This window comes from Lathamus discolor, chromosome 2 (assembly GCF_037157495.1).
Source record: "Lathamus discolor isolate bLatDis1 chromosome 2, bLatDis1.hap1, whole genome shotgun sequence".
NCBI lineage: Eukaryota > Metazoa > Chordata > Aves > Psittaciformes > Psittacidae > Lathamus > Lathamus discolor.
In genome coordinates this window covers 443,121-583,050 of record NC_088885.1, presented here as the reverse complement: position 1 = coordinate 583,050, position 139,930 = coordinate 443,121, and the positions used below count along the sequence as shown (strand labels likewise).

Here is a 139,930-nt window from a genome sequence, read left to right as displayed (position 1 = left end):
CAAATCCTATGTTCAGTTCTGGGCCACTCACTGCAAGAGAGACATTGAGGTGCTGGAGCGGGGCCAGAGAAGGGAATGGAGCTGATGCAGGGCCTGGAGCCCAAGTGTGCTGGGGAACGGCTGAGGGACCTGGGGGGGTCAGATGGAGAAGAGAAGGCTCAGGGGGGACCTGATGGCTCCCTACAAGTGCCTGACAGGAGGATGGAGCCAGGAGGGGCTGGGCTCTGCTCCCAAGGAACAAGGGATGGGACAAGAGGAACCGGCCTCAAGCTGCACCAGGGCAGGTTTAGATGGAGCTGAGGAACAATTCCTGCCCCAGAGGGTGCTCAGGCATTGGAACAGGCTGCCCAGGGCAGGGCTGCAGGCACCGGCCCTGCAAGTGTTCACACACCATTGAGATGAGGCCTCAGTGGCATGGGTTAGTGGTGACCATAGCAGTGCTGGGGAATGGTTGGACTGGAGGAGCTTAAAGGTCTTTTCCAGCCTCAGTGATTCTATGTGATTCTATGAACAATACACTGCCTAATAGGTTATTTGTACAGCATTCCCGATGCGAGCTGGGGAGCTGAGATTTGTACAGCATTCCCGATGCGAGCTGGGAGCTGGAGCCTTGAGCGAAAGGCCCCTCTCACCCTTCCTCCACTCACAGGCAGCAGCAGCCTGTCTCGATGATCAGGAGCAAGGCAATGGTGTGCAGCACGCGTCCTGTCATTCCAGTTCTCCGTTTGTTTATTTGTTAATGAGTAAACTCCAGTGGGATTGGGCAGGTCCCAGTACATCCTCAGGAGGCTTTCTGTATGCCCAGATGTGTAATCATTAATGCCCAGTGCTTCAGCCGAATGTGGCCTGGTGAACCATTGTGTCTGAGCAGAGTCCGAGGGGCAGAAAGGGGCTGCTCAGAGCAAAGCCTTCAGAGAGTCAGGCTTACTCCTTGTTTACATTAGCTAGTACTTCGTGGCATAGCATAAGGTACTGCCATCATACTTTGCATATTACATTAGGAAAACATATACTTAGAGATGTAATGCAATGTGACATTTTATTACTTTTTATGTAAGTTCTGCCCTCCACAAGAAATATGATTTTTCTTAAAATGAATGAGTAAGCTTAAAATTAATTTCCTGCATAAATGCTAAACAGCTTTTGTTCATTGTAGAAGTATAATATTATAGAATAACAAAATGCTACAGACTAATTCTGTATGTACAATACCAGCTCTTTATTCTCTTTATTCGTATCAGAACATTGTTTCTACAGAAAGCAAAGTCAGTGACGGGTTCTGGTAGGGAAGAAGTGCTGTGTACCCCACGCCACTGCAGCCCCAGACGGCTGCCTTTGTGTTTTCCAGTTGCCCACCTTGATTAAAGGGCATCACCCCCAGAACGCTGAATCGATCTTTGTCCTTGCAAACACTCAGGTGATACTATGTCTAATACCTGACATTGGACTTGAGGTAGCAGTATGCCACATCCAGGCCTTGGGTGCCAGTGTTGAACAGCTGAAGCGAAGAGTTGCAGATGATTATGCTACTCGCTGGCATTTTGATCACTTTGTTCTGTTTTCTTTACGTATGAAAACGTGGCTCTGTCTTCTCACACTGTTTACTGAACTACCTGAAATGTGGAGTCCTCCCCACACTCATCCCAGACCAATGAGTGTCCCTTCGTACCACAAGCTGGACCAGCGTGCACCCTGCTCCCTCTCAGTAGACAGGTCCTGAGCCCACCGCTGTGCTGACTCTTCCAACCTGCGCGTGACTTGGCTCCCAGGGCCATCCTTTGAGGCTGCTCCTGGCACTTACATGAATCGATCAAGCAAAATGAAGTGCATATCACACCCATCAGGGGCACTTCACAGAGAGGAGGACCTGAACCACCAGAGTTATCTCATCTACTGCACATACACATGTAACTCGCCTGAGGTGGTCAGACCATCTTTCCTGGGTCCTTTTGACCAGCTGCTTTGTATGAACAAACTTACTGGTGCATCAGCACCAACACTATGCTTCCTGAAAGCCACTTTTCAATTCCAGATATTCCTTAGGTTGACCCTTAGGTTCCTGTCTAAAACCAGTTGTTGAGCCTTTGGGCTAGAATCAGTGAATACAATCTTTACAGTTCACTGCTTGGCTTTAGCTCCTGCTTTTGCCAGATGACGGCTTATTTGTGACCTGTCTTTTGGGCCCCAGTGACAGATTATCTAGCAGCAGCTATTAAGCTGAACACACCTATGCAAGTAGCTCCAGTTAATCCAATAAATCTACTTGTCCCTTGCAACAAAAGGGGATGTGAAATACTTATAATAAAAAACAAACTGTGCTTTTTCCTTAAGTCATGTGTAAGGATTGGTGTCTGTTTAACACGGGACTGACTGAAGCCTCCTTCCCAATCACAGTGGGAATTTTGCCATTGGTTTTTAAGGGTTATACAATCTCCAACAGCCAAATTTATGGTCAGAAAACATTCTCAACACTATGTTTAGTAAGAAAACTGCAAACAGCTAGGATAGGAATGTAACAGCATAGAAATACTCAAAACACGTTCTAGTTCAATCCAGTGACTTCAATAGTAGGTGCATAATGTGGAAAAAACAACCCCAGCCCTGAAATGTAGATAAGGAAAATGCTGAACCTTAATTCAGTTTACTTCTTTGTATTTGTATGCTGAATTACATCATCCCAAACTTCTCTTTCACATACAGAGAACAGTACTTAGTGCTTTTGCTCTGATGACTGAGCAATACTAGAAATAGAGCGCAGTTCTGAAAGAACCAGTTATGCAGACGTTTGGGATTCATAATGGAAGATAATGGTCTTTTTGATGATGAATCCACTATATAAGCCAAGAATATTTCAAGAGCTCATTTCAAAGTAGATCCATCAGCATAACCCAAAACATATCCTTGGTCCTCCCGATAAGAAAAGTTCTTGTGCTGTTGCAATAACAGAAAGTTACAGTGTCAGAGATGTTTTGAAGAAATTCTGTGCTTGTTACAGAGCCAGCCTTTGGGCTGACTCTTTTCATTGTTTCATGCAAAATGCATACTCCACATGAGTGCAGAAAAATGAGGGTTGGGGTTATTTGCATAATATCATAGATGTGTTTTATGAAACAACTTCTGGATCATGGGGTCAGTAAATGTCCGTCTTGGGTTAACTGGCAGTGTGGGCTCTTCCTACCCAGGATGCTTCTAAGCTCCTTGCCAACACTTCTTGCTTTTTTCCCCCTAACACTCTGACCTGTTATTCTGTAAAAGCCCTGGTTAAAAACTGCAGTCAGATATATGGAAAATGTGAACTGTTTGGTTAGACATTGATGGCACTTTTTGATAGTTAATTTTCTGGTCTACAGAGCACATGGGAACACCTCTGGTATGTAATAAATGCTAAATAAACCCACTTTTTGTTGGTCTATACCTGGAATGCCTAATTGCATGACTTCATGTTTTACGAATATACCTGTATTTGTAATGCCTATTCCCATTTTCAGATACTACTCATCTTCACCAAAGACACTGTGATAGAACTGGCCTATTGGACAGGACAGTTACGGAATAGTTGTTGCGTGTTCTTTATTTCCCTGAAGTATCTAAACGAATTGCATGTTACTGCAAGAAGGTTCAGTTGTGTAGAAAGCAAATATTTGCCTACATTTGCTGCCTTTAGAAAGTGTTTTGTCAACTTTATTGCAAAAAAGAATGGTAGTATTTTTCTACCTGTAGAGTGTTATTATGCAGCTTGTGCAGTTACGGTTGTGTTGATTAGCTGGACCAAAACTTCAATGTAATGAATTCCAGTTTGTGAGCCAGTGATCTCCCATTTTATGTCAATTTATTTCTTGGTGGTTTTCTGGCTTATTGTACTTATCTCAACTATTTTAAATGTCTGCAAATATCCCCATGGCAATGGAGTTCACTTAGCAGCAATATATAGTTATATGAATCATACCTGGATGGTAAACAAATGGTTTAAGGCATAACTAAATACCAAATGGAAGTTGATCTGTTTGGTAACAGCAGAAGGTGTTTATTGTGAATATATCCCAACACCTTGAAAACCCTTGTTCTTGAAGAAGTTGGTTTGGTCCCAGTGTTTTGGGGGATGTCCCCAAAAGAAGCCCTTTCCTTGCAGATGGGTACATTACCCTTAACTCTGTTGTGGCTGAGTCCAGGGAGCAAAGGTGGCTGTTGGAATTCCACATGAAAGAGCTGGGAGTCACTGAATTTTTATGATTATGGATCTCTTAGTGCTGTGGGCTGTCCATGGCAGAATAAATGGAGAAGAAACCCTTTAGTAAGGTTCTTAGCTTAAGCCTATGCCTTTGGCAGAAAGCAAGCTAAAGCAGCATTTATGGACCTTCAAAAGATCTAGTGTATGTGCACGTAACTTCCCAGGAACAAACAAGTTGCTGTTCCTTATAGTGGCATGTAATAGAATAAGATGACTCAAATACTTGCAGAGCATTTATTGCAAGATAACAGTATTTGATTTGCTTGGGCTACAGTTGGCAAAGGAGCCTTTTTCAGAGTGTTCATAACTACCACAGCTATGAAAAAAGTGTCCATTCAACTCAGTGTCTCACATGGACCCATTAGCTACTGATGTCTTGTTGCATAAATGCACACAGTTGCAAAAGTGACACAGGTTTTTAATGTAGGACGTCTTAATCGGTTGTGATAGCTACATGGCTTCTCCTCCGAACACAAAGGGAAGACAGTGCAGTCGAGGGTATTCTAATTCCATATCTAAGGCTCAGCAAACGGAAGAGAGAGTATTGAAAGGCTTATATAAACCACAATGTGATAAATCATAACAAAGTACAAAATTTAAACAGTGTTTATTCAGTGAATGTTCTCAAAGAATGGAACACATCAGTCTTGAACCAAAGCATACATTAATCCAGACTCTTGTTAATTCACAGTTTATTTATAAAATGATTCAATTTTTGATAACATCTCTGTATGGCAAGGTGCCTAATCTCTGGGGCACAATGGGGAGAAGTAGTTAAGCTAGCCTCCTTCTTCCGCTGCATCTACAAGCAAAGAAGTGGGAAGGAATCACAGCATTTCTCTGCTGACACAGCTCATGAAGCAGCACCAGGTGGGTTTTACTAACTTCCACTCATCAGAGGAAAGACAGAGACAACAGGAAATCTTGGTCAGAGGCTCTCAGAGCAGCCGACCAAAGCAAGCGAGGGACAAGATGGAGACCTGTTGTGATGCAGAGTCAACACTTTGACTTCAGACATGGAGGAAACTAAACAGAAGCAATCACACAGCATGGCGAAGTTAAACCAGAAATTACCTTGTGTGTTTTGTGCCATTGTGTGGTGAAAACCCCCGAGCTGTTTACAGGCAGCACAAACCCCATGGTTATTCTAATTCTGCTTTTCTCTTTGATTACTCGGCTGGGAAAATACTAAAGGCATATATATATATATATATGGATGGATCTGGACTGAAACAAGGTTCCTAAAATACATTTTTGTGTACAGAAATTCCATTTGCTATACATCACTGGCCGAAAAAAAGACATCTGATTGGCCACAGAGCATTTTTCTCCAATAGTTAGGACCTAAAATGTATTTCTGATACTGGAAAAAATAACATCGTGGTCATTTTGTCTGATGGATTTTACCACTTCCTCCTGACTGATTATTGAGGAATTTGGAATGCTTTCTGGCCAGCAAGAAGTATGTCTACACTAGGGAATTTCTTCTCAGGAAACACAGCCACATTAGTGCTATTAATGCAGGCTTTCTCACCTCCATTTATCTAATGCTGTCTGGCCTCTGTCACTCCTGGATTCCTCTTATCTGCTGCACAATGGGCCTCTATCCTGTAATTAATTCCTCTCGGTACAGGGGTTGGCAGCGCTTGCGGTGGGGTCCCAGCCATTACAGACATCCATATGTAAACATGAAGGAGAGAGCAGGACCTGAGCTAGCAGATACCAAGCCAGCAGCTTTCCTGCATTTGCATGGAGATCAGGTTGAGCTCCAGCTCCTTCAGATAGCGCTACACAAAGTGACCATTCACCCCTTCACCTGTGAGCCTTTGGGGCAATGGGATGCCCATCTTCGCTGGGGCAAGTAATGAAAGAAGGTAAGACCTGGCTGACCTGCTACCCATTACAGGCTGCTATCTCCTGTCAGCATGAGCTGAGGAGGTCCTTCACTCTCCACCCTCAGTTATTTGGTTTTGATCTCTAAACCGTAACAGTTTTATGTAACAAGAAACAATGTGTTAGCAAATGGAAGGGTGTTTTTAAGACTCTTCTCCTCAGCAAATTGGCATCACTGAGCATTACACATGCCCCTGGTAAATAAATTAGGAGATAAAGAGCATTAAATTGATAAAACAATTGCTGTATTTTGCTGATGGTTGGCATCTCTGCAATACAGCTGCTCCTCCCAGCCTCCTGGGAGCAGAGAAAGGGACAAAAGCAAGCTATGCAGTGTGACTGACTTCTCTTCCACCCCAGCAGCCTAAAGGCACACACACATATTTACTCATACTCACCATCAGATCAGAGACATTTCTAAAGGTTTCGTGTCATCTTAAAGGACTCTCTGTCACCCAGCCAGGAGTCAAAGGATGGTCAATGCAGGAGAACACCCAGGATGGTCTTAACAAACATTTTGACCCACGCAACCCATCACTGATGAGACAATCTCCCTCTATCTGTCAGAACATGTCTTCTTTCTTAGCATCTGGTCTAGCAAGTGCAGTTCTGCACCTAAAACAGCAGTTGGCCTTTCAACGAGACATTACAGTTTGCAGTCACCAGGGGAGAGGAGTCCTGGACAAAGGCTGTAAATAAAAGGAGAGGAATGTAGTGGTTTTGGCCTCCTGCCCAAGCAGATAAACCTTGACTGCTGCTGTACCTTGGCTTTCTTAAGAAACCTGGATTGCTATTTCAGATCAGAAGAAGGAAGTCCTCTCTTGTGACCCCTGGCATTGGCTGTGGCCATTCCAAGCTGGAGTTCACACTGAAGGCCAGCAGAGCCAGGACTGAACCTACAGTGTGGCTGTCTCCCATATGCAGTCCCCCCACACTGCCATCCACACGCAGGGTCCCAATTGCTCTAGCCCAGTCCCCCATGGTTCCTCCTCCACTGCTGGTTTCTGAAGGCTTTTCTGTAGTCACACCCTGTTTCCCAGTGCCTGTGTCCTATGAGGAACCCTCACAGGACATTAACATTAAGGAGGTGTTGAAAATGCCAGAGGGAACAGGAACGTACTAAGTAACTGGGTGATGGGCAAGTCAATTAGGCTGCCAGGAGTGAGAGACAAGAAATCTCACACATTCTAAGAAGTCACTCCTCAGGAAATCCTTCTGGATCATTGTTCCTATGGAGCAGGAAAACAAGCCTCTCACAATAGAAAACAGCTTCCCATCAGCAGCATTAGAAAATGACAAAGCAACCAAACCAGGGTGGAATGAGCCAACACTCAACAGTTACCCAGTAATTGCTACCAAAGGTCATGGGTGGCTGAGCCATAGTATGGAGGCTCTAAGATGAGAAGGGCCATCAGGAAGCCCTGATGCTGACAAAGGTGCTTACTTCTACATTTCAGTCAAGCTCAGGAGTATTGGGGAGGAAGAGACATCCTCCTTGTTCTAAATTAAAGACTTGCGTTTTAGCAAATCTGAGGGAAGTGTTGTGGTTGCTATGGATAAAATATATGTAGGTTCTAAACCTCAGGATTCGCTCTTTTAGAACACAGACAGCAAAGAAGGCAAGCGAAGTTAAAAGAGCGCAGTGCTCTGCCACATCCTCTGCTGAACCACCCAGTTCAGGGTTAGCTCTAGCTTATGACACAGAAAGTAGCTTTGACTGCAGTGGTAATTTGGCCCTAATATTCCTTCTAGTCCACTGAACTCACTAACCTATGGAAGGTCTTCAAGCCATCATTCCCCTCCCTTTTCATTCCCTATTTGAACTGTCAAATAGTTAATTTACCGCCTGTAAATCTGTGATAGTAGGAGGGATTATGTTCAAAAAAGGGAAAACCTCTGCTTTCTGCTTCATTTATCCTAAAACTAAATCCTTACAGAGTTGTCACATTCCCTTCCTTCCTGCAGATGTCTAAAATAGCTACCCTCCCCTAACATTCAGTTATCTCTGGTGTGGCACCATCACCTGTAGCAACACTGAGAACAATTAAGGTAAGACATCAGTGTTTTATCACGTGTGGTCTAATCTTACTTAAAGCAAGTCTGCTTGATGTAGTAATAAACTAAATACCAACCCCTAATCTTACCTTCTCCTGCCATAAAGCTCATATTGCTATCGACAATTCACCCACAAGGGAAGTCCCAACAACAGAAGATGTTATGGAGAGAAGTCTGGTGGAGACCCAGGTTTTGGAGTTACACTGGGGCAGCAGATACAAGGAGAAGAAAAAAACCCTGGAGCTAGATTTCATGTCCTCTGTGATCTTGTCTTCCTGTGCTATCCCTGTGGAAAATGATAGAGAAGTCCTTAGGTAGTGTTAATCCACCACTGGTGACCTCCTGAGCTCTAGGGAATTTATGGCTTTCTTGGAAGTCTCTGATGCTTTGCTTGGAGATTACAGGGAGATTGTTTCATTTCTGTGTTCCATGGAGGTTTGATTCACTGTGCTGGGGGGGAGCGGCAGCCTGTGCTCAGGGAGAGCTTCCAGCCTGAGAATGTCCAGACGTGCCTCATTCTCCTAATGAGATTATTTTTACTCTATCTTAAGGGTATGTTAGGTCTTCACAAAAACTGAGGTTTAGCTGCACATCTCACAGGCATATTATAAACATTGAATTCAGCTGCATACAGTACTGCTTCAAGTATATCAGAAACGTGATGGATGAGAAACACGAAGATGTGCCTAGGGTTTCAAGCATCTTTCTTCTTAGTGAGGTATTTCAGGACATCAACTGAACGTACATGTCTAACATTAGAGAAGCTTAGCAGGCTCAGAATATGTATAGCCCCATTTCCCTTCGGCCTGTGAGGCTGCATTACTACCAAAGCTGAATAAAGTATCTCCATTGAGCCATGGTAAACAGCTCCTATTCAGCACTCAGCCCTGCAATCACTCTGCTGGAGGGGTTTAGGTGTTGGTTTTTTTTCCCCTGCAGCTTTTTTCTCTCTGGGAAATAAGAACCTTCTCATGCCTGTTGAGTTCATCACTCAGGAATTTAATTCAGCAGTCACCTTAAAAGGCCATTCATTTCAACTTTAGGGAGGAGTGTGTTTGCTTCCTTTGCAAAATGTGATATCAAGGCTTATATTTTTCCCCCCATCTCAATTCATCTTACAACAGGAAACGCTGAAAGAGAAGGGTCCACGGTAGAACACAGCACATATTTATACGTGTGCTGAGTTTATATGGTCACCTCAACGAACAGAGCTGAAAGACTCACAAGTAATAGCTTCTTACTGGAGGTAAGCACACTGGATGCTCTTTCTGAGGGTCACAGGCAAGGAAAAAGGCACAACCTCTTTTGGCAGGGTGCTCTTTAGGCACCTAAAGAGATCAAAGAGCAAAGAAAAGTCACATCAAAGCTAGGTACTGGTGTGGCTGCAATTCCACTCCTAACTACCTGGCTCCCAATTATACTGATGCCAGCCTGTATCTGTCACAATTAACACTGGGAGGAGGATGAAACAAAAGCCTGTTTATTGTAGGCTTCACCAAAACAGTTCTCGTGTAGATTTCCCCCAATAAAATCGGTTTCTGTAGGTGATGCTGGTGGCTCCAGCTATAATTAGAGTTGTCTGCACCTCTCATCACAAAACCCTCTTTCCAGCTGGGCATAACTACTGAACTCAGCTCCTAGAACTGAGCCTTTCAGAGCTGGTTGGCTTGACCAGGTACACCCATGTACGTGTGGCTGGGCTTTTCAGATACAGGATGAAAGTGAAATGTGGGTCTTGCTCAGGTCAGAGGGGTTTGGCATGAGGATTTGGCCTCTGCAGTCAGGAGGTGTGGGGGGAGGAAGGGGTCCTTTTGAAGGGGCTCTCTCTTCTACACTCTTTCGGCACGTTCAGCCACGGTTCACTCAGAGAGAAGCCTTTGGGAGCTGGCAGCTCACACGTTCCACAGAAACCTTTCCAATGTCAGCAGCTCAACACCCCAGGGATTTTCTCTGCCTTGAGCACACTCCAGTCCAAAGCTAAGGTGGGATTTTTTTGCCCTGTACAATTGTTCTGAGGCTCTGTGGCAGGTCATGCTTCATGTTAAATCACACAATCACAGACTGGTTTGGGTTGAAGGGACCTTAAAGCTCATCGAGCTCCAACCCCTGCCACAGGCAGGGACCCCTTCCACTGGAGCAGCTTGCTCCAAACCCCTGTGTCCAACCTGGCCTTGAGCACTGCCAGGGATGGGGCAGCCACAGCTTCTCTGGGCACCCTGTGCCAGCGCCTCAGCACCCTCACAGGGAACAGCTTCTGCCTAAAGTCTAACTCTGGACTCTGTCCCACTGCTCCAGAACTCCTTGTACATCAGGCAAAACTTCCATATGGTTACCTGGACACTCCTCATTTCTTGGTGATCAGTGTGATACCTGACATGCGAAAGAGTGTGCAGAGCAATAACTAAAGTCAATGGAGACTGGTTTATGTGTATACAAAAAAATATAACAATCTAATAATGTCAAGTGCTCAGAAGGACCAGGTTTTCATAGCTTATATTGGATGCCAAAATCATTTTACCTTTTCCCCCTTTTTTATCTGATCACCTCAGAGTTTTATTCAAATGACAACATTAACATTTGTGAAATAGTCAAATTTGATAATGTTAAATGCCAGTAAATAAGTACTTTGGTGAACAAACAACTCTACCTGCAGAGCACAATGAAAGTATATAGCACAGTGAAGTCTGGAGCCCTACTAAACAACCAGGAGAACACAAATCACTGAACAGTTGCTCACAACACGACCAGCTCTTGTTCTGTGTACTGGATGAAGCAGAGCTACTCTGAGAATATAGTTATGTCTCCTGCCACTAAGAGCTGAGTCATCCATGGAAGTTCTAATTGGAAAAATACCATCTATTTCTTTTCATGTAATAGTAATAAGTGTAAAAGTCGTGGTTCAGAGTTTTCTTCACTTGTAGATCCCTATAAACTTTCCAGGAGAGATGAAAAGCCTTGGACAGGGACAAAACAACAGCTTCTTCCTCAGTTACCTCTTCTGCAGCCCTTGGAAGTCATCTGTGGAGCCTTCCGAATCTGTAGACCACGTTGTGACCGGCTGTCTGTGGCTGCGCAGCTCACACGGGCAAAAAAGCCCTGTTAAATTAAGAATTGCTTTCTTGATCTTTCCACGAACATGATCTGTGTAATGAGAAAGTGTCTGAAACATTCAACCCTTGGTGCTAGCAGTGGTCTTGAAAGAAGAGAATGAGTTTGGTTTGGCTTTCCCATATCAGATGTTCTGCCCAAGATTTGTCTTATTTGTTTCTTCTCCCTCAGTTGACACTGCTGTATTCTGCATTTCTCTAGTTGACCATGATTATTGTACCCCCAGTCTGAGTTAGAGTCCCAGCACACAAGCTCACCTCTGCCAATTTAGTCTAGCTCCTAACATGAACCATGGCTGTAACCTGGTTTAAAGGCTCAATCACATACTCAGACATTACCATTCTACTGCAAATTGAGAATGCTATTTGATTCTGCAAAAACAAACATGAAGGTGTTTCCCCTTGGAGTCTGGGAAAAGTAATGTGTCCAGTTCTGGGCCCCTCACTGCAAGAGAGACATTGAGGTGCTGGAGCGGGGCCAGAGAAGGGAATGGAGCTGGTGCAGGGCCTGGAGCACAGGTGTGATGGGGAATGGCTGAGGGACCTGGGGGGTTCAGTCTGGAGAAGAGAAGGCTCAGGGGGGACCTGATGGCTCCCTACAAGTGCCTGACAGGAGGATGGAGCCAGGAGGGGCTGGGCTCTGCTCCCAAGGAGCAAGGGATGGGACAAGAGGAACCAGCCTCAAGCTGCACCAGGGCAGGTTTAGATGGAGCTGAGGAACAATTCCTGCCCCAGAGGGTGCTCAGGCATTGGAACAGGCTGCCCAGGGCAGGGCTGCAGGCACCGTCCCTCCAAGTGTTCACAGACCGTTGAGATGAGGCCTCAGTGCCATGGGTTAGTGGTGGCTTTGGCAGTGCTGGGGAATGGTTGGACTGGATGAGCTTAAGATCTTTTCCAACTTCATTGATTCTGTGATTCTATGATGATTCTAACTTCTGTCAGTGATGTGCAAGGATCTGTCATTGCAGCAGTGTTCCCTCCCATCTACCACAGCTGTCTCCAGCAATGTTCCCCCCCTTCATTTATCTTATAACTTCAGATTAGAACTGGAACATGAGGCAGTAATTGCCCCTTTCTGTTTTGAGTCTTCACAGAATCTATGTTGCCAAGCTAGGGCATGCATTGTGCTTAAACCATTCCAGCCCTCAGCAGTAGTTCTTTACTTCAACGTCATTTTTCTTTCCCTCATTTGCATTAGCAGTTCCCCTAGTTCAAATGCTGTGAGAGCTGGTGGTACATAGCGTTTTCTCCAGGGAAGTGCAAGCCTCTGATTCTCTTGGTGATGTTACAGCCACCAACGATTTTTTCTCACCACCTGACATTCAGCTTTTAGCTGCATTGGTGACCTGTGTTGCTTTCCCATTAGGTTATTCTGGTTGTGAACATTGTGGAAAAAGAACTGAAAGTGATGGGAAGCTATACGTTTATTCAGTTCCCCGTTCTGAATAGCTGCTTGTTTCTGGAATCTGGAACAAGGCACATCTATCTTCATTCAGTAGCCTTTAAAATGACACATCTTAAATTCTGTTAGTTCCATGTATGTGATATATGAGATCTTCCTGAGCTCACAAGATGTCACTGCTGCCTCTGGATAGCAGTCTCAGTAATAGGTGCTGGGCTGGTGGCAAAGGATGTAGCTCCCTTATTTCTGCTTTTTTGTTCTTCTATGCCCTGAACCCTGGCTGCTCCCCTCTGAAAACCTCTGTGTTTGCCAGTGGAATTATAACAACATATAGATAATATTGACTTGCCAGGAAGCTCCTTTTAGCTATTTATTTATGTTGATTTCAATTTGTGAACCTTAACAAAGGATGTATTCCAGGCTGTGAGCATGGTTAACAAAGGATTAAAAAAGCAGACCAACCCCTAAGAACTTTAGCAAATCACTGGCTTCTTCCCACATGCCAGGGCTCTTTGTCACATTCTTTAAGACTAGCAAAGTGAACAAAAAGATCTGGGTGTGGGTGGCCTTGGAAAAGAAGTCTAACATGCGTGACCATGGGATCAGAGCACTTATAGAGTCAGAGAATCACAGAGTAGTTCGGGTTGGAAGGGACCTTAAAGCTCATTCAGTTCCAACCTCCTGCCATAGGCAGGGACACCTTCCACTACAGCAGGTTGCTCAATTATGCTGTTCACTTCTCCAGTCTTTCTGCCTCTTGCCTCAGTGTCTGCATGCCAGAGGGATGCGCATACATACGCATGTGTGTACATGCACATAGCTTGCTCCTAGTGTGTGTATAACATCCATGTATTGGGAATTATGCTGTGAGTAGCTATGCACTGCATTAACTGTTCCTGGTTTTACTGCAAACCACAGACACTAAGTTACTTTGCCTTTACCACCAGCATGCGACACAATGCACAGATAAATGTTGACGTTCCACAGATCATTTATAATGATTTCTTTCCAATTACCCCAGTCAGTGTGGATAAACAGTTTTCAAGAAGACAAAACACTAAACCACATCCTAGTATTTGCCTTAACTTTCTTGGAGAGATGTGACTTGTTCAAAGTGATCTACTACTTCATAGGAAGGAGAAAATTTCATCTCTGCAAATCAAGCCTTTCTTCTTACAGAAACCCATCCAGTTCGTATTTGCTGACTCTCTTCATGTGCTGCCAATGAGTAGGGATGGCCTGAGCCTGACTTTTCCTTTCTCATTATTTTTGGTGCGTGTTTGCTTCCCTCGTGGACTGTTTTGAATGTGTTTGTTTAGTTTCTCACTGTTTGCCACAGTGACTTCATTCTTCTTTGCTTCTGAGTTTGCTGTATATTTGGTTTCTGCCTTGCATCTGCACTCTGCTTGGCTTTGCTTAGCTGGGTTTAGCGTCCTGATTATATGAGGATGTGCCTTTCCTGTCATTTTAACCTCTTAAGGGTTAGCGCTCTGTTGGAGAGACTGCAGAGGGGAAGGGCAACAATGAAAACTCTAAAACACAAGTCCCTCTGACAGCAAAACGAACATGAAAATGCCCCCAAAAAGTATGTGCAAAACTGAAGTTAACAAAACAGGCATAGGATTTTAAAGGCATAATTCCCACAGAAACAATCCAGATGTTATTCAATAGAAGAATCACATTTAAATAGAAAAGAATCATATTAATTGCATTGTATAATCACTGGGTTTTTTGCGTTAAAAAAAACAAACATGAAAAATCCAGGTTCATGTAGTAATGCAGGAGTAAAGCACTCCTTTCTTAGGAATCCAAACCTTTCTTTGCATGGTTTATGGCTGCTGTGCAGTATGGTCCTCTTATCTCTGGTAAGAGTCTGCAAGGTTTATCAGCAGCTTTTAACACAAATGAACTTAAGGTCTGGCTGCTTTTCCACAGAAGCTATCTGGGATAAGTGGTGTCATGCTAAAGCTGAAAACCATCTGTACTCCCTGCAGAAATATCTGAGAGGGTCATACTGGTTGTCTTCCTTGCTGCACAGCCCCTCGTGGAAAGCTGCTTGTCAATATTTGCACCAATGGGATGCCACTTGATGAGATACTTCAGATTTTTAAGATGAACCCTTCTATGTGTCTCCTAATCCATACTGAACATTACAATCATCCAGCTCTAGCCAAGCCTGGGGAAAGTGAATGTCAGGAGGAGAAAAGAAGCTAACTCAAAATAAGTTTGAAGAAAAGATGAGTAGAGCTGACAGATGGTACAGCACTTGAAGGAAATCACGACTTTCCCCTCCTTTCATCAGTTACTAAGGAGAGATTATATATAAGAGTACCAAGAATATGAACCTTAAGGTAGTATTTAATTCTGACCAGTGTTTGAACACCCATGAAGCCATCTAACACTCTTTCCATCCTAATCCAACCTGCTTCTTGGGACTGAGGCATTCATCCCTGTGACTACCTATTTCTAAAACGAAAGATGGGAATGCTCTATCTTTTCAACCGACCAGAAGGGTGCTCAGAAGCATTAGCCACTCCACCATGCAGTTATGCATCTCTGGAACTGCAAAGGCAAATGGGAACATGTCAGAACACATTCCCCTGCAACTTCATGACTCCACATTCAGTAGCTGCTTTAAACCAGAAGGATGATCTTTCTCTTTTCAGCTTTCCATGGGATAGGGTTCAATCCCCTTAATGACTGTATTTCCCTCCCTACAACTGCAGGGATACTTGCTGAGAGGGCATGATGTAATTGTCATGACTGAAATGAAACTCAGATCAGTTGAGGAGACAGAGTGCGAAGAAGACACATTTTTGACAGAAATTCATCTGGCAAAGAGAAAAGGGGAAAAAATGCAGAAGATCATTGCTTGCTTTAAAAAAAAAAAAAAAGATTATGAGAAGATATTATTTACTCAGGATTTAAGTGGCTGAAGGGCAGAGCTCAAAGTGTTGTAGTAAATGGGACTCCATCCGGCTGGAGACCAGTCACCAGTGGTGTTCCTCAGGGCTCAACCCTAGGGCCAGGTCTGTTCAGTACATTTATGAATAATCTGGATGCAGGAGTTGGATATGCCAGTATTAAATTTGGTGATGATGCTAAACCGGGAGGTGCTGCTGACTTTCTTGAGGATCAAGGGGCCTTGCAGAGGGATCTGGATAGATTGGATCATTGGGCTTTGATAAATGGGATGAAATTTAACAAGCTGAAATGCTGAATTCTGCACCTAGGACAGAGTAACACCAGACACAAGTCTAAACTGGGAGAAGAGTGGCTGGAGAGCAGCCCTGCAGAAAGGGCTCTGTGGGTTGACAGGAGGCTCAGCAGGAGCCAGCAGTGTGTGCCCTGGCAGCCAGAGGGTAAACCACATCCTGGAGTGCATCAAACACAGCCAGCCAGGCAGAAGAGGTGGCCATCCTGCTGTATTTAGTGCTAGTGCAGCCTCACCTGGAGTAGTGTGTGTGGTTCCAGGGCCCACCATTGAAAAAGGATCTGAAGGTCCTTGGATGTGTCCAGCGGAGGGCACCAAAGCTGGTGAAAGGGCTGGAAGGCGTGTCCTGTGAGTAACGGCTAAGGGCTTTGACCTGTTTAGTTTGGAGACCAGGAGGCTGAGGGGTGACCTCACTGATCTCTACAGCTTCCTGAGGAGGGGACATGGAGAGGTGCTGATCTCTTCTCTGTGGTACCCAGTGACAGGATGCATAGAAATCAAAGCTGTGCAGGGAAGGCTTAAGACTGGATATTAGGAAGCATTTCTTTACCGAGAGGGTTGTCAAACCCTGGAACAGGCTTCCTATGCACTGCCTCCTTTATTCCACATAACAAAGACTTAAGATCCTCCTTAAGATTCCTCTCTTTTGGCTTGACTTTGACTTGGCTTTAATGAACTAACTGCCATACTGGTGCTATACAGCCTGGATCTTTCCCTTGGGTTTTGCTGTGTGGTCTGTTAACCTCCTCAGTCAGACTGCAAGCCCCATAGCAAACCAGTACAGTGGTAAAGTATAAAGCACAGAGAAGTACAGCACCTAAATAGCATCTCAAGTACATCTGTGGTGTTCTATGAATACTAACCTACCCAGCTGTGAAAATGAATTGCATAAATGGATTACAAAAGGGTATGATGTAGAACTTGTCCTTGTGGAACAGCTTCTGCCATAGGGTTGAAATACTAGTGTGGCAGGGTTTCTTTTGGAAAAAAGAAGTGGTAATAGGAAGTTAACTTTCATTTTGGGAGGATCACTTGTGCAACAGAAGCCCTCAGTGCGTTGTAAGCATGCAGAAGAGAGTGGTGCCATCACCGTACAATGAAGCAGATGCACCCGAGCTCAGGTCAAATCAAGATGCAGCCAAAGAGTTTTAAACGTTACAAATCTAACATAAAGCATTTAGTAGCACAGAGAAAAGCTTTTCAGTTGGTGAGAAGCCGTGACATATTTCTGAAGCAAGAAACACCCCAGACAGTGCTGTCACCAGTGAAAAAACTATTGGACACAAGTGAAAGAAATGGTAAAAAAAGGATGACAGGAAGCCATTATAGGACACTGGGTGAGGATAAGAAAGCAGAACAGGAAATGTTTATGTAGATAAAGGAAGCCTGCAAAACAACTGCAACAGGGATCATAGGAATTTCAATCGGCCTGTCACTGCGGGAATTGTAATTAGGAAATATCAAATCAATGTGAAAAGCTGAACACTTCACATAGCCGTGGTTTGTCTTTAGACAGTTTATGAATGTGCAGCTATAGATAGAGAAGCAACAACCTCAGAAAGCTCACATCCTGGCTTTTATCTCCAACTCCAGAATAGTGCAGGTCTGAAAGAATCAGCTTATTGACCTTCTGGGTTACACTATGAGCTCTATTTTCTCAGGCCTTCTGCAGATGGATGGGGGCTGGTATATTCACAGAGGATGTGGTTCGTTTAACTTGTGGGGATTGACTCTTGTCATGTTTGTGGAGAGTATGAACTATAAATTGTTGGGAAGACAACTCTGCAAGCTATGAGGTAGTTGAGTGGCTATACCTGGTTTACCACATGAGTTAATCTTAAATACAGTTGGAATATATGATAGGCAATAACTAGTCAGTTTTGGAAATTACAGTATAAACTAACAAAAGATTAGTTCCATTTGCAGGAATTACAGGTTAGATATAAGGAAAAAGCTCTTTACTGTGAGGGTGCTGAGGAGCTGGCACAGGGTGCCCGGAGAAGTGGTGAATGCTCCATCCCTGGCAGTGTTCAAAGCCAAGTTGGGCAGAGCCTTGGGTGACATGGCCTAGCGGAAGTGTCCCTGCTCATGGCAGAGGGTTGGAACTTCATGAGCTTAAGGTCCTTTGCAACCCTAACTATTTTATGATTCTATGACTTTAAAAAATCCGGTACAACCCCCATTCTGCTGCCAGCAGTGGCCACCTTGCTTTCTGTGAGGTTTAAATTCTCCACTGCAAAAGGGTGGTTAAGAATGTGGGGCTTTGGCAAAATTTCTCTGTGTTGTAGTTGTATGAGAGAACAGTTGATTGAAAATTACTGGATGTTAGTGTTAAAGCATCAGGTCTGGCAGCATTGATCTTCTGGCCATCCCTGGCTTCTGCTTGCCTTCTGCTCAGGCTCTTTGTGCCCCCTGCACTGCTGCAGGCCTTCCTTCGCCAAGGGTTTCCACCTGGTCCTTCCAGTTGCCACTCAAATGCCCTCGATGCTTGCCTTGGCCAAAACCACTATGTCTTGCCATGGGATATATGCTGTCCAGCATAAAACAGGTGGAAGTCCCCTCTGATGTTGGATTTACAAGGAGCATCATCTCATACTAATAGGACTGCAGCCAGTAAATAAGAGTTGCAAAAGTTTATGTGTGGTAGTTTAAAGCATGTTCTCCTGGGAAGCTGAAGCTGTCAAATCTATTGTGCGAGACTTCATTTTTGCAAAGATTCATCTGAACAAACATCTGGTGTGTTCTGATTCACAGCACACATATCTGCTATTAGAATAATAGAACTGTATTGTTCTACACACTTTAAAGATTAACCCTGACTGCCTTCAGTATTACCTCTGTGACACACATTACTGCTTGACATCTGCTAAGGTTAACATACTTTTACAGTATTTTATCTTTTCTGCTCTTTATTTGTCCTGGTGAAAGCTGATCTAGCTTGATATTTCTCAAGACGTAATTGTTGTGTCTGGAGTCATCCTTGTTTGTGTAACAGGGATTGCACTTGTGAGATTTGCAGGGGATTAGAATAAGCATTGATTTTATAAAGAGACTGTGATTCACTCAGGTTTCGATGAAACCACGGGAGAAAGTACATATTTAATTTGACTTTCTTCTGGTTCCATGTGTACACTGCTCCCCAGATGCTGTGCAGAGAGGATTTCAAGAACAAGCTCTAATCCAATCTTCTCCAAGCAAATTCCCATGAGCAGCCTTCAGAAATGCCTGTTTTTTTTCCACAAGCCCTTTCAGCAGTATCACACGACTGTTTGCAGAATCTCAAAACTCTCATTGAAATAGCTGAGACAATCAAGGCAATTATGCTCCCATGGACCAAGTTTTAGTTATCTTTGGTCAGCTTCCACTAAAAACAGTTGTGTCCCTTTGCTGGCAGCCAAAGTATTTAGTTGAAAATCAGCATTATTTATCTCACTAATTATCCTTTCACTTGCTTTGGCTTATTTTTACAAATTTCCCTTTTTTTCCTCTTCCCAGATTATTTATTTTTTTAAGGCTTACTACTTATTGTTTCCCCTGACCTTTGGCTCCCTGAGCCTGTGAGGCTCTGGGATACTTTTCCTATTTAAAACCCAAAAGCAGACATTTCAGTTTCCGTTTTTACTTTTCCCCCTAAATATTTCATGCCAGCAACTCCCTTTTATACAGCTGCTTCATTTGGTTTCCCCAACTCAAGAAATTCATGTTAAAACAGGAGTTGAGGAGATTCTTTTGGCAGCCTGCCTGCTGAATTCTAGAAATTCTACTTCACATAGGCCATGCTTTGGATGCTTGAGTAAATTCCAGAGAATATAGCTGGGAAGACAAAGCTGTGGACTGAAGCCTGCTAGTGTGAGGAGAGGGAAAGCCATCCTCTAAACTGCTTCATCCTCATCATCACATGCCTGTTTCATTCTGACTGCCTCATCCTGGCAAAGTAATTCACTCTCTTTGACACTTCATCTGTTAATCACTGTCAGACACTCAGTGATGGTGCAAGTGAATTTGGTACCACTGACACCCATTTATTAGTAAGCATATTCAGATATGGCATACAGACATCTACATGGTTACTAGAAAAAAATGACTTTAGACCTGTGCTTACCTGAGTGTCCTTCAAGATAGGAATCTTGCTGGGAAAGGCTGGCTCTGCTGTCACTTCTCAAAGGCATCTCCCAAACAAGAGGATCCTAATCTGCAAGTTTACACTGTTCTGTGTATGGAAAATGTTAAAATTCACAGCAGGATTCCAGATGTCTGCTTCACAACTGCTTTTAAAATCTAGGTCATTATATATAGGTGGCATCAGGTAAGTCTCCATGGAAGTCTCAGAATATTTTAAGCAGCAAAACGGGTCAGCTTTCTTTACAGCTTGTAACCAGCTAACACAAGTTTTTCATATGTGTACAGTACAAGAAAGGTTAAATATCTCTCTTGACCCTTCCTTGAGTGTGAATTTTTAACATTCCATGTTCTCATAGCTCTGGAAGGCAGCTTTTCCTAGGTAAATTCCCCCACTCTTCCAATCTGTTTGCTGATTTTTGCCATCCAGTATGAAACCTACAGTGATATAAATCCATTCTTGTTCTGGACCTTGATCATTAATTTCCATATGTTGTGCAGTCATTCCTTGACTGTAGGCATTTTCCATTAATCGAAAAATTTCACAGAATCCTAGAATCCCAGACTGGTTTGGGCTGGAAGGGACCTAAAAGCTCATCCAGTCCCAACCCCTGCCATGGGCAGGGACACCTTCCACTAGAGCAGCTTGCTCCAAGCCCCATTCAACCTGGCCTTGAGCACTGCCAGGGATGGGGCAGCCACAGCTTCTCTGGACACCCTGTGCCAGCGCCTCAGCACCCTCACAGGGAAGAGCTTCTGCCTAAGAGCTCATCTCAGTCTCCCCTCTGTCATTTTAAAGCCATTAAGCACATTTGATGCACCTCAGCTACTACTGGATGGATGCTGCTACCAAGCAGCAAGGGGATTGACAAGGACAGATGGTCACCAAGGCTGACAGTACCATTGGAAGGGAAGCAGAGATATGATTGCAGTGGCAGATGGATGCTGGTTGCTGGGTATGGAAAGCAGTGGATGCTCTGACTCTTGGACTTTCTACAGGTAGAAGCTGCTTTACCTGTGGAGCAAAATGTTGGCAGGGATCCTGCTGTAACTGCCCACAGACTACCCAGTGTCAGCTTGGGAAGCTTTATCCTGGTTCCCCTGGCCTGGATCAGGGGATGTAGAGGCATAATCCAGTTACAGACAGGTCAGGATTACTTGCCTCAGGAACAGAGCTGCAGGGGCCCCTAGCAGCCCCAAGACTGAGCTGCAAGCCAAAAACCTGCCCCATTTTCCCACCGCCAGCCTGAGTGCTTGAGAACCCAGCTGAGAGCCAAGCCAGCATGAGAAGGTCACTGATAGCCTGAGTGAAATGCATGACACTTGGCAGCTCCATTGCTCTATGGGCTATTGAAACACATAAAAACATGCCCAGTGTGTTCAGAGGGCTGTGGATCCTGCCTGCAGGCTCCTTTCCTTGTGCTGTGACAGCACTCCAAGAACTCAGGTAACATCAGCACCTTCTAAACATAAATCCACCTGCATCTGAAAATGTTTAATATCCTTCTTCCCTGAGCTTTTTACATCTGCTGCTTATTTTCATGTACTTTCCCACAAGTGCCAAAGACTAAACTTGCCTCTTTTTTTCATTTCTTTCCATTGCAGCCAACACAATTTCCTTGTGCCCACTGCAAATTTCTCCACTACCGAGCTCTTCTGGCATCATGCTGGCTTGTGTTTTTAGGGCAGAGGGGAAGAGGCTTTTGTATGGTCGTTTAATGCATGAGAAAACTCATTAATAGATTTTCTGGGTAACTGAAATGTTGTTTTTAACTGCAGAATAGAGAGACCCTAACACTGCAAGCTTCCTCCTGATGCCCTGGCAGTCTCCTGCAATTCCAATTTAGTGTGACTGCATTTTCTGGAAGGAAACAATAACTGGAACTCTGTGGTTATTCATTCTCATTGCTGGGGCTAATCAATGAAGCAATTGTATTTGGTGGTGATGTGAGGGTCATCATGTTTTAAACTGACAGGAACCGTCACGTACAGTTGCCAGGTCACCAGGTGAGAATGAGAAGGAACCAGGTCAGTGACTACGAATATGGACCAGACCTGAGCCCACAACGCAGCTGACAGAATCACAGCCTGCTTCCATTGAAATACCCAGTTCCTACTATGGAGGCTTATTTGTGATTTCACAGCCTGTTGTGGTGAAATCAAGGTGATACTGAGTGCAGATGCTAAGTTGTATAAAACAACAACAGAACAACTGCTCAACCAGAGCGTTAAAAAGATTTTGTGCAATTAACAAATAATTACTTAAAAAAAAAAAAAAAAAAGAAAGGAACAATACTATGTGAATATTGAACCATTTAAAAACAACACTGTGAGAAAGTCTACAAGCACTATCAGAGGCTCGTCACATCTCTGGGGAAGGGCGCTCTCTTTCCTGGCCAGGAAAATAAAGTTTTGTTCCCTGAAGATGGCTAAAAACAATACAGCCACCTACTGACTGACAAGGTTAAGCACAGCATGTTTATGTGCTTGTCATTTAACTCACCATTTCCACCCTAAAATTGTGGCCTCTGGAAAACCGGTTTTCAGGAGCAGCTAATTACTGAAGCACACAATTAACAGCTGATTAGTAACTTGCTGACTCTCTGTATTACTCATTGCTTTGACATCTGGCTAGGTAGCTGGTGTATAAGCACTGCTAAGCATGTGCCATATATTTTCCCCAAGCATGAGATGGCATCACATCTTGCAGTTGTCAGACAAGGGCTCAATTTCCACATCTCCACCGCTGGGTAGGGATAAGAGAAAACCATAATCACAAGACATTTCCACTGAAGAGACAGGACTCCTTGATGTCTGTACCTGTCCTGTTCCGCTTTTGAGACCTCAGGTTGGTGTTTACGGAATACTCATCACTCTGTGGGAGTCTGAGAAACACTCTGGGCACCAACACAATGTTGATGGAGCAAAATAAGGGAATGGGAGTCTTTGATTCAGGAATTACATTTAACTGTGTTTAAGAGCTGCTTGTAGGTTGTGCGATGATGCAGGTGTTTGAACATGGAGCCTGATGTGCAATACCTTGTGTGTTACATGACTTGAGGGCTTGCATCTCCTGAGACCATGGAATCTTGCAGGAAGTCCATGTTTTCCCACAGACTCTCATTAATACAAGCTAATAAAGAACATTTCAAGGTCATACAACTATAATGAATGATGCAAACATGGAATGCAAGTGGATGATATACTGCTTGTAAAGACAGTTTGTTTTACAGTACATCTACATCCTGCATGGATGCCAAGAAGCTCAAGAAGCCCCCTTTTATCAAAAGGCTTTTGTAATCCTTAAGGGAAAATTAAGTGTCGGTTAATAATCATACAAGGCTCAGCAGGAACAGTGCCTGTGTTGGCACACTGAAAAAAATACCTGGCATACTCAGTGCACAAGTAGCTGGCTGAGCAGTCCAAAAGGCACTCACAGAAACATGGTGAAACAGCAGACTATGTGTAAATACAAAAGCATTCTTATGTTGCTAAGAAATGGCTGCAGGGATTAAGACTGACCAGAGCACAGTAAGCCTCATGACAGTTTATAGAACATGGTTTTCACAACTGGTGAATGAAGTCCCACAATCTTCCTAAGGTTCAGGAGGAGCCACATAACCTGCAGTGCTGCTGTGAAACCCTCTGCAGACAGAAGGCTGATTATAGATACACAGAGATGCCTACCCTTGCTGGAACTGGAGCATCCAGATTGACAAGACTAAGACTTCTCTTTGAAGCATCACTATGAGGAAATGGGGCCTTTCCTCCTCCTACCAGCATGGCTTGAATTAAATTTTAACTATGTTTAATTCCTATTGCTTGCATAACACATCAGCTGAAATCACCCTTTGCACAATTAAAAGACAAGGCATCAAGAGCCACATGCAAAATACTCCTCCTAGGTTAGTTTATTGTATCTTGCTATTGTAACTTAGATGTTACTATAGATTCTCAGAACACAGTGCAAAGCTCCATGCATATGAGAAACAAACATTTGAGACTTTAAGCCGAGACTCAACATCCTCCTTAGGATATTCAAGAACTTGTAAAAACTTCCGTTAAATAAAAATGTGATATGTAATGGACAGAGATAAATATGGTATTATAAAATCTTAAAGCTAAAAGAATAGCATTTCAGGCTGAGAAGCTTGTATTTTCCAGAGTACAGATGTCAGGATGACACCTAAAGAGACAAAAAAGCAAAAAGAAGCATTTGGAAACAAAATATTTGAAAGCAAAACTTGAGCCAGCTTGTTTGCACTGAAAAATAAATCAGTGGCATCACAATGGACATGAGACTATGGCTCAGACAGAGCAAATTATAAACATACAAGATATATGGATTTCCAGAACAACTGGATCTTGTTTCTGTAAATACTTAACGCACATGAATGGACACATGAGTTTCCTGGGATTGCTCATGTGTAATGTTGTTAGTTAGAGTCTGTCAGTCGCTAGTCATGTGCAGTGACATTTGCAGACCTGTAGGACTGGAACCTCAAAAATAATAAATTCTTCTGAAGAGTGATCCTTTTTTTCCTATGCACTGGCTAATAGTTAGCAAGCATTTGGTCATTTCTGTTATAAGTAGTAATAACCCATTTCCTCACACCGAGTCCTAGGAGCTGGCAAGGCACCCGGAGACAAACAGCACTGCAGTGGTTAGTGGAAGAGCAATCCTTTCTGTAATAAAAAGCTGGGTATTCACTTACATATCTTAATTCTTTCCATGCATGCCCTTTCTTGCCCTCGCCCCCTAAATTTTATTCAAACAGAAACCCAGGAATTTGGCCTCATGGCTGGGACTTCTGGACAGCTAGCAACCTGACTGGATGGGCAATAGTGCAGTTCAAATTACAGCTGTCCTGATAGCTGGCCAGCGTGCACACAGCTCAACTGCACTTCAAGTGACTATAAATCTGAGGTGTCTGGACCATGTCATGCTTACTGCACTGGTGCTAGTTATCTGACTATATGCAGGAGGTGCCTGTATTCCAGTTTCTGCCTGTGTTGTCTTGAGCTGAAATGAGAGATGCTGGCACAGACTTTACACACTTTGTCATTTTAAAATACCTGACAGAGCCCTTGTAATGGAAATCAGCCACCTCTCAGGTTTCAGAAGAACTCTTCCTTTGAGCATAAAAATCTCTGGCTACCATCAAGTTGCTTGTTTTCTTTCCTAAGTTTTTAATCCTGAACACATTCAGAGAAAAAAAAATTAGACCATAGGAAGGAGTGATATTCCAATGACAGTGGATTTTACATTGCCACTCATCCAGGTGAGTCCATCGGGCAATGCCACAACATATTCTAGAGACTGAAACAGGCATCTTTTCAGTCTGCATTTGGGCAGTTCTTAGATGGGGGAGAAATTACTCCATTCACCCTGTGAGCTGTGCCCTTCTGTAACCAAATCCTTCCTGACACTGACCCCAGCCCTCTGGCTTGGCAGTAGCAAGTTTCGTTGACTAATTATATGCTATTGCAAAAACAGCACTGTTTTTGACTTTTTCCTCCTCATTTAATTAAATCTTGCTTTATTCTCAAGTTATGAGGGAACCTTTAGGACTTATTTATATGGCTACAGGGCCCAGAACTGTGGAACAGCGTGGTCTGTCCCAGGCACAAACAAGCCCTGACTGTGCATCAGTTAGGCACCTATCTATTATCATGCATGTCTGTAAAGCACAAGGGGCTAATTGCTCAGTCTCCAGCTAGGCACTGTGGAGAATGGTCTGTACTCCAAAGAGCTTATAATCTCAAAAGGAAGTCAAGCAAGAAAACAAGGAAACATTTATTGTGAGGAATACTATTTGAGGTCTCAGTATCACTTTATCATATATTATCCTATCAGTGTTGGAACTGTGACTTTTTTTCCTGTGTACTTTTCCATTAAGGTCCCTTAAAGTCAATGGGACATCACATGAATAAAGAATGCTACAGATGAAAGCAGAAGCTGGATCACAGCATAGACCTCCTCAGTAGCCACTTGTGGGCAGTAAGGTCAAAGGCTTTTTGAAACTTAAAAGTCAACTATATTAGTAGATTTTCTTTAATTCACTGCCCTGGAAATGAGATCTTCCTTTGTAACAGCGCTGATTTGTCTCCAGTTTTTCATGATAGTGTCTTTGAATGACAATTAAAAAGACAGAGACTTTACTAAATGGAAATAGTTCCATTTGCTAAATGGAAATAAAGACAGGTGCTCTTAAAAAAAAAAAAAAAAAGATAGTAAATGCTCCATCCTTGGCAGCGTTCAAGGCCAGGTTGGACAGAGCTCTAGTGTGAGGCATCCCTGCCCATGCATGGCAGGGGGTTGGAACTAGGTCCTTTCCAACCTTATCCATTCTATGATTCCATGATTCTGTGGTACCTGATTTTGCTAGATTTCCCATGGCCATTTTAGCAATTTGTTTTAAATTCAATATTTGAAATTATGCTTCTTTAGCACTCACAACAAAACCATTCATAGACATTTTAACAATGTTTTGGATAATTCTAGTTATGTTTAAAATGGATGATAAAATATGAAAAATTAGGTCTGATTTGAACCCATGCTTAGGAAGAATTCAGAGCAAACACACAAAAAAGAATTCCAAATAAAACTCCATGCTTCATCTGTAAGCAAAAAGCCATTCTATGCAACCAGAGTCTATGTTTGAGATCAGATCAGCGATCTGACATGAGACTGTATAACACTGCAGTCTAGCTCTTTTATACTGCAGTTTTACAGGATAAAGAAGGGTCCATTCAAGCCCTGTCCCAGAAAGCCACTGCTCACCTCAAAGTTTTCTATCCCTCCAGCTCTTTAACCAGCATATTCACTGATTGATTTTCCTTGACATAGTAAGATACCAAGACATTTTCTCACCTGTTATGCCTCTTTTGAATTACCTCACATAGAAGAGAGAAAATGCATAGGTAGCTGCTGTTCCTCTTCAGTCTTGAAGCTATCATCAGGGCAGAAATAGCTGCAGATGAATCACATTTTCATTTACCCATTTCAGGAAGTTATTGCTTAGACAAGTGTCACACCTCGATGACCACTGCTAGTAACATTGCAGTTATAAGTGTTAATATGTATAAGTTATAAGAAAACACTTATCCAGTTATAAGTGTTTTCAGGATTTGTCCATAAAACCATCTTCACACACCTGTTGGAAACAAAATATTGGTCTTGCAAGACTTTATTCCAGAAGTCAAGAGTTGAAACTTCAGAGCCTGGCTGAATTCATAAGAAATCCATGTCCATGTTGCAGTTCATCCACCAGCCACCCACTGCAGACTAGTGGGTCCTTCAACTGTCACTACAGGCAATTGCAAGTGAAACTTAGTATTCTATATTTCCCTCTCAGCCTGCTCCATTTGGATTCCCTGGTGGCTACAAAAGAGAAAGCTTATTAGCTTTCTTGTCAGCAGATACGCTTGTAAGGTCTCTCTCTCAATAGCCCCTTAGATCTTGAAACCTTCAGTGTTGTAATAGCTGAGATTGCTGCCTCTTGTCAAGTTTGATGGAAGTTGGTCATTGGGCTCAAATGTTACAGGGAGGATCAACTGGTACCTATAGAAAACATCAGCAACAAAACAACAGTTAGTCCTGACAAACAACTGAGATGTCCACTATGATATTTAAATATATACACATTTCTGCTTGTTTGCTTACACAAATATCATGACTGACAAATAGTCTACCTCTTGTTGAAAGACCTGTAGCCAAGCCCATTCATCAGTGTTGCTTATATGGCAACAAGAAGACTTCCAGAGATTTTTCATCATGGAAATCAATTATGAACTCTCGGGAAACAGCAGTATTTCTAGTGCTGAAGAGGTGATATACACTTCTAGAGTGAGAAAATCCATGTGAATATGACCTTTCCCTTAGTTTCCTTAAGAAATAAACCTCTCTGGCTTCATGTATACAACCCAAGGGAGCACAAACCCACTCCTTCCTCCTTGCACAACAAGTTTTCCAGATCATTAAATGAAATGTAAATTCTGTGATTTAGAAGAGAAAATCCTGGCAGTGGCTGCAATGAGGATGTTCTCAAAGCTGTTTGTTCTGAAGAAGGAATGTGGGAATCCTTGTCATCATTTCATAGTAAGGCAGAGTTTGTTAAAGTTTTGGAGAAAACTGATGTGTCTGAGCATATAGATTCTCAAGTTCTTTCTGGTTGTCATCCCACATACAGGTCAGTAATTTCACATGACCTCAACTCTTAGAATAAATAGCAAAAGAGTCTGAATGCATTAGTTGCAACCCAGCTTTGTAACTGCTATGATTCCATTTGAAAATATTTTACTGGCAATAAACGGAAATTTTGCTCTATTCCAACTTGATAAATGGGTATCAGGGTAGATTAATAATACAACCTGTCTTCTGTGCCAAGCTCAGTTAAGAACCTATGCTCTCTATTTTCCTTTGCATAGTCTAATGGCTGACTAAGAAGCCTCAATTCTCAAATCATGTGCCTATTTTAGCCATTTGAAGAGTCAGAAGATCTTTCGCAGCATTTTAATGCATTAATTCCTTTATTTTTAAAAAATTAATACAGTTTTAGCATTCTTAAAAGTGATTTGCCATAATTTTTCCTCTGCACTAAAGGGGTGTCACACACAATACAAGCATGCAAAAAGATTCCTGTGGATTTGTGAAGGTATGTCAAGCTGGATAAGTATTAAGAATAATGACATAATTTGTTGCATGTTAAAATACCAAATGGCCTGTTGGTGCGATACATTGTGATACTTCACAATGGATATTCATAAAATGTTTCCTGGAACCTAAATTCATGTCAAACTGGTTTTACCAGGATTTTAGTCCTAAAATACTATTACTGACGGTGTGATTCTGACCCCCCAAGGGTTTGTGCATGGTCCAGGCATGTGCTCACAGAGGTGGCACAACATTCAGCTTCAAAAAAGACACCACATGAGACATCTTCCTGCTCCCAGGTAGTGACTTGGGAAATTTCTTGGTAATCCCAAGTCTGGAGTTCTGCTTAGTAGCTAATGGGCATGTTATAGAAATACTACATGTATGTGGACGACCAAGACTGTCAAACACCACCACTGCAACCACCCTAAAAGAAAAGTTAAAAACTTATGCATTAATCCTTGAGAAGTGCTCATCTAGCTGATCCATTTTGTTGGACTACCCTAGGCACAAATATTCACCTAGTGCTTGGAAACTGTATTCTACTCTTGGAAACCCCTGGGAATTCCAAGTTACATGCCCTGCTAGTGACAGCATGGTCAGAATTTCAGGTGCAAATACGCATTGTCCTATAACCAGGGAGGGCACTGGGAAACTGGTAGGAGCATGTAAAATATTACATTTGAAGGTGTTGTCAAGTGCCAATTTTCCATATTTACTATTTGATAAGCCTCCTCAAGGACAATGGGTACTGTAGCAGCAGAGAGCTCTCGTGCTCCACCTCAAGCATGAGGTTTGTGAATGAGTGGTTATGGGCAAAAATGATCGTAAGTCGATCAACACAAAAATTAAGACTATTTTCTCTGTGAATTCTCACATTAGCTGTTGTCTGTATCCAGGTTTTATTTGAGAGGAAGGATGGATGCTAATGATATTCCTTCAGGCTCTTCTTATCTTTCCCTTCAAAAGCTGGAGTTCCTTACAGTCCTCTCTTTATTAGCAAACTCTTCTGTGCCTCTTTGTTCATAGCATGGAGCCTAACAAAGGGTCCGTCCGATTCTTTGGCATTAAAGGGACGCTATCAACTTGACAAATCAAACCTGCCTTCTGTGCTTACAAACAGCATTTGAAGACTGAAGGAAATAGAAAGCAAGTGCTCTCTCCTGATTCAAGAGATGCTTTAAAGTATTTTTATAAGCAGTTTCATCGAGTTAATGAGGCCAAATTTTACTGCAGAGGTCTTTAGAAGTATGCTGAACCACACATTCCCCTTGTTCTGTGTTATTTTATCCATCAACCTTGAAAGTTACCTTTTAAAGGATTTTCTTCTCAGCAACTGAAAATCACGTAAGATGACTGGAAGTTTATAATGCTAACCTGAGACTTCAGAAACTTGTTTTATGGGTTTAGACAAGTTTCTGTGCTGCATAAGGCAAATTCCTTCTTTTGCCTCCATTCTGTTTATAAAACAGTATTTCTTCACACTATTTACTATAGTAATCTTCCCAGCGAGGGTGCTGAGGCGCTGGCACAGGGTGCCCAGAGAAGCTGTGGCTGCCCCATCCCTGGCAGTGCTCAAGGCCAGGTTGGACACAGGGGCTTGGAGCAAGCTGCTCCAGTGGAAGGGGTCCCTGCCCGTGGCAGGGGCTGGGGCTGGATGGGCTTTAAGGTCCCTTCAACCCAAACCAGTCTGGGATTCTACGATTTCCTGACCTGATTAGAATATTGAAGATAAATTCGCTGAGCTGTTCCCACATGATGGTGATGAGGGCGAAGCAGATGTATTTAACCTTCTCAGCCTAGCAAGTGTCGTGTGAACCAGCACGTCTGACACAAGCAGCTGGCGGTCAGACACCCCACGGGCCCCCGCCTCTGGACCTTGGTAAGACCGAGGACCCGCACTTCCTCCAGCACGCTTTTCCACCCACACCACCCCGGTGCAAAGAACCACCTCACACCACCCCAAGCCCTGCCCGACCAACGCAGCTGTAAGAAGAGCAAAGCACGGAGGAATTTCACACACCCCAGCAAAAGAACTGCCGCTGCTCCGAGCCCGCCTCACGCACCGCGCACCGCGCACCGCCCACCGCCATTGCTCCTCCCACCTCACGCACACGCACCGCCCTCCCGCCTGGGGGCCCATCCAGCGCAGTGCGCATGCGGTCCGAGCCCCGCCCGCCCGGGTTTCGGGCGCCCTCCGGCGGGGAGTGGCGGAAGGCGGTGGGCCGCGGCCCCAGCTTCCGGTCTCCATTTTACGCCGGCGACAGCGGCCGGAGGTTGCTGGTGGAGGGGTCCGGTCCGGCCCGGCCCGGCGCGGCGCGTTCCGGTACCGGGGCTCATCCACTCTCCTTTTCAGGCCTGCGGGTGCGGGTGGGCCCGGCCGGCCCTCGGGGTTGGGGGTGGCGGGGGGTGAGGGCGCGTTCGTTGTCGCCGCGGTTACCCGGGGGGTGCTGCGGGAGGTGCTGAGCCGCTCCTCTCTCTGCTTGGCGGCAGACCGCGGCCGGTGCCCCCGCCGTGTGAGCGCGAGGACGGGGATGGGCGGCCGCAGCCTCCCCGGTAAGTTCGCCCCCGGCCGTTGAACCCCCGCTCCTCGGAGTGCCCACAGGTTGAGCGGGTTCGTGTGCCCGGTTCTTCTCAGCATGGACCAAAGCGTCGTGGATCACCCGGTGACCCTCATCATCAAGGCCCCCAACCAGAAGTACACCGATCAGACCATTAGCTGCTTTCTGGACTGGACTGTGGGCAAGCTAAAGTCTCACCTCTCCAAAGTGTACCCCAGTAAGCCGGTGAGTTGGTGGCCAGCCCTTTTTCTTCCTCGTGTCGGTAAGACTGGCGTTGTGGTAACTTGTGGGCAGTTGGTCAAGACTTTCGTTAGGTACCCTGCAAGATAAACACAGTCCTAGCGCCGGAGAGCTGCTTGTGTACAGGTGATGCCTGGGACTCAGCTCTCAGGGAAGCTGACAATGCGAAATAGTTGCTCTTTCCTGTGGTTTAAGAAGATCACAGTGTAGCATCCACAAAGATGGCATCGCTGAAGACACTTAGTAAAGCTTCATTTATCTTTATTGGGAACTGGAATTGAGGTATCCCAGTTAACTTAAGATTGTCTCTAAATGGAAAAGTTCTGTTTAAAGTGATTACAGTGTAATCAATGCAGCTAAAGTTACCACCATCTAGTGAATTCACTGAGGTGTGGAGCAGGTAGATGTTTGTTCACAGTATTTGAAATACGGAGTTGAGCCTCTAGAATTATTTCCCCCTTTTTCCCCCCTTTAAAGAACAGTGGGGTTTTCTGAACACTTTGCTCTCAGATATTCTATGACTGACAATCGTGACTGAACTTTGAACCTTAATATCAAGACCTGTTGTGAGGTTTCCTTTTGTTATGTTTCCTGAGGAATATAATGTTTATTTGTCAACTCTTTTAAGTTCCAAACTTGTCAGTTGACAAGAGGCTGGGAAAAGCTATGCAGGTAATAACTGAAAGATGATACTGTACCTGTTAGTCATAGGGAACAGTATACTTGAAAAGTTGTTCCAGAAAACTGTATAAAAGGAGTGACTGCTTCTACACTGCAGCAACAGCAGCATGTGAGGCCTAGACCTTGCTGTGGAAAGCATCAGACAAAGGTTGTGCTTATATTGTAAATGATTAGTATGCACCTAATTTAGTCGAACAATTATTGGCATTGTTTATTGAAGGTAAAATAGTAGCTTTGTGTCTTGAGGCAGGTTTCTGCCTTTTGGAGAAAGAAGGCAAGCAGTCAGTAACTTAGGCTGTGTCTTGGGTACATTGAGCTCTGTTAAGCACTATTTGAGGAGTTTGTGGATTTAGTTATTGCTGTGAGTAATGCTCTGTTGAGGGAGCCTATCTGCAATGACAGAAACAAATGCACTACTTCAGCTGATAGCTGCTGCTTCCGTCACTGGAGTCTCCTCCTGTGATGTGTTTAGGCACTAGTTTTTTGACTCACCCGATGATCTTGTTAAATTGGGCTTCTTGTGAAGAATCCTTAATGAACACGAGGTTTTTATGTCGCTGTGTAGGTCGGAACTAGTACTAGAATATTGAATTTTAATTTCCTTGGAACATCTTTCTTCTGTTGATAATTAGTTCCTCAACATGCCTCTCATTACATCACTAGTTCAGAATCCCCCAAAATTGTTCTGCGTGGAAGAATGAAGAGTTCCTTCGTGAAAATTATCTCCATGATTCCAGTTTAATCTGGATTTACTGTATTTGCATTTAAACTAGTAAATGAACATAGTATTTTTATTTTATAGAACATTTGAATTAAAGTAAGAACATGGGGAGGAGAAATGAAACATCCTATTAAACACCTATGTATAGTAAAATCAGAAAGTGGATTTGTCGTTGCGTGCTACTGCTTTTTCCAGATTTGTTTTAATCTATGTGCTCTTAGGAGCACCTCTGCCCCACCCCCCCCTTTATTTTTCTTTAGACCAGATCAGTGCCAAAATCTTGATCTACATTCCTTGAATATGATAGGTCCTGAAAACAACTTCTATTACAGTGCTATTTTAAGAGTGCATCAGAACACAGATGTTCTCTCAGGTATTGCAGTGGTCTGGGTGTGAAATAGAAATTAGTTGCTATCCCTGCTATATACATAGTCTTTCAAGTTTTTACATGTGACTTTTAATTTATTCTGTAAGCATCTGTAAAATAGTCAGTAGACTGATGGTAACTTTAAACGTTGTTATTAAATTTACAATTTATTAAGAATGTATCTTCAGAAAATGTGATGGTTAAAATGTCCAAAGAAGAAGTTAGGCCCTGAGGCAGTGGTGTTTGTTATTTTTCCAGGTTAATTTGTGTAAATGGTGTGGCTAAACATATGCAGATTTCGTAGCAGATTTAACTTGATGAAGTTGTTACTAAAGTACTAAAGTTACTAAGTTGGTATACTTACTTTAACAAGTCATTGAAGGAGATAAGTGGGGTTTAAAACAAAATCAAATTAGTTTGTGGGTCTATACTAAGATTCACATTCCTCAATATCTTATTTTCCCTGACTGGACCAATTTTTCATAGCTGGAGTACTACAATTACAGTGTCCCTAAATGAAATATTTATTTAAGAAAACTTAGGAAATCAACCCCTGTGTGTCATTCTGGCAGCTCTTGCAGTCAGTGCATTAACCAGTGCATCGATTACACCCAGACGCATGACCTTTAAATTCTCGTTTCCTGTAGTACCTGTCATCTAGCATATGCTTTGCCCACATTTCTAACCAGATGTGGTGGTTTGGATTCTTATTTCCTATGGGAGAGAGGCTGAGTGACCAAAATAATGAATATCTTTGTCCTGGGTTCAACTGGAACTGGCTGTAGCTGAAACAGGATAGCTCAGAGACTGTGTTTCTGAAGGGAGCCGCTGCATTAGCTCACATTTGGTGGTTTTGGTAATGTGCTGTGTGTAGCTAATTTGGACTCGGTAAGCATTGCAGCAGGAGTCTTGCTTGAAAAATGGAAGAAAAAACCCAAACCACTAGCTGTTGAATTCTTGGTTTTAAACACATACCTTTTGAATTATGGTCTGGAAATTGTCTTCCATCTCACTGTAAACTTTAGGTTCTAGACATATTTTATCTGATGCTACATGCTTGCTTGTGAAAATGGGGGCACTCTTAATTCTTTATATATGTTTTAAAGTGTTTTTCTATCACAGTTCAGTGTTTGGGCTAACAGTGAGCATGCTGTTCCTTGAAGCAGGAGGTTTGATAGTGAACCTCCTCTGGCAGAGGATCACTTGAATGCCTTTTCTATTTTCTTTGGCATAAATGTAAACTACGTGTTTTCACATTAGTCACCTCTTCTGCCATCTGCATTTAAATCCCTGCCCCTCATCTCAGAATTCCAAGATGGCTTTCACCCTGAGAATTGCAAGTGATAATCTTATAGTGCCCCATTAGGTATTTAAGTTATGTAGGGAGGAGTATGTGGTTTAAGGCCTCATGGTCCCCATTAATGTCTCTCACTTAATATCATTAACAGTACTCAACATAGGTGTAACCTTTTCTTTTGTGGTTTTGTAGGGAGGTGAAAGGCGCCACTGAAGCCTATGTAATAGTCAGCTTTGAGGGGTTGTTTTACTGCAGCAGTTTCTTTTCTGTGGAGTATTTATATGGAAAAAAATAAATTTTACTACTCATTTGAGGAGTCGTAAATGAGATGGAGTTGAGAAGAGGTACATACGTGAGGTACTGAAGAGAAGAATCTGAATTTGACCATCTAGAAAACTGTATTATGAGTCCTCCACCGCCATGTTGGGTGATGATACAAAGGTTTGGAGTTTGGGGGTGGTTTGTTGTTGTGTTTTGCTTGTTTTAACTGCTTCTCCATTCTAATTAATCTCCAGATAATCTATCTCAGGACCCAGAGACAAGGTTTCTGACACTTTTCTTCTGGTTCCACTGCTGATTCTAAAGCAACAAGTTTCTTACTTATAAGAAATCAAAGTTTCCAGTAATGTTGATGCATGATGCTAATTCTTACTTTTTTTAAGAAGGCCTTTCCCAAACATAAAATGCAAGTAAGCTTGTATTTTGCTAGCAGCCTGTTTTCTCTTGAAAGTAGCAACCAAAGTGGTTCATTCATTTGAACTTAGTCTGTTGTGAGACAGGCATTTTTGCTGCTGTTTTAAACATGACCAGAAATAGCACAGTGTTGATGTTGAATTTATTGCAGTGTTTTATTTATTGGAGCTGCAGTGGACTAGTTCTGTGTCGTGAGCCTTACGAAAATTGTGTATTATTTCACTGATTAAAAATACAGGAAAATGCAGAAGAACAGAAAAAATGACTTCAATAAAAGTGGTAAACAGTTCCGTACTATATATGGCAGGTTATGGACTAATATTTTAAAGACATGTATGTAATAATGGCTAGTGTGAATTTGGGGGTGGAGTTAAAGCAAAAGCTTCTCAGACTTAATGTGAACTTTCATGTGCTTAGAGTAGCTATATTCAGGGAAAAAAAAACCAAATTCTTCAACTTTTCTATGTTCTGCTAAGTTATTGGGAATCTGGAAAAGGCTATTGCAAAAAAAAAAAAATCAAACTTCTCTGAAAGCTTTTTTAATCAGAGATCTTTATCTCAGGTGTTTGTGTCTTAGTATTAGCATGAGTAAGACTGCAGAGTGGGCAGCAGGGTGCTGGGCAAGTGGGATGTAAGACCAGCTGTTTGCATGTCTTCATTCTTCAGATATTTCATGCTGTTAATGCCCATCTGTTCCACTGATGTTAGCCTAAATATCTTCATTTAGCACTTGCTTATGTTAGTGCTTTCCTTGAAGTAATAACTGCTATTGTATTAAGATGAAAGCAGTAGTTCAGCTACTCTTGTGAGTGCTGGTTTTTTTAGGGGGGGGAGTGTTTTGGTTTTCTGGTGTGTGGGAGAATGTGGGGCAGAACTAATAAGAGAAATTTGTTGTTGAAAGAGATTGAAATTTGTGCCCCCCTTGCGCGTATTTTAATTACCATTCTGTCATTCTAACTATTTTGGGGTTGGTTTTGCATTATTTTTTTTGCCCCAGCCACTTTTCAGTCTTCTTTTTCAGGAAGTGCCTGGGAATGGGAGCAGGGAAAAGAGCAAATCATCTTAAAAGAAAGGAGTTTTTGAATCTACCTAATGGTTTTCTTGAGCAGCATTTGCCAGTTAAGTGTTGTTAATTGTTCTGGCACTCTTGTTGAGTGCATAATAGGGGAATTCTTTTTCAGAATTAATGTGTGAGTTGGACCTGTGAAGCCTCTGAAATGTTTTTAAGGCTATCTGATGGTGGTTGGAATTGTAAAGGGTTTTCTCATCTGCAAATGTTATCTCCAGCTGTATATCTGTACAGCAGGAAAAAGCTAAATTCCTTTCTTTGTCCCATCTCCTAGTCTACAAAGGATCAGAGACTGGTGTATTCTGGCAGACTGCTTCCTGATCATCTGCAGCTGAAAGATGTTCTCAGAAAAGTAAGCTTTATATCAACACCATATGATATTTGATCAGACCCCCTTTTTGAGAAATAGGAATTTAGATTTGTGTTGTTTAGCTTTATATTTTCATTGTATTGAGAGATGTAACCATAAAATGTTGATATGTTCTGGAAAATGTATTTTCAATTAAGTATCCCTTGTGTGTAGAATTGTGATCTTTGTGGATTGAGGCACATTTCCAATTGATGGGAGCAAGCAGGTTATGTAAGTGATAATGTAATGCAGAGTGACTTCTTTGGACAATTCCCACTGTAATGTGGATGGAATCATTTAACAGATTTGCTAGTTTGGAACATCATTTCTTGTACAGACTTAAATCCAAGAACTGCCATTAAAAACATCTCTTGTGTAAGCAACTTAAGAGTAATATATTATATGCAAAATGAGAATTTTAAATTCCTGAATGGTTTTGCTGGGAAAACTGTTTGTTGTCCTGGCTTTGTCAGCTATTAACTGTTCCTGATGATGTTTGAAAGTTATTTCGTTCTTGAGGCTTTTCTTTTTATATATATCCATATTTATGTATCTTTTTTTATATACAGTTTTATTCTGCTCTTTCATCTTGGGGAAAAATAATTTTACTAATCTAACTTTGGATTCTTTAGTTAACACTTAAGTCCAAATCCTGAATACACGTGACATCTCATGTAGGCGATCTTCAAATACGTACACTTGGTTCTCAAACTGGTTCAAGTAGTTAGGTTTGATGCTACCAGGTAATAGGAACTCCATTAAGTTAGTAAAGTTCTTAAATATATAGACTTAATAGCATATTTAGGGCAGATTATCAAAACCTTTTCCTCAATTTAGGTAATAAAACATACTGCATTGTGTTGAGTAGGGTTTAAGCTCCTTGTAAACAGATCAGGATGCATCAATAGCTGTATTTGGAAAGTACTTCAGGTATTATGAAATAGGTAGACTTTCTAATAGTCTAACAGTACACAGGTATTGGTAATAGTACTTTTTTGTAATGCAATGAGGTAAAAATCAGACTGCAAGAATGGGTGGGTTACATCTTAATATTTAATATGAAGGAAAATGTCTTAAAGAGAATAATCCTTTGGTGAAAGCGGGACCTGAACTTCAGTCTTAAGAACAGAGAAACCAATACAGAGGAATCTTGAGTATTGTTTGAGCAAACTAACACTGTTGTCACTTGCAAATCTTCATTCTGAAATAATTTGATTAAGTTGTATTTAGCTGCTTACCAAAAAGTGATTGAAAATTAATATGTATAGGTTTACTAGAAGACCAGAGCTGGAATTTTGCCAGCCAGTATATGTGTTGTACCACTGAAAAGTTCATGAATATACTGATAATAACTTGTCTCAATGCTTGGTTTTGTTTGTTAAGAACAAAATGAAGTCTGAAACCCTTAAATTCACTTGGCCTGCTTACAGCACACTAATTTTAGGAAATGTGATTTCCAACTTTGCCTTACGTGCTAGAGAAAAACTTTGGCTAAGTAATATCATCTTTCATTACACAGGGTCTATATTTGATTTTAAAGGCATATTAGTAGCTGCAGGCCTTTAGTGAATTTAGAAACATACTCATCAGTCTTAAGCATAAAGTTGAACATTTGTATTGGAAGGAGTTTCTTGTGCTCAAGCTTTTGGAAAAGAGGTATGATTACTCTTAAGTTCATTCTCATTTTCTGCCATATTCTTCCTACTTGATTAAATTCGTAATACTGTCTGAGGATTTACTAAGTCTCCCCGTTTAGCTTTGTGATGCTTGCTCTTTGATACAGAGCAGTGTCATTTTGCTGATAGAAAATACCTTGAGGCTGGAAGTTGTGACACTCTTCAAGCATCGTGATACCTGTCATGTTATGTATACATAGGAATATACAGCAATAAACTGTCATACTGAATAAAGGTGTACACTGTAAGCTTGCAAGTAATATGTCTAGCTTCCTTTGCCTTTCCAAGTGGCTTGAAATCTTACCTAGAAAGAAGGTAACTGGTTAGGTTAAAGGCTTTTGATGTGGTCAGAGAGCTGATCACCTGTGTTGAGTACTCTCCAGTCATCACTTACTATCACTGACTGGTAAGAAATGGCACTTAATAATGAGGCTGTGCTGGGGCTAGAAGCTGATGAATGCAGAAGAGCTTAAGTCAGTGTGACTATGGAGAGGCTATGCTAGCAGTAATGCACAGTGGTGTATAAAAACAGTTACCCAGTTGGGTAAGCGTGTGTTTTAATGTATTTTTTTATAGTTTAAAGGAAAAAACAAAGCCAGCATTGCTAAATGTTTTCTCACTAAATACTGCAGCTTGACTGCACCACGCTGATTGCAGAGAAGGACACGGGCTTGCTTTCATTGCTTTTCTTGTTTAAAATTTGGTTACTGAGGAAGCTGTTGGGTGCATTTTAAATCCAGTCATAGCTATTCTTGTTGCTATGGCCATATAGGCTTCAGGCACGCTGATATAATAGGGTGTTTTCATTTGGTACACAGATGGAAGTTAGGGCATCCATGTTGGGTGGGGAAGCATATTCATGAAGAATTGGTATGGGCTGATTGCTTGCATGCTGATGAGGCTTCAAGTGGTGGCACTCATTCACTTCCTCACTTTCAAATACTTAGAATCATGAACTGTTTTGTGTTGAAGGAACCTAAAAGCTCATCCAGTTCCAACCCTCTGCCATGGGCGGGAACACCTTCCACTAGAGCACCTTGCTCCAAGCCCCTGTGTCCAACCTGGCCTTGAACACTGCGAGGGATGGGGCAGCCACAGCTTCTTTGGGCACCCTGTGCCAGCGTCTCAGCACCTTCACAGGGAAGCACTTCTGCCTAAGAGCTCATCTCAGTCTCCTTCATCTCAGTCTCCCTTAGTTAAGTTTGAGCCCTTAGTTAAGTTTGAGCCCTCAGTTCTCATCTAGCACTTCAAATAGCATTTCCTGAGTGTGAAGTATCTTCAGGGATGCTTCAGCTGAGTGTCTGCCAGTTAGGCTTGAGCAAAGCTTAGTCTGGAGTGAGGTGGAGGCAGCATCTGGTACATTTTGTTTTTAATCTTGGTCTGCTTGTGGAATTAATTTACCCTGATGTGTTTATTGCCTAACACTCTTAATTATATCTCAGTGCAAATGGAATCATTTGTAATTTCAGGGAAACAACCCTTAAGGGGTTTGAGATTTTTCCAAAATTAAGGTTAAAGCTTGTGATATACATCCTCATGAGTCTCTGTGTGGTCTTCCGTTGGTTTTGGGGAAGACTGGGGGTAAGTAGATGTTCAGTATGTTATTGTGGACTGCTGCTAAGAAAACACTGGTTGTGAAACAGTAAACTTCTCATGTGCTGGACTCAAAACTTGCTTTATGCTCTGTATAATGTTTCTTTACTGATTGCAAATGCAGCTATGAGAGTGTTGGGTTTGTTTGGGGGTTTTTTTAAAGACATTATTTTTATTGTAAATTGCTCAAATATTGTTGCTTTAGCTCTTCAATGTCTTTATTCTTTTTTAGCAAGATGAATATCATATGGTTCATCTAGTATGTACTTCCCGGACACCCCCAAGTTCTCCAAAACCCACCACCAGTAGAGAAGGTCATGGGACTGCAGCCTCCAGCAGTAGCTCAGTGAGTTGGGTTATTTTTTTCCTGCACAGGACATGTATTTGTTCTACACTGTAAAAGGGTTTGGTGAAAGTAGAATATGCTCTATGAAATTGTACAGTTGGATTATTTAAGGGTGTCACTTTATTTAAACAAAGGTCACCTTTTTTCAAACTCTAACACAATTATGATTATTAGATGATAAAGCACTACTTTTGTAAGCTATTATTTGTTTTTAACACTTCTTTATTGCAAACTACATTTTTCTTTCTCTCCGTATCCTCATATCTTCGGCAGAAATTGAGCAGTGTATTGAGATTCAAGAAAAATAAAAGATCCAATTTATTTTGTGAAAATTTGTACTGCTGAAGAGACATCAGTCAAATTAGTGCCCTTGCTGTGAAACAGGCAGGTGGAACTTGGCCAGAATTCATTCTGCTTGACAAGGATTGGCTTCAAGGCAGTGATAAGTATCTGTAAGACAGTGGGAAGTGTTCTTAATATTTTTTTAGTTAAGCTATTCACAGAACACTCTGGCTTAGGGTGTTGAGCCCTCCCCTCTTCACACTCTCCTCAAATGATGCTGATCTTTGGATGTACTCTGTTTTAACAGAAATGAAGTTAGTATTTCTGTTAATGAGTTGGTCATCATTACTGTAATTCTCTTGGCTTTTCCCAGTGATGTGAGGAATAGTAAGGGACGAAGGAAAGGGTTAAGTACCGTTGTAGGCACTTTCATCTGCACTCTCAGTTACCAGCGTATGGGAGATACCCTTCTAGTAATAAGCTGTCTGTCTTTGTTCTGTTTATAGGGTACTGTGTGGACTGCAGTGAGACAGTCATACGCACGAACAGTTGAAGGAATAGTAGAGAGTGGACAGTGGTTACATTGTCTTTTCAAAGGCTGTATTTATATCTTCAAACAGGACACGGGAAGCCTACTTTGTCATTATTTTATTCCTGTGTAGTTCAGTTGTAAATGTTTTATTTAAACGACTGTATTAATAACTGCTTAAAGCAGTCTGTATGCACAGTGTTAAGTTCATAGTACTTGGAAAGAAACAACCTAAACCCAAAGCTTGAATGGCCTTTGTTCTTACATTTGTTTCTTATTTCCCCCGCTGTCTAGTGGTAAATTTTTTATGTTTTCCTTTGTAGGGTAGATGTGATCTGGATGTGTTAAGTAATTGCACCTCCTCACTTCCGGAGTTGTCAAAGTTGAAAATGATTTTCTACTAAGTAAACATTACAGTAATGCTTAGCAACAGGATTTGGGGATTTATTAAAACTAAAACAATGCATCTCAATGGCCAAATTGCAGTCTTGTTATGGTGACACATAATCTAGAAAAGCCAGCTGTTGGCCTGCTTCCAGGGTTAAATATTGATCTAGGAAAGCATTGAAGGTCTGACACACCAGTTTTAGGTGTGTTTCTGGGAGCCTAAGTAGTTCCTTGCTGCTTCCGTATTTCCACCTCCCAGCAGTTGGGATTGGGCAGCTGTCATAGTGAAGATGATGAGTAGAAGGAGAAACTGAAGGCAAGGATAGAGGAATGGTATTTGAAGCCACTGCAGGCACTGTTGTCTCTGAATATAAAGTCGTATCCAGAGGTTCTAGTTATTTTTGTCAATGATAGCCACTAGAATTTTATTGCTGCTAAATATTCTTTCGTTAAGCTTTATTTGGTTCAGCTTTTTGAAAGGGTGATTCCCAGTGACTTGTGGTTTTCTCTGGGACCTGTCAAGTGTCAAATCTTTCTGGAAACTTCACTTTTTTCATATGTGCACCTGAGTGCAATTTTGAATTTCCATTTCCTCCTTTTTTTTTTTTTTTTTTTTTACTAAACTCTTGTCATGCCCAATAAAACCCCCCAAGACCTGCCTGGTGCTTACATTCTCCATAAAACTTGTGATGAAATATTAAAGCAAAGAGATTTTTAAGACACAGCAGGAAATCTTGTAACTGTGGCAGAAAGATCCCTAACCTCAATTTTATTTATTTTCAAGAATTTAGACCATTCTGGATCAACTGCTGCCTCACCCACAAACCGAGAAGCGTCATCTACGTCTTTGAACACTAGTGCAGATGGAGTGAGGCGTCGTAATCTTCCACAAGCACAAAGCAATCCCATACTAAGCCACCAGTTCCCTTATGTAATGCAAGGGTAAGTGCGATTGAAGCAATCCTTAGTTCTTTGATACTCTTTCAAGTATTATAAATGTTCAGTTACAATTATGTTTCTTTCACAGTATGCAGAATTATTTGACTAGTTAATATGGAAGCATAAGTCGCATTAGAAACATTTTTGTATGAACATTATTACTTTTAGCCAGGAGTCAATCAGAACAAGTGTTCTTGGTGCTCCCCTTCAGGCTGCTTTCTGCCTCAGCTTTCTCTTGATAAGTGCAGCTGTAATACTTAACTAGTGGACGTGTAGTTAGTAATGTAACTGATAAAATTACTGCTTCTGGTTGCCTTTTCTAGTGCTTTATTTGTAATCATCAACACTAAATTATTATCAAAATACAATGGTTCTTAGTTTTTGACACAGAAGAGATGTAACTCTTCACTTTTCTGGATTAAACTGTAGAAATGACATGCAGGTGTTTTTTGAGTGCATGTAAGTACTTGTATATGTAAAACAGAATTGTAAAGTATTTTCATATATACCAGTGAAATGTTAACTAGTGTACATTTCCATATCGGATCTTTCGTGTAACGTCAGAATTCCGTATACTTCCAAAGCAGCTTCAGGAACTTTTAATACCAGGCGTTCTCCTAGTATTATATAGATTCTAGAGTTCTTCTTTGGAGAGCACTGAAACAAACCAAACCCGTGAAGCTGCTAACAGTGATGGTTCCTTCTGTTCCTGGAAGGAAAACAGGTTTCAAGAACTGTTGAAAATCCATGTGGTTTCAGCTCAATTTACGTGCTCTCTTTTTAGAGTTAACCTAGACTTTACTGCTCTCACTCATTTTCATCCTGAATTCTTTCAAGTCCTTTTTGGTTTTTTATCTGAAAGATAAAAAGCTGGGCAGAAATTGGAGTAGTTGCATTATTCTGACCACATGCATCTGTCAAGAAGATACTTGCCTTTAGGACAAAGCTAGGTGGCACAAGGTTGGCTGTCAAGATTTCTGCTTGGTGTAATGTAAGTCAATCCAGTTACTTCCAGAAGCACTTTATTGTGTGTTGTGTAACCTGTAAGAAGTTTTAATGTTTTTCTAATTGGCTTTTCAGGTAAACATACTTTGAGAGTTGAGTGTTTTGTCAGTATGCAGTGAACTCAGTGGGCTATGGGCTTTCAGTGGGGGATCAGAACCATTGTTGAGTCTTTTGGGTGAAATAATTGAGTTAAAATAGTGGGAAGAAGCATCAGTTTGGAAGACACAGCTGTGTTTGAAAGAAAGAGTAACTTCATATTTTTCTGTATTTTTATGTCTGCATTAGCAAGTATGTGGATTGAGAGGAGTGGATCTGTAGACTGAAAGAGGTGCTGAGAACCAGCTGTCAACACGGCAGTTATGTCAGGGTTTTCTGTCTTACTTGGACTACTTCTGGTTTGGTCACCTGGAGTAAGCGCCTGTTTGTGGCTAAGGTGCATTAGCAGTGTACCTAAACTACATCTTTCAGTTTAGTGTAATCCAAAAGGCATCCACTTGGTGATCCCAGAGCGTTCTGTGGTGCAAACACAAATATAGTAAGAGGAAATGATTTGTGTCAGAAGTGTATTCCTGATCTGAACAGAAATGCCAATGTAAATGAACCAAAATTAATCTTTAGGTCTTTTTTGTAGAAGTAATTCAATGGAACACGATCAGAACTTAAGTTAGTTCTTTGCAGATTGCTGAGCACTGGCTCTGCTCACCTCCAAATAGTCTATGCCAATGCCTGCTATGGTCTGCTGTCTTCTTGAGAAATCCTGTTTAACGCTCTCAGTAATCTTCTCAGATACACCTGGGTTTGCTTCAGGGCACTGCTACTTGTATTCCAGCAATAAGAAATGTCTTCTAGTTTTTAGCTGCTCTCTTAAACACCATTTTGGGCAATGAAATGTAGCCTTAATGTGATTTATACAGAGACTGAGACTTGTTAGAAATAATGAATATTTGTAGCCAGAATTTGCATTGATTTGTGGATTTTTCTTACTGTTTCATGACCAAACACTTTTATTCTAGCCATGTGATGAGCTACAGGCTCTACTGTAGGGAAAGGTCTCTAGATGTTTAAAAATGTGTTTGAGGGTCAGTTTTCTTGAGTATTTTGCAACATTTTCATTAGTCAGGTAATTTGTGCAAATAAGTAACATGATTAAATGATGTTGTTAATAGTTATTTCTGTTCCTGGCACAAAGCTTCATTGTGCTTGTTGAATATTCCTTGGGAAAATAGCTAATTCATGTTATTAAAATAGGAAGAAGGCGGCAATTTGAAACTTCTTGCTTTTGAGCTTTTGTAAGTGCTGTTTTCTAAAAGCCTAGATTTGAGGGCACTGGGCAAAAATAGTTTATTTGTCTGCCAAGTTAGTCTTTTGCTGTGGAGAGCAAGCACAGCATTGTCTGCTCCCATGGGCTTAGTAGCTGTGCTACACAGGTACAAACAGAACGCATAGGCTCCGTCCTGAGATGGCTTGCATTTCAGAGGGGAGAGTACTTGGAAGCAGTTAACAACACAAGAACCATCAAGACAGTGAGATTATTTGTCACATGTTAGCAGTCCATTTGGTTTTTATCCTGCGTACATAGTAATATTTGAAAGTGAACAGCAAAATGACACGCTGCCAGCATGTAGTATGTTCTAGCACAGAAATACCTTGCTTCATTAGTAGCCTTTGCTTGCTGTATTAATTTTTTTTTTTTCAAGTAGCAAATAACATAGTGGGGAATATTGAAATCGCACTTAGGTTAATATCCCAGGCTCACATGAGACGAACAGTAAATGATACGTGTTTGTGGGTCAAGGTCATGAAGCAAATGCAGTTATTGCCAGTCATGCAGATGACAGAGATGGAGTTCTAAGTCTGAATAGAAAGTCTTATTTTTCCACTAATGGTGAGCAATATCTTTATGATGACACTAGCGATCTAGTTTGACCTTACCCTTAAATCAAATCCCAGTTAGCTTATTTTAGGTATCTTCTAAAGACCAGAAGAAGTAATTGTGAGCTTTATAGCCATTTAAGGAGTAGCACGCCTCTTTCTTTTAAGAATATTCTGAAGCTGCCTCTACCACTGGAACCTTGATTGTTTTCTGACCTAACTGTTCTTCTACTCTCTGCTCTGCTTTGTTTGGAATGCTTGTGTCTATTCCATTTGCTTCCCTGCTCGGGTGCCAGTCTTTTGAAATACACTGCTTCCTGCCTCTTTCTCCTCCTTTTGTAAAGAGATGAAAACACGTGCTAGCTACTTTCCTTTTTTTTTCCTACTAGCAAGCCAGCTTGCTTTGCTGAGAGGGCCCTCTTCCTTTAGAGAAGTTGTTCTCACTGAAGTACATCACGCCGTTTACAGTTGTTCCTGTATTTCATAAGCAAACTTAATACCCTGGCAGCTGTAATAGCTGTATAATTGACAACATCTGCCTCATTCTGAATTTTGATGAGCAAACAAAATACTGCTATGCTAGTTGGCATTCCAAGCCTGGAGCCAGTTCCTGGATATTGGTGTTTACTTTTCCTTCACTAATGGAGTCAGACCTTGAAAAGTTTAGTCTTGCTTCTCAAAAAGTCCCATGTCCTGCAAAAACTGTTGGGGAAAAAAGAAAAGAAAAAAAAATGGAATGGGAAAGGCAAGAATATGACATAACTGAAATCTTTTGTGGTTTGCCTTTGCTGACTGGTTTCTTAATCTACTGTTCAGCGTTAAGACATCAAGAAAGTGACTTTTGCAAAAGTCTGGAAGAAGGTAGAGGTTCAAGTCCTGTCAAAGACGTATCTGTGAGGGAGGGCTGTTAGCCCAAAGGCCTATCATCTTCTGGTGAGCTCAGCTTAGCAGTATTAAACAACAGCCACTCTGAAACCTGTAACTGCCAAGTAAAAGAGTTCGTAAACCTGCAGAACTCGGGCAAGTCGGGTAGTGCTGCTGCCTGGTGACTGAGCTGGAGGAGTAAGTGTGCTGGAACACCTAGTTGTCATGCCTGTTTGCATCCCCGCATTGAGGGATTGAAGTTGAGACCTTGCTCAGCAATTTGTTACAACGTGGCATTTAATGCCACCCAGGTAGAACAGTTGAATCAACTGGACATTTTGAAGGTCAAATGTTTTATGAGGGTCAGGATTCTATGGACTTTGCAGGAGCCTCGTTTCTCAGCGTTGGCCAGTTCAGGGTATAGAAAAAACACATTCTTACGTGCCATAAAGATAAAAGCATGGTTGATGCTTTTCAGTGCCAGCTTGACATCTTTGTTGTTCCATCATGTTAACCATGCATAAATAAGTAGCATCAGCTACTTAAAGGCTGCAAGTTCACACTTTCAGGTTTTGAAAGAAACCTAGAGTATTGCCTATGACTGTCTCAGTTTGAATGCGGTTATCAGGAGAGTGGCTTTTGCTTTTTTTTTTTTTTTTTTCCCCGACTGTTGTCAAAACAGGCTATGACTAAACACAAACATACCGAACAGTTTTAGAGAGACTTGTCCAGAATCACAGTGAAATACTTATTCATGTGTAACATGGAAAAGATTTTAATGTCTACCTCCCATCTTTCTTTCTGGGCATGTCTTGTATATCTGAGTGCCTGGTAGACTAATGAAATCTCTTGGTGATATCTTTGCAGGGAGTGCCTTACTTAGGGAAAGGTGTAGTCTGCAGTGCTATTTCAGCAGTCTCAGCTTTTGCTGCCTGCAATGTGAATAAGGTTTTCTTCATGCTTTATACTCTCATGCTGTCCTGAAAGATGTCCTGGTTTGCTACAGTTCCCTACATCCAAATCTTTGGGGAAAGAGTTGGAAATCTTGCCAAAACATGCTATATGCTCTAGGAGGTAAGAGAGGCTATGAAGTTTAAAAGCAGACATAAACAAACCTAAAACTTAAGTATAGGAGCTTTGTATTTCTTGCATGTGAAAGAGTTAAAAGCCCGTAGAGAGGAGAATCACTTAAAATATTGAAGTGGGGGGGAGAAGGGGAAGTAAATAATTTATGGTCTTAGTTGTAATCTTCAGAAGCTGTGTCTGAAAGATTAGTTTGTCTTTGCTCATGCTGATTTCTTGGTGTCTTTGTTCACAGTGATATGCTGCTTTAATTGTGTTTTAGTATCGGTGCATTTTATAATGTGGCAAGTTAGAAATTAATGTTTTTCTTTAAATCCTTTTCTAGCAATGTAGGTAACCAATTTCCAGGCCAAAGTGTTCCTGCTGGATTTTCTATATATCCTGCATTCAGTCCCTTACAGATGATCTGGTGGCAACAAATGTATGCACGTCAGTACTACATGCAATAGTAAGTCAGCATTATCTTAGGTAGCACCGAGTCACACTAGTGAAGTGAAGGTATTAAAAACCTCAGTGTTCTTTGCAGAATCAAAATGTCTGTTTATTTTGTTTGGCTGTACTGTTTTACACGAAGTTTTGTCCAGCAAATCATGAAATCCAGTTTTGGACTGGATTTAATGTGTTGACAAGTAAAGATTTAAGGGAAAGTGCAGTTTGTTTTAACATATATTACACCTAAAATGTTTTCATTGGTGTAGAAAAGAAGACAAAAATAGGCTTAACAATTTTGATGCATGTTTTTTTTGACAAACCAGTTTTATGTTTCAATTCATAGCCAAGCTGCTGTTTCAGCCCAAGTGACTTCCAGCACTGAGCCAGTGAGATCTGCAGTTGCCCAGGCTGTAAATTCAGAACATGCTCCTGCAAATGAGCCCGCAGCAGTGCCAAATGTAGCCGTCCAGGACAACAGGCCTGTAAACCCAAATATTCAGATGAATGCACAGGGTGGCCCGGTAGTGAATGAGGAGGATTTCAACCGGGACTGGCTGGACTGGATGTACACGTTCTCCAGAGCAGCAATTCTTCTGAGCATTGTATACTTCTATTCTTCCTTCAGTCGGTTTGTCATGGTAATGGGAGCCATGCTGCTGGTTTATTTGTGAGTACAACAGTTGAGTCTAGCTGCAGATCTGAACGTGGAGTATGGTGTGCTGGTGTGTAAGCCATTTAAACTGAAAAGAAAATACTATTCAGATAAAAAAGTTTAGACAATGCTCCTTCACAGTATAGTGGGTGTGTGTATTCAAACACGTAGAGAAGTTCATCTGAAAAAAGAAGTAATTCTCAAAACATTTTTACAGTAAGTTGGATACCATTTATACCTGAAACGCAGTGCTCTTAAATGTTGGTGATATTAAGAGATCAGTACTGTAGAAATACAGAATTTGGCGATGGAAATTTAGAAAGTGGGGGTGAGAGGCAAGAAGTTCATATAGGTCAAGCATATGCTTGCATAGACATAGAACTTGTATTCGTGCTTGGATATGAAGGAAGCTTGCAGAGCAAAGTTCATTTATGTTTAAAACATAATATGGGTTGTGTGTAGTAAATTGTGTTAGGAAGAGTTAAGGTAGTGCTGCTGTAACAGTGGGTACTAGACCTCATAGAATTGCAGGGACATTTTACAATGCGTACTAAAGATCTAAGGACACTCTCTATTTTACTAAGAAATAGCAGTACTGTTATCATTTCTCTTTATATAGGAAAATACCTTAGTGATGTAAATAGAAGTGGAAAACAGCAGTAATATTTGATATTTCAGACTGATCTAATTCACTAAGAGTTTCTTTATGTTGTAGTCTTAGTCCTCACAAGGACCGTTCTGTATCTCATTCAGGTAGAATAGTTGAGATCAGAATATAGGCACTTGAAAACATAGGGAGAGGCTTATTTAATTTTCAGTGGTAATGTAGTTCAAGCCTTAGATGAAGCTCATATTACTTTTTTTTCCACAGAAACACTACTTTAAAGATTAATTTTCAAAGGTAGCCTTAATTTTCATAGTAATGTAAGAGCTTAAAAATGGGGAGGAGACCCAGTAAGAATATTCTACATATTTAATCACTTAGTCATAGTAAATTATTCATCTTCCAGAACAGAGATGCATCTTCTGTGAACAGCACATCTGAAATGTAAAAGCTAACTCTTGGCAAGACCCTTCTTAATCCAGATATAAAAGAACAGCCATTCAGTGTCTGAAATAAGAGTTGCAAAAAAATCATAGAATCACAGACTGGTTTGGGTTGGAAGGAACCTGTTAAAGTTCCAGCTTTAGTTCCAACCCCCTGCAATGGACAGGGGCAACTTCCACTGTAGCAGGTTCTTCAAAGGCCCATTCAACCTGCACTTGAACACATGTAGCCTCATTGATTTGAAAGTACATGAAGAATGTACTGCAGTAGTTAGCTGTAGCAAGAAAACCTTTTTTTTCTTTCAAAAGAGAGCTTTTCAGCTGTTCTATTTTCTTACATAGACACCAAGCTGGATGGTTCCCCTTTAGGCAAGAGGGAGGCCAACACCAGGCAGCCAATAACATGGATGTGAATCATGATGGGCAACATGCAAATAATCCTGATCTTGAAGAGATGGTAAGAGCAGACATGTCTTCTGAGACTCCTGTGTATTATATTGTAAAGTATGCTGTAATGCTTGGAGAGAAGGTCAACTTGTATGAAATGTATTCAGTTTAACCAGAGAGGTTTTGGCTTGGTCCTCAGTGTTGTGTCTGCAGTTTAAATTCTGTATTTTTCTCGTTTGGCAGTTACTGGTGATTTCTACTTCAATCACAAACTTTTCATGCTAGTTATTCTTCAGGAGGCTGTTCTGAGAGAAGTTACTTAATGTAGGAAGATACTGTTGATGACCTTATGTCAGAGCTGTGAAAAGAAGCAGCTGAACTACTTAATTGCTTCAATTTCTGTTTTTAAAGGAGCGACTTATGGATGATGGGATTGATGAAGACAGTGGAGAAGATGCAGGTGAAGATGCCAATACAGAGCAGCAGCCCGGATTCATGGCTTCTGCTTGGTCCTTTATTACAACCTTCTTCACATCACTCATCCCTGAAGGGCCTCCACAAGTTGGCAATTAAAGAGGAAAAGGAACCGTGTCAGGCAGCCTCGGTAGCCACAGGTAGAAGTGGAGCAGATTCTAGAGAGCATTCTAAATACAGTGCAATTCCTGAACATTTACAATGTTACCTTTCTGATCACAGTGTACAAAAATGTGTATGTGAGTTTTGTTTCCTTTCAGCTTTCTGATGCATTGATTATTTTAAGCACAAGTGGACTACTAAATGCTTGCTTTTAAGATTCTTCTTTTTCTGAAGAATAAAATGTAAAGATACTGGTCTTCCATGTTTTATTTTAATTTCAGATGTGTATTACACTGAGGCAAAAAGCTTGTACTTAATCTGCACCATTACCTCTTTAAAGAGCTGTTAAAAACATGAATGTCGACAGAACTTCCAAGTGTTCTCTATTCATCTGAATAATGTATCTTGTGACCTTGGGTTAGTTTTATGCAGGGTGAGAATTCTCACCTGGGATTTGGAGTTGATATAATTCCTGACAGAATGCTGTAAACACAAGGATTACTTGTTAATGGTGTGTTGTCTTCATGTTGCAAAATACTAAGCCTCTTCTTATACATTTAGAAAACTAAAAGCTTTCTCTTGAGGTTCTTCTGAAGTTCATTAAGGTTGGAGATGTTTGACAGCTCTTCAAAGATAGTTGATAGTGATAGGATAAACCTTAAATGTTTGATACATACAGTACTTTTTGAGAAAAATATAGCTGCACTGGGGAAAAGAACATGTACATTAGGGTTTTTTAATAAAAACTGTTAAATGGTAATTCTTTTGGGTGTTTCTATACATATTTGAATGCAAACGACTGAGTAGTGCATCATTAAGGATGAGCATTTGATTGGTTTGAGAATGGAATAAAGATATGGTGGCATTACTAATACAGGCTGAAGTGGTATGTTTATAGCAGCGCATCCACAGTTATGGGTATGATCTCAACAGCAGGATGTCTATATTCTTAAGCTTAACCTAGTTAAAGCTGAGGAAGGGGAAATTGTACATGAGATAACAGCAAGTGCAACTGTCATGTTTTTGGATGCTTTCTGTAGCTTTTAATCATAGTTAAGAAGTTATATTTGGTTTTGTTCTTAATCCTGAAGTTACTGTTGTGCTGTCTAAAATGGCTGCAAGGATTCTGTTACACTATAAAGCTCTTAAATAGGTCTGAACAATGAGAAATGGGGTTTAATTTTGGCTTGCTCATCCAACTGCTGCAGTTTTCTTTGTTTTTATCCTCTGAAACATCTGTCAGGATTTCTAGGCCTTACTGAAGGGTGACTCGGAGAAATTTGAACAATGGTTTGAATTTAAACAGTTTAAATAGCATGCTTTTGAGTTACAGAATATTTTTGATTTACAGAATATCTTTGATTTACAAATCAGTCATAAGAAGAGAAATATAAGTGTCTTGCAAACATGAAGTGTCTTATTTGCTGTATGGACAGCGGGGATGAATCATATTTAACTGTGGTGTTTTGCTCCCATGTTACTGTGGAGAGCTGCTCTCAATTTAGGTTCTTTACTACATAAACATGAAAGGCATAGACCTTGTCCAAGACAATTTACGCTTTTAATTTGGTGGATGGATCTAGCTTGATTAATCTTTAAGAACTGTTAAGGAAACTTCCATTTTTAAAAGAATGCAACAGAGGGACTGTCTTTATATAGGAAACAGCTCTCTGCTGTTAGCAGGCTAGATGGCGGAAGTTGCTGCTATGCTACTATACCTGATTTGGTTAAAAACTGTAGAATTATCACCGCTTGTTGTTATGAAGATGAGGAGGATTTTGTTTGTAGGTTATAGAAGGTCAAAATAGTGAACTGGGAGATCCTGGCACTTTCTGTTTTGGAAAAAAAATGAAACCAAAAAACTGTGAAAGATTGATAGCGAGTGTCCTTGAAGTATGCTCATCAAGTGTTGGTAGTCCGAAAGGAACATGAGGGTTCCTGAGTATAGGGATGAATATCAGTTTGACTGCTTGTGTTTTTTACCTTAAAGATGGAGGTAACAACCTGTTCCACAGCAGGCTGGTAGCACAGAAGAAACACCTTAATAGGCTGACCCTGTCTCTACTAGGATGAAATTAGCAGTGGTGACTAAAATTTGTCCACCCTGTGTCTGTGGGGCCAGTCCCCAACAACTGCAAATTCTTCAGGAATTGTTCTCAAGAAACGTGAGTTTAATATGAATGAAGGAGACTGCTAAGTCTTTTTGTCAGGTTTCCTGTTTTTTTCTATTCAATAAGACTAATGAGCCTCAAAATTTCACGAAGGCAACACAATCTTGTTTTGGGGAAACTAAGATTGCGTGGGATGAATAATTCAGTCGTTACGGAAATGTAAATTTATCCTAGTGTTGTTCTCACCTTTTTGTATCAGTCTAAAAGACTGAAAAGACTGAAATCAAAAAGACTGATTTCTTTTTCTGATAAATCATAATCGGGCATATGATTTCTTAAGGTTTTACAGATGGTAATTAATTATGGTACATATATAATAATATTTTCTTACAAAATAATGGTAGAACATAATCCCATGAATCTTCAAGATGTGTTCTCTACAGTGCACAATGACCCGGTGTAAACCTAACATTTTTCCCCACTGATGTATTCAGGCAGATGGTCATGTCACGCTCATACGAGAAAACTCATGTTTTACTTGTTTCGTATTCCTGTGTCCCAGCAGAGTATTGTTCCTTTCGAATAGCAGAGGAGATATTGACCAGAATAGTTATGGATGATAATACAGAAACAAATCATCAACATTCGTGAAGGAAATGAAAGACGCATTAAACATGACTAAGCCAGGGTCCAAGGCCCATTTTTACTGTTAGGCTAATGAGAATTGTACTAGTATATTTCCACTGAAGAAATGTACTTAAGAAAGAAGTCAGAAATCCAGCTTTCATCTGTTACTTGATGATAAACCACAGAAACCCAGGGCATATCCTAAATAACAAGTTATGCCAATACAAGTGAAAATCAGTGCTCTGTTGGACAGTAGTTTTGACATTTTGTTGTTTCTTGGACCTTAAATGAGCCTGAGCTCCCTCAGTTCCCTTTCCCAAACTGATACAGTTTTGAGGGAAAGTGATGTATTCAACGGAGGAGAGGAGGAATGCTGCGAGAGGAGTCTTTGCTTGGTTAGAATTGGCAGCTGTTGGAAAGCTGCGAAAAGGTAAAATTTATGGCTCTGACATGATTTTTAAGAATTTCCGTATTAAGTTTGGCAGAGTATTCCTCGAGTATCCCTCTGGGCATCCCTCTGAGCAGCACTGTTCCTAATGGGGGTTCTTCAGAAACGCATTTGTAGGGATGGTAACACAGGAAATATTTTCCTAGATAACATACACCATACAAAATGCTAATGACAAATCACTCATCGTAATTGATGAACTTGACAGAGGTACCAGTGCTGAAGAAGGAACTGGCATTTGTTAGGCTGCCTGTGAATATCGGTTGAATTTAAAAATAATTCTGTTTTGGAAAAAAACCCCCCAAAAAACCTGTGAAAAAACGCTTCTAATTATTTTATCATAAATGCGAGTTTGTGTTTCTGTCTAGAAAGAGAACAATCCGCTCTCTTTAGGTTTGCTTCGTACAGCTTTGATTGCTCAAATGTTGAACCTCTTTACTTGGCTGTCTCCTTTCCAAAGTACAGGGGTAGTTCCACACAGTGGTCACACAGGCTGGAGGCTTGTTTAGAAAACAGGAAGATGGTTTTAGATGGGTTGAAAGTTTCACCTCTTATGAGTCACGTGGTACCTAATTTTTCTGATTTACTATTATTTATTCCAGGATCATTTCCAAAACAAATCTTCTTTCTTGTTTCCTTATTTAGGCATTTACATTATTTGCTACATGTTTCCTGGAATTGTGTCATACAGATGCCTTATATCCCAGTGTGGGAAACTACCGTTTTGAAGTGCAACATGTGAGAAGCAGCACTGGAAATACAGAGAAAATTGCTTACACACTCTCTAAAGGCTGTACAGAGGAAAAGAACTGTGGTAATGGATTCCACTATGACTTTAACTTAGTAAACGTTATATAGGACATTTTTCCAGTTAATAGGCGCCTGACATTATTTTTCTGCTGATAGATTTCTCCTGAGTTAGTTTCTCTCTCAGAGATACAACTGCAGATCTGTAATATATTCTTAATACTTGCGTGTTTTAACTGCACAGTGAGATATTGGTTTTGGGGTAGTATGAAGAACCTGGATGAAATTGTCCCTGCCTGTGGAAGGGGGTTGGAATTAGATGATTTTAACGTCCCTTCCAACCCGAACGGTTCTGTGATTCTATGAAAAAAAAATATTTTAATAATGCGAGTAGCTACTTGATTCACCTCGGACGGAGATGAGCCAAACTCAGCACACAGTGCTTGAGTAGATGATAGAAGTGGGTGAAAGTTCTGGAGAGGCTTAAAGCTGTGAATGCTGAGGTTTATGCAAAACTCTCTCACGTGTCTGCCGTACGTAGTGATACATCAGTCAGATAGCAGTTCGAGCCCTTTTCGCTTAGCAAAAAGGCATAGAGTTTCTTTTAAAAATGGCAGGAATTTTACAGTGTCTCAGCCGCAGGCTGATTTTGAGAGGTCCCACTAAAGCAGCGGTGTTCTCAGGAAAGTGCGTTTACTTCTCTTTTAACTTCAGAACCAGTCAAACTGAATACTGCGCGGATTGACTGATGATGGGTCAGTGAAGAAATGAGTGAGTGCCAGTAAGGCATAGCTACATACTTAAGCAGTTACAGAAATCTGTGCATTTCCAAATACTAGGTTCTGGACTTAGATTTAGGTGACATTTAACCAATAGAAAATTAGCTACACATGACTTGCAGACTAGTGGTAACTGAGGCCTAGGAATGATTCTGGTCAGACTTCCATTAACTGGACTTAAAATGTTTCTTTATCAGAATTTCAGGGTAAGTTTCCTTCCCTTTGGCTGCACAAGCTCAGTTTCAGATGCTGCAACAGCCCTTACTTGAACAAAGTTACATGCTAAGAAAGAGGGCAGGTTCCCTTCTTGACCCTTTTTCATTTTTACCCCTACAATATGGGAGCACCTGAGGAAGCACAGCTTCTTCGGAGGAGCCAGGGCCACGGGCAGAAGGGAAAAATCTGTGTTAGGGCAGGGACAAAAAGGTACATCCCTTCCTTACCCTGAGCGTGCAGGAGTTTGGCTGCTGGTTAGAGAGTAGCGCAACATCCGTATCTGCTGGATATCTGGGTTTAAGGGAGAGTGCATTTAGCACAACGGTAGCATTTTCTGGCCTGCCCAACTGAACGAATTGAACAGAGAAGCTGCCAGCACCAGCGTGCCATTTCCCAGCTTCAACACCTCATGTGCCCCATCCTGGGCAGCTACAGTGCTACCAGCAGCAACTTCTTGTGGACGCCTGTCTCAGAGGTAACTAACACAGGAGACGTTTTGTTTGCGACTCCTAAACCCATGCTGCTTATTAAAACCAAAAGGAGACACAAAGAGAAAATTTATATAAAAATTATTTTAATAAAAATTAATATTTCTCCCTCCAAAAATAGGTTAATTCTGGCAGCTGTAGTGTGGAAGGTAGGGGAAAATGACATCAACCCCCTGATTTGTCTTTTTATATATTTAGGATTAAAAGCTTCTTCCCTACCATCCTCTCTCATTGTGGTTGCAAAGGAAATCGGAAATCACAAGTCACATTGCAAAACAAATTTTGTTCGGTGTGTAACAGAAAATTGTAATGGAGTAATTCACAGTTTTCATAAAACTCAGAGACATTTTCAGTTCCTGGAAGGATATGGGAGAAGCACTGCCCCTCGTTGTAGCAAAGCAGACGTTGGTAAAGTCTGTATTTCTGAACCAGTTATCAAACACTATACTGCAGGTTGCTGAAAAAGAATTGATTTCCTGTTTTACTGCATGGGTGTGCTTTTGAGACCAGCGCAGGCAGAAGAGCACTCCTGAGATGAGGAGACAGAGAGCTGTGTGCCGTTTAGCGGTGAGATCGGTTCAGACTGGCAGAAATTCTCGACTGGATCCAGAAAGTTTGCGGATATGTTTGAAAGGCTTGAGGAAGAAGTATGAAGCCAGTTGTCCTGCACCTGGGCAGAGCGATGAGCGACAGGAACGTATTGCACAGGACGTTGCTCTAAGTTTAATGACTGTGAGGTGACTCTGGTTTTCCCCATAGCATTACAAAACACTGCTTTCCACGTGTTTTTAATTTCTTAATGCTTAGTCTGAATTATATTCACTACTGAAAGACCATATACTTCATGTTTTTTTTCCACAAAACACACCTGAAATAAAAGCATTTCGAGATGAGGAACGCAGTTCTTTTTGGTAATGGACTATAGAAAATATCATGGTCTAGAAAATATTTCATTATTTTCTAGAAACAAGTTGTATAATGTTTAATATTTTCTTCCGATGTGTCTGCTATTATGGTTCTTACATCTTATAGCAAAGATCTTGCAGTCTTTGTAACAGGTGGTCCACTTGTCTTGCACAGGCACACTCTACTTGCACTGTTGAACATGCATCCATAAATCTCTCTGTTCCCTATTCCAGAAGGGCTCCAGCTCTCTCAGTCATTACTCTTAATGCAGCATGAAGTCCAGGAGCGCTTCTTCTCCAGAACTGGGCAGTCACAGCTTTTTGTAACACAGTAACAGCAAATTACTGTGGTATTGACATGGTTGATCAATTTTTGTTTAGAAAGTGAGTAACAGGAATCAATGAGAAGTTAAATATCCTTCCCCCTTGGGGTTTTGGGTTCTTTTTACAACTTCATTGAGTGACTGCAGCCATGTATTCCAACAGGAATGAATTTATCTTTCTTCTCGTCCTTCCACCCAACTTTGGCCAAGGGTTCTTACGTTTCATTTATGAGTGTGTGCATATACAGAATTCACTATGCATTTATCTATTAAACAGGTAATACAGAACAGCGCAATATGTAATTTGTAATAACAAAAGTATTTTATATGTATTTATAGCATCTATTTCCTTTTAACGTATCTATCTTTGTAAACATACCAGAGCAACAGAATAACATTTGTAATGGGTGCACGGTGGTTTTTTACTGAAGAAGGGTTTTTATTGATGTAAGCTATCAACCGCAGTTCATCTCTCTTCACGCCGTCGTTTTTGTTGTGAACCCCAGTGAGGGCCGTGGCAGAAAGAGTGTTCTGTGTTCAAGGTTCTTAACGGGGGGCGGGAGGGGGGGGGCGAGGGTGCCATGGCGTGGCGCAGGACACGGGTCGCTGCTGCCATCCTGTGGCCAAACCTTGGAACTGCAGGTGGTGGAGATGGGAGTGGGGGGGGGCGGGCGCGAAGGAGTGGCTCAGTGCACGCTAGCTGCTGCCGTCTTGTGGCCAAACCTCGGTACTGCAGGTGGTGGAGATGGGGGGGGCGCGGAGTGTCTCGGTGCAAGGCTAGGTGCTGCCATCCTGTGGCCAAAACGCGGTACTGCAGGTGTTGGAGATGGGGGGGCGAGTGGCTCAGTGCAGCGCTAAATGCTGCCATCCTGTGGCCAAAACGCGGTACTGCAGGTGTTGGAGATGGGGGGCAAGTGAGTGGCTCAGTGCAGCGCTAGCTGCTGCCATCATGTGGCCAAAACGCGGTACTGCAGGTGTTGGAGATGGCGGGGGGCAAGTGAGTGGCGCAGCGCTAGCTGCTGCCGTCCTGTAGGCAAAACACGGTACTGCAGGTGGTGGAGATGGGGGGCAAGTGAGTGGCTCAGCGCAGCGCTAGCTGCTGCCATCCTGTGGCCAAACCTCGGTACTGCAGGTGGTGGAGATAGGGGGGGCGCGGAGTGTCTCGGTGCAAGGCTAGGTGCTGCCATCCTGTGGCCAAAACGCGGTACTGCAGGTGTTGGAGATGGGGGGGCAGGTGAGTGGCTCAGTGCGGCGCTAAATGCTGCCATCCTGTGGCCAAAACGCGGTACTGCAGGTGGTGGGGATGGGGGGGGCGGTGAGTGGCTCCCTTAAGCATCGTCCCGCCTCTCCGCTCCCATTGGCTGAGAAGCCTGTCAGTCACCTTCAGACTCGCCCCATTTCCGCGTCGCCCCCCGTTGGCTCCCATTGGCTGAGGCGAGCCGTGCCGTGCCGAGCCGAGCCGAGCCGTGCCGTGCCGTGCCGAGCCGTGCCGTGCCGTGCCGTGCCGTGCCGAGCCGAGCCGTGCCGTGCCGTGCCGAGCCGAGCCGTGCCGAGCCGTGCCGTGCCGTGCCGTGCCGAGCCGAGCCGTGCCGTGCCGTGCCGAGCCGAGCCGTGCCGTGCCGAGCCGTACCGAGCCGAGCCGTGCCGAGCCGTGCCGTGCCGTGCAGAGCCGAGCCGTGCCGTGCCGAGCCGTGCCGAGCCGTGCCGAGCAGTGCCGTGTCGTCCCCTGTTACGGAGGGTAATGGGAGGAAATGGAGGGTGATAAGCGGGCAATGTTGGGTGTCCGCTCCTCTGGGACCCACTGGGAGCCACACGGGTCGCTTCGGAGGCCTCGCTCCATTTAGGTGGCTTCCGCACCAGCTCGGATACACTCCGGGCAGAGCGGAAACGGGGCAGGACTGAGAGTGACTGACAGGCGCCTCACCCAATGGGAGCCGTGGCGGGGCGACGTGCAAACGGGGCGGGTCTGAAGGTGACTGACAGGCGCCTCAGCCAATGGGCGCCGTGGGGGGGCAGAGCGGAAACGGGGCGGGACTGAGAGTGACTGACAGGCGCCGCAGCCAATGGGCGCCGTGGGGGGGCAGAGCGGGAACGGGGCGGGACTGAGAGTGACTGACAGGCGCCTCAGCCAATGGGCGCCGTGGGGGGGCAGAGCGGGAACGGGGCGGGACTGAGAGTGACTGACAGGCGCCTCAGCCAATGGGCGCCGTGGGGGGGCAGAGCGGAAACGGGGCGGGACTGAGAGTGACTGACAGGCGGCTCAGCCAATGGGCGCCGTGGGGGGGCAGAGCGGAAACGGGGCGGGACTGTGAGTGACTGACAGGCGCCGCAGCCAATGGGCGCCGTGGGGGGGCAGAGCGGGAACGGGGCGGGACTGAGAGTGACTGACAGGCGCCTCAGCCAATGGGCGCCGTGGGGGGGCAGAGCGGGAACGGGGCGGGACTGAGAGTGACTGACAGGCGCCTCAGCCAATGGGCGCCGTGGGGGGGCAGAGCGGAAACGGGGCGGGACTGAGAGTGACTGACAGGCGCCTCAGCCAATGGGCGCCGTGGGGGGGCAGAGCGGAAACGGGGCGGGACTGAGAGTGACTGACAGGCGCCTCAGCCAATGGGCGCCGTGGGGGGGCAGAGCGGGAACGGGGCGTGACTGGGAGTGACTGACAGGCGCCGCAGCCAATGGGCGCCGTGGGGGGGCAGAGCGGAAACGGGGCGGGACTGAGAGTGACTGACAGGCGCCTCAGCCAATGGGCGCCGTGGGGGGGCAGAGCGGGAACGGGGCGTGACTGGGAGTGACTGACAGGCGCCGCAGCCAATGGGCGCCGTGGGGGGGCAGAGCGGGAACGGGGCGGGACTGAGAGTGACTGACAGGCGCCTCAGCCAATGGGCGCCGTGGGGGGGCAGAGCGGGAACGGGGCGGGACTGAGAGTGACTGACAGGCGCCTCAGCCAATGGGCGCCGTGGGGGGGCAGAGCGGGAACGGGGCGGGACTGAGAGTGACTGACAGGCGCCGCAGGCAATGGGCGCCGTCGGGGGGCAGAGCGGAAACGGGGCGGGACTGTGAGTGACTGACAGGCGCCTCAGCCAATGGGCGCCGTGGGGGGGCAGAGCGGGAACGGGGCGGGACTGAGAGTGACTGACAGGCGCCTCAGCCAATGGGCGCCGTGGGGGGGCAGAGCGGAAACGGGGCGGGACTGAGAGTGACTGACAGGCGCCTCAGCCAATGGGCGCCGTGGGGGGGCAGAGCGGGAACGGGGCGGGACTGAGAGTGACTGACAGGCGCCTCAGCCAATGGGCGCCGTGGGGGGGCAGAGCGGGAACGGGGCGGGACTGAGAGTGACTGACAGGCGCCTCAGCCAATGGGCGCCGTGGGGGGGCAGAGCGGGAACGGGGCGGGACTGAGAGTGACTGACAGGCGCCGCAGGCAATGGGCGCCGTCGGGGGGCAGAGCGGAAACGGGGCGGGACTGTGAGTGACTGACAGGCGCCTCAGCCAATGGGCGCCGTGGGGGGGCAGAGCGGGAACGGGGCGGGACTGAGAGTGACTAACAGGCGCCGCAGCCAATGGGCGCCGTGGGGGGGCAGAGCGGGAACGGGGCGGGACTGAGAGTGACTGACAGGCGCCTCAGCCAATGGGCGCCGTGGGGGGGCAGAGCGGGAACGGGGCGGGACTGAGAGTGACTGACAGGCGCCTCAGCCAATGGGCGACGTGGGGGGGCAGAGAGGAAACGGGGCGGGACTGAGAGTGACTGACAGGCTTCTCCTCAGCGAATCGGAGCCTGGGGGTGGCAGTGCTTAACGGGGCCACTCACCGCCATCCCCCGATTTCCAACACCTGCAGTACCGCGTTTTGGCCACAGGATGGCAGCAGCTAGCGCCGCACTGAGCCACTCACCTGCCCCCCCATCTCCAACACCTGCAGTACCGCGCTTTGGCCACAGGATGGCAGCAGCTAGCGCCGCACTGAGCCACTCACCTGCCCCCCCATCTCCAACACCTGCAGTTCCGCATTTTGGCCACCGGATGGCAGCAGCAAGCGCTGCACTGAGCCACTCACCTGCCCCCCCCCTTTCCAACACCTGCAGTACCGCATTTTGGCCACATGATGGCAACAGCGACCCGTGCCCAGTTTAGACATAGACATAAATGGCTTAAAACAGGTTAGAAATGGGGGAAAACGGGTTAGAAACAGAAAAAAAATGGCTTAAAATGGGTAAGAAATGGGAAATAATATGTTTGAAGTGGCAAAAAATTGGTTAGAAATGAAGAAAAATGGTTTAGAAAGGGCCAAATGGCTTAAAAGAGGATAGAATCGGACACAAAAGGGTTACAAAGGGCTAAAAATGGCATAAATGATGTTAGAAGTGGCAAAAAATGGGTAAGAAATGGTCAAAACTGGCTTAAAACTGGTGACAAATGGGCAAAATGCGTTAGAAAAAGAAAAAAGTGGTTTAAACGGAATCAGAAACGGGCCAAAAAGAGGCAGAAATTGAAAAAAATGGCATTAAACAGGTTAGAAGTGGCCAAAACTGGGTTAGAAACGGTGAAAACAGTTTAGAAATTGCAAATAAAAGCTCAAAACGGTTTAGAAGTGGGCATAAAAACGTTAAAATGGGTCAGAATTTGGCAAAAATGGGTTGGAAATGGCCAAAACCACTTCAGAAATACAACACCCCCCCCAACATTAAAATGGGCTAGAAATGGGAAAAATGTGTTAAAAAAAAGCCAAACTGTCTTAAAATGGGTTAGAAATTACAAAAAATGGCTCAAAACGGGTTAGAAATGGTCAGAAATTGGTTAGAAGTGGCAAAAAATGGCATAAAATGGGTTAGAAGTGGCCAAATTTGGGTTAGAGATGGCCAAAAATGGTTTAGAAATGGGAAAAAAAAGTTTAAGATGGGTGAGAAACAGCCAAAAAATGGCTTAAACTGGTGAGAACAGGGCAAAAATGGGATAGAAATGGCCGTAAATGGCTCCCTCCCTCCCTCCTTCGGAATGAGAGTGAATACAAGAGCAGAGGTTCTGAGACAATCTAATGGAAGAGAAGGTAATACAGTTGAACACGGGTAAGAGAATAGAAGGGAAGAGGACCTAAGAGATTACTAGAGAAGAGCATCCAGGGGAAAAGAATACCAGGGAACGTAAGAGATCTAACAGAACCTAAGATTAGAGAGCTGAAGAGCATCTAAGAAGAGAATATAGGGGGAGAGAGTATCATTGAAGAGAAGAGAATCTAATATTACAAGAGTAGAGAATCTAAGAGAAGCCAAGAGAGAAAAACTGAAGAGCATACAGGAAAAGGGAAGAGAAATTTAGAGAATCTAAGAAAAGGAAATGAAGAGACTGTAAGAGTATACCAGCAAATAAAACAGAAGGGAATCTAAGAGAACAATATGTAAGCAAATATAGAAGAGAGACAGGAGTAAGTGAAAACACTATACACTGTAAGACAATATAGGAGAAAATAAGAAAACGTAGGACTACAAAAAAAGGGAAGAGAATATAAAAGAGGGAAGAGACTCTTAAGAGAGCAAAAGAGAAGGGAATAGAAGAGAAAGGAATATATGAGAAGAGACTATAAGAGAATCTAAGATAAGGGAAGAGAACGTAAGAGGAGAGAATTTAAAAGAAAAGAGAAGGGAATAAAAGAGAAGAGAATATAAGGGAGAGGAAGAGACTAAGAGAATACAGGACAAGAGAAGAGAGTAAAGAGAAGGGAATAGAAGAAAATGCGAAAGGATACAAGAGAAGGGAGGAGAAGAGAATAGAGATTAGAAAAGACTAGGAGAATAGATGGAAAGAGAATATAAAAGAATCTGAGAAAACAGAACCAGAAGGGAAGGGAAGAGACTATAAGAAAATGGAAGAGACTAAGAGAATAGAGGAGAACAGGAGAGAAAAGAGTACAAGAGACGGGAAGGGAAGGGAAGACAAACGGGAAGGGAAGAGACTGTAAGAGAGTATTAGAGAAGACAAAAGCAATGTGCTCCTGGCTTGGTAAGGTCTTTATTTTTTCAGGACAACTATCTGACTTCATTAAAAGCAGGAATCTTTAAATATAAATAGTCTTGTCTGTCATGGAGCTCCAAACCTTTGCAGCAGTCATCCAGCTGTGAGAGGCAGCTGCACAAAGGGAATCCTTTCTCTAAGGCGAGCAGCTGAGCAGTGACCTGTTACAGCCACCCATCAATGTCTAGCTGCACGGCGACACGAATGCCACCAACGGAGCAGATAAGCTCTGGCACCAGCCCCCGAACAGGAGGGGATGCTGCTGCGTGCACGGAACGCAGAGGCAGAGCGCTTGCTGCGTGTGCACCGAGTAGCAATAACAAGAGTTTTCCATTCACATCCCCAGTGGCCTTACCTCTTCCTCCCGTGCCACTTTGCCGTGCTTCACTGCGGCACCCGAGGACCTTGTCCCTATACGGCTGGGTTCGTGAGCACACTGCGCGCCGGGCAGCCTGCATCACCTGCGGGGCTCTGTGATCACCAGGCTGCGGCAAAGGCAGCAGTAGAGAGGGGTCCCTTGGAAATGTGCTGTCTGCCTGCAGGCACCGCGCTGTTACGGCACCTCCTTGAAATCGGGGGCTAAATACACATCTCTGTCCCTGCGAGTGGTGCCCGGGGCTGCCGGGAAAGCGAATCTGTGGACTAGGCTGCGTGTGCTCTGGTCTGTGAGCCCCCCGTCAGCTGTGGTACAGCGGAAGTCCTGTCACTGTAAAATGTTTGGCAGATAATACCCTTTAGGGAACTAGAAACCCGCACTGATGCTGCGTGCCTGGCAGGCTAGGAAAGGTAGATACATTTGGGGTTACGCACACGAAAGCTCTACACCCTGCTGCGCTTCAAGTGCCATTGTTCTTATAGGCAGATGGCAAAGCAGCCTCAGGCCTCCTGCTGGGCTCAGGGGTCCATCAGCTGCACCGGAGGAGCCTTGCTTTCAGGACGTGACACTCGCTATGCTGGTAAATGACCAGTTCAAATAGGCTGAAATGCAAGCGAATTTGCCCAGAGCTGGGTGTTACTCGCACTGGTACCGGTACCTGTGGTAGCAAACATTTAATGAGAACCACATGCTGAGCAGACCTCAGTATTTCAAACAAGCCAGTTTCCCCTCCCTGGCTGCATTACACTATGTTCCTCCAGATGAACCGAACGTCATGCCAGCAAAGCACTTTAGCTCAAGGTACCAAAGACGAGCTTCAGCAAGGGCACAATCGCACCAGACACACCAAAGAGCGTGAGAAGGAGAAGCACCTCCGTAAGAAAGAAGGGTAGCTGTGGCTTTGGGGTTTTAAAGAGACCCTCAGCAGCTGCAGGGAAACACCTGCATGCCCTGGGGTTCTAACCATAGGATCACAGAACGGTTTTGGCTGGAAGGAACCTTTAAAGGTCACCTAGTCCAACCCCTCCCCTGCAACGAGCAGGGACATCTCCAACTACATCGGGGGGCTCAGAACCACATCCAGCCTGGCCTCGGATGTCTCCAGGGACGGTGCATCCACCACCTCTCCGGGCAACCTGTGCCGGTGCTTTACCACCCTCATTACAGAAAAATAATGGGACTGACCTGCAGTGCCCGGCTCTCCCTCCCTCGGGCCCTTGCCTTCTCCTCAGCAGTGCAGCTCCTCTGCTGCAGAGCTGGGATCCCCCTCAGGAAAATCAACTCTGAGCCCTGAAACTGCCCCACGAGTCTCCGCCCACACAAGCGGGTCAGGATAGCAACGCTTTGTCAAGCTGTCGCGCACATCACCTAGACGGAAGACACCGTAAACAAGGACAGCACACTGGGAGTACTCTGGTGGACTCCCATCGGGTTGGAAAGACTGCATGGGTACTAATTCAACAAAGACAATACCAAGAGCTGTAAACTCTGCTGGCAGTACCCGAACGTCAAGAGGAAACTGGGGAGCTGCATTGTTACAACATCCAACAGGATGATGAGAAAAACAGTGGTAATTCCCCGCAGAGCTGCTGCAAAACAGCCTCCAAGCAAACCGATTGCTGCTTAGGCAAAAAGCAATGCAATGGTCTCAAATCAGGAAAGCAAATCAAGCTGAGATTTCCTGTGACAATGCTTTCAATTACATGAATGTACTTGACTGGAAGGGAAAAAAATTTCTTGAATTAAGCACGCAAGCAAGTTGAACAAAATAATTCCGTCCTTGTTCAAGCAGAGGACGTGGTTTTGCTCCAATTTACCGGCCCCAGGTGTTCCTATAGGAGGATCTAGATCTGTCCAGCTGTTGAAGGGACACTCTGCATTTATGCCAATGTAAGAGGAAACAAAGTCCTGCATCCAGATCTTGGGCCCCAACTCCAGAGGGACGTGGAGCCGCGCAAATGAGCCAGAGGAAACCATGGAGATGCTGAGAGGGCTGGAGCACCTCTGCTCCGCAGCCAGGCTGAGAGAGATGGGCTTGTTCGGCCTGGAGAATAAAAGGTTCCTTAAGGGGGGGAAACCTTAGAGCAGCTCCAGTGCCTACAGGGGCCACAAGAAACCTGGAGAGGGGCTTTGGACAAGGGCGTGTAGGGTCAGGCGAAGGGGGAATGGCTTGAACCTGCCAGAGGGGAGACTGAGACGGGCTCTCAGGCAGAAGTTCTTCCCTGTGAGGGTGCTGAGGTGCTGGCACGGGGTGCCCAGAGAAGCTGAGGCTGCCCCGTCCCCGGCAGTGTTCTAGGCCAGGTAGGACACAGGGGCTTGGAGCAAGCTGCTCTAGTGTGAGGTGTCCCTGCCCGCCCGTGGGCAGGGGTTGAAACTGGATGAGCTTTAAGGTCCCTTCCAACATGAACCATTCCAGGATTCTGTAAAATGCAGAAGCGGGGAGGATAACTACAGGCAAACTACAGACCAATTGATGAAAGCAGAGGGTAAATGGATTTCCTCTCTTGGCAACGTCCGAGGAGCATCTGCTACAATTACCAGACATACCTCCGCTCTCCTCTGTTGCTTCCCATTAGCAGAAACTTCTCTTTTCTTTTTGGTCTTGCAGCTGAAAGAAAGAGGTTAAAAAGTCTTCTGGAGCTCCTGAAAGGGTCTGTTCCGGCACGCACAGTGTCCACGCGAGAGCACGCTGCTCTGAAACAGAAGGGTTCTTTTATTTACCAAACAACAAGAACCGGGTTTTTCTTCAGCTCAAGAAACCGCTGACGTGAGTCTACCACAGCATCAACACTGACGAGGCTGACAGGCTGGTACGTCTAATACCAGCTATCACATCTTCCACCTCGCTTAGCTTAGGTTTCAGCACAGCTGTTGAGCACCACTGCTCGCCACCAAACACCGGTTTGGGAAGTGCCGAGTGGAAAGTTCTGCCACCATTTATTTAGCCAGCAGATCGACACTGAAGACCAAACGGGGATAAAATCTCTTACGCAGGAGGAGGAGGTGCCAGAGAAACCCTTAAGTACCAGCGAGCTGGTGGCGCTGGGCACCAGCCCTGTACACGTAGCCTGTGCCCATCCTGCAGCCCCACAGGCTGGCCCTGCTCCTCCCGGCCGGGATGCCGGGCTGCACGGCCCCCACACGTCCTGCCTCTGCTGACACCTGCTGCCGACTCTGTGGCCCTAAACCTACAGGTAATACCACTTGGGGTTCATTCTCTCTTGCTCTCTGTGAACTGCTGCTCAGGGTCCTGCTGGGGCAGGAGGGAGGCATCAGGTACCTGGTTTCTGCGTGGCAGCGCAGCCCCTGCGATGCAGACATCCATGCAGGAGGTCGTCATCTCTTGCAGTTTCTGTGCTTACTCCAGCGTATTCTCTGGGCACTTTACCTGGAAGATCACAGCGCATCATTTCCTATCAGTAGCTGGGAATCGGAAGCTAAACCCATTCTAACACGGGAAACAAGTGATTCAAAAAACACCCCTTTTCTGACCAAATGAGCCCTTGCATCCACTCCCAGGGTCTCCTGAAGCAGTTCCGTGGTTAGGGTGGTGACATTACCGCTTTCAGGGGATGCGGTGACAGATGAGCCTGAAAGAACACAGGTTTCAAGATAAGAAAAGAAGAAAGTGCTGTGCCTTAGGTCACTGTATTTGAGAGCTGTGAACAACAGCAGCAAGGGCAGAGCAGGCAGTTTCCAGATTTCTTTATGCTGTTTGGAAACAGCGAGAAAAAGCCCCTCACCTAAGCGCTGTGGCCCTCACCCAGAGCTCTTCGACCCCAGAGGCAGTGTGTCCGCTCACTGTTTCTGGCTGTGCTTCCCTGCCAGGTCAGCTCGCTGCCCAGGGCCTGGCCAGCAGCGCCCATGGTTGCATTAACACCCCCGTGAAGTACTGCCCTGCCCAAGTCTAGCCTCCTACCTGTGCAGCATACATACTACATCTTTGCTGACAGCTACCCATCCCTTTGAGAGGGAAAACCACGGCTGTTGCCACACATGTGGCAGGTTTGAGGGCAGCTGATGCAGAAAATGCCACGCTGTACACCATGCTTCCCGCCCTGTCTTCTTCTTCTTCTCCTCCCTCTGCTCAGTCCAGGTCCCTTCCCTCACACTGAATGAAGGTCCTCATTCTGCCTTTTAAAGCACATTTTCAAAGAGAGTGAAAGAAACCAGACACAAACTGTGCCTGAACTGAAAAATAATCCGCTGCTTAAGGCGGCTGCGTGAGCCTTGTCGCCCTTGCAGCTGTCAGCAAGTACACTGCTATTAACTACCCTTGGAAAGCAAAAGGCTTAGGGTCCCCATTAGCCTGTTCGCCTTTACGGTGTGCTGTCAACGCTCACGACGGGCATCACTTACGTGTCCAGGCGAGAGGTGTTCAGCAAGGAAGACACCTTCTGCTTTCAGAAACAGCACAGAGGGCCTTCAAAAACGCTCTCTCCTGTAGGATCCCCTTCTGGGCTTCTGCATCTCACTGGTTATAATGAATGCCTGTTGCAAACAGATTACCATGAAAATGTTCCTTACTTTGAAGAGAGACGAAGCTTGAGCCGTATCAACCCGTTCTCCTACCGTTAACCCAGAAAGCAAACTACTTACTTGTTCTGCAACCCCTGTCACGCTCCTGGTTTCTGCCTGTTGACATGGGGCACCCTGCCCGATTTCCAGTGAGCTCCACTGAAGTCGTCTACTCTGAAATACTGAAAAACAGTAATGCGTTCGTGTCTGTGGCCTCCTGGATAGGCCCTCTAGGATGGCAAATAAAACCTGCTGTTGAGATACCATTTGCTACTGTTTCGTAACCAAAGAATTTCAGAGCAATTTCTCCTTCCCCAAGCGCAGAGTGTTCTATTCCAGGAAGGACCACAGGCGAGGCACTCTACTAAATAAACTAAACAGCTTCCATGGTTTAAGCCCAGCCAGCAGCTAAGCACCACACAGACAACCCTTTACTCCCTGTCGATGCCAAAACCAGTGTATATGTGCTCAACCATTTATAGTTGGCATTCCTACACAGAGCCAAGCTTGCTGCATTTAGAGCTGTGTGGAGTGAGTGTTTTTCTCTTGTAGGACGCAAACTGAGGCCTCCCACTGTTCGTGTTCTACATTAAAAACATTAAGTGTTTCTTTTTCTCATTGTCAACTAGAAATCTGTTGACGTCGCAATCCCAGTCATCGTGAAGTCATGGTTTTTGTTGTTTGCGCTGACTGCTAGGAAGACAAAAAAGGAAGCATTTTTAGCAAGTGATAATAAAGCTATGTCATAGTATTATATCTAGAAATAAACATTCATTCATCGCCATTATACATCAGAGACCTCTATGACTAATGCTAAACTTATACCAGAGATTGCGCAGAGAGACTCAGCTAGCACGATATAAAAGCTGCCTTACAATAGGCTACTTACACTGTAACCCAAAAACGAGCAAGCAACTTCCCGATTACCTGAAGATGCAGACGCTACCTGGGACAAACGTGATTATCTGCTTTACATGCCAAGCTATAATGTTTGTTAACGGTGGGTTTCCAACACCCGTCTTCAGTCAGAACAAAACCTCAGCTCCGTGAGCGCTCCCAGTAAATGGAACAGCACCTTTGCCACAAGAAACCATGCAACCTGGCCCACGACAAACTAGCAGCCATCACACAGCACTGCAATAGCAAACCAGGAGGACAGCGACACTGCGATCCATGCATCTTTCCGATTTCCTTGCACAGGAGCGGCAGCCACAGTCCAGCAGAGCTCCAACAAGCAGGGCCGGACCACTGCATTCTGCTAATGCTTCAGCAAGACAGAACCTCTCTGTCCCTTGAAAGGAAAAGATGCTGGCAATGGCTTAAACTTTAAATGAGGAAATTGATGCTGCAGTAAAAACTCAGGCTGCGGGGAGCAGGGGGGACGCAAATAAGATGCAAAAGAAGACTCAAGGAAAGCAATCCGGATTCTTGCTTCTGTGTGAGCAGCCATCAAATGCAGCAGTTTGGGCCCTTCTAAGCAGAAAAGGCAGGGGCTGGCATGAGGCATTATTTCACTGTGTTGATGCTGTGGGAGTAGGAAGACGGCTAGAGTACAGACAGACCTGCAAGGCAGACAAGGCAGAAATATTGCCCAACAGAAAAAGGAGGCAGGAAGCCCATCAAACCTGTCTATTAGCTAACTGTACCAGGAGCACAGGAAAACCTCACGAGAAGGGCTTTCTTTGACAGAGAAACAACCTCAAGCAGGACACCAGATAGAGCTTACAAAGGAAGGAAAAACAACTGTACAAAACACAGTTAAATCTTAGAAATTAAGAAGTACAAAGATCAAACAGGTCTCAGCAAATTCCTCCCTTAGACATGAAAAGTTAGCTACAAATTACAAGCAAAGAAGTGAGATCACCTAGTACTGCTGCTGCTGCTGCTAAAAACAGCAAACTTGTCCAGGTAAGGCCTGAAAACCACCCTATTGCTTTGTCACAGCTTTCAGTAAGAATGAAGAACCCAGAAAGTCCAGAATTTTAAAGGAACTGGCACATGAAAACTCACACCAGCAACGAGGCTTTTAATAAGTCAGACCAAACAGGGTCGGGGGCAAAGACCACCAAACAGAGCCCCTGCTCTTCATACAGGCGCCGGTTCCCAGCAGTGTCCCCAGACTACCCCGACGGAGACCTGCCAGCAAGGAAGGGAGGAAACAGCCCACGTCACCTGCACTGTGCCACACGGCGACAGCGCTCACAGGGCTGAGACAGGCTGAGAACTGCTGGGGCAGGGGACACCACCAAGTGAGCATCGCTGGCCTGACACAGAGGGGATAAAACCTGCAACTGGATGGAAGAAAGGAGCCATAAGGAGCTGCAAGAGCCTAGAGGGTAGCTGGTACGGAGCCGAGGTGGAGAAAAGAAAAGCACGAGGAACCTGACCCAGTGCTGTCCAGGAGTCACACAGAGACCCAGGAGCCGCACCAGGAGCTGCACAAGGTCTCTGCAGGTAACACTTCATCACAGCTTTGCCTCCTGGTAGCTGGTGCTGAGTTGCTCTGACATATCCTGGTGAACGCGACGATCATAACCAGCTGTTTTGTGCCCGGTAACATGGTATGTCCCTCCCTTGAAGCCTCACCAGGCCCATGGGAGACACAGCTGCCCTTGTCTGGTGACCACAGCGCCAAGCTGCAGATGGGAAGCATCACACCAGAGAGATGTTATGAGCTCAGCTCCCTTCGGGCTTCATTTTGCCTGCTCATGGTCAATACTGCTAGTGATTGCCTCGATACAGACACCAGGAATGTGTGGACAACATCTGAGGATGATGCAAAGCGCTTTCTGTACAGTGGTGAAACTTTCACAACCCAGGAGCTGGGGGACTCGGAAAACTGAAGTACTAACAAAGACCATGACATGAAAATGACAGTGGCTGGGGATCAATGAGCTGGGCGTACTAAGTCAGTAACTAATTTATAAGCTTCCACCAACAAGCAGCCTAAGAAAGGCAAAATCCGTCCCTGGAAACGCAAGAGAAGCGTTTAAACCAAGCTCTATGCCGAGCATACTCTAATGACAAGGAATTAATCTCAAAGGCTGGTTTGTAATGCACAGACAATGCACAAACACTTCTGAAGCTGCTTTAAGACAACCTGGGAAGTGGGAAGGGGAAATGCGCTTGCCCAAGACAGCAGTTCAGGGTACTGCAACCCCAGAGCAGTCACAACGTCAGCAGGTACAGGGGCACAGTGTCACGTGTTCTCGGCATTGCTGGCGGAACAGAAATATGGCACATGAGAGAATTACCGTGATTCAGAAGTGACGCAAAGACGCGACGTGAGAGAAGGAAGGAGAGAGGGGATTGGGTGTTGCTAGGAGACGGCCGTGAGGGTGACGCCTGGTGGGGAGACCGGGCATTGCATAGAGCCCCATAGGGCCCAAGAGAGCCCCAGAGAGCCCCATAGAGGCCCCGGAGAGACTATAGAGATCCCACAGAACCCCATAGACAGGTCTTGCACCCTAAGCCCGCCCCATAGCGCACGTTGTAGAGCCCCACAGAGAACAGCGCCAGGAGCAGGAGCCCCCCAACAACCCCCCTAGCATGTGGGGCAGGAGGCTGGGGGGCTCCGAGTACTCCAGCTGGGTCTGGAGCTGTGGGGCAAAAAGAGGGGGATGGGGGGCTGCCCCATAGAGACACCAGAGGGACCCATAGAGCCCCACAGAGACCACATAGGGAACCACAGAGACCCCATAGACCCCCCATAAACCCTCCATAGCCCTGCACAGACACCCACATCCCCACTGGACCCCATTAGCCCAGGAGGGGGGGTGGTGTGTCCTTGGCTGACCGCCCCCCCGGGGCCCTTTACCACCCCCTGCAGGCCACACTGCAAATCCCTGCCTGCACCCCCCATCGACACCCAATAGAGCCCCATAGCGCTCCACAGACGCCCCATAGCGCTCCACAGACGCCCCATAGCGCTCCACAGACACCCCATAGCGTGCCATAAACACCCATAAGCCCCCTTGACCCCCATTTCCCACCTCCTTCATCCACCCCATAGTGAAGTCCTCCCCGACCCCAAAGCACAGCACTTCGGGGGGGCTCCATGGGGCCCATTTGGCACCAGAGCTCCTTACACAAGGCTGCGGCGCAGTTTTATGGGGCATAGATGTGGGACAGAGCTTATGGGGCCCATAGAGCCCCATAGGGACCCACAGAGACCATCAGCACATCAGGTAAGCGAAACCCAAACATGCGTTACTGCGAGACTGTTCAGATATAGCACCGCACCTATAAAAAAGCAAGATCAGTGCAAGTGAATACAGACTAAGCACACCGTGATGAGACAGTTCAGGTTGCTACATCTGGTGCCAAGCATCAGCACAGCTGGATTCTTACTAAATTTGACTGCTATTTAAGCCCTTCTCACTTAACTGTTTAAACCTAGGCACTAGGCTCTCCCAACTACAGCATCTAATTGATGTAATCACTTACTTTCTGTGCCCAAAATTAAGTAATACATAATTCAGCACATAACTCAGGAGCCTTAAGAACTGGTTTGAGACACTCTCCTCTACTGCTGTGGAGTACTTAAGTCCTAAAGGATACTTGCCACAATACCACAACCACATGGAAGTATTCCATCACCTCCTGATAAATAAAGACCTTGCGAGGACTGATAACACCTGGCTTGCAGAACCACTTGACTTTCTTCGTACAACCCATGAAACTAAGCCGCTGCAAACTGCTGCTGCAATTAAACAATAAGTTGGGGTACCACGTGCCTGCCAGAGTTCTGAAATCGAACCCTAAAAGGACATAAGAAAGAAGAGGAAGGGGCCTGCTGGACACCTGCACAGACAACACACTGCCAGAAGCCTGTCCACACAGCACCAGGACAGTCTTGAAACAGGAGACTTCCCCAGAAACAAGTCCTGGAACATTTTCAATTCATCCTCAAGTAACCTCCTGTGACACTATGCTCATTTTCAGTCGCACGCAGCGACCAGCCAGGTCAGACATATTCTGTCCTGTAGGGTGCTGGATGCACAGGCTGCGCACTGGGCCATCCACAGCTGTCTCATACATTAAAAGCACTCAAAGCATTCAAAGGGCGTTTGTAAAGCTTTAACGAGACAAACTCCGTTTCATCTTCAGACGGCATAATTTTTAGATGGAAGAAAAATCCGTGAGCAACCCTTAGACCAACTGCTCCCACATCTAAGGCCTTCAGCTCGACGGCCAGGGCAAATCAGCAGCAGAGCACATAAAGATTCTGCCTGTTCTCAACAGGTTGAGACTTTAAATCATTCAGCATAAACAGAGCAGCCCTAAAGCCACCCAGTCTGGTAGCTCGATGCGTCTCCTGCTACAAGCACCTCCCCCAAGACAGATTGAGATCTGGATCAGCTCCCTCACAACGCTGTCTCTGCATCCAGAATACCAAGCATTTATGAAGAAACCTGATGGCTACTGCAGCAAGGCCGGTGTCCAAACCGGGGGAAACCAGGGGAGCAGCAGCAGCAGCTGCAGTCCTCACTGACAGTCTCAAGGGAAAGGCTGCGATGAGCTGGCTGGGGTCCCCTAGAGCACAACGCGGCAAGGTCTATTTGCAGAACAAAAGGAGGGCAATGAGCCCTGCCCCTGCTGCCGCAGACCTGACTCATTTCATGGAGGGAGAATTTCAGGCTCCAGATCTCTCAGCACCTTCAAGCTCCAGTGAACAGTCTCATTTCCAAACCACCCACACGTTTAGATCAGAGGAAAGAAACAGGGAATTCCGTGGCTGCTTCCTAATCGGGTGTTTCCACCTCCGCCCCTTCCCCTGCCAGTGAAGGCACAGTGTGAATTAAGGACCTCCGGGTAACCCCCGCCCCGGGTCTTTACTCCCCCCAGTACCGAGCCCCTGGCGCTGTGAGGCTTCCCGCGCGGGCAGCCAGCGGGCAGGAGCCGCCCCTCTGCGCCCGCCCAAGGCACGGACGGACGGGCGGGCCGCCGGGCCCGCTCGCCTCCCCGATAACCCCGGCGCGCTCGGACCTCAGCTGCTGCCGCCGCTGCCGGGACCCGGACCCGGACCCTGCCCGCCGCCATGCTGCTCCCGGGCGCTGCGCATGCGGCACCGAAACGGCGCGCGGAGGGACCGGAGCCGGCGCGCCAACACCGGGCTGCGGCCACGAGCACCCCGCGGGCATGCCCGCACATCAACCCGCAACCGCGGCGGCCACCACGTGACACGGGCCACTTCCGGGGACAGCAGCGGGGACAAAGGGAGCACCACGGCTCATGCGCGGAGCCCGGGCTGCAGTACCGAACTCTGGACACAAGATGGCAGCAGCGAGACACCCGGGCGCCACACCGCCCCCCCCAGCCCATCATAGTGTGGTCGTTATGTGATCGCTAGGGGGTCTGTACGAGTCTCTACCGATTGCTGTGCATCTCTGCCACAGCTCCTTGATGCAAGACTACTTTCATCACGTTGACAACTGATTCATAACAGATAACTGAAAAAACAGCTGCAAAATTACCACCGAGTTGCTAAAAAACAACTCCGTTAATAACCACACAACCTTTTATCTCCAAAGACTATTGATGAGCCCAGAACCTGTAACCTCCATCCCAAGAAAACGCACAAGCTTTGCCTCTAATCGTAGTACACACAGACTTGCACTACAGATGCTCCACCTGGCCCAACTACTGACCATGAGCAGAGCAACTGCAAGGCAAACACACACACACACACACAAAGAACACTACAGACTCTGAGAAACCGAAAAGAGAGAAAAATCTGAAGAGGTAGACTACCTCCCAGATGGAACACTACATCCACCCAGATCACCTGCACAGCCGCAAGAGCAACGCAACAGGGCTCCTCAGGAGCCTGAGAACAAAGTCCGACATGACCATGTGTTACCAAAAACAACCACAAAACCTGACATGATGGACATGCAAAAAGCATGAAGACCCATGAGCACGACCCAAAATTCAAGACCCAAGAGCATGAAAATGCACAGACTATGTCCTAACCAATGAAACAGGATGTCAAGATAACAGAGATACGAAAGCAGCCTGGAGACACTCAGACACTCTGGCTCAGACACTGACTCTTGATATACTATCACACCCACTCACAAGCAGACTCTCTGGCCCTGACTCATTAATTACAAGCTTATTCCCAGAGCTCTTCTGTCCATTCACACAGATCACGAGGAGTAGACAGCTACACTGATTATAGAAACCCACCACCTATGTTCCAGAGCGCAAGAGCTCCAGCTAAAAGAAAACCAGAGACAAACAGAGAACTCTCAACTAGTTTATTAACATGGGATACTATAGAGATAGTGAAGGATACTTCTCATGGTTGCTTATCTTACTGCCATGGGTTCTTTTTGGCACCCAACGTGGAGCTCGAAGGGTTGAGATAACAACAGATCTGACAAGATTAATAGTAAAACAACCGTGGTGGTTTATACAAGGTCAGCCATAAATCACGCAATTGCTCTCTCACTCCCCCCCCTTCTTGCCCTCCCCCTACTCCTGGGGGGACAGAGAGGAGAATCGAAAAGAATGCAAATCCCACAAGTTGAGTTAAGAAGAGTTATTAATTAAGGTAGAACACAAGTCACTACTGCTACCACCAATAATGATAATAATAAGGGAAATAACAAGGGAAGAGAATACAACACCTCACCACCAGTCGACAGATAACTCGCCTGCCCCCCAGCCAAACTGAGCACCAACCCATACCTCATCCAACCCTGCAGTCTCTAGCCCTTCCAGGTAACTCACAGTTAGATCCTGGGCATGATGTGCTGTGGTACGGAATACCTCTTTGGCTAGCTTGGGTCAGGTGCCCTGTTCTCTGCTTCCTCCCGGCTTTCCCTCCTCCCTGGCAGAGCATGAGGATCAGAAAGTCCTTGGTCAGACTAAAACATTTGTGTTATCAGCTCTGTTCCCAGGCTGGAAGTCAAAACACAGTGCTGCACCAGCTACTAAGAAAGAGAAAAAAAGACTGCTACTGCGGAACCCATGAGAACACACTTACGAACCCCAAGGACCCTGTGAAGACCATACACAAACCAGCTCCGAGAATCATCATGGCCGTGTGAGGTGGCAGGCTCAACCTTAGCGGGCGTCCCCGCGCAGGCAACGGTCGCCTGGGTGGGATGAGCTTCTGCCTCCCTCACACGGCATGAGGCTCGGGCTTCCATACTCACAAGCAGGCACGCTCTTTGCCACGCAGGGGGCCAGCCCACGTCGCAAGAAGTGGCCGACAATGTCTAGGAAGGTCTGCAAGGGTCACGACTTTTCCAGGCAGTTCTAAAGCACAACTTCCCGGGTAGGCACCAAAGCCGGACTTTTCGGGAAAAGCCCAAGCAGTACACCACAAGAGAGAGCCAAAGAGAACTAACAGTACTTGCCCATCTTGGTGTGTTTCACCACAGACCATTATTTCCTATTGTCCCCAACACAACACCCCAGACTCTGACCATTTACCTCCAGGCACCCTCTACTGTGTCCTCAGACATTCTGGCTCAAATACTACATTGGAATGCTACATCTCAAACCCCTTCCTGCCACTCTGACATTGTCCCCCACGCCCTCACCTCCTACAGGAGGCCCTCTACTTAGCGTGCGTAGTGCCGTGCGTCTCGAGGCGGCCTCACTGCTCGGAACTCCCACAGCAGATGACAGCCATGCTGCTCCCCTTGCCAAGTTCCTCTTCATCATCTGACAGAAACAAAAAAAGGGCAACACGTTGTGCTGGCCGTCCTCTCCAGCATCCCAGCCATCTATGCCAGCCTTTCCTGTAACTCTACTTCGCCTTTACATTATGCTCACCTACTCCCAATCTATTGCAGAATACAATGCTGGGCTTCTCCTGCACTCTAGGACCTAGGAGCACAATAGAAAGAAATGACCATGGTGCTTGTAGAAAATGACCAACCCCACAACCATTATTGTTACCTCTCCGACTCACCTCAAATACTCATCTGACTGCAGAAGTAGAACGCAAGACCTGCAATAACCAACACTACTACTGAACCCTTTGCCATGTTATTCTCAGCTCTTACTCACCACTCACGCAGACAACCTTCTCACAGCCCTCCTCAGCTGGCAGCTTCACCTCTCTTGATTTAAGTGTGGCACCTAAAAAAGAAATGGAAACAGGCACTCATGGAGAGAAAAACAGAAGCTTTGGCCGACCCTGAAATAAGTTGCTACTGGGGTGTTCCAAGCATGGCTCACCTTGACTGAGTCATCTGAATGTTATTTTTCAGCTCGAGCGTGAGGATGAGTTTGAGCCAGGGAGTCTTAGCCAGGTAGTCAGAACCAGGAATTCTATGTTAGAATCAACGTGAGATTTGTGTGGATGCATGAGCCAGTCAGTGTCAGACTGAGCCTAACTGAGTGTGAGGAGAAGTCAGTGCCAGGGAACATCTGTGCACCTTAAACGTGAGTATGAGTCTGAGCCAGTCTGTGTGAGAGGGAGCCTGCACTGTCTGCCAGTCTTGAATATGAGTCTAAGCCAATGAAAGCCAGAAAATTAAAGCCGGGGAGCAGGCAATGAACCAGAACCAGATGAAACAAGACCCAGCTGTGGATCGTCAGGGTGCTCTTATCCCAGCTGGGGGTTTGCCTCACCCCTGACCCAGGTCACTGAGGGAAGGGCTGTGGGTGACACCCTCCCTCCCTAACACAGTCAAGCTGTAGCTGCCCTACCCATGTAAGCTCATGCTACAGAGTAACCCCCTGCCTTTCCCTCAGCCCCATGCTACATTTCAAACCCCTTCCTGCCATCCGGACCTTGTCCCCCACCCTCCAGTCCCAAGCAGCAGTCCCTCTACTTAGCTTCCATAGTGCCATGGGTTTCAAGCTGGCCTTGATGCTCAGAACACCCACATCAGAGTCCTGTGATCTTGCCACAGCTGCCAAGTTTCTCTTTATCACCTGCAGCAAACAAAGGAGCAAACAGGAACACACTGTGCTGGCCACCATCATCACCACCACCCCACCCACCAGTGCTGGCCTGCTCTGTAACAGCCCTCTTCCTCCTTCAAAGCTCATCAACATTGTGCTTGCCTGTTCCAAACCCACAGTGGAGTCCGACACTGAGCCTCTCCTCACCTCCAGGTCCTAGGAGTACAATAGAGACAAATAATCACCCTGCTTGCAAAAAGGGACCGACCCCACTATCCTTCTCCTTACCTGTCTGACTCACTTCAAGCACTCATCCGACTCCAAAGGTAGAGGGCAGCCCTGCAACACCGAGCACAAATACTGAACCCCTTTGCCATGCTCTCCTCAACAATTAAGCACCCCCAACACACACAACCCCCGATCTTCTCACAGCCCTCCTGAGTTTGCAGCTTCACCTCCCTCGAGTTATCTGCAGCACCTAGAAAAGGGAACATGCACACACTGACAGAGATACAGAAGCTGCACCCTTCCCTCAGGAAGTCCCATCTCTCTCTCCTGTCACTTTACTACTCATCCACTAGCCCTCAGAGCTTTTCCATCCCTTTATTCTAACGTGTACACCCCCTGGAATACACCACCAACAAAAAGTAATTGCAGCTTTATGAAAATGACAAGACCCTAAAATAAATTGCTGCTTGGGTGGTCTAAGCTTTGCTCACCTTGGCTAAATCACCTGAATGTCTTTGTTTAGTTAGAATGTGAGAGCTAGTCTGAACCAGGAAGCCTGTGTTAGTCTCGATGTGAGACTCGTGTGGTTGGGTGAGCCAGTCAATGCCAAATTGAGCCTAAATCTGAACTAGAGTGTCTGTGCTGTTTAAGTATATGAGCCTGAGCCAGTCTGTGTGGAAGAAAACCTCTTTGAGACTAAGCCCTAGAATGTGAGACAGAAAACCCCCACCCAGTCTGAAACCAAGTATAGTTTTGAGCCCAGCTTCATAAAAGTGAAGCTATGGAATCTGAGAATTTTGAATAGAAATCTAAGCCCCAAAAAGAAACCCAAGAAGTTAAAATCAGAGAGCAGCCAAGAAACCAAACCCAAAACAATAAAACCAGGTGCACCTTGTCAGGCTGTTTTTATCCCAGCAGCTGGTTTGCCCCACACCTGAGCCAGGGCACTGGGGGGGGTTGTGAGTAGGGCCTGGGGTATATAAGGCACAGCTTCGGAGTAAGGGTCTTCTTTAGGATTTGTTGCTGTTCAAGGTAAGGTCTTTGGGGCGTTTTGTGGTTTTAATGGTGTGTGTATGGCTTTTGTTTTTTGAGTTCTTTGAAATGATTTTTTCTAGGCTAAATTTTTTAAGCTATCTTTGGTTTTGCATCTTCTTGTATTAATGAATTTTTTTGTGCTGTGGTTTTACTTAAGATGCTGTTGTTAGTGGTGGTGTTCAGGTAACTGTTTTTATTGCTCTTAGCCACAGAACTTAAAGAAAAATTTGTTTACAGTTTATGTTCTTATTACTTGTCTTTTATTTCTCATAAAATAGTTATAACAGTGGTTACTAAACAAACATTCCATTTATATGTTTAAGAGTTACTTCAAGAGTGCCTTTGGGTTTGTGCTCTTTCAAAAACTAAGTTGGACACTTGGGTCTAAAGAATAACAAACATAATATTAATGTTCTTTTAGGATGTAGTGACTGTTAAATAACTGATGACTTTTTGCAGGGAAAGGTAAAAGAATGCTTTTCAGCTTGTATATTTCTCATTTTAAAACTCTAAATTACAGAGTGCTTGTTCATTACAGTCTGCATATAATAAATATTTCAGGGAATTTCCTTGTCTTAGTCTACAGAATGTTGTGTGGCAGTTCTTTTATTTTTTCCTTTTACTCCTGTTACTGCAAATGATAAAAATAAATTGGGTGGGTGCAGTAAACACCCATGTGTCTAGTGTGGGAGATCTGAGCAACAACTTTAGTTTGAGACTTATGACACTATAAAAACTAAGCAGAAAGAAAAGTTTTCCACAGAACAGATGGGGGAAACAGCATCAGGATAGCAGAAAGAGATTTGAAATACACCATGGGGATGAGAAAAAATAAGTGGGACTTTTTTTAGCACCATCTTATAGTGGGCAGGGTAGTACAGCTTGACTGTTTTAATGAGTGCATTAGCTTGTGAGCTGTTTTGGTGCTTCCAACTCACTGCTAGAACTGAAAGTGTTAAGCTTGTTCTTGGAACTTAGTCCTTTATATACTGAGTGCTTGTGTTGGCTGGTTAAAAGCTGGTCAGGCATTCGTGTTCCTTACTTACAAACATAAAGAAGAGGACAGCTTTTTTTTTCAGTCACATCAGCAGGAGCCTTCTAAGGGTTTCATCCAGCTTCCAGTTCCAGCTATGAAAAGGTAAAGGGTTTCATTTTGTGTGATGCCCTCATGTTTAGAAGAACATGGCAAAAAGATTTAGTATTTGTTTGGTATTGCAGGTCTTGTCTTTTATGTTGGGAGTTGGATGAGTGCTTGAAGTGAGTCAGAGGAATAAGCAGAAGGATTGTGGAGTTGATCACTTACGCAAGAACCATGGCAATTGGCTTCTGTTGAACTCCTAGGGCATGCAGGGGAGAAGAGGCCCTGCATCAGACTCTGGAGTTGCTTTGAGACAAGCAAGCATGGTGTGAGGAGCTTGGGAGGAGGCAGAAGGAAGGTAAGGAAAAGGCTGGGCTGGATGCCTGGGGTGCTGGAGGTGATGGCCAGCACAACGTGTTGCCCTTTTTTTGCTTCTGTCAGATAATGAAGAGCAACTTGGCAAGGGCAGCAACATGACTGGAGTCTGCTGTGGGAGTTCTGAGCAGAGAGGCGGCCTCGACACGAATGGCACTACGCAAGGTAAGTAGAAGGCCTCCTGTAGGAGGCGAGGGCGTGGGGGACAATGTCAGAATGGCAGGAAGGGGTTTGAGATCTAGCATTCCAATGTAGTATTTGAGCCAGAATGTCTGAAAACAGTCGAGGGTGCCTGTAGGCAAATGGTTAGCTCTAGAAAAAGCCAAAATGTGCTGGAGTGGGCTAAACTGTTCTTGGGTGGGCTTAATTGCACTGGTCTGAGCTAAAGTGGGCTGGACTGGTCTGAATTGGGTCAAAGTAGTGCCAAGCCATGCTGTGTAGCAAACGAGCCGTTTTGCCTGTAGCAAGCGAGGGTGGGCTGAGCTCTGCTGGGCTGGACAAGGCTAAACTGTGCTGAAGTGGGCTAAACTGGGCTGGACTGGTCTGAAGTGGGCCAAAGTGGTCTAAACTCTCCTGAAGTGGGCCAAACTGGGCTGAACGGTGCTGGAGTGGCTGAAGTGGGCTGAAGGGGGCTTCACTGGGTTAGACAGATCTGAGCTTGTCTGAAAGTGACTGGACTGGGCCGAATTGGAGTAAATTTTGCTGGGCTGGGCTGAACTGAGGTAAACTGGCTTGAAGTGGCTGATCATGTCTTGGCTGGGCTGGGCTGTGCTAAACCAGGCTGAACTGTGCTAAAGTGGGCCTAATTGGGCTCAGCTTGTCTGCGCTGAGCTGCAGTGGGCTGGGCTCTAAAGTGGGCTGAACTGGGTTAAATTGGGCAGGGATAAGATGGATTGGGCTAAACTGGGCTGGACTGAGCTGGCCTAAAGTACGCTACGTTGGTCTGGGAAGGGCTAAAGTGGGCTAAACTGTAGTGGGCTGGGCTGCGTTGGGCTAAAGTGGGCTGGACTGGTCTGAATTGGGCTTAACTGTGACAAAGTGTTCTGGATAGATGTGAATTGGGATAAACTAGGCTGAAGTGGTCTAAAGTGTGCTGGGCTGGTCTGAAGTGGGCTGAAGTGTGCTCAAAAGGGCTATGGTGTGCTGGATGGTCTGAATTGGGCTAAACGCTGCAGAACTGTGCTAAATTGGTTGGGACAGGTCTGAACTGGGCTGGGCTGAGCTAAGTTGGTCTGGCCAGGGCAAAACTGGTCTGAAGTGGGCTAAAGTGGGCTGGGCTGGGCTAAAGTGGAACGGACCTTGCTAAAGCTGGCTGCGCTGGGCTGAAGTGGGCTGAAGGGGCTGGGGTGAGCTGGAATGGGCTGGACAGGGCTAATGTGGCCTGGACTGAAGTGGGGTAAAGTGTCTGAAGTGAGATAAGCTGGGCTGGACGGGTGTGCACTGGGCTAAACTGGGCTGTGCTGGGCTAAAGTGGTCTGGAGAGGTCTGAAGTGGGCCAAAATGTGCTGGAGTGGGCTAAACTGTTCTTGGGTGGGCTTAATTGCACTGGTCTGAGCTAAAGTGGGCTGGACTGGTCTGAATTGGGTCAAAGTAGTGCCAAGCCATGCTGTGTAGCAAACGAGCCGTTTTGCCTGTAGCAAGCGAGGGTGGGCTGAGCTCTGCTGGGCTGGACAAGGCTAAACTGTGCTGAAGTGGGCTAAACTGGGCTGGACTGGTCTGAAGTGGGCCAAAGTGGTCTAAACTCTCCTGAAGTGGGCCAAACTGGGCTGAACGGTGCTGGAGTGGCTGAAGTGGGCTGAAGGGGGCTTCACTGGGTTAGACAGATCTGAGCTTGTCTGAAAGTGACTGGACTGGGCCGAATTGGAGTAAATTTTGCTGGGCTGGGCTGAACTGAGGTAAACTGGCTTGAAGTGGCTGATCATGTCTTGGCTGGGCTGGGCTGTGCTAAACCAGGCTGAACTGTGCTAAAGTGGGCCTAATTGGGCTCAGCTTGTCTGCGCTGAGCTGCAGTGGGCTGGGCTCTAAAGTGGGCTGAACTGGGTTAAATTGGGCAGGGATAAGATGGATTGGGCTAAACTGGGCTGGACTGAGCTGGCCTAAAGTACGCTACGTTGGTCTGGGAAGGGCTAAAGTGGGCTAAACTGTAGTGGGCTGGGCTGCGTTGGGCTAAAGTGGGCTGGACTGGTCTGAATTGGGCTTAACTGTGACAAAGTGTTCTGGATAGATGTGAATTGGGATAAACTAGGCTGAAGTGGTCTAAAGTGTGCTGGGCTGGTCTGAAGTGGGCTGAAGTGTGCTCAAAAGGGCTATGGTGTGCTGGATGGTCTGAATTGGGCTAAACGCTGCAGAACTGTGCTAAATTGGTTGGGACAGGTCTGAACTGGGCTGGGCTGAGCTAAGTTGGTCTGGCCAGGGCAAAACTGGTCTGAAGTGGGCTAAAGTGGGCTGGGCTGGGCTAAAGTGGAACGGACCTTGCTAAAGCTGGCTGCGCTGGGCTGAAGTGGGCTGAAGGGGCTGGGGTGAGCTGGAATGGGCTGGACAGGGCTAATGTGGCCTGGACTGAAGTGGGGTAAAGTGTCTGAAGTGAGATAAGCTGGGCTGGACTGGTGTGCACTGGGCTAAACTGGGCTGTGCTGGGCTAAAGTGGTCTGGAGAGGTCTGAAGTGGGCCAAAATGTGCTGGAGTGGGCTAAACTGTTCTTGGGTGGGCTTAATTGCACTGGACTGAGCTAAAGTGGGCTGGACTGGTCTGAATTGGGTCAAAGTAGTGCCAAGCCATGCTGTGTAGCAAACGAGCCGTTTTGCCTGTAGCAAGCGAGGGTGGGCTGAGCTCTGCTGGGCTGGACAAGGCTAAACTGTGCTGAAGTGGGCTAAACTGGGCTGGACTGGTCTGAAGTGGGCCAAAGTGGTCTAAACTCTCCTGAAGTGGGCCAAACTGGGCTGAACGGTGCTGGAGTGGCTGAAGTGGGCTGAAGGGGGCTTCACTGGGTTAGACAGATCTGAGCTTGTCTGAAAGTGACTGGACTGGGCCGAATTGGAGTAAATTTTGCTGGGCTGGGCTGAACTGGGCTGAACTGAGGTAAACTGGCTTGAAGTGGCTGATCATGTCTTGGCTGGGCTGGGCTGTGCTAAACCAGGCTGAACTGTGCTAAAGTGGGCCTAATTGGGCTCAGCTTGTCTGCGCTGAGCAGCAGTGGGCTGGGCTGTAAAGTGGGCTGAACTGGGTTAAATTGGGCAGGGATAAGATGGATTGGGCTAAACTGGGCTGGACTGAGCTGGCCTAAAGGACGCTATGTTGGTCTGGGAAGGGCTAAAGTGGGCTAAACTGTAGTGGGCTGGGCTGCGTTGGGCTAAAGTGGGCTGGACTGGTCTGAATTGGGCTTAACTGTGACAAAGTGTTCTGGATAGATGTGAATTGGGATAAACTAGGCTGAAGTGGTCTAAAGTGTGCTGGGCTGGTCTGAAGTGGGCTGAAGTGTGCTCAAAGGGCTTATGGTGTGCTGGATGGTCTGAATTGGGCTAAACGCTGCAGAACTGTGCTAAATTGGTTGGGACAGGTCTGAACTGGGCTGGGCTGAGCTAAGTTGGTCTGGCCAGGGCAAAACTGGTCTGAACTGGTCTGAAGTGGGCTGGGCTGGGCTAAAGTGGAACGGGCCTTGCTAAAGCTTGCTGCGCTGGGCTGAAGTGGGCTGAAGGGGCTGGGGTGAGCTGGAATGGGCTGGACAGGGCTAATGTGGCCTGGACTGAAGTGGGGTAAAGTGTCTGAAGTGAGATAAGCTGGGCTGGACGGGTGTGCACTGGGCTAAACTGGGCTGTGCTGGGCTAAAGTGGTCTGGAGAGGTCTGAAGTGGGCCAAAATGTGCTGGAGTGGGCTAAACTGTTCTTGGGTGGGCTTAATTGCACTGGTCTGAGCTAAAGTGGGCTGGACTGGTCTGAATTGGGTCAAAGTAGTGCCAAGCCATGCTGTGTAGCAAATGAGCCGTTTTGCCTGTAGCAAGCGAGGGTGGGCTGAGCTCTGCTGGGCTGGACAAGGCTAAACTGTGCTGAAGTGGGCTAAACTGGGCTGGACTGGTCTGAAGTGGGCCAAAGTGGTCTAAACTCTCCTGAAGTGGGCCAAACTGGGCTGAACGGTGCTGGAGTGGCTGAAGTGGGCTGAAGGGGGCTTCACTGGGTTAGACAGATCTGAGCTTGTCTGAAAGTGACTGGACTGGGCCGAATTGGAGTAAATTTTGCTGGGCTGGGCTGAACTGAGGTAAACTGGCTTGAAGTGGCTGATCATGTCTTGGCTGGGCTGGGCTGTGCTAAACCAGGCTGAACTGTGCTAAAGTGGGCCTAATTGGGCTCAGCTTGTCTGCGCTGAGCTGCAGTGGGCTGGGCTCTAAAGTGGGCTGAACTGGGTTAAATTGGGCAGGGATAAGATGGATTGGGCTAAACTGGGCTGGACTGAGCTGGCCTAAAGTACGCTACGTTGGTCTGGGAAGGGCTAAAGTGGGCTAAACTGTAGTGGGCTGGGCTGCGTTGGGCTAAAGTGGGCTGGACTGGTCTGAATTGGGCTTAACTGTGACAAAGTGTTCCGGATAGATGTGAATTGGGATAAACTAGGCTGAAGTGGTCTAAAGTGTGCTGGGCTGGTCTGAAGTGGGCTGAAGTGTGCTCAAAAGGGCTATGGTGTGCTGGATGGTCTGAATTGGGCTAAACGCTGCAGAACTGTGCTAAATTGGTTGGGACAGGTCTGAACTGGGCTGGGCTGAGCTAAGTTGGTCTGGCCAGGGCAAAACTGGTCTGAAGTGGGCTAAAGTGGGCTGGGCTGGGCTAAAGTGGAACGGACCTTGCTAAAGCTGGCTGCGCTGGGCTGAAGTGGGCTGAAGGGGCTGGGGTGAGCTGGAATGGGCTGGACAGGGCTAATGTGGCCTGGACTGAAGTGGGGTAAAGTGTCTGAAGTGAGATAAGCTGGGCTGGACTGGTGTGCACTGGGCTAAACTGGGCTGTGCTGGGCTAAAGTGGTCTGGAGAGGTCTGAAGTGGGCCAAAATGTGCTGGAGTGGGCTAAACTGTTCTTGGGTGGGCTTAATTGCACTGGACTGAGCTAAAGTGGGCTGGACTGGTCTGAATTGGGTCAAAGTAGTGCCAAGCCATGCTGTGTAGCAAACGAGCCGTTTTGCCTGTAGCAAGCGAGGGTGGGCTGAGCTCTGCTGGGCTGGACAAGGCTAAACTGTGCTGAAATGGGCTAAACTGGGCTGGACTGGTCTGACGTGGGCCAAAGTGGTCTAAACTCTCCTGAAGTGGGCCAAACTGGGCTGAACGGTGCTGGAGTGGCTGAAGTGGGCTGAAGGGGGCTTCACTGGGTTAGACAGATCTGAGCTTGTCTGAAAGTGACTGGACTGGGCCGAATTGGAGTAAATTTTGCTGGGCTGGGCTGAACTGGGCTGAACTGAGGTAAACTGGCTTGAAGTGGCTGATCATGTCTTGGCTGGGCTGGGCGGTGCTAAACCAGGCTGAACTGTGCTAAAGTGGGCCTAATTGGGCTCAGCTTGTCTGCGCTGAGCAGCAGTGGGCTGGGCTGTAAAGTGGGCTGAACTGGGTTAAATTGGGCAGGGATAAGATGGATTGGGCTAAACTGGGCTGGACTGAGCTGGCCTAAAGGACGCTATGTTGGTCTGGGAAGGGCTAAAGTGGGCTAAACTGTAGTGGGCTGGGCTGCGTTGGGCTAAAGTGGGCTGGACTGGTCTGAATTGGGCTTAACTGTGACAAAGTGTTCTGGATAGATGTGAATTGGGATAAACTAGGCTGAAGTGGTCTAAAGTGTGCTGGGCTGGTCTGAAGTGGGCTGAAGTGTGCTCAAAGGGCTTATGGTGTGCTGGATGGTCTGAATTGGGCTAAACGCTGCAGAACTGTGCTAAATTGGTTGGGACAGGTCTGAACTGGGCTGGGCTGAGCTAAGTTGGTCTGGCCAGGGCAAAACTGGTCTGAACTGGTCTGAAGTGGGCTGGGCTCGGCTAAAGTGGAACGGGCCTTGCTAAAGCTTGCTGCGCTGGGCTGAAGTGGGCTGAAGGGGCTGGGGTGAGCTGGAATGGGCTGGACAGGGCTAATGTGGCCTGGACTGAAGTGGGGTAAAGTGTCTGAAGTGAGATAAGCTGGGCTGGACTGGTGTGCACTGGGCTAAACTGGGCTGTGCTGGGCTAAAGTGGTCTGGAGAGGTCTGAAATGGGCCAAAATGTGCTGGACTGGGCTAAACTGTTCTTGGGTGGGCTTAATTGCACCGGACTGAGCTAAAGTGGGCTGGACTGGTCTGAATTGGGCCAAAGTAGTGCCAAGCCATGCTGTGTAGCAAACGAGCCGTTTTGCCTGTAGCAAGCGAGGGTGGGCTGGGCTCTGCTGGGCTGGACAAGGCTAAACTGTGCTGAAGTGGGCTAAACTGGGCTGGACTGGTCTGAAGTGGGCCAAAGTGGTCTAAACTCTCCTGAAGTGGGCCAAACTGGGTTGAACGGTGCTGGAGTGGCTGAAGTGGGCTGAAGGGGGCTTCACTGGGTTAGACAGATCTGAGCTTGTCTGAAAGTGACTGGACTGGGCCGAATTGGAGTAAATTTTGCTGGGCTGGGCTGAACTGGGGTAAACTGGCTTGAAGTGGCTGATCATGTCTTGGCTGGGCTGGGCTGTGCTAAACCAGGCTGAACTGTGCTAAAGTGGGCCTAATTGGGCTCAGCTTGTCTGCGCTGAGCTGCAGTGGGCTGGGCTGTAAAGTGGGCTGAACTGGGTTAAATTGGGCAGGGATAAGATGGATTGGGCTAAACTGGGCTGGACTGAGCTGGCCTAAAGTACGCTACGTTGGTCTGGGAAGGGCTAAAGTGGGCTAAACTGTAGTGGGCTGGGCTGCGTTGGGCTAAAGTGGGCTGGACTGGTCTGAATTGGGCTTAACTGTGACAAAGTGTTCTGGATAGATGTGAATTGGGATAAACTAGGCTGAAGTGGTCTAAAGTGTGCTGGGCTGGTCTGAAGTGGGCTGAAGTGTGCTCAAAAGGGCTATGGTGTGCTGGATGGTCTGAATTGGGCTAAACGCTGCAGAACTGTGCTAAATTGGTTGGGACAGGTCTGAACTGGGCTGGGCTGAGCTAAGTTGGTCTGGCCAGGGCAAAACTGGTCTGAAGTGGGCTGGGCTGGGCTAAAGTGGAACGGACCTTGCTAAAGCTGGCTGCGCTGGGCTGAAGTGGGCTGAAGGGGCTGGGGTGAGCTGGAATGGGCTGGACAGGGCTAATGTGGCCTGGACTGAAGTGGGGTAAAGTGTCTGAAGTGAGATAAGCTGGGCTGGACTGGTGTGCACTGGGCTAAACTGGGCTGTGCTGGGCTAAAGTGGTCTGGAGAGGTCTGAAGTGGGCCAAAATGTGCTGGAGTGGGCTAAACTGTCCTTGGGTGGGCTTAATTGCACTGGACTGAGCTAAAGTGGGCTGGACTGGTCTGAATTGGGTCAAAGTAGTGCCAAGCCATGCTGTGTAGCAAACGAGCCGTTTTGCCTGTAGCAAGCGAGGGTGGGCTGAGCTCTGCTGGGCTGGACAAGGCTAAACTGTGCTGAAGTGGGCTAAACTGGGCTGGACTGGTCTGAAGTGGGCCAAAGTGGTCTAAACTCTCCTGAAGTGGGCCAAACTGGGCTGAACGGTGCTGGAGTGGCTGAAGTGGGCTGAAGGGGGCTTCACTGGGTTAGACAGATCTGAGCTTGTCTGAAAGTGACTGGACTGGGCCGAATTGGAGTAAATTTTGCTGGGCTGGGCTGAACTGGGCTGAACTGAGGTAAAGTGGCTTGAAGTGGCTGATCATGTCTTGGCTGGGCTGGGCTGTGCTAAACCAGGCTGAACTGTGCTAAAGTGGGCCTAATTGGGCTCAGCTTGTCTGCGCTGAGCTGCAGTGGGCTGGGCTGTAAAGTGGGCTGAACTGGGTTAAATTGGGCAGGGATAAGATGGATTGGGCTAAACTGGGCTGGACTGAGCTGGCCTAAAGTACGCTACATTGGTCTGGGAAGGGCTAAAGTGGGCTAAACTGTAGTGGGCTGGGCTGCGTTGGGCTAAAGTGGGCTGGACTGGTCTGAATTGGGTCAAAGTAGTGCCAAGCCATGCTGTGTAGCAAACGAGCCGTTTTGCCTGTAGCAAGCGACGGTGGGCTGAGCTCTGCTGGGCTGGACAAGGCTAAACTGTGCTGAAATGGGCTAAACTGGGCTGGACTGGTCTGAAGTGGGCCAAAGTGGTCTAAACTCTCCTGAAGTGGGCCAAACTGGGCTGAACGGTGCTGGAGTGGCTGAAGTGGGCTGAAGGGGGCTTCACTGGGTTAGACAGATCTGAGCTTGTCTGAAAGTGACTGGACTGGGCCGAATTGGAGTAAATTTTGCTGGGCTGGGCTGAACTGAGGTAAACTGGCTTGAAGTGGCTGATCATGTCTTGGCTGGGCTGGGCTGTGCTAAACCAGGCTGAACTGTGCTAAAGTGGGCCTAATTGGGCTCAGCTTGTCTGTGCTGAGCTGCAGTGGGCTGGGCTGTAAAGTGGGCTGAACTGGGTTAAATTGGGCAGGGATAAGATGGATTGGGCTAAACTGGGCTGGACTGAGCTGGCCTAAAGTACGCTACGTTGGTCTGGGAAGGGCTAAAGTGGGCTAAACTGTAGTGGGCTGGGCTGCGTTGGGCTAAAGTGGGCTGGACTGGTCTGAATTGGGCTTAACTGTGACAAAGTGTTCTGGATAGATGTGAATTGGGATAAACTAGGCTGAAGTGGTCTAAAGTGTGCTGGGCTGGTCTGAAGTGGGCTGAAGTGTGCTCAAAAGGGCTATGGTGTGCTGGATGGTCTGAATTGGGCTAAACGCTGCAGAACTGTGCTAAATTGGTTGGGACAGGTCTGAACTGGGCTGGGCTGAGCTAAGTTGGTCTGGCCAGGGCAAAACTGGTCTGAAGTGGGCTAAAGTGGGCTGGGCTGGGCTAAAGTGGAACGGACCTTGCTAAAGCTGGCTGCGCTGGGCTGAAGTGGGCTGAAGGGGCTGGGGTGAGCTGGAATGGGCTGGACAGGGCTAATGTGGCCTGGACTGAAGTGGGGTAAAGTGTCTGAAGTAAGATAAGCTGGGCTGGACTGGTGTGCACTGGGCTAAACTGGGCTGTGCTGGGCTAAAGTGGTCTGGAGAGGTCTGAAGTGGGCCAAAATGTGCTGGAGTGGGCTAAACTGTTCTTGGGTGGGCTTAATTGCACTGGACTGAGCTAAAGTGGGCTGGACTGGTCTGAATTGGGTCAAAGTAGTGCCAAGCCATGCTGTGTAGCAAACGAGCTGTTTTGCCTGTAGCAAGCGAGGGTGGGCTGAGCTCTGCTGGGCTGGACAAGGCTAAACTGTGCTGAAGTGGGCTAAACTGGGCTGGACTGGTCTGAAGTGGGCCAAAGTGGTCTAAACTCTCCTGAAGTGGGCCAAACTGGGCTGAACGGTGCTGGAGTGGCTGAAGTGGGCTGAAGGGGGCTTCACTGGGTTAGACAGATCTGAGCTTGTCTGAAAGTGACTGGACTGGGCCGAATTGGAGTAAATTTTGCTGGGCTGGGCTGAACTGGGCTGAACTGAGGTAAAGTGGCTTGAAGTGGCTGATCATGTCTTGGCTGGGCTGTGCTAAACCAGGCTGAACTGTGCTAAAGTGGGCCTAATTGGGCTCAGCTTGTCTGCGCTGAGCTGCAGTGGGCTGGGCTGTAAAGTGGGCTGAACTGGGTTAAATTGGGCAGGGATAAGATGGATTGGGCTAAACTGGGCTGGACTGAGCTGGCCTAAAGGACGCTACGTTGGTCTGGGAAGGGCTAAAGTGGGCTAAACTGTAGTGGGCTGGGCTGCGTTGGGCTAAAGTGGGCTGGACTGGTCTGAATTGGGCTTAACTGTGACAAAGTGTTCTGGATAGATGTGAATTGGGATAAACTAGGCTGAAGTGGTCTAAAGTGTGCTGGGCTGGTCTGAAGTGGGCTGAAGTGTGCTCAAAAGGGCTATGGTGTGCTGGATGGTCTGAATTGGGCTAAACGCTGCAGAACTGTACTAAATTGGTTGGGACAGGTCTGAACTGGGCTGGGCTGAGCTAAGTTGGTCTGGCCAGGGCAAAACTGGTCTGAAGTGGGCTAAAGTGGGCTGGGCTGGGCTAAAGTGGAACGGGCCTTGCTAAAGCTGGCTGCGCTGGGCTGAAGTGGGCTGAAGGGGCTGGGGTGAGCTGGAATGGGCTGGACAGGGCTAATGTGGCCTGGACTGAAGTGGGGTAAAGTGTCTGAAGTGAGATAAGCTGGGCTGGACTGGTGTGCACTGGGCTAAACTGGGCTGTGCTGGGCTAAAGTGGTCTGGAGAGGTCTGAAGTGGGCCAAAATGTGCTGGAGTGGGCTAAACTGTTCTTGGGTGGGCTTAATTGCACTGGACTGAGCTAAAGTGGGCTGGACTGGTCTGAATTGGGTCAAAGTAGTGCCAAGCCATGCTGTGTAGCAAACGAGCCGTTTTGCCTGTAGCAAGCGAGGGTGGGCTGAGCTCTGCTGGGCTGGACAAGGCTAAACTGTGCTGAAATGGGCTAAACTGGGCTGGACTGGTCTGAAGTGGGCCAAAGTGGTCTAAACTCTCCTGAAGTGGGCCAAACTGGGCTGAACGGTGCTGGAGTGTCTGAAGTGGGCTGAAGGGGGCTTCACTGGGTTAGACAGATCTGAGCTTGTCTGAAAGTGACTGGACTGGGCCGAATTGGAGTAAATTTTGCTGGGCTGGGCTGAACTGGGCTGAACTGAGGTAAACTGGCTTGAAGTGGCTGATCATGTCTTTGCTGGGCTGTGCTAAACCAGGCTGAACTGTGCTAAAGTGGGCCTAATTGGGCTCAGCTTGTCTGCGCTGAGCTGCAGTGGGCTGGGCTGTAAAGTGGGCTGAACTGGGTTAAATTGGGCAGGGATAAGATGGATTGGGCTAAACTGGGCTGGACTGAGCTGGCCTAAAGTACGCTACGTTGGTCTGGGAAGGGCTAAAGTGGGCTAAACTGTAGTGGGCTGGGCTGCGTTGGGCTAAAGTGGGCTGGACTGGTCTGAATTGGGCTTAACTGTGACAAAGTGTTCCGGATAGATGTGAATTGGGATAAACTAGGCTGAAGTGGTCTAAAGTGTGCTGGGCTGGTCTGAAGTGGGCTGAAGTGTGCTCAAAAGGGCTATGGTGTGCTGGATGGTCTGAATTGGGCTAAACGCTGCAGAACTGTACTAAATTGGTTGGGACAGGTCTGAACTGGGCTGGGCTGAGCTAAGTTGGTCTGGCCAGGGCAAAACTGGTCTGAAGTGGGCTAAAGTGGGCTGGGCTGGGCTAAAGTGGAACGGACCTTGCTAAAGCTAGCTGCGCTGGGCTGAAGTGGGCTGAAGGGGCTGGGGTGAGCTGGAATGGGCTGGACAGGGCTAATGTGGCCTGGACTGAAGTGGGGTAAAGTGTCTGAAGTGAGATAAGCTGGGCTGGACTGGTGTGCACTGGGCTAAACTGGGCTGTGCTGGGCTAAAGTGGTCTGGAGAGGTCTGAAGTGGGCCAAAATGTGCTGGAGTGGGCTAAACTGTTCTTGGGTGGGCTTAATTGCACTGGACTGAGCTAAAGTGGGCTGGACTGGTCTGAATTGGGTCAAAGTAGTGCCAAGCCATGCTGTGTAGCAAACGAGCCGTTTTGCCTGTAGCAAGCGAGGGTGGGCTGAGCTCTGCTGGGCTGGACAAGGCTAAAGTGTGCTGAAGTGGGCTAAACTGGGCTGGACTGGTCTGAAGTGGGCCAAAGTGGTCTAAACTCTCCTGAAGTGGGCCAAACTGGGCTGAACGGTGCTGGAGTGGCTGAAGTGGGCTGAAGGGGGCTTCACTGGGTTAGACAGATCTGAGCTTGTCTGAAAGTGACTGGACTGGGCCGAATTGGAGTAAATTTTGCTGGGCTGGGCTGAACTGGGCTGAACTGAGGTAAAGTGGCTTGAAGTGGCTGATCATGTCTTGGCTGGGCTGGGCTGTGCTAAACCAGGCTGAACTGTGCTAAAGTGGGCCTAATTGGGCTCAGCTTGTCTGCGCTGAGCTGCAGTGGGCTGGGCTGTAAAGTGGGCTGAACTGGGTTAAATTGGGCAGGGATAAGATGGATTGGGCTAAACTGGGCTGGACTGAGCTGGCCTAAAGTACGCTACGTTGGTCTGGGAAGGGCTAAAGTGGGCTAAACTGTAGTGGGCTGGGCTGCGTTGGGCTAAAGTGGGCTGGACTGGTCTGAATTGGGTCAAAGTAGTGCCAAGCCATGCTGTGTAGCAAACGAGCCGTTTTGCCTGTAGCAAGCGAGGGTGGGCTGAGCTCTGCTGGGCTGGACAAGGCTAAACTGTGCTGAAATGGGCTAAACTGGGCTGGACTGGTCTGAAGTGGGCCAAAGTGGTCTAAACTCTCCTGAAGTGGGCCAAACTGGGCTGAACGGTGCTGGAGTGGCTGAAGTGGGCTGAAGGGGGCTTCACTGGGTTAGACAGATCTGAGCTTGTCTGAAAGTGACTGGACTGGGCCGAATTGGAGTAAATTTTGCTGGGCTGGGCTGAACTGGGCTGAACTGAGGTAAACTGGCTTGAAGTGGCTGATCATGTCTTGGCTGGGCTGTGCTAAACCAGGCTGAACTGTGCTAAAGTGGGCCTAATTGGGCTCAGCTTGTCTGCGCTGAGCTGCAGTGGGCTGGGCTGTAAAGTGGGCTGAACTGGGTTAAATTGGGCAGGGATAAGATGGATTGGGCTAAACTGGGCTGGACTGAGCTGGCCTAAAGTACGCTACGTTGGTCTGGGAAGGGCTAAAGTGGGCTAAACTGTAGTGGGCTGGGCTGCGTTGGGCTAAAGTGGGCTGGACTGGTCTGAATTGGGCTTAACTGTGACAAAGTGTTCCGGATAGATGTGAATTGGGATAAACTAGGCTGAAGTGGTCTAAAGTGTGCTGGGCTGGTCTGAAGTGGGCTGAAGTGTGCTCAAAAGGGCTATGGTGTGCTGGATGGTCTGAATTGGGCTAAACGCTGCAGAACTGTGCTAAATTGGTTGGGACAGGTCTGAACTGGGCTGGGCTGAGCTAAGTTGGTCTGGCCAGGGCAAAACTGGTCTGAAGTGGGCTAAAGTGGGCTGGGCTGGGCTAAAGTGGAACGGACCTTGCTAAAGCTGGCTGCGCTGGGCTGAAGTGGGCTGAAGGGGCTGGGGTGAGCTGGAATGGGCTGGACAGGGCTAATGTGGCCTGGACTGAAGTGGGGTAAAGTGTCTGAAGTGAGATAAGCTGGGCTGGACTGGTGTGCACTGGGCTAAACTGGGCTGTGCTGGGCTAAAGTGGTCTGGAGAGGTCTGAAGTGGGCCAAAATGTGCTGGAGTGGGCTAAACTGTTCTTGGGTGGGCTTAATTGCACTGGACTGAGCTAAAGTGGGCTGGACTGGTCTGAATTGGGTCAAAGTAGTGCCAAGCCATGCTGTGTAGCAAACGAGCTGTTTTGCCTGTAGCAAGCGAGGGTGGGCTGAGCTCTGCTGGGCTGGACAAGGCTAAACTGTGCTGAAGTGGGCTAAACTGGGCTGGACTGGTCTGAAGTGGGCCAAAGTGGTCTAAACTCTCCTGAAGTGGGCCAAACTGGGCTGAACGGTGCTGGAGTGGCTGAAGTGGGCTGAAGGGGGCTTCACTGGGTTAGACAGATCTGAGCTTGTCTGAAAGTGACTGGACTGGGCCGAATTGGAGTAAATTTTGCTGGGCTGGGCTGAACTGGGCTGAACTGAGGTAAACTGGCTTGAAGTGGCTGATCATGTCTTGGCTGGGCTGTGCTAAACCAGGCTGAACTGTGCTAAAGTGGGCCTAATTGGGCTCAGCTTGTCTGCGCTGAGCTGCAGTGGGCTGGGCTGTAAAGTGGGCTGAACTGGGTTAAATTGGGCAGGGATAAGATGGATTGGGCTAAACTGGGCTGGACTGAGCTGGCCTAAAGGACGCTACGTTGGTCTGGGAAGGGCTAAAGTGGGCTAAACTGTAGTGGGCTGGGCTGCGTTGGGCTAAAGTGGGCTGGACTGGTCTGAATTGGGCTTAACTGTGACAAAGTGTTCTGGATAGATGTGAATTGGGATAAACTAGGCTGAAGTGGTCTAAAGTGTGCTGGGCTGGTCTGAAGTGGGCTGAAGTGTGCTCAAAAGGGCTATGGTGTGCTGGATGGTCTGAATTGGGCTAAACGCTGCAGAACTGTACTAAATTGGTTGGGACAGGTCTGAACTGGGCTGGGCTGAGCTAAGTTGGTCTGGCCAGGGCAAAACTGGTCTGAAGTGGGCTAAAGTGGGCTGGGCTGGGCTAAAGTGGAACGGACCTTGCTAAAGCTGGCTGCGCTGGGCTGAAGTGGGCTGAAGGGGCTGGGGTGAGCTGGAATGGGCTGGACAGGGCTAATGTGGCCTGGACTGAAGTGGGGTAAAGTGTCTGAAGTGAGATAAGCTGGGCTGGACTGGTGTGCACTGGGCTAAACTGGGCTGTGCTGGGCTAAAGTGGTCTGGAGAGGTCTGAAGTGGGCCAAAATGTGCTGGAGTGGGCTAAACTGTTCTTGGGTGGGCTTAATTGCACTGGACTGAGCTAAAGTGGGCTGGACTGGTCTGAATTGGGTCAAAGTAGTGCCAAGCCATGCTGTGTAGCAAACGAGCCGTTTTGCCTGTAGCAAGCGAGGGTGGGCTGAGCTCTGCTGGGCTGGACAAGGCTAAACTGTGCTGAAATGGGCTAAACTGGGCTGGACTGGTCTGAAGTGGGCCAAAGTGGTCTAAACTCTCCTGAAGTGGGCCAAACTGGGCTGAACGGTGCTGGAGTGGCTGAAGTGGGCTGAAGGGGGCTTCACTGGGTTAGACAGATCTGAGCTTGTCTGAAAGTGACTGGACTGGGCCGAATTGGAGTAAATTTTGCTGGGCTGGGCTGAACTGGGCTGAACTGAGGTAAACTGGCTTGAAGTGGCTGATCATGTCTTTGCTGGGCTGTGCTAAACCAGGCTGAACTGTGCTAAAGTGGGCCTAATTGGGCTCAGCTTGTCTGCGCTGAGCTGCAGTGGGCTGGGCTGTAAAGTGGGCTGAACTGGGTTAAATTGGGCAGGGATAAGATGGATTGGGCTAAACTGGGCTGGACTGAGCTGGCCTAAAGTACGCTACGTTGGTCTGGGAAGGGCTAAAGTGGGCTAAACTGTAGTGGGCTGGGCTGCGTTGGGCTAAAGTGGGCTGGACTGGTCTGAATTGGGCTTAACTGTGACAAAGTGTTCCGGATAGATGTGAATTGGGATAAACTAGGCTGAAGTGGTCTAAAGTGTGCTGGGCTGGTCTGAAGTGGGCTGAAGTGTGCTCAAAAGGGCTATGGTGTGCTGGATGGTCTGAATTGGGCTAAACGCTGCAGAACTGTACTAAATTGGTTGGGACAGGTCTGAACTGGGCTGGGCTGAGCTAAGTTGGTCTGGCCAGAGCAAAACTGGTCTGAAGTGGGCTAAAGTGGGCTGGGCTGGGCTAAAGTGGAACGGACCTTGCTAAAGCTGGCTGCGCTGGGCTGAAGTGGGCTGAAGGGGCTGGGGTGAGCTGGAATGGGCTGGACAGGGCTAATGTGGCCTGGACTGAAGTGGGGTAAAGTGTCTGAAGTGAGATAAGCTGGGCTGGACTGGTGTGCACTGGGCTAAACTGGGCTGTGCTGGGCTAAAGTGGTCTGGAGAGGTCTGAAGTGGGCCAAAATGTGCTGGAGTGGGCTAAACTGTTCTTGGGTGGGCTTAATTGCACTGGACTGAGCTAAAGTGGGCTGGACTGGTCTGAATTGGGTCAAAGTAGTGCCAAGCCATGCTGTGTAGCAAACGAGCCGTTTTGCCTGTAGCAAGCGAGGGTGGGCTGAGCTCTGCTGGGCTGGACAAGGCTAAACTGTGCTGAAATGGGCTAAACTGGGCTGGACTGGTCTGAAGTGGGCCAAAGTGGTCTAAACTCTCCTGAAGTGGGCCAAACTGGGCTGAACGGTGCTGGAGTGGCTGAAGTGGGCTGAAGGGGGCTTCACTGGGTTAGACAGATCTGAGCTTGTCTGAAAGTGACTGGACTGGGCCGAATTGGAGTAAATTTTGCTGGGCTGGGCTGAACTGGGCTGAACTGAGGTAAACTGGCTTGAAGTGGCTGATCATGTCTTGGCTGGGCTGTGCTAAACCAGGCTGAACTGTGCTAAAGTGGGCCTAATTGGGCTCAGCTTGTCTGCGCTGAGCTGCAGTGGGCTGGGCTGTAAAGTGGGCTGAACTGGGTTAAATTGGGCAGGGATAAGATGGATTGGGCTAAACTGGGCTGGACTGAGCTGGCCTAAAGGACGCTACGTTGGTCTGGGAAGGGCTAAAGTGGGCTAAACTGTAGTGGGCTGGGCTGCGTTGGGCTAAAGTGGGCTGGACTGGTCTGAATTGGGCTTAACTGTGACAAAGTGTTCTGGATAGATGTGAATTGGGATAAACTAGGCTGAAGTGGTCTAAAGTGTGCTGGGCTGGTCTGAAGTGGGCTGAAGTGTGCTCAAAAGGGCTATGGTGTGCTGGATGGTCTGAATTGGGCTAAACGCTGCAGAACTGTGCTAAATTGGTTGGGACAGGTCTGAACTGGGCTGGGCTGAGCTAAGTTGGTCTGGCCAGGGCAAAACTGGTCTGAAGTGGGCTAAAGTGGGCTGGGCTGGGCTAAAGTGGAACGGACCTTGCTAAAGCTGGCTGCGCTGGGCTGAAGTGGGCTGAAGGGGCTGGGGTGAGCTGGAATGGGCTGGACAGGGCTAATGTGGCCTGGACTGAAGTGGGGTAAAGTGTCTGAAGTGAGATAAGCTGGGCTGGACGGGTGTGCACTGGGCTAAACTGGGCTGTGCTGGGCTAAAGTGGTCTGGAGAGGTCTGAAGTGGGCCAAAATGTGCTGGAGTGGGCTAAACTGTTCTTGGGTGGGCTTAATTGCACTGGACTGAGCTAAAGTGGGCTGGACTGGTCTGAATTGGGTCAAAGTAGTGCCAAGCCATGCTGTGTAGCAAACGAGCCGTTTTGCCTGTAGCAAGCGAGGGTGGGCTGAGCTCTGCTGGGCTGGACAAGGCTAAACTGTGCTGAAATGGGCTAAACTGGGCTGGACTGGTCTGAAGTGGGCCAAAGTGGTCTAAACTCTCCTGAAGTGGGCCAAACTGGGCTGAACGGTGCTGGAGTGGCTGAAGTGGGCTGAAGGGGGCTTCACTGGGTTAGACAGATCTGAGCTTGTCTGAAAGTGACTGGACTGGGCCGAATTGGAGTAAATTTTGCTGGGCTGGGCTGAACTGGGCTGAACTGAGGTAAAGTGGCTTGAAGTGGCTGATCATGTCTTGGCTGGGCTGTGCTAAACCAGGCTGAACTGTGCTAAAGTGGGCCTAATTGGGCTCAGCTTGTCTGCGCTGAGCTGCAGTGGGCTGGGCTGTAAAGTGGGCTGAACTGGGTTAAATTGGGCAGGGATAAGATGGATTGGGCTAAACTGGGCTGGACTGAGCTGGCCTAAAGGACGCTACGTTGGTCTGGGAAGGGCTAAAGTGGGCTAAACTGTAGTGGGCTGGGCTGCGTTGGGCTAAAGTGGGCTGGACTGGTCTGAATTGGGCTTAACTGTGACAAAGTGTTCTGGATAGATGTGAATTGGGATAAACTAGGCTGAAGTGGTCTAAAGTGTGCTGGGCTGGTCTGAAGTGGGCTGAAGTGTGCTCAAAAGGGCTATGGTGTGCTGGATGGTCTGAATTGGGCTAAACGCTGCAGAACTGTACTAAATTGGTTGGGACAGGTCTGAACTGGGCTGGGCTGAGCTAAGTTGGTCTGGCCAGGGCAAAACTGGTCTGAAGTGGGCTAAAGTGGGCTGGGCTGGGCTAAAGTGGAACGGACCTTGCTAAAGCTGGCTGCGCTGGGCTGAAGTGGGCTGAAGGGGCTGGGGTGAGCTGGAATGGGCTGGACAGGGCTAATGTGGCCTGGACTGAAGTGGGGTAAAGTGTCTGAAGTGAGATAAGCTGGGCTGGACTGGTGTGCACTGGGCTAAACTGGGCTGTGCTGGGCTAAAGTGGTCTGGAGAGGTCTGAAGTGGGCCAAAATGTGCTGGAGTGGGCTAAACTGTTCTTGGGTGGGCTTAATTGCACTGGACTGAGCTAAAGTGGGCTGGACTGGTCTGAATTGGGTCAAAGTAGTGCCAAGCCATGCTGTGTAGCAAACGAGCCGTTTTGCCTGTAGCAAGCGAGGGTGGGCTGAGCTCTGCTGGGCTGGACAAGGCTAAACTGTGCTGAAATGGGCTAAACTGGGCTGGACTGGTCTGAAGTGGGCCAAAGTGGTCTAAACTCTCCTGAAGTGGGCCAAACTGGGCTGAACGGTGCTGGAGTGGCTGAAGTGGGCTGAAGGGGGCTTCACTGGGTTAGACAGATCTGAGCTTGTCTGAAAGTGACTGGACTGGGCCGAATTGGAGTAAATTTTGCTGGGCTGGGCTGAACTGGGCTGAACTGAGGTAAAGTGGCTTGAAGTGGCTGATCATGTCTTGGCTGGGCTGTGCTAAACCAGGCTGAACTGTGCTAAAGTGGGCCTAATTGGGCTCAGCTTGTCTGCGCTGAGCTGCAGTGGGCTGGGCTGTAAAGTGGGCTGAACTGGGTTAAATTGGGCAGGGATAAGATGGATTGGGCTAAACTGGGCTGGACTGAGCTGGCCTAAAGTACGCTACGTTGGTCTGGGAAGGGCTAAAGTGGGCTAAACTGTAGTGGGCTGGGCTGCGTTGGGCTAAAGTGGGCTGGACTGGTCTGAATTGGGCTTAACTGTGACAAAGTGTTCCGGATAGATGTGAATTGGGATAAACTAGGCTGAAGTGGTCTAAAGTGTGCTGGGCTGGTCTGAAGTGGGCTGAAGTGTGCTCAAAAGGGCTATGGTGTGCTGGATGGTCTGAATTGGGCTAAACGCTGCAGAACTGTGCTAAATTGGTTGGGACAGGTCTGAACTGGGCTGGGCTGAGCTAAGTTGGTCTGGCCAGGGCAAAACTGGTCTGAAGTGGGCTAAAGTGGGCTGGGCTGGGCTAAAGTGGAACGGACCTTGCTAAAGCTGGCTGCGCTGGGCTGAAGTGGGCTGAAGGGGCTGGGGTGAGCTGGAATGGGCTGGACAGGGCTAATGTGGCCTGGACTGAAGTGGGGTAAAGTGTCTGAAGTGAGATAAGCTGGGCTGGACTGGTGTGCACTGGGCTAAACTGGGCTGTGCTGGGCTAAAGTGGTCTGGAGAGGTCTGAAGTGGGCCAAAATGTGCTGGAGTGGGCTAAACTGTTCTTGGGTGGGCTTAATTGCACTGGACTGAGCTAAAGTGGGCTGGACTGGTCTGAATTGGGTCAAAGTAGTGCCAAGCCATGCTGTGTAGCAAACGAGCTGTTTTGCCTGTAGCAAGCGAGGGTGGGCTGAGCTCTGCTGGGCTGGACAAGGCTAAACTGTGCTGAAGTGGGCTAAACTGGGCTGGACTGGTCTGAAGTGGGCCAAAGTGGTCTAAACTCTCCTGAAGTGGGCCAAACTGGGCTGAACGGTGCTGGAGTGTCTGAAGTGGGCTGAAGGGGGCTTCACTGGGTTAGACAGATCTGAGCTTGTCTGAAAGTGACTGGACTGGGCCGAATTGGAGTAAATTTTGCTGGGCTGGGCTGAACTGGGCTGAACTGAGGTAAAGTGGCTTGAAGTGGCTGATCATGTCTTGGCTGGGCTGTGCTAAACCAGGCTGAACTGTGCTAAAGTGGGCCTAATTGGGCTCAGCTTGTCTGCGCTGAGCTGCAGTGGGCTGGGCTGTAAAGTGGGCTGAACTGGGTTAAATTGGGCAGGGATAAGATGGATTGGGCTAAACTGGGCTGGACTGAGCTGGCCTAAAGTACGCTACGTTGGTCTGGGAAGGGCTAAAGTGGGCTAAACTGTAGTGGGCTGGGCTGCGTTGGGCTAAAGTGGGCTGGACTGGTCTGAATTGGGCTTAACTGTGACAAAGTGTTCCGGATAGATGTGAATTGGGATAAACTAGGCTGAAGTGGTCTAAAGTGTGCTGGGCTGGTCTGAAGTGGGCTGAAGTGTGCTCAAAAGGGCTATGGTGTGCTGGATGGTCTGAATTGGGCTAAACGCTGCAGAACTGTGCTAAATTGGTTGGGACAGGTCTGAACTGGGCTGGGCTGAGCTAAGTTGGTCTGGCCAGGGCAAAACTGGTCTGAAGTGGGCTAAAGTGGGCTGGGCTGGGCTAAAGTGGAACGGACCTTGCTAAAGCTGGCTGCGCTGGGCTGAAGTGGGCTGAAGGGGCTGGGGTGAGCTGGAATGGGCTGGACAGGGCTAATGTGGCCTGGACTGAAGTGGGGTAAAGTGTCTGAAGTGAGATAAGCTGGGCTGGACTGGTGTGCACTGGGCTAAACTGGGCTGTGCTGGGCTAAAGTGGTCTGGAGAGGTCTGAAGTGGGCCAAAATGTGCTGGAGTGGGCTAAACTGTTCTTGGGTGGGCTTAATTGCACTGGACTGAGCTAAAGTGGGCTGGACTGGTCTGAATTGGGTCAAAGTAGTGCCAAGCCATGCTGTGTAGCAAACGAGCTGTTTTGCCTGTAGCAAGCGAGGGTGGGCTGAGCTCTGCTGGGCTGGACAAGGCTAAACTGTGCTGAAGTGGGCTAAACTGGGCTGGACTGGTCTGAAGTGGGCCAAAGTGGTCTAAACTCTCCTGAAGTGGGCCAAACTGGGCTGAACGGTGCTGGAGTGGCTGAAGTGGGCTGAAGGGGGCTTCACTGGGTTAGACAGATCTGAGCTTGTCTGAAAGTGACTGGACTGGGCCGAATTGGAGTAAATTTTGCTGGGCTGGGCTGAACTGGGCTGAACTGAGGTAAACTGGCTTGAAGTGGCTGATCATGTCTTGGCTGGGCTGTGCTAAACCAGGCTGAACTGTGCTAAAGTGGGCCTAATTGGGCTCAGCTTGTCTGCGCTGAGCTGCAGTGGGCTGGGCTGTAAAGTGGGCTGAACTGGGTTAAATTGGGCAGGGATAAGATGGATTGGGCTAAACTGGGCTGGACTGAGCTGGCCTAAAGTACGCTACGTTGGTCTGGGAAGGGCTAAAGTGGGCTAAACTGTAGTGGGCTGGGCTGCGTTGGGCTAAAGTGGGCTGGACTGGTCTGAATTGGGCTTAACTGTGACAAAGTGTTCTGGATAGATGTGAATTGGGATAAACTAGGCTGAAGTGGTCAAAGTGTGCTGGGCTGGTCTGAAGTGGGCTGAAGTGTGCTCAAAAGGGCTATGGTGTGCTGGATGGTCTGAATTGGGCTAAACGCTGCAGAACTGTACTAAATTGGTTGGGACAGGTCTGAACTGGGCTGGGCTGAGCTAAGTTGGTCTGGCCAGGGCAAAACTGGTCTGAAGTGGGCTAAAGTGGGCTGGGCTGGGCTAAAGTGGAACGGACCTTGCTAAAGCTGGCTGTGCTGGGCTGAAGTGGGCTGAAGGGGCTGGGGTGAGCTGGAATGGGCTGGACAGGGCTAATGTGGCCTGGACTGAAGTGGGGTAAAGTGTCTGAAGTGAGATAAGCTGGGCTGGACTGGTGTGCACTGGGCTAAACTGGGCTGTGCTGGGCTAAAGTGGTCTGGAGAGGTCTGAAGTGGGCCAAAATGTGCTGGAGTGGGCTAAACTGTTCTTGGGTGGGCTTAATTGCACTGGAGTGAGCTAAAGTGGGCTGGACTGGTCTGAATTGGGTCAAAGTAGTGCCAAGCCATGCTGTGTAGCAAACGAGCCGTTTTGCCTGTAGCAAGCGAGGGTGGGCTGAGCTCTGCTGGGCTGGACAAGGCTAAACTGTGCTGAAATGGGCTAAACTGGGCTGGACTGGTCTGAAGTGGGCCAAAGTGGTCTAAACTCTCCTGAAGTGGGCCAAACTGGGCTGAACGGTGCTGGAGTGGCTGAAGTGGGCTGAAGGGGGCTTCACTGGGTTAGACAGATCTGAGCTTGTCTGAAAGTGACTGGACTGGGCCGAATTGGAGTAAATTTTGCTGGGCTGGGCTGAACTGGGCTGAACTGAGGTAAACTGGCTTGAAGTGGCTGATCATGTCTTGGCTGGGCTGTGCTAAACCAGGCTGAACTGTGCTAAAGTGGGCCTAATTGGGCTCAGCTTGTCTGCGCTGAGCTGCAGTGGGCTGGGCTGTAAAGTGGGCTGAACTGGGTTAAATTGGGCAGGGATAAGATGGATTGGGCTAAACTGGGCTGGACTGAGCTGGCCTAAAGGACGCTACGTTGGTCTGGGAAGGGCTAAAGTGGGCTAAACTGTAGTGGGCTGGGCTGCGTTGGGCTAAAGTGGGCTGGACTGGTCTGAATTGGGCTTAACTGTGACAAAGTGTTCTGGATAGATGTGAATTGGGATAAACTAGGCTGAAGTGGTCTAAAGTGTGCTGGGCTGGTCTGAAGTGGGCTGAAGTGTGCTCAAAAGGGCTATGGTGTGCTGGATGGTCTGAATTGGGCTAAACGCTGCAGAACTGTACTAAATTGGTTGGGACAGGTCTGAACTGGGCTGGGCTGAGCTAAGTTGGTCTGGCCAGGGCAAAACTGGTCTGAAGTGGGCTAAAGTGGGCTGGGCTGGGCTAAAGTGGAACGGACCTTGCTAAAGCTGGCTGCGCTGGGCTGAAGTGGGCTGAAGGGGCTGGGGTGAGCTGGAATGGGCTGGACAGGGCTAATGTGGCCTGGACTGAAGTGGGGTAAAGTGTCTGAAGTGAGATAAGCTGGGCTGGACGGGTGTGCACTGGGCTAAACTGGGCTGTGCTGGGCTAAAGTGGTCTGGAGAGGTCTGAAGTGGGCCAAAATGTGCTGGAGTGGGCTAAACTGTTCTTGGGTGGGCTTAATTGCACTGGACTGAGCTAAAGTGGGCTGGACTGGTCTGAATTGGGTCAAAGTAGTGCCAAGCCATGCTGTGTAGCAAACGAGCCGTTTTGCCTGTAGCAAGCGAGGGTGGGCTGAGTTCTGCTGGGCTGGACAAGGCTAAACTGTGCTGAAATGGGCTAAACTGGGCTGGACTGGTCTGAAGTGGGCCAAAGTGGTCTAAACTCTCCTGAAGTGGGCCAAACTGGGCTGAACGGTGCTGGAGTGGCTGAAGTGGGCTGAAGGGGGCTTCACTGGGTTAGACAGATCTGAGCTTGTCTGAAAGTGACTGGACTGGGCCGAATTGGAGTAAATTTTGCTGGGCTGGGCTGAACTGGGCTGAACTGAGGTAAAGTGGCTTGAAGTGGCTGATCATGTCTTGGCTGGGCTGTGCTAAACCAGGCTGAACTGTGCTAAAGTGGGCCTAATTGGGCTCAGCTTGTCTGCGCTGAGCTGCAGTGGGCTGGGCTGTAAAGTGGGCTGAACTGGGTTAAATTGGGCAGGGATAAGATGGATTGGGCTAAACTGGGCTGGACTGAGCTGGCCTAAAGGACGCTACGTTGGTCTGGGAAGGGCTAAAGTGGGCTAAACTGTAGTGGGCTGGGCTGCGTTGGGCTAAAGTGGGCTGGACTGGTCTGAATTGGGCTTAACTGTGACAAAGTGTTCCGGATAGATGTGAATTGGGATAAACTAGGCTGAAGTGGTCTAAAGTGTGCTGGGCTGGTCTGAAGTGGGCTGAAGTGTGCTCAAAAGGGCTATGGTGTGCTGGATGGTCTGAATTGGGCTAAACGCTGCAGAACTGTACTAAATTGGTTGGGACAGGTCTGAACTGGGCTGGGCTGAGCTAAGTTGGTCTGGCCAGGGCAAAACTGGTCTGAAGTGGGCTAAAGTGGGCTGGGCTGGGCTAAAGTGGAACGGACCTTGCTAAAGCTGGCTGCGCTGGGCTGAAGTGGGCTGAAGGGGCTGGGGTGAGCTGGAATGGGCTGGACAGGGCTAATGTGGCCTGGACTGAAGTGGGGTAAAGTGTCTGAAGTGAGATAAGCTGGGCTGGACTGGTGTGCACTGGGCTAAACTGGGCTGTGCTGGGCTAAAGTGGTCTGGAGAGGTCTGAAGTGGGCCAAAATGTGCTGGAGTGGGCTAAACTGTTCTTGGGTGGGCTTAATTGCACTGGACTGAGCTAAAGTGGGCTGGACTGGTCTGAATTGGGTCAAAGTAGTGCCAAGCCATGCTGTGTAGCAAACGAGCTGTTTTGCCTGTAGCAAGCGAGGGTGGGCTGAGCTCTGCTGGGCTGGACAAGGCTAAACTGTGCTGAAGTGGGCTAAACTGGGCTGGACTGGTCTGAAGTGGGCCAAAGTGGTCTAAACTCTCCTGAAGTGGGCCAAACTGGGCTGAACGGTGCTGGAGTGGCTGAAGTGGGCTGAAGGGGGCTTCACTGGGTTAGACAGATCTGAGCTTGTCTGAAAGTGACTGGACTGGGCCGAATTGGAGTAAATTTTGCTGGGCTGGGCTGAACTGGGCTGAACTGAGGTAAACTGGCTTGAAGTGGCTGATCATGTCTTGGCTGGGCTGTGCTAAACCAGGCTGAACTGTGCTAAAGTGGGCCTAATTGGGCTCAGCTTGTCTGCGCTGAGCTGCAGTGGGCTGGGCTGTAAAGTGGGCTGAACTGGGTTAAATTGGGCAGGGATAAGATGGATTGGGCTAAACTGGGCTGGACTGAGCTGGCCTAAAGTACGCTACGTTGTTCTGGGAAGGGCTAAAGTGGGCTAAACTGTAGCGGGCTGGGCTGCGTTGGGCTAAAGTTTGCTGGACTGGTCTGAATTGGGCTTAACTGTGACAAAGTGTTCTGGATAGATGTGAATTGGGATAAACTAGGCTGAAGTGGTCAAAGTGTGCTGGGCTGGTCTGAAGTGGGCTGAAGTGTGCTCAAAAGGGCTATGGTGTGCTGGATGGTCTGAATTGGGCTAAACGCTGCAGAACTGTACTAAATTGGTTGGGACAGGTCTGAACTGGGCTGGGCTGAGCTAAGTTGGTCTGGCCAGGGCAAAACTGGTCTGAAGTGGGCTAAAGTGGGCTGGGCTGGGCTAAAGTGGAACGGACCTTGCTAAAGCTGGCTGTGCTGGGCTGAAGTGGGCTGAAGGGGCTGGGGTGAGCTGGAATGGGCTGGACAGGGCTAATGTGGCCTGGACTGAAGTGGGGTAAAGTGTCTGAAGTGAGATAAGCTGGGCTGGACTGGTGTGCACTGGGCTAAACTGGGCTGTGCTGGGCTAAAGTGGTCTGGAGAGGTCTGAAGTGGGCCAAAATGTGCTGGAGTGGGCTAAACTGTTCTTGGGTGGGCTTAATTGCACTGGACTGAGCTAAAGTGGGCTGGACTGGTCTGAATTGGGTCAAAGTAGTGCCAAGCCATGCTGTGTAGCAAACGAGCTGTTTTGCCTGTAGCAAGCGAGGGTGGGCTGGGCTCTGCTGGGCTGGACAAGGCTAAACTGTGCTGAAGTGGGCTAAACTGGGCTGGACTGGTCTGAAGTGGGCCAAAGTGGTCTAAACTCTCCTGAAGTGGGCCAAACTGGGCTGAACGGTGCTGGAGTGGCTGAAGTGGGCTGAAGGGGGCTTCACTGGGTTAGACAGATCTGAGCTTGTCTGAAAGTGACTGGACTGGGCCGAATTGGAGTAAATTTTGCTGGGCTGGGCTGAACTGGGCTGAACTGAGGTAAACTGGCTTGAAGTGGCTGATCATGTCTTGGCTGGGCTGTGCTAAACCAGGCTGAACTGTGCTAAAGTGGGCCTAATTGGGCTCAGCTTGTCTGCGCTGAGCTGCAGTGGGCTGGGCTGTAAAGTGGGCTGAACTGGGTTAAATTGGGCAGGGATAAGATGGATTGGGCTAAACTGGGCTGGACTGAGCTGGCCTAAAGTACGCTACGTTGGTCTGGGAAGGGCTAAAGTGGGCTAAACTGTAGTGGGCTGGGCTGCGTTGGGCTAAAGTGGGCTGGACTGGTCTGAATTGGGCTTAACTGTGACAAAGTGTTCTGGATAGATGTGAATTGGGATAAACTAGGCTGAAGTGGTCAAAGTGTGCTGGGCTGGTCTGAAGTGGGCTGAAGTGTGCTCAAAAGGGCTATGGTGTGCTGGATGGTCTGAATTGGGCTAAACGCTGCAGAACTGTACTAAATTGGTTGGGACAGGTCTGAACTGGGCTGGGCTGAGCTAAGTTGGTCTGGCCAGGGCAAAACTGGTCTGAAGTGGGCTAAAGTGGGCTGGGCTGGGCTAAAGTGGAACGGACCTTGCTAAAGCTGGCTGTGCTGGGCTGAAGTGGGCTGAAGGGGCTGGGGTGAGCTGGAATGGGCTGGACAGGGCTAATGTGGCCTGGACTGAAGTGGGGTAAAGTGTCTGAAGTGAGATAAGCTGGGCTGGACTGGTGTGCACTGGGCTAAACTGGGCTGTGCTGGGCTAAAGTGGTCTGGAGAGGTCTGAAGTGGGCCAAAATGTGCTGGAGTGGGCTAAACTGTTCTTGGGTGGGCTTAATTGCACTGGACTGAGCTAAAGTGGGCTGGACTGGTCTGAATTGGGTCAAAGTAGTGCCAAGCCATGCTGTGTAGCAAACGAGCCGTTTTGCCTGTAGCAAGCGAGGGTGGGCTGAGCTCTGCTGGGCTGGACAAGGCTAAACTGTGCTGAAATGGGCTAAACTGGGCTGGACTGGTCTGAAGTGGGCCAAAGTGGTCTAAACTCTCCTGAAGTGGGCCAAACTGGGCTGAACGGTGCTGGAGTGGCTGAAGTGGGCTGAAGGGGGCTTCACTGGGTTAGACAGATCTGAGCTTGTCTGAAAGTGACTGGACTGGGCCGAATTGGAGTAAATTTTGCTGGGCTGGGCTGAACTGGGCTGAACTGAGGTAAACTGGCTTGAAGTGGCTGATCATGTCTTGGCTGGGCTGTGCTAAACCAGGCTGAACTGTGCTAAAGTGGGCCTAATTGGGCTCAGCTTGTCTGCGCTGAGCTGCAGTGGGCTGGGCTGTAAAGTGGGCTGAACTGGGTTAAATTGGGCAGGGATAAGATGGATTGGGCTAAACTGGGCTGGACTGAGCTGGCCTAAAGTACGCTACGTTGGTCTGGGAAGGGCTAAAGTGGGCTAAACTGTAGTGGGCTGGGCTGCGTTGGGCTAAAGTGGGCTGGACTGGTCTGAATTGGGCTTAACTGTGACAAAGTGTTCCGGATAGATGTGAATTGGGATAAACTAGGCTGAAGTGGTCTAAAGTGTGCTGGGCTGGTCTGAAGTGGGCTGAAGTGTGCTCAAAAGGGCTATGGTGTGCTGGATGGTCTGAATTGGGCTAAACGCTGCAGAACTGTGCTAAATTGGTTGGGACAGGTCTGAACTGGGCTGGGCTGAGCTAAGTTGGTCTGGCCAGGGCAAAACTGGTCTGAAGTGGGCTAAAGTGGGCTGGGCTGGGCTAAAGTGGAACGGACCTTGCTAAAGCTGGCTGCGCTGGGCTGAAGTGGGCTGAAGGGGCTGGGGTGAGCTGGAATGGGCTGGACAGGGCTAATGTGGCCTGGACTGAAGTGGGGTAAAGTGTCTGAAGTGAGATAAGCTGGGCTGGACTGGTGTGCACTGGGCTAAACTGGGCTGTGCTGGGCTAAAGTGGTCTGGAGAGGTCTGAAGTGGGCCAAAATGTGCTGGAGTGGGCTAAACTGTTCTTGGGTGGGCTTAATTGCACTGGACTGAGCTAAAGTGGGCTGGACTGGTCTGAATTGGGTCAAAGTAGTGCCAAGCCATGCTGTGTAGCAAACGAGCTGTTTTGCCTGTAGCAAGCGAGGGTGGGCTGAGCTCTGCTGGGCTGGACAAGGCTAAACTGTGCTGAAGTGGGCTAAACTGGGCTGGACTGGTCTGAAGTGGGCCAAAGTGGTCTAAACTCTCCTGAAGTGGGCCAAACTGGGCTGAACGGTGCTGGAGTGGCTGAAGTGGGCTGAAGGGGGCTTCACTGGGTTAGACAGATCTGAGCTTGTCTGAAAGTGACTGGACTGGGCCGAATTGGAGTAAATTTTGCTGGGCTGGGCTGAACTGGGCTGAACTGAGGTAAACTGGCTTGAAGTGGCTGATCATGTCTTGGCTGGGCTGTGCTAAACCAGGCTGAACTGTGCTAAAGTGGGCCTAATTGGGCTCAGCTTGTCTGCGCTGAGCTGCAGTGGGCTGGGCTGTAAAGTGGGCTGAACTGGGTTAAATTGGGCAGGGATAAGATGGATTGGGCTAAACTGGGCTGGACTGAGCTGGCCTAAAGTACGCTACGTTGGTCTGGGAAGGGCTAAAGTGGGCTAAACTGTAGTGGGCTGGGCTGCGTTGGGCTAAAGTGGGCTGGACTGGTCTGAATTGGGCTTAACTGTGACAAAGTGTTCTGGATAGATGTGAATTGGGATAAACTAGGCTGAAGTGGTCAAAGTGTGCTGGGCTGGTCTGAAGTGGGCTGAAGTGTGCTCAAAAGGGCTATGGTGTGCTGGATGGTCTGAATTGGGCTAAACGCTGCAGAACTGTACTAAATTGGTTGGGACAGGTCTGAACTGGGCTGGGCTGAGCTAAGTTGGTCTGGCCAGGGCAAAACTGGTCTGAAGTGGGCTAAAGTGGGCTGGGCTGGGCTAAAGTGGAACGGACCTTGCTAAAGCTGGCTGTGCTGGGCTGAAGTGGGCTGAAGGGGCTGGGGTGAGCTGGAATGGGCTGGACAGGGCTAATGTGGCCTGGACTGAAGTGGGGTAAAGTGTCTGAAGTGAGATAAGCTGGGCTGGACTGGTGTGCACTGGGCTAAACTGGGCTGTGCTGGGCTAAAGTGGTCTGGAGAGGTCTGAAGTGGGCCAAAATGTGCTGGAGTGGGCTAAACTGTTCTTGGGTGGGCTTAATTGCACTGGACTGAGCTAAAGTGGGCTGGACTGGTCTGAATTGGGTCAAAGTAGTGCCAAGCCATGCTGTGTAGCAAACGAGCCGTTTTGCCTGTAGCAAGCGAGGGTGGGCTGAGCTCTGCTGGGCTGGACAAGGCTAAACTGTGCTGAAATGGGCTAAACTGGGCTGGACTGGTCTGAAGTGGGCCAAAGTGGTCTAAACTCTCCTGAAGTGGGCCAAACTGGGCTGAACGGTGCTGGAGTGGCTGAAGTGGGCTGAAGGGGGCTTCACTGGGTTAGACAGATCTGAGCTTGTCTGAAAGTGACTGGACTGGGCCGAATTGGAGTAAATTTTGCTGGGCTGGGCTGAACTGGGCTGAACTGAGGTAAACTGGCTTGAAGTGGCTGATCATGTCTTGGCTGGGCTGTGCTAAACCAGGCTGAACTGTGCTAAAGTGGGCCTAATTGGGCTCAGCTTGTCTGCGCTGAGCTGCAGTGGGCTGGGCTGTAAAGTGGGCTGAACTGGGTTAAATTGGGCAGGGATAAGATGGATTGGGCTAAACTGGGCTGGACTGAGCTGGCCTAAAGGACGCTACGTTGGTCTGGGAAGGGCTAAAGTGGGCTAAACTGTAGTGGGCTGGGCTGCGTTGGGCTAAAGTGGGCTGGACTGGTCTGAATTGGGCTTAACTGTGACAAAGTGTTCCGGATAGATGTGAATTGGGATAAACTAGGCTGAAGTGGTCTAAAGTGTGCTGGGCTGGTCTGAAGTGGGCTGAAGTGTGCTCAAAAGGGCTATGGTGTGCTGGATGGTCTGAATTGGGCTAAACGCTGCAGAACTGTGCTAAATTGGTTGGGACAGGTCTGAACTGGGCTGGGCTGAGCTAAGTTGGTCTGGCCAGGGCAAAACTGGTCTGAAGTGGGCTAAAGTGGGCTGGGCTGGGCTAAAGTGGAACGGACCTTGCTAAAGCTGGCTGCGCTGGGCTGAAGTGGGCTGAAGGGGCTGGGGTGAGCTGGAATGGGCTGGACAGGGCTAATGTGGCCTGGACTGAAGTGGGGTAAAGTGTCTGAAGTGAGATAAGCTGGGCTGGACTGGTGTGCACTGGGCTAAACTGGGCTGTGCTGGGCTAAAGTGGTCTGGAGAGGTCTGAAGTGGGCCAAAATGTGCTGGAGTGGGCTAAACTGTCCTTGGGTGGGCTTAATTGCACTGGACTGAGCTAAAGTGGGCTGGACTGGTCTGAATTGGGTCAAAGTAGTGCCAAGCCATGCTGTGTAGCAAACGAGCTGTTTTGCCTGTAGCAAGCGAGGGTGGGCTGAGCTCTGCTGGGCTGGACAAGGCTAAAGTGTGCTGAAGTGGGCTAAACTGGGCTGGACTGGTCTGAAGTGGGCCAAAGTGGTCTAAACTCTCCTGAAGTGGGCCAAACTGGGCTGAACGGTGCTGGAGTGGCTGAAGTGGGCTGAAGGGGGCTTCACTGGGTTAGACAGATCTGAGCTTGTCTGAAAGTGACTGGACTGGGCCGAATTGGAGTAAATTTTGCTGGGCTGGGCTGAACTGGGCTGAACTGAGGTAAAGTGGCTTGAAGTGGCTGATCATGTCTTGGCTGGGCTGTGCTAAACCAGGCTGAACTGTGCTAAAGTGGGCCTAATTGGGCTCAGCTTGTCTGCGCTGAGCTGCAGTGGGCTGGGCTGTAAAGTGGGCTGAACTGGGTTAAATTGGGCAGGGATAAGATGGATTGGGCTAAACTGGGCTGGACTGAGCTGGCCTAAAGGACGCTATGTTGGTCTGGGAAGGGCTAAAGTGGGCTAAACTGTAGTGGGCTGGGCTGCGTTGGGCTAAAGTGGGCTGGACTGGTCTGAATTGGGCTTAACTGTGACAAAGTGTTCTGGATAGATGTGAATTGGGATAAACTAGGCTGAAGTGGTCTAAAGTGTGCTGGGCTGGTCTGAAGTGGGCTGAAGTGTGCTCAAAAGGGCTATGGTGTGCTGGATGGTCTGAATTGGGCTAAACGCTGCAGAACTGTACTAAATTGGTTGGGACAGGTCTGAACTGGGCTGGGCTGAGCTAAGTTGGTCTGGCCAGGGCAAAACTGGTCTGAAGTGGGCTAAAGTGGGCTGGGCTGGGCTAAAGTGGAACGGACCTTGCTAAAGCTGGCTGCGCTGGGCTGAAGTGGGCTGAAGGGGCTGGGGTGAGCTGGAATGGGCTGGACAGGGCTAATGTGGCCTGGACTGAAGTGGGGTAAAGTGTCTGAAGTGAGATAAGCTGGGCTGGACGGGTGTGCACTGGGCTAAACTGGGCTGTGCTGGGCTAAAGTGGTCTGGAGAGGTCTGAAGTGGGCCAAAATGTGCTGGAGTGGGCTAAACTGTTCTTGGGTGGGCTTAATTGCACTGGACTGAGCTAAAGTGGGCTGGACTGGTCTGAATTGGGTCAAAGTAGTGCCAAGCCATGCTGTGTAGCAAACGAGCCGTTTTGCCTGTAGCAAGCGAGGGTGGGCTGAGCTCTGCTGGGCTGGACAAGGCTAAACTGTGCTGAAATGGGCTAAACTGGGCTGGACTGGTCTGAAGTGGGCCAAAGTGGTCTAAACTCTCCTGAAGTGGGCCAAACTGGGCTGAACGGTGCTGGAGTGGCTGAAGTGGGCTGAAGGGGGCTTCACTGGGTTAGACAGATCTGAGCTTGTCTGAAAGTGACTGGACTGGGCCGAATTGGAGTAAATTTTGCTGGGCTGGGCTGAACTGGGCTGAACTGAGGTAAACTGGCTTGAAGTGGCTGATCATGTCTTGGCTGGGCTGTGCTAAACCAGGCTGAACTGTGCTAAAGTGGGCCTAATTGGGCTCAGCTTGTCTGCGCTGAGCTGCAGTGGGCTGGGCTGTAAAGTGGGCTGAACTGGGTTAAATTGGGCAGGGATAAGATGGATTGGGCTAAACTGGGCTGGACTGAGCTGGCCTAAAGGACGCTACGTTGGTCTGGGAAGGGCTAAAGTGGGCTAAACTGTAGTGGGCTGGGCTGCGTTGGGCTAAAGTGGGCTGGACTGGTCTGAATTGGGCTTAACTGTGACAAAGTGTTCTGGATAGATGTGAATTGGGATAAACTAGGCTGAAGTGGTCTAAAGTGTGCTGGGCTGGTCTGAAGTGGGCTGAAGTGTGCTCAAAAGGGCTATGGTGTGCTGGATGGTCTGAATTGGGCTAAACGCTGCAGAACTGTGCTAAATTGGTTGGGACAGGTCTGAACTGGGCTGGGCTGAGCTAAGTTGGTCTGGCCAGGGCAAAACTGGTCTGAAGTGGGCTAAAGTGGGCTGGGCTGGGCTAAAGTGGAACGGACCTTGCTAAAGCTGGCTGCGCTGGGCTGAAGTGGGCTGAAGGGGCTGGGGTGAGCTGGAATGGGCTGGACAGGGCTAATGTGGCCTGGACTGAAGTGGGGTAAAGTGTCTGAAGTGAGATAAGCTGGGCTGGACTGGTGTGCACTGGGCTAAACTGGGCTGTGCTGGGCTAAAGTGGTCTGGAGAGGTCTGAAGTGGGCCAAAATGTGCTGGAGTGGGCTAAACTGTTCTTGGGTGGGCTTAATTGCACTGGACTGAGCTAAAGTGGGCTGGACTGGTCTGAATTGGGTCAAAGTAGTGCCAAGCCATGCTGTGTAGCAAACGAGCCGTTTTGCCTGTAGCAAGCGAGGGTGGGCTGAGCTCTGCTGGGCTGGACAAGGCTAAACTGTGCTGAAATGGGCTAAACTGGGCTGGACTGGTCTGAAGTGGGCCAAAGTGGTCTAAACTCTCCTGAAGTGGGCCAAACTGGGCTGAACGGTGCTGGAGTGGCTGAAGTGGGCTGAAGGGGGCTTCACTGGGTTAGACAGATCTGAGCTTGTCTGAAAGTGACTGGACTGGGCCGAATTGGAGTAAATTTTGCTGGGCTGGGCTGAACTGGGCTGAACTGAGGTAAACTGGCTTGAAGTGGCTGATCATGTCTTGGCTGGGCTGTGCTAAACCAGGCTGAACTGTGCTAAAGTGGGCCTAATTGGGCTCAGCTTGTCTGCGCTGAGCTGCAGTGGGCTGGGCTGTAAAGTGGGCTGAACTGGGTTAAATTGGGCAGGGATAAGATGGATTGGGCTAAACTGGGCTGGACTGAGCTGGCCTAAAGGACGCTACGTTGGTCTGGGAAGGGCTAAAGTGGGCTAAACTGTAGTGGGCTGGGCTGCGTTGGGCTAAAGTGGGCTGGACTGGTCTGAATTGGGCTTAACTGTGACAAAGTGTTCCGGATAGATGTGAATTGGGATAAACTAGGCTGAAGTGGTCTAAAGTGTGCTGGGCTGGTCTGAAGTGGGCTGAAGTGTGCTCAAAAGGGCTATGGTGTGCTGGATGGTCTGAATTGGGCTAAACGCTGCAGAACTGTGCTAAATTGGTTGGGACAGGTCTGAACTGGGCTGGGCTGAGCTAAGTTGGTCTGGCCAGGGCAAAACTGGTCTGAAGTGGGCTAAAGTGGGCTGGGCTGGGCTAAAGTGGAACGGACCTTGCTAAAGCTGGCTGCGCTGGGCTGAAGTGGGCTGAAGGGGCTGGGGTGAGCTGGAATGGGCTGGACAGGGCTAATGTGGCCTGGACTGAAGTGGGGTAAAGTGTCTGAAGTGAGATAAGCTGGGCTGGACTGGTGTGCACTGGGCTAAACTGGGCTGTGCTGGGCTAAAGTGGTCTGGAGAGGTCTGAAGTGGGCCAAAATGTGCTGGAGTGGGCTAAACTGTCCTTGGGTGGGCTTAATTGCACTGGACTGAGCTAAAGTGGGCTGGACTGGTCTGAATTGGGTCAAAGTAGTGCCAAGCCATGCTGTGTAGCAAACGAGCTGTTTTGCCTGTAGCAAGCGAGGGTGGGCTGAGCTCTGCTGGGCTGGACAAGGCTAAAGTGTGCTGAAGTGGGCTAAACTGGGCTGGACTGGTCTGAAGTGGGCCAAAGTGGTCTAAACTCTCCTGAAGTGGGCCAAACTGGGCTGAACGGTGCTGGAGTGTCTGAAGTGGGCTGAAGGGGGCTTCACTGGGTTAGACAGATCTGAGCTTGTCTGAAAGTGACTGGACTGGGCCGAATTGGAGTAAATTTTGCTGGGCTGGGCTGAACTGGGCTGAACTGAGGTAAAGTGGCTTGAAGTGGCTGATCATGTCTTGGCTGGGCTGTGCTAAACCAGGCTGAACTGTGCTAAAGTGGGCCTAATTGGGCTCAGCTTGTCTGCGCTGAGCTGCAGTGGGCTGGGCTGTAAAGTGGGCTGAACTGGGTTAAATTGGGCAGGGATAAGATGGATTGGGCTAAACTGGGCTGGACTGAGCTGGCCTAAAGGACGCTATGTTGGTCTGGGAAGGGCTAAAGTGGGCTAAACTGTAGTGGGCTGGGCTGCGTTGGGCTAAAGTGGGCTGGACTGGTCTGAATTGGGCTTAACTGTGACAAAGTGTTCTGGATAGATGTGAATTGGGATAAACTAGGCTGAAGTGGTCTAAAGTGTGCTGGGCTGGTCTGAAGTGGGCTGAAGTGTGCTCAAAAGGGCTATGGTGTGCTGGATGGTCTGAATTGGGCTAAACGCTGCAGAACTGTACTAAATTGGTTGGGACAGGTCTGAACTGGGCTGGGCTGAGCTAAGTTGGTCTGGCCAGGGCAAAACTGGTCTGAAGTGGGCTAAAGTGGGCTGGGCTGGGCTAAAGTGGAACGGACCTTGCTAAAGCTGGCTGCGCTGGGCTGAAGTGGGCTGAAGGGGCTGGGGTGAGCTGGAATGGGCTGGACAGGGCTAATGTGGCCTGGACTGAAGTGGGGTAAAGTGTCTGAAGTGAGATAAGCTGGGCTGGACGGGTGTGCACTGGGCTAAACTGGGCTGTGCTGGGCTAAAGTGGTCTGGAGAGGTCTGAAGTGGGCCAAAATGTGCTGGAGTGGGCTAAACTGTTCTTGGGTGGGCTTAATTGCACTGGAGTGAGCTAAAGTGGGCTGGACTGGTCTGAATTGGGTCAAAGTAGTGCCAAGCCATGCTGTGTAGCAAACGAGCCGTTTTGCCTGTAGCAAGCGAGGGTGGGCTGAGCTCTGCTGGGCTGGACAAGGCTAAACTGTGCTGAAATGGGCTAAACTGGGCTGGACTGGTCTGAAGTGGGCCAAAGTGGTCTAAACTCTCCTGAAGTGGGCCAAACTGGGCTGAACGGTGCTGGAGTGGCTGAAGTGGGCTGAAGGGGGCTTCACTGGGTTAGACAGATCTGAGCTTGTCTGAAAGTGACTGGACTGGGCCGAATTGGAGTAAATTTTGCTGGGCTGGGCTGAACTGGGCTGAACTGAGGTAAACTGGCTTGAAGTGGCTGATCATGTCTTGGCTGGGCTGTGCTAAACCAGGCTGAACTGTGCTAAAGTGGGCCTAATTGGGCTCAGCTTGTCTGCGCTGAGCTGCAGTGGGCTGGGCTGTAAAGTGGGCTGAACTGGGTTAAATTGGGCAGGGATAAGATGGATTGGGCTAAACTGGGCTGGACTGAGCTGGCCTAAAGGACGCTACGTTGGTCTGGGAAGGGCTAAAGTGGGCTAAACTGTAGTGGGCTGGGCTGCGTTGGGCTAAAGTGGGCTGGACTGGTCTGAATTGGGCTTAACTGTGACAAAGTGTTCTGGATAGATGTGAATTGGGATAAACTAGGCTGAAGTGGTCTAAAGTGTGCTGGGCTGGTCTGAAGTGGGCTGAAGTGTGCTCAAAAGGGCTATGGTGTGCTGGATGGTCTGAATTGGGCTAAACGCTGCAGAACTGTGCTAAATTGGTTGGGACAGGTCTGAACTGGGCTGGGCTGAGCTAAGTTGGTCTGGCCAGGGCAAAACTGGTCTGAAGTGGGCTAAAGTGGGCTGGGCTGGGCTAAAGTGGAACGGACCTTGCTAAAGCTGGCTGCGCTGGGCTGAAGTGGGCTGAAGGGGCTGGGGTGAGCTGGAATGGGCTGGACAGGGCTAATGTGGCCTGGACTGAAGTGGGGTAAAGTGTCTGAAGTGAGATAAGCTGGGCTGGACTGGTGTGCACTGGGCTAAACTGGGCTGTGCTGGGCTAAAGTGGTCTGGAGAGGTCTGAAGTGGGCCAAAATGTGCTGGAGTGGGCTAAACTGTTCTTGGGTGGGCTTAATTGCACTGGACTGAGCTAAAGTGGGCTGGACTGGTCTGAATTGGGTCAAAGTAGTGCCAAGCCATGCTGTGTAGCAAACGAGCCGTTTTGCCTGTAGCAAGCGAGGGTGGGCTGAGCTCTGCTGGGCTGGACAAGGCTAAACTGTGCTGAAATGGGCTAAACTGGGCTGGACTGGTCTGAAGTGGGCCAAAGTGGTCTAAACTCTCCTGAAGTGGGCCAAACTGGGCTGAACGGTGCTGGAGTGGCTGAAGTGGGCTGAAGGGGGCTTCACTGGGTTAGACAGATCTGAGCTTGTCTGAAAGTGACTGGACTGGGCCGAATTGGAGTAAATTTTGCTGGGCTGGGCTGAACTGGGCTGAACTGAGGTAAACTGGCTTGAAGTGGCTGATCATGTCTTGGCTGGGCTGTGCTAAACCAGGCTGAACTGTGCTAAAGTGGGCCTAATTGGGCTCAGCTTGTCTGCGCTGAGCTGCAGTGGGCTGGGCTGTAAAGTGGGCTGAACTGGGTTAAATTGGGCAGGGATAAGATGGATTGGGCTAAACTGGGCTGGACTGAGCTGGCCTAAAGGACGCTACGTTGGTCTGGGAAGGGCTAAAGTGGGCTAAACTGTAGTGGGCTGGGCTGCGTTGGGCTAAAGTGGGCTGGACTGGTCTGAATTGGGCTTAACTGTGACAAAGTGTTCCGGATAGATGTGAATTGGGATAAACTAGGCTGAAGTGGTCTAAAGTGTGCTGGGCTGGTCTGAAGTGGGCTGAAGTGTGCTCAAAAGGGCTATGGTGTGCTGGATGGTCTGAATTGGGCTAAACGCTGCAGAACTGTGCTAAATTGGTTGGGACAGGTCTGAACTGGGCTGGGCTGAGCTAAGTTGGTCTGGCCAGGGCAAAACTGGTCTGAAGTGGGCTAAAGTGGGCTGGGCTGGGCTAAAGTGGAACGGACCTTGCTAAAGCTGGCTGCGCTGGGCTGAAGTGGGCTGAAGGGGCTGGGGTGAGCTGGAATGGGCTGGACAGGGCTAATGTGGCCTGGACTGAAGTGGGGTAAAGTGTCTGAAGTGAGATAAGCTGGGCTGGACTGGTGTGCACTGGGCTAAACTGGGCTGTGCTGGGCTAAAGTGGTCTGGAGAGGTCTGAAGTGGGCCAAAATGTGCTGGAGTGGGCTAAACTGTCCTTGGGTGGGCTTAATTGCACTGGACTGAGCTAAAGTGGGCTGGACTGGTCTGAATTGGGTCAAAGTAGTGCCAAGCCATGCTGTGTAGCAAACGAGCTGTTTTGCCTGTAGCAAGCGAGGGTGGGCTGAGCTCTGCTGGGCTGGACAAGGCTAAAGTGTGCTGAAGTGGGCTAAACTGGGCTGGACTGGTCTGAAGTGGGCCAAAGTGGTCTAAACTCTCCTGAAGTGGGCCAAACTGGGCTGAACGGTGCTGGAGTGGCTGAAGTGGGCTGAAGGGGGCTTCACTGGGTTAGACAGATCTGAGCTTGTCTGAAAGTGACTGGACTGGGCCGAATTGGAGTAAATTTTGCTGGGCTGGGCTGAACTGGGCTGAACTGAGGTAAAGTGGCTTGAAGTGGCTGATCATGTCTTGGCTGGGCTGTGCTAAACCAGGCTGAACTGTGCTAAAGTGGGCCTAATTGGGCTCAGCTTGTCTGCGCTGAGCTGCAGTGGGCTGGGCTGTAAAGTGGGCTGAACTGGGTTAAATTGGGCAGGGATAAGATGGATTGGGCTAAACTGGGCTGGACTGAGCTGGCCTAAAGGACGCTATGTTGGTCTGGGAAGGGCTAAAGTGGGCTAAACTGTAGTGGGCTGGGCTGCGTTGGGCTAAAGTGGGCTGGACTGGTCTGAATTGGGCTTAACTGTGACAAAGTGTTCTGGATAGATGTGAATTGGGATAAACTAGGCTGAAGTGGTCTAAAGTGTGCTGGGCTGGTCTGAAGTGGGCTGAAGTGTGCTCAAAAGGGCTATGGTGTGCTGGATGGTCTGAATTGGGCTAAACGCTGCAGAACTGTACTAAATTGGTTGGGACAGGTCTGAACTGGGCTGGGCTGAGCTAAGTTGGTCTGGCCAGGGCAAAACTGGTCTGAAGTGGGCTAAAGTGGGCTGGGCTGGGCTAAAGTGGAACGGACCTTGCTAAAGCTGGCTGCGCTGGGCTGAAGTGGGCTGAAGGGGCTGGGGTGAGCTGGAATGGGCTGGACAGGGCTAATGTGGCCTGGACTGAAGTGGGGTAAAGTGTCTGAAGTGAGATAAGCTGGGCTGGACGGGTGTGCACTGGGCTAAACTGGGCTGTGCTGGGCTAAAGTGGTCTGGAGAGGTCTGAAGTGGGCCAAAATGTGCTGGAGTGGGCTAAACTGTTCTTGGGTGGGCTTAATTGCACTGGAGTGAGCTAAAGTGGGCTGGACTGGTCTGAATTGGGTCAAAGTAGTGCCAAGCCATGCTGTGTAGCAAACGAGCCGTTTTGCCTGTAGCAAGCGAGGGTGGGCTGAGCTCTGCTGGGCTGGACAAGGCTAAACTGTGCTGAAATGGGCTAAACTGGGCTGGACTGGTCTGAAGTGGGCCAAAGTGGTCTAAACTCTCCTGAAGTGGGCCAAACTGGGCTGAACGGTGCTGGAGTGGCTGAAGTGGGCTGAAGGGGGCTTCACTGGGTTAGACAGATCTGAGCTTGTCTGAAAGTGACTGGACTGGGCCGAATTGGAGTAAATTTTGCTGGGCTGGGCTGAACTGGGCTGAACTGAGGTAAACTGGCTTGAAGTGGCTGATCATGTCTTGGCTGGGCTGTGCTAAACCAGGCTGAACTGTGCTAAAGTGGGCCTAATTGGGCTCAGCTTGTCTGCGCTGAGCTGCAGTGGGCTGGGCTGTAAAGTGGGCTGAACTGGGTTAAATTGGGCAGGGATAAGATGGATTGGGCTAAACTGGGCTGGACTGAGCTGGCCTAAAGGACGCTACGTTGGTCTGGGAAGGGCTAAAGTGGGCTAAACTGTAGTGGGCTGGGCTGCGTTGGGCTAAAGTGGGCTGGACTGGTCTGAATTGGGCTTAACTGTGACAAAGTGTTCTGGATAGATGTGAATTGGGATAAACTAGGCTGAAGTGGTCTAAAGTGTGCTGGGCTGGTCTGAAGTGGGCTGAAGTGTGCTCAAAAGGGCTATGGTGTGCTGGATGGTCTGAATTGGGCTAAACGCTGCAGAACTGTGCTAAATTGGTTGGGACAGGTCTGAACTGGGCTGGGCTGAGCTAAGTTGGTCTGGCCAGGGCAAAACTGGTCTGAAGTGGGCTAAAGTGGGCTGGGCTGGGCTAAAGTGGAACGGACCTTGCTAAAGCTGGCTGCGCTGGGCTGAAGTGGGCTGAAGGGGCTGGGGTGAGCTGGAATGGGCTGGACAGGGCTAATGTGGCCTGGACTGAAGTGGGGTAAAGTGTCTGAAGTGAGATAAGCTGGGCTGGACTGGTGTGCACTGGGCTAAACTGGGCTGTGCTGGGCTAAAGTGGTCTGGAGAGGTCTGAAGTGGGCCAAAATGTGCTGGAGTGGGCTAAACTGTTCTTGGGTGGGCTTAATTGCACTGGACTGAGCTAAAGTGGGCTGGACTGGTCTGAATTGGGCCAAAGTAGTGCCAAGCCATGCTGTGTAGCAAACGAGCCGTTTTGCCTGTAGCAAGCGAGGGTGGGCTGGGCTCTGCTGGGCTGGACAAGGCTAAAGTGTGCTGAAGTGGGCTAAACTGGGCTGGACTGGTCTGAAGTGGGCCAAAGTGGTCTAAACTCTCCTGAAGTGGGCCAAACTGGGCTGAACGGTGCTGGACTGGCTGAAGTGGGCTGAAGGGGGCTTCACTGGGTTAGACAGATCTGAGCTTGTCTGAAAGTGACTGGACTGGGCCGAATTGGAGTAAATTTTGCTGGGCTGGGCTGAACTGGGCTGAACTGAGGTAAACTGGCTTGAAGTGGCTGATCATGTCTTGGCTGGGCTGTGCTAAACCAGGCTGAACTGTGCTAAAGTGGGCCTAATTGGGCTCAGCTTGTCTGCGCTGAGCTGCAGTGGGCTGGGCTGTAAAGTGGGCTGAACTGGGTTAAATTGGGCAGGGATAAGATGGATTGGGCTAAACTGGGCTGGACTGAGCTGGCCTAAAGTACGCTACGTTGGTCTGGGAAGGGCTAAAGTGGGCTAAACTGTAGTGGGCTGGGCTGCGTTGGGCTAAAGTGGGCTGGACTGGTCTGAATTGGGCTTAACTGTGACAAAGTGTTCTGGATAGATGTGAATTGGGATAAACTAGGCTGAAGTGGTCTAAAGTGTGCTGGGCTGGTCTGAAGTGGGCTGAAGTGTGCTCAAAAGGGCTATGGTGTGCTGGATGGTCTGAATTGGGCTAAACGCTGCAGAACTGTACTAAATTGGTTGGGACAGGTCTGAACTGGGCTGGGCTGAGCTAAGTTGGTCTGGCCAGGGCAAAACTGGTCTGAAGTGGGCTAAAGTGGGCTGGGCTGGGCTAAAGTGGAACGGACCTTGCTAAAGCTGGCTGCGCTGGGCTGAAGTGGGCTGAAGGGGCTGGGGTGAGCTGGAATGGGCTGGACAGGGCTAATGTGGCCTGGACTGAAGTGGGGTAAAGTGTCTGAAGTGAGATAAGCTGGGCTGGACTGGTGTGCACTGGGCTAAACTGGGCTGTGCTGGGCTAAAGTGGTCTGGAGAGGTCTGAAGTGGGCCAAAATGTGCTGGAGTGGGCTAAACTGTCCTTGGGTGGGCTTAATTGCACTGGACTGAGCTAAAGTGGGCTGGACTGGTCTGAATTGGGTCAAAGTAGTGCCAAGCCATGCTGTGTAGCAAACGAGCCGTTTTGCCTGTAGCAAGCGAGGGTGGGCTGAGCTCTGCTGGGCTGGACAAGGCTAAAGTGTGCTGAAGTGGGCTAAACTGGGCTGGACTGGTCTGAAGTGGGCCAAAGTGGTCTAAACTCTCCTGAAGTGGGCCAAACTGGGCTGAACGGTGCTGGAGTGGCTGAAGTGGGCTGAAGGGGGCTTCACTGGGTTAGACAGATCTGAGCTTGTCTGAAAGTGACTGGACTGGGCCGAATTGGAGTAAATTTTGCTGGGCTGGGCTGAACTGGGCTGAACTGAGGTAAAGTGGCTTGAAGTGGCTGATCATGTCTTGGCTGGGCTGGGCTAAACCAGGCTGAACTGTGCTAAAGTGGGCCTAATTGGGCTCAGCTTGTCTGCGCTGAGCTGCAGTGGGCTGGGCTGTAAAGTGGGCTGAACTGGGTTAAATTGGGCAGGGATAAGATGGATTGGGCTAAACTGGGCTGGACTGAGCTGGCCTAAAGTACGCTACGTTGGTCTGGGAAGGGCTAAAGTGGGCTAAACTGTAGTGGGCTGGGCTGCGTTGGGCTAAAGTGGGCTGGACTGGTCTGAATTGGGCTTAACTGTGACAAAGTGTTCCGGATAGATGTGAATTGGGATAAACTAGGCTGAAGTGGTCTAAAGTGTGCTGGGCTGGTCTGAAGTGGGCTGAAGTGTGCTCAAAAGGGCTATGGTGTGCTGGATGGTCTGAATTGGGCTAAACGCTGCAGAACTGTGCTAAATTGGTTGGGACAGGTCTGAACTGGGCTGGGCTGAGCTAAGTTGGTCTGGCCAGGGCAAAACTGGTCTGAAGTGGGCTAAAGTGGGCTGGGCTGGGCTAAAGTGGAACGGACCTTGCTAAAGCTGGCTGCGCTGGGCTGAAGTGGGCTGAAGGGGCTGGGGTGAGCTGGAATGGGCTGGACAGGGCTAATGTGGCCTGGACTGAAGTGGGGTAAAGTGTCTGAAGTGAGATAAGCTGGGCTGGACTGGTGTGCACTGGGCTAAACTGGGCTGTGCTGGGCTAAAGTGGTCTGGAGAGGTCTGAAGTGGGCCAAAATGTGCTGGAGTGGGCTAAACTGTCCTTGGGTGGGCTTAATTGCACTGGACTGAGCTAAAGTGGGCTGGACTGGTCTGAATTGGGCCAAAGTAGTGCCAAGCCATGCTGTGTAGCAAACGAGCCGTTTTGCCTGTAGCAAGCGAGGGTGGGCTGAGCTCTGCTGGGCTGGACAAGGCTAAAGTGTGCTGAAGTGGGCTAAACTGGGCTGGACTGGTCTGAAGTGGGCCAAAGTGGTCTAAACTCTCCTGAAGTGGGCCAAACTGGGCTGAACGGTGCTGGAGTGGCTGAAGTGGGCTGAAGGGGGCTTCACTGGGTTAGACAGATCTGAGCTTGTCTGAAAGTGACTGGACTGGGCCGAATTGGAGTAAATTTTGCTGGGCTGGGCTGAACTGGGCTGAACTGAGGTAAAGTGGCTTGAAGTGGCTGATCATGTCTTGGCTGGGCTGTGCTAAACCAGGCTGAACTGTGCTAAAGTGGGCCTAATTGGGCTCAGCTTGTCTGCGCTGAGCTGCAGTGGGCTGGGCTGTAAAGTGGGCTGAACTGGGTTAAATTGGGCAGGGATAAGATGGATTGGGCTAAACTGGGCTGGACTGAGCTGGCCTAAAGGACGCTATGTTGGTCTGGGAAGGGCTAAAGTGGGCTAAACTGTAGTGGGCTGGGCTGCGTTGGGCTAAAGTGGGCTGGACTGGTCTGAATTGGGCTTAACTGTGACAAAGTGTTCTGGATAGATGTGAATTGGGATAAACTAGGCTGAAGTGGTCTAAAGTGTGCTGGGCTGGTCTGAAGTGGGCTGAAGTGTGCTCAAAAGGGCTATGGTGTGCTGGATGGTCTGAATTGGGCTAAACGCTGCAGAACTGTACTAAATTGGTTGGGACAGGTCTGAACTGGGCTGGGCTGAGCTAAGTTGGTCTGGCCAGGGCAAAACTGGTCTGAAGTGGGCTAAAGTGGGCTGGGCTGGGCTAAAGTGGAACGGACCTTGCTAAAGCTGGCTGCGCTGGGCTGAAGTGGGCTGAAGGGGCTGGGGTGAGCTGGAATGGGCTGGACAGGGCTAATGTGGCCTGGACTGAAGTGGGGTAAAGTGTCTGAAGTGAGATAAGCTGGGCTGGACGGGTGTGCACTGGGCTAAACTGGGCTGTGCTGGGCTAAAGTGGTCTGGAGAGGTCTGAAGTGGGCCAAAATGTGCTGGAGTGGGCTAAACTGTTCTTGGGTGGGCTTAATTGCACTGGAGTGAGCTAAAGTGGGCTGGACTGGTCTGAATTGGGTCAAAGTAGTGCCAAGCCATGCTGTGTAGCAAACGAGCCGTTTTGCCTGTAGCAAGCGAGGGTGGGCTGAGCTCTGCTGGGCTGGACAAGGCTAAACTGTGCTGAAATGGGCTAAACTGGGCTGGACTGGTCTGAAGTTGGCCAAAGTGGTCTAAACTCTCCTGAAGTGGGCCAAACTGGGCTGAACGGTGCTGGAGTGGCTGAAGTGGGCTGAAGGGGGCTTCACTGGGTTAGACAGATCTGAGCTTGTCTGAAAGTGACTGGACTGGGCCGAATTGGAGTAAATTTTGCTGGGCTGGGCTGAACTGGGCTGAACTGAGGTAAACTGGCTTGAAGTGGCTGATCATGTCTTGGCTGGGCTGTGCTAAACCAGGCTGAACTGTGCTAAAGTGGGCCTAATTGGGCTCAGCTTGTCTGCGCTGAGCTGCAGTGGGCTGGGCTGTAAAGTGGGCTGAACTGGGTTAAATTGGGCAGGGATAAGATGGATTGGGCTAAACTGGGCTGGACTGAGCTGGCCTAAAGGACGCTACGTTGGTCTGGGAAGGGCTAAAGTGGGCTAAACTGTAGTGGGCTGGGCTGCGTTGGGCTAAAGTGGGCTGGACTGGTCTGAATTGGGCTTAACTGTGACAAAGTGTTCTGGATAGATGTGAATTGGGATAAACTAGGCTGAAGTGGTCTAAAGTGTGCTGGGCTGGTCTGAAGTGGGCTGAAGTGTGCTCAAAAGGGCTATGGTGTGCTGGATGGTCTGAATTGGGCTAAACGCTGCAGAACTGTGCTAAATTGGTTGGGACAGGTCTGAACTGGGCTGGGCTGAGCTAAGTTGGTCTGGCCAGGGCAAAACTGGTCTGAAGTGGGCTAAAGTGGGCTGGGCTGGGCTAAAGTGGAACGGACCTTGCTAAAGCTGGCTGCGCTGGGCTGAAGTGGGCTGAAGGGGCTGGGGTGAGCTGGAATGGGCTGGACAGGGCTAATGTGGCCTGGACTGAAGTGGGGTAAAGTGTCTGAAGTGAGATAAGCTGGGCTGGACTGGTGTGCACTGGGCTAAACTGGGCTGTGCTGGGCTAAAGTGGTCTGGAGAGGTCTGAAGTGGGCCAAAATGTGCTGGAGTGGGCTAAACTGTTCTTGGGTGGGCTTAATTGCACTGGACTGAGCTAAAGTGGGCTGGACTGGTCTGAATTGGGCCAAAGTAGTGCCAAGCCATGCTGTGTAGCAAACGAGCCGTTTTGCCTGTAGCAAGCGAGGGTGGGCTGGGCTCTGCTGGGCTGGACAAGGCTAAAGTGTGCTGAAGTGGGCTAAACTGGGCTGGACTGGTCTGAAGTGGGCCAAAGTGGTCTAAACTCTCCTGAAGTGGGCCAAACTGGGCTGAACGGTGCTGGACTGGCTGAAGTGGGCTGAAGGGGGCTTCACTGGGTTAGACAGATCTGAGCTTGTCTGAAAGTGACTGGACTGGGCCGAATTGGAGTAAATTTTGCTGGGCTGGGCTGAACTGGGCTGAACTGAGGTAAACTGGCTTGAAGTGGCTGATCATGTCTTGGGCTGGGCTGTGCTAAACCAGGCTGAACTGTGCTAAAGTGGGCCTAATTGGGCTCAGCTTGTCTGCGCTGAGCTGCAGTGGGCTGGGCTGTAAAGTGGGCTGAACTGGGTTAAATTGGGCAGGGATAAGATGGATTGGGCTAAACTGGGCTGGACTGAGCTGGCCTAAAGTACGCTACGTTGGTCTGGGAAGGGCTAAAGTGGGCTAAACTGTAGTGGGCTGGGCTGCGTTGGGCTAAAGTGGGCTGGACTGGTCTGAATTGGGCTTAACTGTGACAAAGTGTTCTGGATAGATGTGAATTGGGATAAACTAGGCTGAAGTGGTCTAAAGTGTGCTGGGCTGGTCTGAAGTGGGCTGAAGTGTGCTCAAAAGGGCTATGGTGTGCTGGATGGTCTGAATTGGGCTAAACGCTGCAGAACTGTACTAAATTGGTTGGGACAGGTCTGAACTGGGCTGGGCTGAGCTAAGTTGGTCTGGCCAGGGCAAAACTGGTCTGAAGTGGGCTAAAGTGGGCTGGGCTGGGCTAAAGTGGAACGGACCTTGCTAAAGCTGGCTGCGCTGGGCTGAAGTGGGCTGAAGGGGCTGGGGTGAGCTGGAATGGGCTGGACAGGGCTAATGTGGCCTGGACTGAAGTGGGGTAAAGTGTCTGAAGTGAGATAAGCTGGGCTGGACTGGTGTGCACTGGGCTAAACTGGGCTGTGCTGGGCTAAAGTGGTCTGGAGAGGTCTGAAGTGGGCCAAAATGTGCTGGAGTGGGCTAAACTGTCCTTGGGTGGGCTTAATTGCACTGGACTGAGCTAAAGTGGGCTGGACTGGTCTGAATTGGGTCAAAGTAGTGCCAAGCCATGCTGTGTAGCAAACGAGCCGTTTTGCCTGTAGCAAGCGAGGGTGGGCTGAGCTCTGCTGGGCTGGACAAGGCTAAAGTGTGCTGAAGTGGGCTAAACTGGGCTGGACTGGTCTGAAGTGGGCCAAAGTGGTCTAAACTCTCCTGAAGTGGGCCAAACTGGGCTGAACGGTGCTGGAGTGGCTGAAGTGGGCTGAAGGGGGCTTCACTGGGTTAGACAGATCTGAGCTTGTCTGAAAGTGACTGGACTGGGCCGAATTGGAGTAAATTTTGCTGGGCTGGGCTGAACTGGGCTGAACTGAGGTAAAGTGGCTTGAAGTGGCTGATCATGTCTTGGCTGGGCTGGGCTAAACCAGGCTGAACTGTGCTAAAGTGGGCCTAATTGGGCTCAGCTTGTCTGCGCTGAGCTGCAGTGGGCTGGGCTGTAAAGTGGGCTGAACTGGGTTAAATTGGGCAGGGATAAGATGGATTGGGCTAAACTGGGCTGGACTGAGCTGGCCTAAAGTACGCTACGTTGGTCTGGGAAGGGCTAAAGTGGGCTAAACTGTAGTGGGCTGGGCTGCGTTTGGGCTAAAGTGGGCTGGACTGGTCTGAATTGGGCTTAACTGTGACAAAGTGTTCCGGATAGATGTGAATTGGGATAAACTAGGCTGAAGTGGTCTAAAGTGTGCTGGGCTGGTCTGAAGTGGGCTGAAGTGTGCTCAAAAGGGCTATGGTGTGCTGGATGGTCTGAATTGGGCTAAACGCTGCAGAACTGTGCTAAATTGGTTGGGACAGGTCTGAACTGGGCTGGGCTGAGCTAAGTTGGTCTGGCCAGGGCAAAACTGGTCTGAAGTGGGCTAAAGTGGGCTGGGCTGGGCTAAAGTGGAACGGACCTTGCTAAAGCTGGCTGCGCTGGGCTGAAGTGGGCTGAAGGGGCTGGGGTGAGCTGGAATGGGCTGGACAGGGCTAATGTGGCCTGGACTGAAGTGGGGTAAAGTGTCTGAAGTGAGATAAGCTGGGCTGGACTGGTGTGCACTGGGCTAAACTGGGCTGTGCTGGGCTAAAGTGGTCTGGAGAGGTCTGAAGTGGGCCAAAATGTGCTGGAGTGGGCTAAACTGTCCTTGGGTGGGCTTAATTGCACTGGACTGAGCTAAAGTGGGCTGGACTGGTCTGAATTGGGCCAAAGTAGTGCCAAGCCATGCTGTGTAGCAAACGAGCCGTTTTGCCTGTAGCAAGCGAGGGTGGGCTGAGCTCTGCTGGGCTGGACAAGGCTAAACTGTGCTGAAGTGGGCTAAACTGGGCTGGACTGGTCTGAAGTGGGCCAAAGTGGTCTAAACTCTCCTGAAGTGGGCCAAACTGGGCTGAACGGTGCTGGACTGGCTGAAGTGGGCTGAAGGGGGCTTCACTGGGTTAGACAGATCTGAGCTTGTCTGAAAGTGACTGGACTGGGCCGAATTGGAGTAAATTTTGCTGGGCTGGGCTGAACTGGGCTGAACTGAGGTAAAGTGGCTTGAAGTGGCTGATCATGTCTTGGCTGGGCTGTGCTAAACCAGGCTGAACTGTGCTAAAGTGGGCCTAATTGGGCTCAGCTTGTCTGCGCTGAGCTGCAGTGGGCTGGGCTGTAAAGTGGGCTGAACTGGGTTAAATTGGGCAGGGATAAGATGGATTGGGCTAAACTGGGCTGGACTGAGCTGGCCTAAAGGACGCTACGTTGGTCTGGGAAGGGCTAAAGTGGGCTAAACTGTAGTGGGCTGGGCTGCGTTGGGCTAAAGTGGGCTGGACTGGTCTGAATTGGGCTTAACTGTGACAAAGTGTTCCGGATAGATGTGAATTGGGATAAACTAGGCTGAAGTGGTCTAAAGTGTGCTGGGCTGGTCTGAAGTGGGCTGAAGTGTGCTCAAAAGGGCTATGGTGTGCTGGATGGTCTGAATTGGGCTAAACGCTGCAGAACTGTGCTAAATTGGTTGGGACAGGTCTGAACTGGGCTGGGCTGAGCTAAGTTGGTCTGGCCAGGGCAAAACTGGTCTGAAGTGGGCTAAAGTGGGCTGGGCTGGGCTAAAGTGGAACGGACCTTGCTAAAGCTGGCTGCGCTGGGCTGAAGTGGGCTGAAGGGGCTGGGGTGAGCTGGAATGGGCTGGACAGGGCTAATGTGGCCTGGACTGAAGTGGGGTAAAGTGTCTGAAGTGAGATAAGCTGGGCTGGACTGGTGTGCACTGGGCTAAACTGGGCTGTGCTGGGCTAAAGTGGTCTGGAGAGGTCTGAAGTGGGCCAAAATGTGCTGGAGTGGGCTAAACTGTTCTTGGGTGGGCTTAATTGCACTGGACTGAGCTAAAGTGGGCTGGACTGGTCTGAATTGGGCCAAAGTAGTGCCAAGCCATGCTGTGTAGCAAACGAGCCGTTTTGCCTGTAGCAAGCGAGGGTGGGCTGAGCTCTGCTGGGCTGGACAAGGCTAAACTGTGCTGAAGTGGGCTAAACTGGGCTGGACTGGTCTGAAGTGGGCCAAAGTGGTCTAAACTCTCCTGAAGTGGGCCAAACTGGGCTGAACGGTGCTGGACTGGCTGAAGTGGGCTGAAGGGGGCTTCACTGGGTTAGACAGATCTGAGCTTGTCTGAAAGTGACTGGACTGGGCCGAATTGGAGTAAATTTTGCTGGGCTGGGCTGAACTGGGCTGAACTGAGGTAAAGTAGCTTGAAGTGGCTGATCATGTCTTGGCTGGGCTGTGCTAAACCAGGCTGAACTGTGCTAAAGTGGGCCTAATTGGGCTCAGCTTGTCTGCGCTGAGCTGCAGTGGGCTGGGCTGTAAAGTGGGCTGAACTGGGTTAAATTGGGCAGGGATAAGATGGATTGGGCTAAACTGGGCTGGACTGAGCTGGCCTAAAGGACGCTACGTTGGTCTGGGAAGGGCTAAAGTGGGCTAAACTGTAGTGGGCTGGGCTGCGTTGGGCTAAAGTGGGCTGGACTGGTCTGAATTGGGCTTAACTGTGACAAAGTGTTCTGGATAGATGTGAATTGGGATAAACTAGGCTGAAGTGGTCTAAAGTGTGCTGGGCTGGTCTGAAGTGGGCTGAAGTGTGCTCAAAAGGGCTATGGTGTGCTGGATGGTCTGAATTGGGCTAAACGCTGCAGAACTGTGCTAAATTGGTTGGGACAGGTCTGAACTGGGCTGGGCTGAGCTAAGTTGGTCTGGCCAGGGCAAAACTGGTCTGAAGTGGGCTAAAGTGGGCTGGGCTGGGCTAAAGTGGAACGGGCCTTGCTAAAGCTGGCTGCGCTGGGCTGAAGTGGGCTGAAGGGGCTGGGGTGAGCTGGAATGGGCTGGACAGGGCTAATGTGGCCTGGACTGAAGTGGGGTAAAGTGTCTGAAGTGAGATAAGCTGGGCTGGACTGGTGTGCACTGGGCTAAACTGGGCTGTGCTGGGCTAAAGTGGTCTGGAGAGGTCTGAAGTGGGCCAAAATGTGCTGGAGTGGGCTAAACTGTTCTTGGGTGGGCTTAATTGCACTGGTCTGAGCTAAAGTGGGCTGGACTGGTCTGAATTGGGTCAAAGTAGTGCCAAGCCATGCTGTGTAGCAAACGAGCCGTTTTGCCTGTAGCAAGCGAGGGTGGGCTGAGCTCTGCTGGGCTGGACAAGGCTAAACTGTGCTGAAGTGGGCTAAACTGGGCTGGACTGGTCTGAAGTGGGCCAAAGTGGTCTAAACTCTCCTGAAGTGGGCCAAACTGGGCTGAACGGTGCTGGAGTGGCTGAAGTGGGCTGAAGGGGGCTTCACTGGGTTAGACAGATCTGAGCTTGTCTGAAAGTGACTGGACTGGGCCGAATTGGAGTAAATTTTGCTGGGCTGGGCTGAACTGGGGTAAACTGGCTTGAAGTGGCTGATCATGTCTTGGCTGGGCTGGGCTGTGCTAAACCAGGCTGAACTGTGCTAAAGTGGGCCTAATTGGGCTCAGCTTGTCTGTGCTGAGCAGCAGTGGGCTGGGCTGTAAAGTGGGCTGAACTGGGTTAAATTGGGCAGGGATAAGATGGATTGGGCTAAACTGGGCTGGACTGAGCTGGCCTAAAGTACGCTACGTTGGTCTGGGAAGGGCTAAAGTGGGCTAAACTGTAGTGGGTTGGGCTGCGTTGGGCTAAAGTGGGCTGGACTGGTCTGAATTGGGCTTAACTGTGACAAAGTGTTCTGGATAGATGTGAATTGGGATAAACTAGGCTGAAGTGGTCTAAAGTGTGCTGGGCTGGTCTGAAGTGGGCTGAAGTGTGCTCAAAAGGGCTATGGTGTGCTGGATGGTCTGAATTGGGCTAAACGCTGCAGAACTGTGCTAAATTGGTTGGGACAGGTCTGAACTGGGCTGGGCTGAGCTAAGTTGGTCTGGCCAGGGCAAAACTGGTCTGAAGTGGGCTAAAGTGGGCTGGGCTGGGCTAAAGTGGAACGGACCTTGCTAAAGCTGGCTGCGCTGGGCTGAAGTGGGCTGAAGGGGCTGGGGTGAGCTGGAATGGGCTGGACAGGGCTAATGTGGCCTGGACTGAAGTGGGGTAAAGTGTCTGAAGTGAGATAAGCTGGGCTGGACTGGTGTGCACTGGGCTAAACTGGGCTGTGCTGGGCTAAAGTGGTCTGGAGAGGTCTGAAGTGGGCCAAAATGTGCTGGAGTGGGCTAAACTGTCCTTGGGTGGGCTTAATTGCACTGGACTGAGCTAAAGTGGGCTGGACTGGTCTGAATTGGGCCAAAGTAGTGCCAAGCCATGCTGTGTAGCAAACGAGCCGTTTTGCCTGTAGCAAGCGAGGGTGGGCTGAGCTCTGCTGGGCTGGACAAGGCTAAACTGTGCTGAAGTGGGCTAAACTGGGCTGGACTGGTCTGAAGTGGGCCAAAGTGGTCTAAACTCTCCTGAAGTGGGCCAAACTGGGCTGAACGGTGCTGGAGTGGCTGAAGTGGGCTGAAGGGGGCTTCACTGGGTTAGACAGATCTGAGCTTGTCTGAAAGTGACTGGACTGGGCCGAATTGGAGTAAATTTTGCTGGGCTGGGCTGAACTGGGCTGAACTGAGGTAAAGTGGCTTGAAGTGGCTGATCATGGCTGGGCTGGGCTGTGCTAAAGCAGGCTGAACTGTGCTAAAGTGGGCCTAATTGGGCTCAGCTTGTCTGCGCTGAGCTGCAGTGGGCTGGGCTGTAAAGTGGGCTGAACTGGGTTAAATTGGGCAGGGATAAGATGGATTGGGCTAAACTGGGCTGGACTGAGCTGGCCTAAAGTACGCTACGTTGGTCTGGGAAGGGCTAAAGTGGGCTAAACTGTAGTGGGCTGGGCTGCGTTGGGCTAAAGTGGGCTGGACTGGTCTGAATTGGGCTTAACTGTGACAAAGTGTTCTGGATAGATGTGAATTGGGATAAACTAGGCTGAAGTGGTCTAAAGTGTGCTGGGCTGGTCTGAAGTGGGCTGAAGTGTGCTCAAAAGGGCTATGGTGTGCTGGATGGTCTGAATTGGGCTAAACGCTGCAGAACTGTGCTAAATTGGTTGGGACAGGTCTGAACTGGGCTGGGCTGAGCTAAGTTGGTCTGGCCAGGGCAAAACTGGTCTGAAGTGGGCTAAAGTGGGCTGGGCTGGGCTAAAGTGGAACGGACCTTGCTAAAGCTGGCTGCGCTGGGCTGAAGTGGGCTGAAGGGGCTGGGGTGAGCTGGAATGGGCTGGACAGGGCTAATGTGGCCTGGACTGAAGTGGGGTAAAGTGTCTGAAGTGAGATAAGCTGGGCTGGACTGGTGTGCACTGGGCTAAACTGGGCTGTGCTGGGCTAAAGTGGTCTGGAGAGGTCTGAAGTGGGCCAAAATGTGCTGGAGTGGGCTAAACTGTTCTTGGGTGGGCTTAATTGCACTGGACTGAGCTAAAGTGGGCTGGACTGGTCTGAATTGGGTCAAAGTAGTGCCAAGCCATGCTGTGTAGCAAACGAGCCGTTTTGCCTGTAGCAAGCGAGGGTGGGCTGAGCTCTGCTGGGCTGGACAAGGCTAAAGTGTGCTGAAGTGGGCTAAACTGGGCTGGACTGGTCTGAAGTGGGCCAAAGTGGTCTAAACTCTCCTGAAGTGGGCCAAACTGGGCTGAACGGTGCTGGAGTGGCTGAAGTGGGCTGAAGGGGGCTTCACTGGGTTAGACAGATCTGAGCTTGTCTGAAAGTGACTGGACTGGGCCGAATTGGAGTAAATTTTGCTGGGCTGGGCTGAACTGGGCTGAACTGAGGTAAAGTGGCTTGAAGTGGCTGATCATGTCTTGGCTGGGCTGGGCTGTGCTAAACCAGGCTGAACTGTGCTAAAGTGGGCCTAATTGGGCTCAGCTTGTCTGCGCTGAGCTGCAGTGGGCTGGGCTGTAAAGTGGGCTGAACTGGGTTAAATTGGGCAGGGATAAGATGGATTGGGCTAAACTGGGCTGGACTGAGCTGGCCTAAAGGACGCTACGTTGGTCTGGGAAGGGCTAAAGTGGGCTAAACTGTAGTGGGCTGGGCTGCGTTGGGCTAAAGTGGGCTGGACTGGTCTGAATTGGGCTTAACTGTGACAAAGTGTTCTGGATAGATGTGAATTGGGATAAACTAGGCTGAAGTGGTCTAAAGTGTGCTGGGCTGGTCTGAAGTGGGCTGAAGTGTGCTCAAAAGGGCTATGGTGTGCTGGATGGTCTGAATTGGGCTAAACGCTGCAGAACTGTGCTAAATTGGTTGGGACAGGTCTGAACTGGGCTGGGCTGAGCTAAGTTGGTCTGGCCAGGGCAAAACTGGTCTGAAGTGGGCTAAAGTGGGCTGGGCTGGGCTAAAGTGGAACGGGCCTTGCTAAAGCTGGCTGCGCTGGGCTGAAGTGGGCTGAAGGGGCTGGGGTGAGCTGGAATGGGCTGGACAGGGCTAATGTGGCCTGGACTGAAGTGGGGTAAAGTGTCTGAAGTGAGATAAGCTGGGCTGGACTGGTGTGCACTGGGCTAAACTGGGCTGTGCTGGGCTAAAGTGGTCTGGAGAGGTCTGAAGTGGGCCAAAATGTGCTGGAGTGGGCTAAACTGTTCTTGGGTGGGCTTAATTGCACTGGACTGAGCTAAAGTGGGCTGGACTGGTCTGAATTGGGTCAAAGTAGTGCCAAGCCATGCTGTGTAGCAAACGAGCCGTTTTGCCTGTAGCAAGCGAGGGTGGGCTGAGCTCTGCTGGGCTGGACAAGGCTAAAGTGTGCTGAAGTGGGCTAAACTGGGCTGGACTGGTCTGAAGTGGGCCAAAGTGGTCTAAACTCTCCTGAAGTGGGCCAAACTGGGCTGAACGGTGCTGGAGTGGCTGAAGTGGGCTGAAGGGGGCTTCACTGGGTTAGACAGATCTGAGCTTGTCTGAAAGTGACTGGACTGGGCCGAATTGGAGTAAATTTTGCTGGGCTGGGCTGAACTGGGCTGAACTGAGGTAAACTGGCTTGAAGTGGCTGATCATGTCTTGGCTGGGCTGGGCTGTGCTAAACCAGGCTGAACTGTGCTAAAGTGGGCCTAATTGGGCTCAGCTTGTCTGCGCTGAGCTGCAGTGGGCTGGGCTGTAAAGTGGGCTGAACTGGGTTAAATTGGGCAGGGATAAGATGGATTGGGCTAAACTGGGCTGGACTGAGCTGGCCTAAAGGACGCTACGTTGGTCTGGGAAGGGCTAAAGTGGGCTAAACTGTAGTGGGCTGGGCTGCGTTGGGCTAAAGTGGGCTGGACTGGTCTGAATTGGGCTTAACTGTGACAAAGTGTTCCGGATAGATGTGAATTGGGATAAACTAGGCTGAAGTGGTCTAAAGTGTGCTGGGCTGGTCTGAAGTGGGCTGAAGTGTGCTCAAAAGGGCTATGGTGTGCTGGATGGTCTGAATTGGGCTAAACGCTGCAGAACTGTGCTAAATTGGTTGGGACAGGTCTGAACTGGGCTGGGCTGAGCTAAGTTGGTCTGGCCAGGGCAAAACTGGTCTGAAGTGGGCTAAAGTGGGCTGGGCTGGGCTAAAGTGGAACGGGCCTTGCTAAAGCTGGCTGCGCTGGGCTGAAGTGGGCTGAAGGGGCTGGGGTGAGCTGGAATGGGCTGGACAGGGCTAATGTGGCCTGGACTGAAGTGGGGTAAAGTGTCTGAAGTGAGATAAGCTGGGCTGGACTGGTGTGCACTGGGCTAAACTGGGCTGTGCTGGGCTAAAGTGGTCTGGAGAGGTCTGAAGTGGGCCAAAATGTGCTGGAGTGGGCTAAACTGTTCTTGGGTGGGCTTAATTGCACTGGACTGAGCTAAAGTGGGCTGGACTGGTCTGAATTGGGTCAAAGTAGTGCCAAGCCATGCTGTGTAGCAAACGAGCCGTTTTGCCTGTAGCAAGCGAGGGTGGCTGAGCTCTGCTGGGCTGGACAAGGCTAAACTGTGCTGAAGTGGGCTAAACTGGGCTGGACTGGTCTGAAGTGGGCCAAAGTGGTCTAAACTCTCCTGAAGTGGGCCAAACTGGGCTGAACGGTGCTGGAGTGGCTGAAGTGGGCTGAAGGGGGCTTTACTGGGTTAGACAGATCTGAGCTTGTCTGAAAGTGACTGGACTGGGCCGAATTGGAGTAAATTTTGCTGGGCTGGGCTGAACTGGGGTAAACTGGCTTGAAGTGGCTGATCATGTCTTGGCTGGGCTGGGCTGTGCTAAACCAGGCTGAACTGTGCTAAAGTGGGCCTAATTGGGCTCAGCTTGTCTGCGCTGAGCTGCAGTGGGCTGGGCTGTAAAGTGGGCTGAACTGGGTTAAATTGGGCAGGGATAAGATGGATTGGGCTAAACTGGGCTGGACTGAGCTGGCCTAAAGTACGCTACGTTGGTCTGGGAAGGGCTAAAGTGGGCTAAACTGTAGTGGGCTGGGCTGCGTTGGGCTAAAGTGGGCTGGACTGGTCTGAATTGGGCTTAACTGTGACAAAGTGTTCTGGATAGATGTGAATTGGGATAAACTAGGCTGAAGTGGTCTAAAGTGTGCTGGGCTGGTCTGAAGTGGGCTGAAGTGTGCTCAAAAGGGCTATGGTGTGCTGGATGGTCTGAATTGGGCTAAACGCTGCAGAACTGTGCTAAATTGGTTGGGACAGGTCTGAACTGGGCTGGGCTGAGCTAAGTTGGTCTGGCCAGGGCAAAACTGGTCTGAAGTGGGCTAAAGTGGGCTGGGCTGGGCTAAAGTGGAACGGACCTTGCTAAAGCTGGCTGCGCTGGGCTGAAGTGGGCTGAAGGGGCTGGGGTGAGCTGGAATGGGCTGGACAGGGCTAATGTGGCCTGGACTGAAGTGGGGTAAAGTGTCTGAAGTGAGATAAGCTGGGCTGGACTGGTGTGCACTGGGCTAAACTGGGCTGTGCTGGGCTAAAGTGGTCTGGAGAGGTCTGAAGTGGGCCAAAATGTGCTGGAGTGGGCTAAACTGTTCTTGGGTGGGCTTAATTGCACTGGACTGAGCTAAAGTGGGCTGGACTGGTCTGAATTGGGCCAAAGTATTGCCAAGCCATGCTGTGTAGCAAACGAGCCGTTTTGCCTGTAGCAAGCGAGGGTGGGCTGAGCTCTGCTGGGCTGGACAAGGCTAAAGTGTGCTGAAGTGGGCTAAACTGGGCTGGACTGGTCTGAAGTGGGCCAAAGTGGTCTAAACTCTCCTGAAGTGGGCCAAACTGGGCTGAACGGTGCTGGAGTGGCTGAAGTGGGCTGAAGGGGGCTTCACTGGGTTAGACAGATCTGAGCTTGTCTGAAAGTGACTGGACTGGGCCGAATTGGAGTAAATTTTGCTGGGCTGGGCTGAACTGGGCTGAACTGAGGTAAAGTGGCTTGAAGTGGCTGATCATGTCTTGGCTGGGCTGGGCTGTGCTAAAGCAGGCTGAACTGTGCTAAAGTGGGCCTAATTGGGCTCAGCTTGTCTGCGCTGAGCTGCAGTGGGCTGGGCTGTAAAGTGGGCTGAACTGGGTTAAATTGGGCAGGGATAAGATGGATTGGGCTAAACTGGGCTGGACTGAGCTGGCCTAAAGGACGCTACGTTGGTCTGGGAAGGGCTAAAGTGGGCTAAACTGTAGTGGGCTGGGCTGCGTTGGGCTAAAGTGGGCTGGACTGGTCTGAATTGGGCTTAACTGTGACAAAGTGTTCCGGATAGATGTGAATTGGGATAAACTAGGCTGAAGTGGTCTAAAGTGTGCTGGGCTGGTCTGAAGTGGGCTGAAGTGTGCTCAAAAGGGCTATGGTGTGCTGGATGGTCTGAATTGGGCTAAACGCTGCAGAACTGTGCTAAATTGGTTGGGACAGGTCTGAACTGGGCTGGGCTGAGCTAAGTTGGTCTGGCCAGGGCAAAACTGGTCTGAAGTGGGCTAAAGTGGGCTGGGCTGGGCTAAAGTGGAACGGGCCTTGCTAAAGCTGGCTGCGCTGGGCTGAAGTGGGCTGAAGGGGCTGGGGTGAGCTGGAATGGGCTGGACAGGGCTAATGTGGCCTGGACTGAAGTGGGGTAAAGTGTCTGAAGTGAGATAAGCTGGGCTGGACTGGTGTGCATTGGGCTAAACTGGGCTGTGCTGGGCTAAAGTGGTCTGGAGAGGTCTGAAGTGGGCCAAAATGTGCTGGAGTGGGCTAAACTGTTCTTGGGTGGGCTTAATTGCACTGGTCTGAGCTAAAGTGGGCTGGACTGGTCTGAATTGGGTCAAAGTAGTGCCAAGCCATGCTGTGTAGCAAACGAGCCGTTTTGCCTGTAGCAAGCAAGGGTGGGCTGAGCTCTGCTGGGCTGGACAAGGCTAAACTGTGCTGAAGTGGGCTAAACTGGGCTGGACTGGTCTGAAGTGGGCCAAAGTGGTCTAAACTCTCCTGAAGTGGGCCAAACTGGGCTGAACGGTGCTGGAGTGGCTGAAGTGGGCTGAAGGGGGCTTTACTGGGTTAGACAGATCTGAGCTTGTCTGAAAGTGACTGGACTGGGCCGAATTGGAGTAAATTTTGCTGGGCTGGGCTGAACTGGGGTAAACTGGCTTGAAGTGGCTGATCATGTCTTGGCTGGGCTGGGCTGTGCTAAACCAGGCTGAACTGTGCTAAAGTGGGCCTAATTGGGCTCAGCTTGTCTGCGCTGAGCTGCAGTGGGCTGGGCTGTAAAGTGGGCTGAACTGGGTTAAATTGGGCAGGGATAAGATGGATTGGGCTAAACTGGGCTGGACTGAGCTGGCCTAAAGTACGCTACGTTGGTCTGGGAAGGGCTAAAGTGGGCTAAACTGTAGTGGGCTGGGCTGCGTTGGGCTAAAGTGGGCTGGACTGGTCTGAATTGGGCTTAACTGTGACAAAGTGTTCTGGATAGATGTGAATTGGGATAAACTAGGCTGAAGTGGTCTAAAGTGTGCTGGGCTGGTCTGAAGTGGGCTGAAGTGTGCTCAAAAGGGCTATGGTGTGCTGGATGGTCTGAATTGGGCTAAACGCTGCAGAACTGTGCTAAATTGGTTGGGACAGGTCTGAACTGGGCTGGGCTGAGCTAAGTTGGTCTGGCCAGGGCAAAACTGGTCTGAAGTGGGCTAAAGTGGGCTGGGCTGGGCTAAAGTGGAACGGACCTTGCTAAAGCTGGCTGCGCTGGGCTGAAGTGGGCTGAAGGGGCTGGGGTGAGCTGGAATGGGCTGGACAGGGCTAATGTGGCCTGGACTGAAGTGGGGTAAAGTGTCTGAAGTGAGATAAGCTGGGCTGGACTGGTGTGCACTGGGCTAAACTGGGCTGTGCTGGGCTAAAGTGGTCTGGAGAGGTCTGAAGTGGGCCAAAATGTGCTGGAGTGGGCTAAACTGTTCTTGGGTGGGCTTAATTGCACTGGACTGAGCTAAAGTGGGCTGGACTGGTCTGAATTGGGCCAAAGTATTGCCAAGCCATGCTGTGTAGCAAACGAGCCGTTTTGCCTGTAGCAAGCGAGGGTGGGCTGAGCTCTGCTGGGCTGGACAAGGCTAAAGTGTGCTGAAGTGGGCTAAACTGGGCTGGACTGGTCTGAAGTGGGCCAAAGTGGTCTAAACTCTCCTGAAGTGGGCCAAACTGGGCTGAACGGTGCTGGAGTGGCTGAAGTGGGCTGAAGGGGGCTTCACTGGGTTAGACAGATCTGAGCTTGTCTGAAAGTGACTGGACTGGGCCGAATTGGAGTAAATTTTGCTGGGCTGGGCTGAACTGGGCTGAACTGAGGTAAAGTGGCTTGAAGTGGCTGATCATGTCTTGGCTGGGCTGGGCTGTGCTAAAGCAGGCTGAACTGTGCTAAAGTGGGCCTAATTGGGCTCAGCTTGTCTGCGCTGAGCTGCAGTGGGCTGGGCTGTAAAGTGGGCTGAACTGGGTTAAATTGGGCAGGGATAAGATGGATTGGGCTAAACTGGGCTGGACTGAGCTGGCCTAAAGGACGCTACGTTGGTCTGGGAAGGGCTAAAGTGGGCTAAACTGTAGTGGGCTGGGCTGCGTTGGGCTAAAGTGGGCTGGACTGGTCTGAATTGGGCTTAACTGTGACAAAGTGTTCCGGATAGATGTGAATTGGGATAAACTAGGCTGAAGTGGTCTAAAGTGTGCTGGGCTGGTCTGAAGTGGGCTGAAGTGTGCTCAAAAGGGCTATGGTGTGCTGGATGGTCTGAATTGGGCTAAACGCTGCAGAACTGTGCTAAATTGGTTGGGACAGGTCTGAACTGGGCTGGGCTGAGCTAAGTTGGTCTGGCCAGGGCAAAACTGGTCTGAAGTGGGCTAAAGTGGGCTGGGCTGGGCTAAAGTGGAACGGGCCTTGCTAAAGCTGGCTGCGCTGGGCTGAAGTGGGCTGAAGGGGCTGGGGTGAGCTGGAATGGGCTGGACAGGGCTAATGTGGCCTGGACTGAAGTGGGGTAAAGTGTCTGAAGTGAGATAAGCTGGGCTGGACTGGTGTGCATTGGGCTAAACTGGGCTGTGCTGGGCTAAAGTGGTCTGGAGAGGTCTGAAGTGGGCCAAAATGTGCTGGAGTGGGCTAAACTGTTCTTGGGTGGGCTTAATTGCACTGGTCTGAGCTAAAGTGGGCTGGACTGGTCTGAATTGGGTCAAAGTAGTGCCAAGCCATGCTGTGTAGCAAACGAGCCGTTTTGCCTGTAGCAAGCAAGGGTGGGCTGAGCTCTGCTGGGCTGGACAAGGCTAAACTGTGCTGAAGTGGGCTAAACTGGGCTGGACTGGTCTGAAGTGGGCCAAAGTGGTCTAAACTCTCCTGAAGTGGGCCAAACTGGGCTGAACGGTGCTGGAGTGGCTGAAGTGGGCTGAAGGGGGCTTTACTGGGTTAGACAGATCTGAGCTTGTCTGAAAGTGACTGGACTGGGCCGAATTGGAGTAAATTTTGCTGGGCTGGGCTGAACTGGGGTAAACTGGCTTGAAGTGGCTGATCATGTCTTGGCTGGGCTGGGCTGTGCTAAACCAGGCTGAACTGTGCTAAAGTGGGCCTAATTGGGCTCAGCTTGTCTGCGCTGAGCTGCAGTGGGCTGGGCTGTAAAGTGGGCTGAACTGGGTTAAATTGGGCAGGGATAAGATGGATTGGGCTAAACTGGGCTGGACTGAGCTGGCCTAAAGTACGCTACGTTGGTCTGGGAAGGGCTAAAGTGGGCTAAACTGTAGTGGGCTGGGCTGCGTTGGGCTAAAGTGGGCTGGACTGGTCTGAATTGGGCTTAACTGTGACAAAGTGTTCTGGATAGATGTGAATTGGGATAAACTAGGCTGAAGTGGTCTAAAGTGTGCTGGGCTGGTCTGAAGTGGGCTGAAGTGTGCTCAAAAGGGCTATGGTGTGCTGGATGGTCTGAATTGGGCTAAACGCTGCAGAACTGTGCTAAATTGGTTGGGACAGGTCTGAACTGGGCTGGGCTGAGCTAAGTTGGTCTGGCCAGGGCAAAACTGGTCTGAAGTGGGCTAAAGTGGGCTGGGCTGGGCTAAAGTGGAACGGACCTTGCTAAAGCTGGCTGCGCTGGGCTGAAGTGGGCTGAAGGGGCTGGGGTGAGCTGGAATGGGCTGGACAGGGCTAATGTGGCCTGGACTGAAGTGGGGTAAAGTGTCTGAAGTGAGATAAGCTGGGCTGGACTGGTGTGCACTGGGCTAAACTGGGCTGTGCTGGGCTAAAGTGGTCTGGAGAGGTCTGAAGTGGGCCAAAATGTGCTGGAGTGGGCTAAACTGTTCTTGGGTGGGCTTAATTGCACTGGACTGAGCTAAAGTGGGCTGGACTGGTCTGAATTGGGCCAAAGTAGTGCCAAGCCATGCTGTGTAGCAAACGAGCCGTTTTGCCTGTAGCAAGCGAGGGTGGGCTGAGCTCTGCTGGGCTGGACAAGGCTAAACTGTGCTGAAGTGGGCTAAACTGGGCTGGACTGGTC

The 139,930-nt window shown here is 48.7% G+C and overlaps 1 protein-coding gene and 4 long non-coding RNA genes across 16 annotated transcripts; 2 read left to right on the top strand and 3 right to left on the bottom strand.

Moving 5' to 3' along the window:
- Window positions 1-23,800: 23,800 nt before the first annotated feature.
- LOC136009081 (uncharacterized) lies at window positions 23,801-30,758 on the bottom strand. Its single transcript, XR_010610315.1, has 3 exons — window positions 30,698-30,758; window positions 26,893-27,582; window positions 23,801-24,204 (listed from the first exon to the last, which is right to left on the bottom strand). It is a non-coding gene; the product is annotated as an uncharacterized LOC136009081 (long non-coding RNA).
- Window positions 30,759-31,018: 260 nt separating this feature from the next.
- On the top strand, window positions 31,019-51,194 carry HERPUD2 (HERPUD family member 2). Of its 5 annotated transcripts, none has more exons than XM_065665353.1 (9): window positions 31,020-31,038; window positions 31,168-31,460; window positions 36,578-36,655; window positions 40,154-40,267; window positions 42,250-42,407; window positions 47,554-47,676; window positions 48,004-48,327; window positions 49,702-49,816; window positions 50,158-51,194. In XM_065665353.1, the coding sequence occupies exons 2-9, from the start codon at window positions 31,314-31,316 to the stop codon at window positions 50,317-50,319; spliced, it is 1,221 nt and encodes a 406-aa protein (XP_065521425.1). In that variant the 5' UTR covers window positions 31,020-31,038; window positions 31,168-31,313; the 3' UTR covers window positions 50,320-51,194. The 5 variants fall into 5 exon arrangements, with proteins under 5 accessions (XP_065521429.1, XP_065521425.1, XP_065521426.1 ...); XM_065665354.1 differs by lacking the exon at window positions 31,020-31,038 and having other exon boundaries at window positions 31,168-31,230; window positions 31,313-31,460; XM_065665356.1 differs by lacking the exon at window positions 31,020-31,038 and adding an exon at window positions 36,256-36,352 and having other exon boundaries at window positions 31,372-31,460.
- A 2,303-nt stretch (window positions 51,195-53,497) lies between these two features.
- On the top strand, window positions 53,498-57,256 carry LOC136007517 (uncharacterized). Its single transcript, XR_010609741.1, has 2 exons — window positions 53,498-54,322; window positions 55,937-57,256. It is a non-coding gene; the product is annotated as an uncharacterized LOC136007517 (long non-coding RNA).
- A 5,692-nt stretch (window positions 57,257-62,948) lies between these two features.
- Window positions 62,949-75,616, bottom strand: LOC136007514 (uncharacterized). 6 transcript variants are annotated; one of them, XR_010609738.1, is made up of 7 exons: window positions 73,853-74,079; window positions 67,946-68,046; window positions 67,706-67,837; window positions 66,839-66,936; window positions 66,627-66,734; window positions 65,523-65,954; window positions 62,949-65,390 (listed from the first exon to the last, which is right to left on the bottom strand). It is a non-coding gene; the product is annotated as an uncharacterized LOC136007514 (long non-coding RNA). The 6 variants fall into 6 exon arrangements; XR_010609736.1 differs by having other exon boundaries at window positions 62,949-65,766; window positions 65,894-65,954; window positions 73,853-74,076; XR_010609739.1 differs by having other exon boundaries at window positions 65,894-65,954; window positions 73,853-74,076.
- A 2,053-nt stretch (window positions 75,617-77,669) lies between these two features.
- LOC136009080 (uncharacterized) lies at window positions 77,670-78,818 on the bottom strand. 3 transcript variants are annotated; one of them, XR_010610313.1, is made up of 4 exons: window positions 78,454-78,818; window positions 78,023-78,212; window positions 77,897-77,950; window positions 77,670-77,764 (listed from the first exon to the last, which is right to left on the bottom strand). It is a non-coding gene; the product is annotated as an uncharacterized LOC136009080 (long non-coding RNA). The 3 variants fall into 3 exon arrangements; XR_010610314.1 differs by having other exon boundaries at window positions 78,023-78,073; XR_010610312.1 differs by having other exon boundaries at window positions 78,023-78,818.
- Between the last annotated feature and the right edge of the window lie 61,112 nt (window positions 78,819-139,930).

Excerpts from the sequence above, each read along its gene's own strand:
- HERPUD2 (XM_065665353.1), top strand. The coding sequence starts at position 31,314 with ATGGACCAAAGCGTCGTGGATCACCCGGTGACCCTCATCATCAAGGCC. Across the intron at positions 36,656-40,153 it reads TGAAAGATGTTCTCAGAAAA|CAAGATGAATATCATATGGT; the intron begins GTAAGCTTTATA and ends ATTCTTTTTTAG. Across the intron at positions 40,268-42,249 it reads CAGCCTCCAGCAGTAGCTCA|AATTTAGACCATTCTGGATC; the intron begins GTGAGTTGGGTT and ends TTTATTTTCAAG.